A 104,291-nucleotide genomic window follows, 5' to 3' on the forward strand; every position below is an offset into this window, starting at 1 on the left:
GCATGCGGCTGATGCAGGTTGGATGCTGGTTGGATGCATGTTGGATGCAGGTTAGATGCATGTTGGATGCATGTTGGATGCAGGTTGGATGCGGGTTGGATGCATGTTGGATGCAGGTTGGATGCATGTTGGATGCGGGTTGGATGGATGATGGATGCTGGTTGGATGCATGTTGGATGCGGGTTGGATGGATGATGGATGCAGGTTGGATGCGGGTTGGATGCGGGTTGGATGCATGTTGGATGCATGTTGGATGCATGTTGGATGCATGTTGGATGCATGTTGGATGCAGGTTAGATGCATGTTGGATGCATGTTGGATGCAGGTTGGATGCGGGTTGGATGGATGATGGATGCTGGTTGGATGCATGTTGGATGCGGGTTGGATGGATGATGGATGCGGGTTGGATGCAGGTTGGATGCGGGTTGGATGGATGATGGATGCTGGTTGGATGCATGTTGGATGCGGGTTGGATGGATGATGGATGCGGGTTGGATGCGGGTTGGATGCGGGTTACCATGGAGGAGATGCCCTCCTCTCCCTCCTTGCTGTTCTTAGGAGGTTTCAGGAGGTTCTGCAGGAGCTTGCTGTGTCTCGCCAGCTGTTGACCACAGAGGAGAGATTCCAGAGTTCTTATCCAATGAGATCGACTCCCTGAAAGCTACAGCAGTTCAGGAGCCAATCAGAAGGCTGCATTAGTCACCTGCTGAGCCAGGATGTAGATGTTGTGTCCGACTTCCCGAGAAGACACCTCCACCTCCACGTCCTCGCACTCGCTGTCCTGCTGGTAGGCCTTCTTTATCACGTCCACCTGGAAACACACAGTCAGTCTGAACCGGATCACCACCGCTTCATTCATGGACGGCTGGATCCGGTTCTGACCAGTTCTCTGGGCCTCAGGTTAAACAGTATTCTCTCAGCATTCTCGTTGTCATGACGACTCTCCATCAGCGCCAACAGCAGCTTGGAGGCGTTGTCCTAGCAACCGGACAGAAAAACAAAAACAGGAAAACATCTGGAGCAGATAAGTGATTGAGCATTTTTAATTTTCTATTTTTGGTTGTTTCCATGTTCAGGATGTCCTTCCTGTCCTTCTCCAGGATCCAGGTACCTTGAGCTGCAGAACCATCTCCATCCGGTAGCGACACAGCGGGCTGATGTCATTCAGGATCAGAGCAGTGATGATGTCGATGCCGTTTGACTCGTGGGTCACGATGCACGTCTGCAGAATGCAGAAGTTCATGGTGAGCAGGTTTCCTCCCATAACCAGAAAGGTTCTGATCCCACCGCAGTGGAAGGGTTAGAAACGGCTCCATCAGTCATCCAGGTCTGGTTCAACCTTCCAGGTGTGTCGTAAAGCTGCTGCTGCGTTGCTCTAATGAGGCCCAGACGTGCGACGCCAAAGGTGAGCACGGCTGAGGGAACCTAGTAGGTTCTTTATGAAGCAGGACAAGGATTGACTGGAAAGAACCAATCAGGGCCACAAACACTCAGATCAACAGGAAAGCCCAACGACTATAGAAAGCTCCTGTCACGCCGATTTATCTGCCTGACGTCCCAGAATCTCCTGATCTCTGAACTTTCTATGGATTCTTTCTATTCTGGGCGTAAACATAGAGGATTCATAACGAGACCAGAACTTCTGTCATTCAGCGTGATGCCCAGGAAATGATGCACAGCGTCCTGAGGGGGGCAGCGATGCGCCCGGAGGCGCCCGGCCCGCAGAAAAAGATTTCTTTGATCGCGGTATTAACCTAGCTGCTGTTTACCGCCCGCCAAAAAGAAAAGAATAAATAAATCCGGTTTCTGGTGTCAGCAGATTGAGCGTCATGTCTGCTAGGAAGTGTGTTGGTGGTGGGCGTGAACGCAGGGAGGATCCATCACTAACCTTCTGGCTCACCCTATGATGGGGATGAAGTCTGGAGGAGAACTGATGGTTCCCCCCCTTTATACCAAAACGCTGCCAATACGCCATTATACAGTAGCTGGAAGTTAGAAACACGTTCAGCGCTCGTCTGGAACACGGCAGATACGCTGATATGTTGGAGAGAAGTTCTGGATAAGATGGAGAAGATGGCTGCTAAGTTACTGCTGACGTTTATTTAGTTTATTATGGCAGGCTGTTTTACTCTCTGTTGTTCCAATTGTAGATCACTAAAATAATCCTTCCGTCTTAAAGCTGCCAGCTCTGACTGCAAACGGAGCGGCCATGCTAACTATTAGCTTCTGCATAACAAAGATCAGGCCTGAATCCTGATTGTTATGGAAAGTCAGAGCGTAGCCCTGAGAGTAAAGAGGTCAACCGCCACCAGAATGATCTGGAAACAGGAGGTCTGCAGTAAGGGTAGCTCTAGCTGGGAGGCTAAGCTAATATCAGGGGACATGTTAGCTGAGCTGAGATCAGACTGATCATTAATTATATTATAAACACTGAAGATTGTTTAGGAAGGAAGGACCACTGATGGGAGGCACCTGGTTCTCCTGGCAGGGGCCCTGGCAGTACTCTGTGAGGGTCTCCAGGGTCTGGATGATGAGGTGGACATTGGATTCGTTGATGTAGAGGCCCAGCAGGCCCAGCCCCCCGGTGGTACTTCCACACATGATATCCAGGAACTGCAGAGTCTCACACACCAAGTTATAGTTGGTTTTATTTTTCTGGGAACGCAGGAAGTTCTGGAAACACAGAACAGCAAAATCAGATCAAAGTGAGAATGTTGGACCATCTGTAGTTGGTAGCAGGACTGGTTAGTGGGTCGGCCTGTGGGTCCAGGTTAGTGACCCCGCTTATATAACGATGGTGATCCAAACTTTCCCACCTGCAGGTCATTGTTGTGGTTTTCACACAGCAGCTGCAGGAACCTCAGGATGGGCTTCATGATGGTAACGGCGGGTCCCATCTCCGTCTCCACCTCCTGCTGCTCCTCAGCCGGCTGAGTCGGCAGGGCGGCGGCACCCGTTACCGTGGCGATAGACTGGCCCTGCACCAGCAGAGGGTGACCTCCTGATCCAGGAAGAACCATTGATGTGGAACCACCTTCACCAACACAAACATCTGTGAATCACTCGCTAAACCACTGCAGGCGTAGATCTTCAGAGTTTAGATCAGCCGCTCTCAACCTTGGGGCGGCCGTAACCCGGCAACAGCAGGAGCAGGCTTCACAGGCCAGCTGAATATTTGGCTACTTAAACGCGATAAAAGTAAGGTTCATTACATTTATATTAAATTAGATCATTTTTATTACTTTAATCCATTAAATCGAAACGCTGTTTGATGAGGTTCTGATCTGAGCATCAGAGATCCTGCTAAGATGGCGTCCTAACGAGGCCCTTTGGGCTGCATGAGGAGGTCTGCAGACTGATGATCTGATGGCGTGTGAAAAGGGGGCGGAGTCTCACCAAGGCTGAGATGTAGGCTGCAGACCTGACCTGAACCTACCCGCCTCCAGCTCTTTCTCGTTGGCCTTGTGCGTCATTTCACCAACATTCACAGAAACTGTGGCTTTAATGTCCATCTGAGCTTCTTTCATCCGGTCGTGCAGAACTTTGAAGAACTTCTCGGACTTGTTGTCGCCCATCATCAGTTTGTAGAAGGAATTCTGCAGATAAAGAGGAGAACATGGAGGTTTCCTGATCCATCCAAGTGATTAGATACAGTCCATACATCTGGTTTCCTAACTCGCACTGAGCTCTGGGAGGTTTTATGGGACAGTTTCTGTTCCCCCTCCTTGTCTCTGTCCCCTTTGTCCCCTGTTAGATGGAGGTCAGACCTGAAGGAGCAGGTCCACCGTCTCCATGGTTGTTTGGGACCTTCTCTCTGGTCTAAACTGAAACCAAAAGATGTTATCCCTGAAAACCCAAAACCTCCTGCGACTTGAAAGAAACCAAATCAGAAGAAGAAGCAGCAGCTCTGCTGTCGTTGTTCAGGAGACATGGAATGTTGGAGTGAAGACGATGAGCTGCTGCAGGCGTCATGGCGCCCCCCTCTGGGCAAACCCAGCATCTCCATCTAACCAGCAGACCAAGGCAGAGATCTGGAGTCTTTCACAGCACCTCCATCCTCTCCATCAGAGTGGAGAACATCTTTAGACGTCACCATTGGTGGATTTCACAGCTTTCTGCTGGATGTTCAGAGATCCAGCTGAAGACCTTCAGCTCAGACCATGGACCATAAAGTCGTCTTCATGTTCTCTGTCCAACCCTGAGATGTTCCCCTCATCTCATCATGCTGTATTAGACTGTTTGCTGTTTTTAAAGAAGCAGAGAGGTCCTGTCATACCTGGATCTCCGTGTTCCCTCCCTCCAGCAGGCAGATGGCCAGCTGGATGCTCTCCTGGAAGATCTTCTCATTCTTGGAGCTCATCACCAGGTCTGTGAACAGCTTAGTCCCTCCCTCTCGGTCCAGACGGCACTGGATGGCCGCCACCGCCGCCCAGTCCCGCTCCTGTTCGCCAGCTGGATCACAAAGACATCATCAGACAAACTCAGTGACGCTGACAGAGTTAGAGCTGAGGAGGAGCGTGTTTATTTCTGGCTCAGTAAAAAAAGCCTCTTTCTTTTTTCCATCCCTTCCACCATAATGAACTTTTTGAAGAGTTTCAGTCTGGCTTTAGAGCTCATCATAGCACTGAAACAGCTCTGGTGAAAGTCACTAATGATATTCTCATGGCCTCAGATAATGGACTTGTATCTGTGCTCGTCCTGTTGGATCTCAGTGCTGCATTTGATACAGTTGACCATAATATTCTTTTAGAAAGACTTGAATATTTTGTTGGAATTAAAGGAACAGCTCTAGACTGGTTTAAATCTGATCTATCTGATCGAATTCAGTTTGTTCATGTTAATGATAGATCTTCAACACGCTCAAAGGTTACCTGTGGAGTACCACAGGGATCAGTGCTAGGACCAATTCTCTTTACTTTATACATGCTCCCAATCGGTAGAGTTATTAGACAGCATGGGATTAATTTCCACTGTCATGCTGATGATACCCAGCTATATCTGTCTATAATCCAGATGAAGCTAACCCATTACATAGATTACAGGCATGTCTGAAGACAGAAAAACCTGGATGACTCTTAACTTTCTGCTTCTGAATGCAGACAAAACAGAAGTTATACTCTTTGGACCAGAGTCTCTGAAAAAGAAGCTGATTAGTCAGTCACTTCAAATAAAGCCTGAAAATAAATGAGAGTAAAATATTTTCACCAAACTCTGAAAGATCATGAAGTTCTGCAAAAATCTCACTGTTTTTTCTCCTGATTGTGTTGATTCCAGCCGGCCTGCAGCGCTCGTCTGAAATGAGGCCTTTAGGAGGCTTTTACTGTGAAGGGGCAACAGGAAGTCCCTCCATCAGCAGCAGGTGTGAGTGTGAAGGAGTTACCTGCAGCTCCCAGTTCAGCCAGCTCGTTCTTCTGGTTGGTTTTCTTGTTTGAAAACAGGTAGTTCTGCAGCAGAACTTTCCTCAGCGCCATTCCCTGATCGGATGAAAAACCGCCTCAGTTCTCTACTTTCACACCATCGACACTCATTAAATAACGGACTCAGCTCAGACTAATGGATTACGCTTTCATGTTGACCTTTGACCTGCAGGTGGTTCTCTCACCTTTTCATCAAAGTCCAGAGTTCTGATGAGCATCTCCTGCAGCGTCCTCAGGACTTTGATGCACAGCTTCTCCTCTGATGACATCAGCGCCTTGGTGTGCTGGATCAGCCTGCACAGCAGACACATCCTGAACATCGTTTCCCATCATGCCTCTGGTGACCGAGCGTCTTAGACCCAGAGGACCTACTTGGAGATGAAGCCTCCGGACTCGCAGCGCTGCCGGGCGTCCGTTCCCTCCAGGAAGAGCAGCTCCGGCTGATGGAGGACATCCACCAGCACAGAGAGCTCAGCGTTCACCAGCGGCTTCAGACGGTCCTCCAGGGTGTTGATGATGTCCTGAGGAGGACATCAAAGAGGACAAGTTCCAAAGACCCAGAGAACGCCAGGAGTGAAACCTTCAGGACAGCAGAGCCTGCAGCTTTACCTGCAGCTTCTCAATGATGTTCTTGTAGTCCCAGGGGTTGCTGGAGGTGATGGTTCTGGAAGAACGGGTGGAGGACTTGTAGTTGGGGTTGGAGCGAGACAAGGTGGCCTGAGCCAAGCTGGACAGAAGGTTGTTGATCTGGGCCTCCAGCTCCAGAGGGAGGGAGATGGAGCGGTTCTTAGCTGGAAACAGGAGGAGGGAAGAAGGTCAGTTTAATGACAGAACCGGCAGACGGTGGGAGGAGCCTGGGTTCTCTAAAGGCTGATCGTTTACAGGTAAAGAGTCTCTGATGAAGTAAATAGTTTAGGTTAGTTTTATTATAACAACACTGAGGCTCTGGATCAGAAAGGTCAGAGCAGGGGGGCTCCTAAAGTCCTTCTCTGACTCTGCTGTAGCATCAGCCATCTTCTATGGAGCAGTGGCTCATCTGGAGCTGAGATCAGCTGATCAGCAGCAACATCTGCAGAAACATCTGCAGGAGCATCTGCAGAAACATCTGCAGCAACATCTGCAGGAGCATCTGTTGCTGCAGATGTTGCTGCAGATGATGATGTTGCTGCAGATATTACTGTGAATGCTGTTGCAGATGTTGCTGCAGATGATGATGTTGCTGCAGATATTACTGTGAATGCTGTTGCAGATGTTGCTGCAGATGATGATGTTGCTGCAGATATTACTGTGAATGCTGTTGCAGATGTTGCTGCAGATGATGATGTTGCTGCAGATATTACTGTGAATGCTGTTGCAGATGTTGCTGCAGATGATGATGTTGCTGCAGATATTACTGTGAATGCTGTTGCAGATGTTGCTGCAGATGATGATGTTGCTGCAGATATTACTGTGAATGCTGTTGCAGATGTTGCTGCAGATGATGATGTTGCTGCAGATATTACTGTGAATGCTGTTGCAGATGTTGCTGCAGATGATGATGTTGCTGCAGATATTACTGTGAATGCTGTTGCAGATGTTGCTGCAGATTATGATGTTGCTGCAGATATTACTGTGAATGCTGTTGCAGATGTTGCTGCAGATGATGATGTTGCTGCAGATATTACTGTGAATGCTGTTGCAGATGTTGCTGCAGATGATGATGTTGCTGCAGATATTACTGTGAATGCTGTTGCAGATGTTGCTGCAGATGATGATGTTGCTGCAGATATTACTGTGAATGTTGTTGCAGATGTTGCTGCAGATGATGATGTTGCTGCAGATATTACTGTGAATGCTGTTGCAGATGTTGCTGCAGATTATGATGTTGCTGCAGATATTACTGTGAATGCTGTTGCAGATGTTGCTGCAGATGATGATGTTGCTGCAGATATTACTGTGAATGCTGTTGCAGATGTTGCTGCAGATGATGATGTTGCTGCAGATATTACTGTGAATGCTGTTGCAGATGTTGCTGCAGATGATGATGTTGCTGCAGATATTACTGTGAATGCTGTTGCAGATGTTGCTGCAGATGATGATGTTGCTGCAGATATTACTGTGAATGTTGTTGCAGATGTTGCTGCAGATGATGATGTTGCTGCAGATATTACTGTGAATGTTGTTGCAGATGTTGCTGCAGATATTACTGTGAATGCTGTTGCAGATGTTGCTGCAGATGATGATGTTGCTGCAGATATTACTGTGAATGTTGTTGCAGATGTTGCTGCAGATATTACTGTGAATGCTGTTGCAGATGTTGCTGCAGATGATGATGTTGCTGCAGATATTACTGTGAATGCTGTTGCAGATGTTGCTGCAGATGATGATGTTGCTGCAGATATTACTGTGAATGCTGTTGCAGATGTTGCTGCAGATGATGATGTTGCTGCAGATATTACTGTGAATGCTGTTGCAGATGTTGCTGCAGATGATGATGTTGCTGCAGATATTACTGTGAATGCTGTTGCAGATGTTGCTGCAGATTATGATGTTGCTGCAGATATTACTGTGAATGCTGTTGCAGATGTTGCTGCAGATGATGATGTTGCTGCAGATATTACTGTGAATGCTGTTGCAGATGTTGCTGCAGATGATGATGTTGCTGCAGATATTACTGTGAATGCTGTTGCAGATGTTGCTGCAGATGATGATGTTGCTGCAGATATTACTGTGAATGCTGTTGCAGATGTTGCTGCAGATGATGATGTTGCTGCAGATATTACTGTGAATGTTGTTGCAGATGTTGCTGCAGATATTACTGTGAATGCTGTTGCAGATGTTGCTGCAGATATTACTGTGAATGCTGTTGCAGATGTTGCTGCAGATGATGATGTTGCTGCAGATATTACTGTGAATGTTGTTGCAGATGTTGCTGCAGATATTACTGTGAATGCTGTTGCAGATGTTGCTGCAGATATTACTGTGAATGCTGTTGCAGATGTTGCTGCAGATGATGATGTTGCTGCAGATATTACTGTGAATGTTGTTGCAGATGTTGCTGCAGATATTACTGTGAATGCTGTTGCAGATGTTGCTGCAGATGATGATGTTGCTGCAGATATTACTGTGAATGCTGTTGCAGATGTTGCTGCAGATGATGATGTTGCTGCAGATATTACTGTGAATGTTGTTGCAGATGTTGCTGCAGATGATGATGTTGCTGCAGATATTACTGTGAATGCTGTTGCAGATGTTGCTGCAGATGATGATGTTGCTGCAGATATTACTGTGAATGCTGTTGCAGATGTTGCTGCAGATGATGATGTTGCTGCAGATATTACTGTGAATGCTGTTGCAGATGTTGCTGCAGATGATGATGTTGCTGCAGATATTACTGTGAATGCTGTTGCAGATGTTGCTGCAGATGATGATGTTGCTGCAGATATTACTGTGAATGCTGTTGCAGATGTTGCTGCAGATGATGATGTTGCTGCAGATATTACTGTGAATGCTGTTGCAGATGTTGCTGCAGATGATGATGTTGCTGCAGATATTACTGTGAATGCTGTTGCAGATGTTGCTGCAGATATTACTGTGAATGCTGTTGCAGATGTTGCTGCAGATATTACTGTGAATGCTGTTGCAGATGTTGCTGCAGATGATGATGTTGCTGCAGATATTACTGTGAATGTTGTTGCAGATGTTGCTGCAGATATTACTGTGAATGCTGTTGCAGATGTTGCTGCAGATATTACTGTGAATGCTGTTGCAGATGTTGCTGCAGATGATGATGTTGCTGCAGATATTACTGTGAATGTTGTTGCAGATGTTGCTGCAGATATTACTGTGAATGCTGTTGCAGATGTTGCTGCAGATGATGATGTTGCTGCAGATATTACTGTGAATGCTGTTGCAGATGTTGCTGCAGATGATGATGTTGCTGCAGATATTACTGTGAATGTTGTTGCAGATGTTGCTGCAGATATTACTGTGAATGCTGTTGCAGATGTTGCTGCAGATGATGATGTTGCTGCAGATATTACTGTGAATGCTGTTGCAGATGTTGCTGCAGATGATGATGTTGCTGCAGATATTACTGTGAATGCTGTTGCAGATGTTGCTGCAGATGATGATGTTGCTGCAGATATTACTGTGAATGCTGTTGCAGATGTTGCTGCAGATGATGATGTTGCTGCAGATATTACTGTGAATGCTGTTGCAGATGTTGCTGCAGATGATGATGTTGCTGCAGATATTACTGTGAATGCTGTTGCAGATGTTGCTGCAGATGATGATGTTGCTGCAGATATTACTGTGAATGTTGTTGCAGATGTTGCTGCAGATATTACTGTGAATGCTGTTGCAGATGTTGCTGCAGATATTACTGTGAATGCTGTTGCAGATGTTGCTGCAGATATTACTGTGAATGCTGTTGCAGATGTTGCTGCAGATGATGATGTTGCTGCAGATATTACTGTGAATGTTGTTGCAGATGTTGCTGCAGATATTACTGTGAATGCTGTTGCAGATGTTGCTGCAGATATTACTGTGAATGCTGTTGCAGATGTTGCTGCAGATGATGATGTTGCTGCAGATATTACTGTGAATGTTGTTGCAGATGTTGCTGCAGATATTACTGTGAATGCTGTTGCAGATGTTGCTGCAGATGATGATGTTGCTGCAGATATTACTGTGAATGCTGTTGCAGATGTTGCTGCAGATGATGATGTTGCTGCAGATATTACTGTGAATGTTGTTGCAGATGTTGCTGCAGATATTACTGTGAATGCTGTTGCAGATGTTGCTGCAGATGATGATGTTGCTGCAGATATTACTGTGAATGCTGTTGCAGATGTTGCTGCAGATGATGATGTTGCTGCAGATATTACTGTGAATGCTGTTGCAGATGTTGCTGCAGATGATGATGTTGCTGCAGATATTACTGTGAATGCTGTTGCAGATGTTGCTGCAGATGATGATGTTGCTGCAGATATTACTGTGAATGCTGTTGCAGATGTTGCTGCAGATGATGATGTTGCTGCAGATATTACTGTGAATGCTGTTGCAGATGTTGCTGCAGATGATAATGTTGCTGCAGATATTACTGTGAATGCTGCTGCAGATGTTGCTGCAGATGATGATGTTGCTGCAGATATTACTGTGAATGCTGTTGCAGATGTTGCTGCAGATGATGATGTTGCTGCAGATATTACTGTGAATGTTGTTGCAGATGTTGCTGCAGATATTACTGTGAGCAGATATTACTGTGAATGCTGTTGCAGATGTTGCTGCAGATGATGATGTTGCTGCAGATATTACTGTGAATGTTGTTGCAGATGTTGCTGCAGATGATGATGTTGCTGCAGATATTACTGTGAATGCTGTTGCAGATGTTGCTGCAGATGATGATGTTGCTGCAGATATTACTGTGAATGCTGTTGCAGATGTTGCTGCAGATGATGATGTTGCTGCAGATATTACTGTGAATGCTGTTGCAGATGTTGCTGCAGATGATGATGTTGCTGCAGATATTACTGTGAATGCTGTTGCAGATGTTGCTGCAGATGATGATGTTGCTGCAGATATTACTGTGAATGTTGTTGCAGATGTTGCTGCAGATGATGATGTTGCTGCAGATATTACTGTGAATGCTGTTGCAGATGTTGCTGCAGATGATGATGTTGCTGCAGATATTACTGTGAATGCTGTTGCAGATGTTGCTGCAGATGATGATGTTGCTGCAGATATTACTGTGAATGCTGTTGCAGATGTTGCTGCAGATGATGATGTTGCTGCAGATATTACTGTGAATGCTGTTGCAGATGTTGCTGCAGATGATGATGTTGCTGCAGATATTACTGTGAATGCTGTTGCAGATGTTGCTGCAGATGATGATGTTGCTGCAGATGTTGCTGCAGATATTACTGTGAATGCTGTTGCAGATGTTGCTGCAGATGATGATGTTGCTGCAGATATTACTGTGAATGCTGTTGCAGATGTTGCTGCAGATGATGATGTTGCTGCAGATATTACTGTGAATGCTGTTGCAGATGTTGCTGCAGATGATGATGTTGCTGCAGATATTACTGTGAATGCTGTTGCAGATGTTGCTGCAGATGATGATGTTGCTGCAGATATTACTGTGAATGTTGTTGCAGATGTTGCTGCAGATATTACTGTGAATGCTGTTGCAGATGTTGCTGCAGATGATGATGTTGCTGCAGATATTACTGTGAATGCTGTTGCAGATGTTGCTGCAGATGATGATGTTGCTGCAGATATTACTGTGAATGCTGTTGCAGATGTTGCTGCAGATGATGATGTTGCTGCAGATATTACTGTGAATGCTGTTGCAGATGTTGCTGCAGATGATGATGTTGCTGCAGATATTACTGTGAATGTTGTTGCAGATGTTGCTGCAGATATTACTGTGAATGCTGTTGCAGATGTTGCTGCAGATGATGATGTTGCTGCAGATATTACTGTGAATGCTGTTGCAGATGTTGCTGCAGATGATGATGTTGCTGCAGATATTACTGTGAATGCTGTTGCAGATGTTGCTGCAGATGATGATGTTGCTGCAGATATTACTGTGAATGCTGTTGCAGATGTTGCTGCAGATATTACTGTGAATGCTGTTGCAGATGTTGCTGCAGATATTACTGTGAATGCTGTTGCAGATGTTGCTGCAGATGATGATGTTGCTGCAGATATTACTGTGAATGTTGTTGCAGATGTTGCTGCAGATATTACTGTGAATGCTGTTGCAGATGTTGCTGCAGATATTACTGTGAATGCTGTTGCAGATGTTGCTGCAGATGATGATGTTGCTGCAGATATTACTGTGAATGTTGTTGCAGATGTTGCTGCAGATATTACTGTGAATGCTGTTGCAGATGTTGCTGCAGATGATGATGTTGCTGCAGATATTACTGTGAATGCTGTTGCAGATGTTGCTGCAGATGATGATGTTGCTGCAGATATTACTGTGAATGTTGTTGCAGATGTTGCTGCAGATATTACTGTGAATGCTGTTGCAGATGTTGCTGCAGATATTACTGTGAATGCTGTTGCAGATGTTGCTGCAGATGATGATGTTGCTGCAGATATTACTGTGAATGCTGTTGCAGATGTTGCTGCAGATGATGATGTTGCTGCAGATATTACTGTGAATGCTGTTGCAGATGTTGCTGCAGATGATGATGTTGCTGCAGATATTACTGTGAATGCTGTTGCAGATGTTGCTGCAGATGATGATGTTGCTGCAGATATTACTGTGAATGCTGTTGCAGATGTTGCTGCAGATGATGATGTTGCTGCAGATATTACTGTGAATGCTGTTGCAGATGTTGCTGCAGATGATGATGTTGCTGCAGATATTACTGTGAATGCTGTTGCAGATGTTGCTGCAGATGATGATGTTGCTGCAGATATTACTGTGAATGCTGTTGCAGATGTTGCTGCAGATGATGATGTTGCTGCAGATATTACTGTGAATGCTGTTGCAGATGTTGCTGCAGATGATGATGTTGCTGCAGATATTACTGTGAATGCTGTTGCAGATGTTGCTGCAGATGATGATGTTGCTGCAGATATTACTGTGAATGTTGTTGCAGATGTTGCTGCAGATATAACTGTGAGCAGATATTACTGTGAATGCTGTTGCAGATGTTGCTGCAGATGATGATGTTGCTGCAGATATTACTGTGAATGTTGTTGCAGATGTTGCTGCAGATGATGATGTTGCTGCAGATATTACTGTGAATGCTGTTGCAGATGTTGCTGCAGATGATGATGTTGCTGCAGATATTACTGTGAATGCTGTTGCAGATGTTGCTGCAGATGATGATGTTGCTGCAGATATTACTGTGAATGCTGTTGCAGATGTTGCTGCAGATGATGATGTTGCTGCAGATATTACTGTGAATGCTGTTGCAGATGTTGCTGCAGATGATGATGTTGCTGCAGATATTACTGTGAATGTTGTTGCAGATGTTGCTGCAGATGATGATGTTGCTGCAGATATTACTGTGAATGCTGTTGCAGATGTTGCTGCAGATGATGATGTTGCTGCAGATATTACTGTGAATGCTGTTGCAGATGTTGCTGCAGATGATGATGTTGCTGCAGATATTACTGTGAATGCTGTTGCAGATGTTGCTGCAGATGATGATGTTGCTGCAGATATTACTGTGAATGCTGTTGCAGATGTTGCTGCAGATGATGATGTTGCTGCAGATATTACTGTGAATGTTGTTGCAGATGTTGCTGCAGATATTACTGTGAATGCTGTTGCAGATGTTGCTGCAGATGATGATGTTGCTGCAGATATTACTGTGAATGCTGTTGCAGATGTTGCTGCAGATGATGATGTTGCTGCAGATATTACTGTGAATGCTGTTGCAGATGTTGCTGCAGATGATGATGTTGCTGCAGATATTACTGTGAATGCTGTTGCAGATGTTGCTGCAGATGATGATGTTGCTGCAGATATTACTGTGAATGCTGTTGCAGATGTTGCTGCAGATGATGATGTTGCTGCAGATATTACTGTGAATGCTGTTGCAGATGTTGCTGCAGATGATGATGTTGCTGCAGATATTACTGTGAATGTTGTTGCAGATGTTGCTGCAGATGATGATGTTGCTGCAGATATTACTGTGAATGCTGTTGCAGATGTTGCTGCAGATGATGATGTTGCTGCAGATATTACTGTGAATGCTGTTGCAGATGTTGCTGCAGATGATGATGTTGCTGCAGATATTACTGTGAATGCTGTTGCAGATGTTGCTGCAGATGATGATGTTGCTGCAGATATTACTGTGAATGTTGTTGCAGATGTTGCTGCAGATATTACTGTGAATGCTGTTGCAGATGTTGCTGCAGATGATGATGTTGCTGCAGATATTACTGTGAATGCTGTTGCAGATGTTGCTGCAGATGATGATGTTGCTGCAGATATTACTGTGAATGCTGTTGCAGTTGCTGCAGATGATGTTATTTCTTATTGGAGATGTTGCTGCACATGATGATGTTGCTGCAGATATTCTGTGATGATCCACCAGAGGGGCTCTGAAGGTGAAGTCAGACCTCCGAGACAGAAATGTGTGAACAACTCTGCTTTTAGGACAACAATGATCTCTGACAGGTTGTGTTGATGTCTTCTGAAGGAAAGGTTGAGTTTAGTGGAACAGGAGTGGGTGGAGCCAGGTGTGTGTTACCTGTCAGGGACAGCGTCTTGATGCAGGTCTCCACCTGTCCTCTGTGCTGCTGCTGCAGCCAAGGACAGTCCAGCAGCCTGACGGAGGACTGAAGCAGCTGGATCACAATGGTGTGATGAGTCTGATGGACAGAGAAGGAAACATCTCAACCGACCGACCCAACAGAACCCAAGTCCAAGACGTCCTGTTCCTCACCTGCAGAGACGTGCTGTTCTCAGAGAAAGGAGAGCTGAAGAAGGCGTTGATGGTGTCAAACACCACGTTGATGATGTACTTCTCCAGGATGGGGTCAGATAGACGCTTCTCTCGTTTATTACAGACCTGCAGGAGAAGCAACACCACCATTAGAACCTGCGACAGGAGTGGAGATGCTGCTGGGGGTGTGGAAGAAGACGGACGGTAGAAACTGGACGCTTCTACTCTGTCATGCAGGTTTTTAAAGTTTCTCTGCTTCAGCACATTTTGGTGATTTCAGTTCAGCAAAAGCTGCTCTGAATGCAAACCAGCTGCTGAAGCAGAGAAACCTCTGGAACCTGCAGGACAGTGGCCCACCAGGACCGACTCGGACCTGCTGTCCTAACAGGATTAAACCTCTCCTGGTCCAGCTCTGACTGTTAGTGGGTTTGTTTGGTTCTGAACATCTGGATCTGCGGTTGTTACCCGGGCCATGTCCACCGTGAAGTCCTCAAACAGCTTCCAGATGTGGTTGGACGTGTAGATCTCCTTCATCTCCACCTCAGTGTCCACATAGCAGTGGTTCACAAAATTCACGTAAGCAACCTTCACCTGCAAATGCAGACACAGACGAGTCAGCCTCTCTGGTGGTCGGTACCGGTACCGGAACGAGCCCTGATCCAGACACCTCAGTGATGCAATCCTCGTGCGTCACCACTCGGACCACGTCCTCCAGCGGCAGCAGCGAGGTGCATTTAATCTCCGTGTAGACGTTCTTCCCCTCGGCGCAGGCAGCCAGCAGTTCCACCAGGGAGATGTGGTACCTTCAGGGAAACATGGCACCGGGTCGGGTCAAAGCAGAAGGGCACCTGCTTATCCTGGCTTCATCAGTTCTAAGAATGTTTTCTGCAGAGATGATCAATTCTCCACCTATCACCCCCCCTCCTAACCACTCTAATGTAGCTTCTATTGCTGCAGCAGAATCTGATCTAAAAATGTTCAAAAATCAAATCAGCTTTTAGTTCATTTACTTACTGGGGAAAAAATCACTACATGAATTCATAAAAAAAACATCTGATCAACAAAGACTGGAGTTGATCAGCGTTCATCACCTCCTGCTTTCCTATGAAGACATTACAGCACTCCAAAGGCCGATATTTGATGGTCCTAAGACCCCCATTAACCCCCTCCCACACTAAACCTACTCACTGTTACAATATTTACACAGCAGGTGAGTGAGAAGGAGGTAAGTGAGACGGGTCAAACACCTGCAGAGAAATGTAGCAAAGAGCGGCAACTGTGGGTCACCGTGTCTCCATGACAACAAATTCATGCTAACTGGGAGTGAAGGTGGGAAAAAACTGCTTCTGTCCTTAAAACTTAACCCTTTGCCAGACTCTTCTGCACCTTTTAGTGAGCGATATTTTCTCTCCAGTAGCATTCTGCTTCAAAGTACGCAGCTCTGCATTAAACCGAGGAGCCAGCTTTCTTTTTTTATTTGATCTGCTAAAGTGGAACCTTCTTTTGAGGGAGAAGAACTCTGTTAAAGTAATCCTGAAGGTTATTAGAAAGTGGTCAGAGAGGACAGGGTTGTGAGTAAATCCTGTTATTTCTTCACATTCTATGCCGTATGTCAGCACAAGATCCAAAGTATGAAGATGAGAATGTGTGGGACTATTCACATTTTTAACAAAGCCAATAGTGTCTAAGATAGCATTAAAGGCTGCACCTAAACCAACACAAGACTGGAAAGGTATGATTGGAGGCTGGTCGCCGTGGTTACCTCAGTGGGCTGGTCTCTCCGATGCCCTCCCTGCTCTCGGCCATCAGCTCCAACATGCTATTGAAGGAAGCTTTGTCGTTGTAGAAAACGACCACATCCTCGCCTGCGTTGGTTAGCTGCGAGGAAACAACGTGATGACATCACTGCGGAAACACAGCGGCTCCTGCAGACACAGAAGGACATGCGGTGCGCTCACCTCGGTCATGATCATGTCCTGGCATTTCTTCACGTACTTTCCCTCGGCCTTGATGATTGTGTGGAGGAAGTTGAGGTACTGGACGTGGCGGCCGTGCGTCGCCAGGCAGTGGATGAAATGCTGCAGGACGCTCTCAGAGATCTCACTGCACAGCTGGTAGTTGTTGCTGAAGATGTGCTGCACCGTCTCAGCCTCCTGCAGCTACAGGTGGCAAAAAAGATCAGAACATCCTTCAGTTAACCCCACACTGCTCACAGGTTGCCGCACAGCGGCAGCCCACTGCTCCCCAACTGGATGGGTTAAATGCAGAGGTACATTTCTCTAATGTGAGGTCTATAAAGTTCAAAAATTATTATCATTATCTCTGGACCCTCATGTGATGCATCACTTAGAGCATGAATGGATGCGCAGATGTATGTAGTATAGATCAGGGGCCGTATTTATCAAATGCTTTTTTACTCCATAGTCCTGAGAATTTGTGGAGTTTACTATGACTCTCCCATTTAAGAATAAAAGTTAATTATCAACTGTCTAAAGTCTAAGAATGAATTCAGAGACCTCCAGAGGTGTCTGTGGTGGGTAGGAGCCGCCACTAGAGGGCGACACTGAGGCCAGAGAACATGGACGTTCCTGGATCTCAAGACATTTTGGCTTTAATGATCACAGACGTGATGAGGGACGTAATCCCAGCAGGGGGCGCCTGCAGCAGAGCTTAAAGATCTGATAGGAACTGGATCACGGACTGCATTTCATTACAGATCATCACTAAACATCTGAAAAGGATCAAATAACCGGTGGCATAAGATGATCCTGTGGCCGTGCATCAATGCATCAATGATGGAGGTGAGATAACCACATGTGTTACACATGCATGGAAAGATGGCGGCCAGTCGGTAGTAAAGCTTAACTCCCAGCATGGCTGCATGTCGTCCTTAATAAACCGCTCTAAGCTCAATGCGGTTGGATAATTCAATATCCGATTTATTCGCCTGCATATCATAAACTGATTTATGATATTTAGCTTTTCAGTCATTGTTTATCCTATTAGGGAGTTTTGGGGATAAAAATAATGATTTTCAGAAGATGCTAGACTCTTTCTCAGCGTTTATAACATTTGATCATTTTCCCAACTGTCATTAATTGTTTTAATGAAGTGTGGAAACCTTCACGGGTTTAAGTTGGTGTAGGAACTTTGGTCTAACCAGAACATTGACCTGGAAGGGCGGCCATGATCGTCTTGTTCTCTCTTTGCAAAGAAAGAAAATAAAGTGCCGCCTGAGTGAATGGCCACTGATTTTATTTATTTAACTGGATTGAATATTTCTGTTCTATCAATCCCATATTTGGATGTTCTTTAATAGTCCTGCATGTTTTCAGTGAAACTTCTCTGATTGCTGCAATCCTAAAGCTAACGCTCACCAACGAGCCTCTACAAACACAAAGGAACCCCCCACCCCCACCCCCGTGTTTTTGCTGCTGCAGATCAACAACTCTGAAAAAACCTGCTCACAGAGAAATTGGAACTTTTTGGCGATACTGAGAGATTTTATAAACAGGTTAACCAGATTATTTGCTAATATTTAGGTGGAGCTAACGCTGGACCATCAGAGCAACAACTGATCAAACGGATCCATTCTGTTCACAGCGCCTACGTTCTGTGTGTGGGCGGGGCAATCCTCCTGCATGTCAGTGCTGTTCATATCGTCTTTCCTTAATCTGGAGGTAGAGGGCGCTCTGCTGACCGCAGCAACAGAACTGCTGGGAATTAGAGCTAGAATGGTTTCTATCTGCGGTGGAGAGAGATGGTGGCGTCTGTGGGAGGGTGCTGTGATCTGAAGATGGCGGCCTGAGGCGGCGTACCCCAGGGTTGAGGAAGAGGTTCAGGTTCTTGTGTAGCAGAGCCTGGTTCTCCTGGTTCCCCATGCAGAACTTCTGCAGGAACTGATGAGTGTATCTGATGATCTCCTGCATCTTCACGTCGTTCTGCAGAGAGAGAAAGAAACTAGACCAGATCTTCTTTTTTATTCCATTTCTGTTCAGAATAACAAAGGTCTACCTCCTCCTCAGAGGGCCAACAGCTCACCTTATCGTAGGAAACCTGCAGCAGGTCCAGCATCACCTTATGAGCTCCCATGTTCTTCAGTAACCTCTGCTGCTTCTTCCAAACCCCAATGCTGCACATCTTATTCAGTCTCTCCAGGATCTACAGGAGCAGGTGGAGAGCAGGGTCAGATACTCTCCAATAATCCACCAATCACAGCTCCAACCTCTTAGCTTCAATCACTTCCCTTTATTTGCTTTAGAAAAGGAACATTTCATTTGTTTTATCACTTTTGAAAATTCGACCCAGTTGCAGATTTCCTCAGATTTAGAAACAGAACAGCAGGGAGGCTTTTCTAGAAGCTTCCCAGAGAAGCTTCAATAGAAACCGATGAGGCTGTCGGTCCTGGACAGACAACAGAGAGTCTGCTGGTTCCTGCTGGTCTCACGGGGCAACAAGCAGAACCCTGGAGAGCGGCTGTTTCAAGGACCGTAACCCAGCATCACTGATCAGCTGGGCGGGAGGACGCAGGACATGTCTCCTGTGGACAGAAGAGTCTCAGCTGCAAGTCAGACTAAGCGAATCAGGTGATGGGTCATCAAGTGACTCCGGAGGGGAGGGTCTAAGTCTGGGAAATGACCCGCTGTCCCAGTCACTGGGACCGGTTAGTCTGGTTACCATGGAAACACCGATACTGCAATAAGGCTTCAGGGGAAATCAGGTTGGAGGTTTAAAGGTTTAGTGGAGGATGCTCCACGAGGAGGAATGGACTCCTGCACGAGGAGGAATGGGCTCCTGCACGAGGAGGAATGGGCTCGTTCACGAGGAGGAATGGGCTCCTGCACGAGGAGGAATGGGCTCCTGCACGAGGAGGAATGGGCTCGTTCACGAGGAGGAATGGGCTCCTGCACGAGGAGGAATGGGCTCGTTCACGAGGAGGAATGGGCTCCTGCACGAGGAGGAATGGGCTCCTGCACGAGGAGGAATGGGCTCCTGCACGAGGAGGAATGGGCTCGTTCATAAGGAGGAATGGGCTCCTGCACGAGGAGGAATGGGCTCCTGCACGAGAAGAAATGGGCTCCTGCACGAGGAGGAATGGGCTCGTTCACGAGGAGGAATGGGCTCCTGCACGAGGAGGAATGGGCTCCTGCACGAGGAGGAATGGGCTCGTTCACGAGGAGGAATGGGCTCCTGCACGAGGAGGAATGGGCTCGTTCACGAGGAGGAATGGGCTCCTGCACGAGGAGGAATGGGCTCCTGCACGAGGAGGAATGGGCTTGTTCACGAGGAGGAATGGGCTCCTGCATGAGGAGGAATGGGCTCGTTCATAAGGAGGAATGGGCTCTTGCACGAGGAGGAATGGGCTCCTGCACGAGAAGAAATGGGCTACTGCACGAGGAGGAATGGGCTATTGCACGTGGAGAAATGGGCTCCTGCACGAGGAGGAATGGGCTATTGCACGTGAAGAAATGGGCTCCTGCACGAGGAGGAATGGGCTCCTGCACGAGGAGGAATGGGCTCCTGCACGAGGAGGAATAGGCTCCTGCACGAGGAGGAATGGGCTCCTGCACGAGGAGAAATGGGCTCCTGCACGAGGAGGAATGGGCTCCTGCACGAGGAGGAATGGGCTCCTGCATGAGAAGGAATGGGCTCGTTCACGAGGAGGAATGGGCTCCTGCACGAGGAGGAATGGGCTCCTGCACGAGGAGAAATGGGCTCCTGCACGAAGAGGAATGGGCTCCTGCACGAGGAGGAATGGGCTCCTGCATGAGAAGGAATGGGCTCGTTCACGAGGAGGAATGGGCTCCTGCACGAGGAGGAATGGGCTCCTGCACGAGGAGAAATGGGCTCCTGCACGAAGAGGAATGGGCTCCTGCAAGAGGAGGAATGGGCTCCTGCATGAGGAGGAATGGGCTCGTTCAAGAGGAGGAATGGGCTCGTTCACGAGGAGGAATGGGCTTGTTCACGAGGAGGAATGGGCTCCAGCATGAGGAGGAATGGGCTCCTGCACGAGGAGGAATGGGCTCCAGCATGAGGAGGAATGGGCTCGTTCACGAGGGGGAATGGGCTCGTTCACGAGGAGGAATGGGCTCCAGCATGAGGAGGAATGGGCTCCTGCACGAGGAATAATGGGCTCCAGCATGAGGAGGAATGGGCTCCTGCACGAGGAGGAATGGGCTCCAGCATGAGGAGGAATGGGCTCCTGCATGAGGAGGAATGGGCTCCTGCACGAGGAGGAATGGGCTCCTGCACGAGGAGGAATGGGCTCCTGCATGAGGAGGAATGGGCTCGTTCACGGGGAGGAATGGGCTCCTGCACGAGGAGGAATGGGCTCCTGCATGAGGAGAAATGGGCTCCTACACGAAGAGGAATGGGCTCCTGCACGAGAAGGAATGGGCTCCTGCATGAGGAGGAATGGGCTCGTTCACGAGGAGGAATGGGCTCGTTCAAGAGAAGGAATGGGCTTGTTCACGAGGAGGAATGGGCTCCAGCATGAGGAGGAATGGGCTCCTGCACGAGGAGGAATGGGCTCCAGCATGAGGAGGAATGGGCTCGTTCACGAGGAGGAATGGGCTCGTTCACGAGGAGGAATGGGCTTGTTCACGAGGAGGAATGGGCTCCAGCATGAGGAGGAATGGGCTCCTGCACGAGGAGGAATGGGCTCCAGCATGAGGAGGAATGGGCTCGTTCACGAGGAGGAATGGGCTCGTTCACGAGGAGGAATGGGCTCCAGCATGAGGAGGAATGGGCTCCTGCACGAGGAGGAATGGGCTCCTGCACGAGGAGGAATGGGCTCCAGCATGAGGAGGAATGGGCTCCTGCATGAGAAGGAATGGGCTCGTTCACGAGGAGGAATGGGCTCCTGCATGAGGAGGAATGGGCTCCTGCATGAGGAGGAATGGGCTCCTGCACGAGGAGGAATGGGCTACTGCACGAGGAGGAATGGGCTCCAGCATGAGGAGGAATGGGCTCGTTCACGAGGAGGAATGGGCTCGTTCACGAGGAGGAATGGGCTTGTTCACGAGGAGGAATGGGCTCCAGCATGAGGAGGAATGGGCTCCTGCACGAGGAGGAATGGGCTCCAGCATGAGGAGGAATGGGCTCGTTCACGAGGAGGAATGGGCTCGTTCACGAGGAGGAATGGGCTCCAGCATGAGGAGGAATGGGCTCCTGCACGAGGAGGAATGGGCTCCTGCACGAGGAGGAATGGGCTCCAGCATGAGGAGGAATGGGCTCCTGCATGAGAAGGAATGGGCTCGTTTACGAGGAGGAATGGGCTCCTGCATGAGGAGGAATGGGCTCCTGCATGAGGAGGAATGGGCTCCTGCACGAGGAGGAATGGGCTCCAGCATGAGGAGGAATGGGCTCCTGCATGAGAAGGAATGGGCTCGTTCACGAGGAGGAATGGGCTCCTGCATGAGGAGGAATGGGCTCCTGCATGAGGAGGAATGGGCTCCTGCACGAGGAGGAATGGGCTACTGCACGAGGAGGAATGGGCTCCTGCATGAGGAGGAATGGGCTCCTGCACGAGGAGGAATGGGCTCCAGCATGAGGAGGAATGGGCTCCTGCACGAGGAGGAATGGGCTCCTGCACGAGGAGGAATGGGCTCGTTCACGAGGAGGAATGGGCTCGTTCACGAGGAGGAATGGGCTCGTTCACGAGGAGGAATGGGCTCGTTCATGAGGAGAAATGGGCTCCTGCACGAGGAGGAATGGCTCGTTCACGAGGGGGGAATGGGGTCCTGCACGAGGAGGAATGGGCTCCTGCACGGGAGGGAAAGGGTCCTGCACGAGGAGGAATGGGGTCCTGACGAGGAAGGAATGGTCCCGCACAGGGGGATGGGCTACTGCAGAGGAGGAATGGGCTACTGCACGAGGAGGAATGGGCTCCTGACGAGGGGGAATGGGCTCCCACGAGAGGAAAGGGGCCCCCAAAAGGGGGAAAAGGGGGTCCCGCACAGGAGGAATGGCTCCCGATGAGGGGGAATGGGGGTCCTTCGGAAAATGGGCCGTTCACGAGGGGGAAAAGGGGCTCCGCACGGGAGGAAAATGGGCTCCCCCAGGAGGAATGGGGTCGTTCACGAGGGGGAATGGGTTGTTTTACGGAGGAGGAAAGGGCTCCTGCCTGAGGAGGAATGGCTCGTGCACGAGAAGGAATGGGGTCCCGCACGAGGGGGAATGGGCTCGTTCACGGGGAATGGGCTCCTGACGAGGAGGAATCCCCTACAAAATCCTCCTTTTACAAAATTCCCCCCCCAAAAAACTCCTCCAAAATTTCCCTCCTCTCTCCAAAATCTTTTCCTCTTAAAATTCCTCACAAAATTCCTCACAAAATTCCCACAAAATGGCTTTTCACAAAAATCTCCTCCAAAACTCTTCATAAAAATCTCCCCCCCAAAAATCTCCTCAGGAAAAAGGGTACTGCACAGAGGAATGGGGTATTGCACGTGGAGAAATGGGCTCCTGCACGAGGAGGAATGGGCTATTCCTGAAAAAATGGGCTCCCGCACGAGGAGGAATGGGTCCTGCACGAGGAGGAATTGGCTCCTGCACGAGGAGGAATGGGCATACGGGGGAATGGGCTCCCCCCGCACGAGGAGGAATGGGCTCCTGCCGAGGAGAAATGGGTCCTGCACGAGGAGGAATGGGCCCTTTCCTGCCAAAAATCACTCCTCCCGGGGGAATGGGCTCCGCAGAAAGGAAAGGGGTCGTTCACGAGGAGGAACGGGCTCCTGCACGAGGAGGAATGGGCTCCTGCACGAGGAGAAATGGGCTCCTGCACGAAGAGGAATGGGCTCCTGCACGAGGAGGAATGGGCTCCTGCATGAGAAGGAATGGGCTCGTTCACGAGGAGGAATGGGCTCCTGCACGAGGAGGAATGGGCTCCTGCACGAGGAGAAATGGGCTCCTGCACGAAGAGGAATGGGCTCCTGCACGAGAAGGAATGGGCTCCTGCATGAGGAGGAATGGGCTCGTTCACGAGGAGGAATGGGCTCGTTCACGAGAAGGAATGGGCTTGTTCACGAGAAGGAATGGGCTCCTGCATGAGGAGGAATGGGCTCCTGCATGAGGAGGAATGGGCTCGTTCACGAGGAGGAATGGGCTCCTGCACGAGGAGGAATGGGCTCCTGCATGAGGAGGAATGGGCTCGTTCAAGAGGAGGAATGGGCTCGTTCACGAGGAGGAATGGGCTTGTTCACGAGGAGGAATGGGCTCCAGCATGAGGAGGAATGGGCTCCTGCACGAGGAGGAATGGGCTCCAGCATGAGGAGGAATGGGCTCGTTCACGAGGAGGAATGGGCTCGTTCACGAGGAGGAATGGGCTCCAGCATGAGGAGGAATGGGCTCCTGCACGAGGAGGAATGGGCTCCAGCATGAGGAGGAATGGGCTCCTGCACGAGGAGGAATTGGCTCCAGCATGAGGAGGAATGGGCTCCTGCATGAGGAGGAATGGGCTCCTGCACGAGGAGGAATGGGCTCCTGCATGAGGAGGAATGGGCTCCTGCATGAAGAGGAATGGGCTCGTTCACGGGGAGGAATGGGCTCCTGCACGAGGAGGAATGGGCTCCTGCATGAGGAGAAATGGGCTCCTGCACGAAGAGGAATGGGCTCCTGCACGAGAAGGAATGGGCTCCTGCATGAGGAGGAATGGGCTCGTTCACGAGGAGGAATGGGCTCGTTCACGAGAAGGAATGGGCTTGTTCACGAGGAGGAATGGGCTCCAGCATGAGGAGGAATGGGCTCCTGCACGAGGAGGAATGGGCTCCAGCAGGAGGAGGAATGGGCTCGTTCACGAGGAGGAATGGGCTTGTTCACGAGGAGGAATGGGCTCCAGCATGAGGAGGAATGGGCTCCTGCACGAGGAGGAATGGGCTCATGCATGAGGAGGAATGGGCTCGTTCACGAGGAGGAATGGGCTCGTTCACGAGGAGGAATGGGCTCCAGCATGAGGAGGAATGGGCTCCTGCACGAGGAGGAATGGGCTCCTGCACGAGGAGGAATGGGCTCCAGCATGAGGAGGAATGGGCTCCTGCATGAGAAGGAATGGGCTCGTTCACGAGGAGGAATGGGCTCCTGCATGAGGAGGAATGGGCTCCTGCATGAGGAGGAATGGGCTCCTGCACGAGGAGGAATGGGCTACTGCACGAGGAGGAATGGGCTCCTGCATGAGGAGGAATGGGCTCCTGCACGAGGAGGAATGGGCTCCAGCATGAGGAGGAATGGGCTCCTGCACGAGGAGGAATGGGCTCCAGCATGAGGAGGAATGGGCTCCTGCATGAGAAGGAATGGGCTCGTTCACGAGGAGGAATGGGCTCGTTCACGAGTAGGAATGGGCTCGTTCACGAGGAGGAATGGGCTCCTGCCTGAGGAGGAATGGCTCGTGCACGAGAAGGAATGGGCTTCTGCACGAGGAGGAATGGGCTCGTTCACGAGGAGGAATGGGCTCGTTCATGAGGAGGAATGGGCTCGTTCACGAGGAGGAATGGGCTCGTTCATGAGGTGAAATGGGCTCCTGCACGAGGAGGAATGGCTCGTTCACGAGGAGGAATGGGCTCCTGCACGAGGAGGAATGGGCTCCTGCACGAGGAGGAATGGGCTCCTGCACGAGGAGGAATGGGCTCCTGCACGAGGAGGAATGGGCTACTGCACGAGAAGGAATGGGCTCCTGCACGAGGAGGAATGGGCTCCTGCACGAGGAGGAATGGGCTACTGCACGAGGAGGAATGGGCTCCTGCATGAGGAGGAATGGCTCCTGCACGAGGAGGAATGGGCTCCAGCATGAGGAGGAATGGGCTCCTGCACGAGGAGGAATGGGCTCCAGCATGAGGAGGAATGGGCTCCTGCATGAGAAGGAATGGGCTCGTTCACGAGGAGGAATGGGCTCCTGCATGAGGAGGAATGGGCTCCTGCATGAGGAGGAATGGGCTCCTGCACGAGGAGGAATGGGCTACTGCACGAGGAGGAATGGGCTCCTACATGAGGAGGAATGGGCTCCTGCACGAGGAGGAATGGGCTCCAGCATGAGGAGGAATGGGATCTTGCACGAGGAGGAATGGGCTCCAGCATGAGGAGGAATGGGCTCCTGCATGAGAAGGAATGGGCTCGTTCACGAGGAGGAATGGGCTCGTTCACGAGTAGGAATGGGCTCGTTCACGAGGAGGAATGGGCTCCTGCCTGAGGAGGAATGGCTCGTGCACGAGAAGGAATGGGCTCCTGCACGAGGAGGAATGGGCTCGTTCACGAGGAGGAATGGGCTCGTTCATGAGGAGGAATGGGCTCGTTCACGAGGAGGAATGGGCTCGTTCATGAGGAGAAATGGGCTCCTGCACGAGGAGGAATGGCTCGTTCACGAGGAGGAATGGGCTCCTGCACGAGGAGGAATGGGCTCCTGCACGAGGAGGAATGGGCTCCTGCACGAGGAGGAATGGGCTCCTGCACGAGGAGGAATGGGCTACTGCACGAGGAGGAATGGGCTCCTGCACGAGGAGGAATGGGCTCCTGCACGAGGAGGAATGGGCTACTGCACGAGGAGGAATGGGCTCCTGCATGAGGAGGAATGGGCTCCTGCACGAGGAGGAATGGGCTCCAGCATGAGGAGGAATGGGCTCCTGCATGAGGAGGAATGGGCTCCTGCATGAGAAGGAATGGGCTCGTTCACGAGGAGGAATGGGCTCCTGCACGAGGAGGAATGGGCTCCTGCATGAGGAGGAATGGGCTCGTTCACGAGGAGGAATGGGTTCGTTCACGAGGAGGAATGGGCTCGTTCACGAGGAAGAATGGGCTCGTTCACGAGGAGGAATGGGCTCCTGCCTGAGGAGGAATGGCTCGTGCACAAGAAGGAATGGGCTCCTGCACGAGGAGGAATGGGCTCGTTCACGAGGAGGAATGGGCTCCTGCACGAGGAGGAATGGGCTCCTGCACGAGGAGGAATGGGCTCCTGCACGAGGAGGAATGGGCTCCTGCACGAGGAGGAATGGGCTACTGCACGAGGAGGAATGGGCTCCTGCACGAGGAGGAATGGGCTCCTGCACGAGGAGGAATGGGCTACTGCACGAGGAGGAATGGGCTCCTGCATGAGGAGGAATGGGCTCCTGCACGAGGAGGAATGGGCTCCAGCATGAGGAGGAATGGGCTCCAGCATGAGGAGGAATGGGCTCCTGCATGAGAAGGAATGGGCTCGTTCACGAGGAGGAATGGGCTCCTGCACGAGGAGGAATGGGCTCCTGCATGAGGAGGAATGGGCTCGTTCACGAGGAGGAATGGGTTCGTTCACGAGGAGGAATGGGCTCGTTCACGAGGAAGAATGGGCTCGTTCACGAGGAGGAATGGGCTCCTGCCTGAGGAGGAATGGCTCGTGCATGAGAAGGAATGGGCTCCTGCACGAGGAGGAATGGGCTCGTTCACGAGGAGGAATGGGCTCCTGCATGAGGAGGAATGGGCTCGTTCACGAGGAGGAATGGGCTCGTTCACGAGGAGGAATGGGCTCGTTCACGAGTAGGAATGGGCTCGTTCACGAGGAGGAATGGGCTCCTGCCTGAGGAGGAATGGCTCGTGCACGAGAAGGAATGGGCTTCTGCACGAGGAGGAATGGGCTCCTGCACGAGGAGGAATGGGCTCGTTCACGAGGAGGAATGGGCTCGTTCACGAGTAGAAATGGGCTCGTTCATGAGGAGAAATGGGCTCCTGCACGAGGAGGAATGGCTCGTTCACGAGGAGGAATGGGCTCCTGCACGAGGAGGAATGGGCTCCTGCACGAGGAGGAATGGGCTCCTGCACGAGGAGGAATGGGCTCCTGCACGAGGAGGAATGGGCTACTGCACGAGGAGGAATGGGCTCCTGCACGAGGAGGAATGGGCTCCTGCACGAGGAGGAATGGGCTACTGCACGAGGAGGAATGGGCTCCTGCATGAGGAGGAATGGGCTCCTGCACGAGGAGGAATGGGCTCCAGCATGAGGAGGAATGGGCTCCTGCACGAGGAGGAATGGGCTCCAGCATGAGGAGGAATGGGCTCCTGCATGAGAAGGAATGGGCTCGTTCACGAGGAGGAATGGGCTCCTGCACGAGGAGGAATGGGCTCCTGCATGAGGAGGAATGGGCTCGTTCACGAGGAGGAATGGGTTCGTTCACGAGGAGGAATGGGCTCGTTCACGAGGAAGAATGGGCTCGTTCACGAGGAGGAATGGGCTCCTGCCTGAGGAGGAATGGCTCGTGCACGAGAAGGAATGGGCTCCTGCACGAGGAGGAATGGGCTCGTTCACGAGGAGGAATGGGCTCCTGCACGAGGAGGAATGGCTCGTTCACGAGGAGGAATGGGCTCCTGCACGAGGAGGAATGGGCTCCTGCACGAGGAGGAATGGGCTCCTGCACGAGGAGGAATGGGCTCCTGCACGAGGAGGAATGGGCTACTGCACGAGGAGGAATGGGCTCCTGCACGAGGAGGAATGGGCTCCTGCACGAGGAGGAATGGGCTACTGCACGAGGAGGAATGGGCCCTGCATAGGGAATGGGGGCCCTCCAAAAATTTCTCCACTAAAAATTCTTCCCCACAAATTTCCACCTAAAAACTTTTCCTTTCATAAAGAATGGCTCTTTCCCAGGAGGAATGGGTCCTGCCAGAAATCTCCTCAAAAAATCCTTCCAAAATTTCTTTTTTCCAAAACTCTTCCAAAAAATCTCTTCCAAAACTCCTGCCCCCCCCAAAAACTCGGGCCCGGAAAGGGAAGGGGCTCCGACAGGGGAAGGGCTCGTTCACGAGGAGGAAAAAGGGCTCCTGCCGGAGGGAATGGGCTCCTGCAGAGGGAGGAAAAGGGGTCCGCACGAGGAGGAATGGGCTCCTGCACGAGGAGGAATGGGCTATGCCAGGAGGGAAAGGGCTCCTGACGAGGGGGAATGGGCCCGCCGAGGGGGAAGGGGGACTGCACGAGGGGAATGGGCTCCTGCTGAGGAGGAATGGGGTCCGCACGAGGAGGAATGGGCTCCAGCATGAGGAGGAATGGGCTCCTGCACGAGGAGGAATGGGCTCCTGCACGAGGAGGAATGGGCTCCTGCATGAGGAGGAATGGGCTCCTGCCTGAGGAGGAATGGGCTCCTGCACGAGGAGGAATGGGCTCCTGCACGAGGAGGAATGGGCTACAACACGAGGAGGAATGGGCTACTGCACGAGGAGGAATGGGCTCCTGCACGAGGAGGAATGGGCTCCTGCATGAGGAGGAATGGGCTCATTTGTTTTTAAAGTGGAGAGAGCGGGTCTTTTAAAGAACCCTCCACTAGACTTTTTTGGAGTCATATTCCAAACATGATCAATTCTTCTATTGAGCAACGCTTGATGGAAGCTGGAATATATGGGGAAGGAATCCACGATCAGTGAATCATCCATCCAAGCCCATAGGCATCGATGATGAAGGGATTTTAGAAAGCATCCGATTGGGACACCGTACAGGAAACAAAACAAAGCCTTTCAGACAGACAGACGGACGGACAGACGGCTGCTCTCACCTCTTTGACGTTCTGGTAGTTCTCGTTACCTTTCTGCATCTTCTCTTTCTTTGGGGACGGGTCCTCCGACACTGCCTGCAGGATGCAGAAGGTCAGACAGCGTTTGCTGAGCTCAGGATAAACTTTCACATTTCCTTTGCCCAGAAACAATTTTAACTTGCCCAGTATAATGTTTGACCTACTGAACGATTCAGAGGAAAATCAGCTCCTTGTTTCCGGTCTCACCTCCACTTTCTCCTTCTTTTCCTTCTTGTCCTTCTTGTCTTTCTTCCCCTCTCCTCCACTCAGGCCCTTTTTCTCCACCCACAGCTCAGACTTCTCCACCAGAGTCCTGAGGCGATCCAGGTCGGCCTTGATTAGCTTATAGTTCTCCACATCCTGAGCTGAGATCAGAAGCTGGACCTACAGACAGAAACATTCAAGGTTTAACTTTTCAGCTGCCAGAACCTGAAGACCATAAGATTCCCTCTGGGAGCTTTTCTCTGGGTGAAACTTCACATTATTAGCTAACCTGCTCATCTCACCTCTAAACATTGGATGGATTTATCCTTTTTAAAATGAAGAACTCCAGTTAAAAGATTAGGTTTAACCAGTGATCATAATCTAGTCCTTTAATAATCTAAGAAACTGTTTTTTTCTGCAGTCACTGAGACATTTGAAGGTTTAAACTAAAGCTAAGCTAGTCCTAAACACTGGTCTAGTCTCCATCCATACCCAGGTGTCCCTGCAGGGTTACAGGGGGCGGGGCTTCTGCCTGTCTCCAGTGTCATTGGCTGGAGCATCAGAGGACAGAGTGTATCCAGGGGCAGAGGAGGAGTCCATCAGTGGTCTCCATGATCAGCTGGCAGTAAGGAAGGAGGGAGGAAGAGGAAGCAGGATGCTCCCTATCATTGCTCCTTCAGCATAGGGACCTCCTCATAGCCACTGCTAGGAGCTGTACAGTTTCCCATAATCCCTTGTGTGTCAGATACCAGAGACCAGCCCTCTTGTTCTCTGTGGGAGCCAGGCTTCAGATGTTTGGGTTTTAGAACAGAGATGTTCCACACATGTGAGGACCTTTGGTGTTTGTAGTTCTTTACACCACTGCACTGTAGTCCTAATCTGACTAGCATCATCCTCTTATGTTTCTGAGCCATAATCACGTCCAGAAGGCTGAAGCAGCAACGCTTAAATTGAAAGGTTCTCTGGATTCAACGCAGCAGCGTGGAACTAGTTTCCTACCCGGGATAAACGATTCAACGTGAACCCAAGGAAGGAAGAGCAACAGGAACTATTGGGTAGGAACTAGGAGGTAGGAATTAGAAGGAGAGAAATATGGGCTAGGAACAAGGGGGAAGGAACTAGAAGTAAGGAAATATGAGGTAGGAACTATGAGGTAGGAACTAGGAGGTAGGAACTATGAGGTAGGAAATAGGAGGTAAGAATTAGAAGGTGGGAATTAGAAGGCGAGAAATATGGGGTAGGAACTAGGGGGAAGGAACTAGAAGTAAGGAGCTAGGAGGTAGGAACTAGGAGGTAGGAACTAGGAGGTAGGAACTAGGGGGTAGAAATTAGGAGGTGGGAATTAGAAGGAGAGAAATATGGGGTAGGAACTAGGGGGAAGGGACTAGAAGTAAGGAACTAGGAGGTAGGACCTAGGAGCTAGGAGGTAGGAGCTAGGATCTAGAAGGTAGGAACTAGAAGGTAGGAACTAGGAGGTAGGAGCTAGGGGGAAGGAACTAGAAGGTAGGAACTAGGAGGTAGGAGCTAGGGGGTACAGTTAACACCAGTCAGAGGTGTACAGTGATGGGTGGGAGGAACCTGGAGCTCCTAGAAGGAACCAAAGCTTGAGGTCTTCAGATCAGATCATGGAAACGTTACGCTGCGTTGAGACACCTTGTTGGTGGAGGAGTAACGGAAGGAACATTTAAAAATCTCTTTAAAAAGCTGAAATATCTTCAGAATAATTGATGCAGTAAAAGGAAATAATTGATGAGAAGGTCCAGAAGCACCAGAATGAATCTTTCTATATCAGAGCAGAGAGACGCTGAGAAACTCGTTGCTCCTGATTTCTCTCTAATCATAAACTGATCTGAAGAATGAAACCTGCAGGAACTTTGGTGACACGTTCATGGATGTTCACCTGTTTGAAGGTGTGCAGCACCTCCTGCCTCTGGCTGAAGTGCCTGAAGAGCAGCTGCAGAGCTCCAGACACCAGAGGAGCATAGTTGTGCATGGTGAGATGGACTAAGACTCTTAGGAACATGCGGCCTCCTTCGTCATCCACCTCCAGGATGCTGTTGACCTTCCTGCACACACAGACCTCCTCATCAGCCTGCGGGCTGCAGGAGCAAACAGGCAAACGTGGAGCTGCATACGTACCCAACGCCGAACATGGCCTCAGCTTGGTCTCCGATCTGCTGCAGGTTGATGGTAGCTGAGGGGGCGAAACACGCTGCAGTTAGAAGCTGCAGAGCAGATGATGTGCATGGAAGGGGGCGGGGCCTGTACCTGCCAGCTCCATGTTGGTGGTGGCATCAGCTTCAGCCATGGGATAAACCTCAACAAACTCCTTTTTAAAGACGGACAGCAGGAAGGAGAGGCGATAGTCCAGCCGAACGTTCAGGATGAACTGATGAAGCAGAAAATTCCGAACTTTTCAGGTTTTAAAACAATAAAACAAAGAAGTGATTTCCAGCTGATCTGTTTGATGTAAATATCAGAGGAATAAATGAATTATTTCCTGAATGTTTGGCTGTTTAATTAAATGGAAGCATTAATTCACAGTATTTCAGTTAGAAGGATCTTTAAATGGAGTTAAAATGGTCAAACTTTGAATGAATCTTTATTGATTGTCATGATGCTGACGGTTCGGGGAGTGAAAGGATCCAGGGAGCTCATCCTCTCTCTGCTGCATATTAGCTTTAATCAGCCGAGCAGCGAATCGCCACCTACTGCAGTAACACATGTTCAAACGCATCACTGCAGCGGCTACTAGATCCACAGCAAACGCTGAACAGATGCTGCCATTTTTCATGGTTCTTTGAGATAATTAGACTCTTTATTTCTAAAATATTGGTAAATGGATGTTTGTGGATCACGGTGCTTTTATTTCCAGCTGGTATAACTGCCCTTCAGCACAGCATCAGTTTATATTCACTAAATGTACTGAGATGGATGGAAATGTGACCCTCAGGTTCAGAATCAGTTTCAGTGTTGGCTGGATTCTTAGCAGAGCAGATAGAAATGAAATCAGTTTTACTGCTCTTCCTCCTCTGTTGGTTCGCTGATTGTTTCAGTATTTATAGAAGCAAACGTTCTGCTCTCTCTGCTTTTTCTCATAGTAGCTTCATCTGGTCTGTTCCTGTTTGGCTGTGACTCCATCCTGGAGAGAAATATCAGCTGTGCTGCTGCCATCAACACCTTTGTTTCTAGATGTTGGAGCTTGGCCTGTTTTCCAGTGTAGTCCTGTTTCTCTGACTGTGACTAACTGGATGTGCTCTCTTCATCCTCTGACATGGGAGCTGGCTCGGAGCTCGTCTGCCTGGCTGTGTGTTTCCTGGACGGGGCCGCCTGTGGAGCTGGTTGACAGCTGCCTTTTGTATCTATGCTTCTTTTTCTACGTCTGCTTCTGTCTCCTTGAACCCCAGTGGGCCTCAGCAGATGGCCGCTCACACTGAGCCTGATTCTGCTGGAGGTTTCTTCCTGTTCAAAGGGAGTTTTTCCTCTCCACTGTCGCTACAAGCATGCTTAGTGTGAGGGATTGCTGAAGAGTCAATGAGTCGATGCAATCAGCTGGTTTTCCTTAGATAGAAAACTTTGAATCAATCTGACTGGATGATCTGGTGAACTGGAAAGTGACCTGAGATGACATGATGTGAATTGGAGCTATGGAAATAAACTGAATAGAATTGATGGTATTTCAGTTTGTCATCGTTGTTCAACTTGTTGTTTTTGTAAGAATCAAGTTTAGCCTTTAGCAGGAAGTTTAAGCTCCAGCCCAGTCCATCTGCTGGATTAACCAGTAGATGGACTGGGCTGTAATACCCTGGATTAACCAGTAGATGGACTGGGCTGTAATACCCTGGATTAACCAGTAGATGGACTGGGCTGTAATACCCTGGATTAACCAGTAGATGGACTGGGCTGTAATACCCCGGATTAACCAGTAGATGGACTGGGCTGTAATACCCTGGATTAACCAGTAGATGGACTGGGCTGTAATACCCCGGATTAACCAGTAGATGGACTGGGCTGTAATACCCCGGATTAACCAGTAGATGGACTGGGCTGTAATACCCTTGATTAACCAGTAGATGGACTGGGCTGTAATACCCTGGATTAACCAGCAGATGGACTGGGCTGTAATACCCTGGATTAACCAGTAGATGGACTGGGCTGTAATACCCTGGATTAACCAGCAGATGGACTGGGCTGTAATACCCTGGATTAACCAGTAGATGGACTGGGCTGTAATACCCTGGATTAACCTGCAGATGGACTGGGCTGTAATACCCTGGATTAACCAGCAGATGGACTGGGCTGTAATACCCTGGATTAACCTGCAGATGGACTGGGCTGTAATACCCTGGATTAACCAGTAGATGGACTGGGCTGTAATACCCTGGATTAACCAGTAGATGGACTGGGCTGTAATACCCTGGATTAACCAGCAGATGGACTGGGCTGTAATACCCTGGATTAACCAGTAGATGGACTGGGCTGTAATACCCTGGATTAACCAGCAGATGGACTGGGCTGTAATACCCCGGATTAACCAGTAGATGGACTGGGCTGTAATACCCTGGATTAACCAGCAGATGGACTGGGCTGTAATACCCTGGATTAACCAGCAGATGGACTGGGCTGTAATACCCCGGATTAACCAGTAGATGGACTGGGCTGTAATACCCTGGATTAACCAGCAGATGGACTGGGCTGTAATACCCCGGATTAACCAGCACCTTACCTGCAATATCTCCAGAATCTTCAGTTTGGTGTCCATCACTGTCAGGTCCAGGTTGTCAATGCTGTCTTTACTTCCTCTCTGCCCCTCAAGCACAAACCCCGCCCCCATCCCTGCCCCTCTGGGTCCCGCCCCTGCGAAGGTGGACTGTCGCCGGTTGAGGACCATGGTGGACATCATCTGACCCATCCCATGTATGGTTCTCCGTACGTTCCTGCCTTTGGACACAGATTGGACGTAACTGAGATTAGCTATTATGGTTACCTATGATGTTTAACCATAATGGTGATCTATGAGGGTTAGGGTTACGGGAGTCAGACGCAGCACTGCTGATGCAGAGCGCTATGATCACTCCTCTGAAACAGTTTATTAACGCCTAAATTAACTTCAAATGTAGAAACCTGCCGGCAGAATATGTTGGCTTTTATTATCCTGCTGCCTGCAGTTTGTAGCACAGACCTGAAAAACGCTAACATCTACTTCCAGCCGCCACCAACAGGAGGGGAAAACCCTGGAGAGGCGAGCGGGCCTGAGGCAGCTGCTGCTGGGGATTCCCAGTGACAGCGCAGCGCCGGTATGTGGGGGTCTGAGCGGCTCCCACAGAGAAATAATCTTTGAAGGCAGGATGGTAATCTGGATGAACTGACTGCACAGACCATGTTTTCAGGAGGACTTTCTCACTTCAACATAGATTCTAACTACTTTCTACCCGCTGATCACAGCTAATATAGCTGCCATTGTTCCAGGCAGAGGAGGATAGAGTAGCTCCGCCCACCGCGCATCAGACCCACTTTACCGCCGCGCAGCTAGAGCAGCAAAGATGCTTCAGCCGCGTCAGAACTAAACTGGCACACGCATCAGAAATGAAGCAGCAGAGTTTCTGCCGCTCCTGCTGCAGGCGATCTGAACGTAGCATAGAGCTAGCCTGACTAATGCAAACAACTTTACTTCAACCTGAAGACGAAGCAAACGGTGGTTAGTCACCTTCTTAGAGACACACCTGTCTCATAACGACGGTCACATTTTCATTGATATTCAGCCTTGGAGGCATGAAGGGAAACGTCGGTCTGGCAGGTTAATGAGAAGCAGAGGAGGGTACCTGATCCTTCCTCTTGAAAGGGCAGGTTGGCGTGTGCAGGGTTTGGCCTGCAGTCAATGATGCCTAGGAGAGTCCGTGTCAGTCTGAGCAGCTCAAAGAAACTGTAGAAACCAAAGTATATCAGGTGCCTGGCTAAGCTCACCACCTGGAAGAGAGGAGAAGATGTGAGCGCAGCAGGAGGACGGAACGGGCGCCATGAGAGAAGCGGAGGGAAATACCTCGTATGTGAGTTTGTTTTTCTCCTCGTTGTGGAAGGGCAGCTCATCGTTCAGGACGTTGTTGAGATACTCCTCCATGAACACCATGGTGTTAGCAAAACGGTTCTTCTTGTTGTCTCTGCTGTCGTCCAGGTTTGAATCGTAACTGAGGAGAAACCGACAGCAAATAAAACATTTTATTAGGTTTAACCTTCGCTGTGATGACAGGACAGAAAAACAAAGACAACCGTTAAATCATCTCCTTTCACTACAGTCTTTAAACATCTGATGAGCAGCAAACTAAGATGAAAAACTTTAAGCTGAAGTTGGTGCATCATCAAAACGCTCCATCTGGACCGTATTCACAGATATAGAGAAGGAGGACTGCAGCGTCTAATCCCAGGTCTTTGGACTGTCTGATGTTCACAAGAGCATTTCACTAAAGTCTGAAGGTGGCTCACTCTTTGATGGTGATGGAGGTGGGAATCTCGGTCCACAGCCTTGCAAACTTGACGGGGGTCACCAGTTCTTGAGGGTCTCGGTCTACGTGGGCGTGCAACATGAGGCGGCAGAAAGAGGCGCGCAGGTCAAAGGGCAGCGTCTCATCCATCATGCAGAGGAAAATCAACTCCACGTCCAACTGCTTTGATATCTCGTCTATAGCCAGATACTGGCGGTCCAGGCACATCCGGGCGAAAAGCTTCAGCTGGTACCTGAGGGGGAACACAGACCCCATGACTCCAGTCTGCAAACCCTGGGACTGCTCCTCCGTTATGGGGAGACGTACCTGTAGTAGGTGAGGACGTTCTCATCGTGAGCGTTTCCTTGTCTTGCTTCCTGGGCCAGCTGCCTGATGCTCTTCTCCTGTTTCTCAAAGGTTTTATCCGTCCACATCAGCCAGACCTAAACGACAGGCCGACTTAAACATGGAGGAGTGATCTGCATGCGGCCGACCTCGTTACAGATGAGGGTTTTATTCACTGCTGCTTCCACTGAATGAGCGTCACAGGTGGCCTACCTCATCTTCGTCTCCATAGTCATCCATGCCCAGGAATTCTCCCCGAACGCCTCCAGGGGGCGCCTCTTTGGACAAACGCCGCCTGAAACCAGAGAGCAACGTTTAAGAAGGCTCCGTTTTCATCTGTCTCCCATTCATTCCTTATGGACGTGAGATTAAAGCTGATATAGTGGTGGCCTGGTGCTTAGAGCGTAGCAGCTAAGTCCCTGAGGTTCTGAGTTCCAGCCCCACTCCCACAGACTGCCACAAGACAACAAAGAGATTACTTCTTCTTCTTCTATTATTTACAGAATAACTCTAAAGAGCACAGACATCCACCAGGCTGCAGTGGTGACATCATCAACGCTACATCTCCTGTCAGACTGTGGCGATTTAGACCAGCGTCTGCCAGACGTACGGAAAATCTGGCAAAAACTCTGACATACGTTGGATACGTTACGAGCTCGCTGAAAGACGTTGAAACACGTCGACATACGGCGAGTCCCGGCGTCTGCCGTTCGTGGGCCGTCAGTTCCAGGTCGATTCTCTGATGGCTGACATCCGTTCAGTGTCACTTCCTCATCAGTCGAACCAGAAGAACCAGGCAATGACCCGGCATGGTGATTTTATTGACTAGCATAGCTTTTCTCAGCGCTACTGCTGAGCTCGTTAGTCACCAACATAAAACGTATTAAAAAGAGGCGTGGCCAAAAGAACCTGAAATGTTAGAACAGTAAATATAGTCATATGTTCATGTTACCGTTTTTATGTAGTTTTACTGTTTTCAAGGCTGAACTTTAAAAAAATGAAACTTTCTGGAGAGCTGTTCTTAACGAAATTATTTTTGTACACAAAATGACAAATTAAGTCTGTTTAAGTCTTTAGCGAGCTCCTACAGAAGCCGCGCTCTGGTCAGTGGATGGCTGCAGCATGACTTCCTGTCTGACCGCCGGCTGGCTGCTGCTCATCAGACCTTCGCTTCACTTTTCTCTCCAGAATTCGTGGGAAATGTAGAAATCGCTCAGACGGAGTTTGGAAAAAGGTTCGTTTGACGTTGATCTAATGCGTCTGCGGTCACAGCACGCAGAGTCAGCATGGATCAGAGAGCTGATTGGCTGATCCGACCAACACTGAGTAAACACAGTCATCGCAGAGAGAGGAGGTCAAGGTCATTCAGGTGGACGGGGAACCGGGAGACCTCAGGTATGGTCGCTTTATGGAGGGCAGACCAATAACGGAAAAATATATCAGCTAATAATATAGCAGAGCCCTAACCCTAACCATAGAAGACGATGCAAAAAGGTGGATAAGTTATTTTCTATCATGATGGTTGGTCTGCTGGTTTCTCCTCCGCTTTGATAAACCATCGAGTATTTAGAGCAGCCACCTCCTGCTCCCCCCCCCTCTTCTTTGACTCACTCTGTCTTGATGAGGATGTCCTGGTTTTTGGGATCCAGCACACATTTACAGATCAGTTCCTGGGTGACGGGGATGGCCACGTTGTTGGACACACAAAGGTCAGAGAGGTAATCCAGAAACCTGCAGAAACATGAGAAGACATGATCCAAAAGGGCAGATAGGACCTAACGTGAAGGTCAGCGGTCTGCTGGACAAAGCAGGAGGTGCAACGTAAACAGTCAAACTAGGCTGACAGCAGAGAAACATGGAACAGGAACTAATGATGCTTTGATTGCTTCGTCAGCTCAGTTCTCCTAGTTCAGAAGGGACCCATTGGTCCTCCCAGTCCTACCTGGGCTCTCGGTTCTTGCGCACCAGGCTGACGAAGGTCTCCACCTCGGTCTTGGTGATGTGCTTCTCCAGCAGCTTTCGGTTGTTATGAAGCAGAGCAGTGATGGTGTCTTCAGCCAGGATGTCGTACCCAATCTGACTCTGCATTACTCCAAACTGCTTGGCTATGTGCTCCTGCAGGGATGGGGGGCATCAGTGAAAATGCAGGAACCACCAGGTCACCCTTCCTCAACAGTGCAATGATGAGATCTTTGTTTGTGGCTCCACTCTCTCTGAACCACAGCAGACGCTGCAGCTGATCCGTCTACGGATCTCCATTCTCAGGAGCCCAGGATACTGCAGCTCCTCCACTGGAAGCAGGAGCTCTCCGACATCTGGCCTGTACCCTCCAGCCCAGGGTACAGGCCAGCCCGGAGGCAGAACCATGGCCTCAGACCTGAGGAGCTGATTCTCATCCTGGCTGAATCACACTCAAGCCAGCAGAACCATGTCATCTGTAAAAAGGCAGTAGAAGACCCGCTGGTCCCTGAGCCAGACCCCTGAGCCAGAGGAACGTCTACATGATGGCGGTTTGAACAGGGGAAAATCTACATAAAATAAAAATACTAGTAGAATAGTGTGGTTCTTCCCGGTTTTACATCCTCCCTCCTGGAACCTCCTGGAAGTTCCTGGAACCTTCTGCGGCTCCGGGAGGAAGCGGGCTGACAGACTAACCTGGTTCTTGCGGTAGTCGTCCTGGGAATGTCTCAGGACTCGGTAGCAGAGCCGGAACATGTACTGATAAGGGGCGTTCTTCTGGTCGGCCAGCTCTTCCAGATGCAGCAGAGGTCCCTCATCCTCCCCTCGGTCCTTGAAGGGAGCCTTTAGGATGCCGAAGATCTGAAGACACAGACAGACGGCAGACCTAGCTGATTCAGAACTGAAGATCTGTTCTGTGGAAAATAAGTTTACTGGTATGATAGTGGATGTTCGCAGTAGATCTAACCAGCCCTAAGGAGCAGAACTCTGAGCCACTGAGGAACCTCCCTCTCTGTCTCTGGTACCAGGTTGGTCTGCTGGTACCAGGTTCTGCTTGTGTTCAGTCCGGTCTGGTAGCAGACTGGCCAGATTCAGGTGAGCACAGGAACCGGCAGGAAACCCAAAAGCAGACCTCAATGTTTCCGGAATGATTCAAATAATTTCTCACCTCACACTACTGCTCATCCAGAGTTCTTCCTGGATCTTGGTCCACACTAACTGGGCTCTGAATGGTCCAGAACCAGAACCTTTACACCTGACGGACCCTAGAAGGTCCCAGAGGTCCAGTGACCACAACCTGCTGTCTAGGCCATGGATGAAGGTCCCAGAAACTTTAAAGCAGTAGCTCCAGTACTTTGGACCGGGTTACTGCAAGAAATTAGCCGTCTGCTTTAGGTTCTAACATTTCTTTGGCTTCAAAGGTCTTAGTTTTTCTCAGTAAAGATCTTTGAATTAATGTCTTTAACTTCTGGTTTTGAGGTCTCTGAGGAGGTCTCTGAGGAGATCTCTAAGGAGGTCTCTGAGGAGATCTCTAAGGAGGTCTCTGAGGAGGTCTCTGAGGGGAGGGGGCAGAGGAGGAACCAGAATGAAAGCTGATGGGAACCAGGACTAGGGTCCAGTTCATAACCATAAAACTCAGGGTAGAACCCAGAACTCAGTGTTGTTCTGGTTAACGAGGAAGATCTGGTTCATCTAGAACCAGCAGGAGCATCAATGGACCGATCAAGCAGAACCAGAGAAGCTCTGAGGTTCTGATGGTAGACACACGAGGAACGCTTTAACCCAAACCTCAGCCTCTATCCTCCTCCTGAACCCAGCTCATGGTCTGGGTTTGGTTCTGGACACAGACAGTTCTGTGCAGACGGCTCGGTTCCACAGATCCAACTTCTTCTGGACTTCTTTATGTTTCTGGCTTCAAGCAGCTGGTCAACCAACACCTAACAGAACAAGGGAAGTTCTTTGACCCAAATTGAGCGGACCTGCTTCAGGATGTTCTGCTCTCTCATCAGTTTCTGCCGCTCTCTGTTGGGTTTGGACATGACCACGTCCAGGACTGGCTGGCCGCTGTTAGAGACATCGGCCACGAAGAAAACCACGTCCTCCAGCAGCTTGATGGCGAACCTGGAAACACAGAGAGGCTGCATTCCAACTAGAACCAGAACACCCAGAACCATCCGTGGACCTCAGCGTTCAGAAACATACCTGCGGTCGTTCTGGCTTATAAACCCGGAGCTGAACTGGTCCACCACAGTGGCCAGCATGGCGCTGGCATCGTTGGCGAAGTCCAGATCCCGGATCTCCATAACGGGGACGGAGACGATGGCAAAGGCCTCCTTGTCCTCTTTGGTGGGACACGTCCCCAGCTGCAGGAAGAATCAAAAACCAAAAGCTTCAGGAAGGCTAGAACCAGGAATCTGTGGTCCCACTGATGAAGATTCTGGTGATTGAATGACCCACCATGAGTCTGATGGGACGCTCCTCGTCTATGTCGATGGGAACATTGGTGCTCTGGATCCAGGTGTTGGTGCAGAGATGTCTGAGCCGAACGTAAGAGTTTCTGGAAGAAAAGAAGTATAAAGGTTTCCCTCCAGCTTCCATCAGCAATCAGCTCTAGGTCAGAAGTTCTTCCTCAAACGATGAAGTCTGATCTATCGTCAGCTTTTCATTCTCAGCTGCTTTTTGTCTTGATTCAACTTTTTTTCCCTTTAGAGAGAAAGATCTGGAAATCAAAAACCTTCAGTCTAAACTGAAGACGGGGGTGGAGGGTGGGGTGAGGGGTGGCTGCTAGCCATGTGGGGGCGCTAGGCGCACCCGGCCTCAACCCCAAATACAGTCTTCAAGTGTCCTTACTCACCCCCAGGAAAACGGAGAGACTCCATATAACTGCAACTCACAGATTATCGCCTTGATGTTCCCTAAGCAGAGATCGGCCGATCCGCTGACCGGATGATATTTGAGAAATATGAACTCCAGAGGTTAGTCCTGTTTCTCTCCGCTCTGCGATCTAAGGGCTGTACATCTGTCCACCAGTCCATGATATGTCCACAGTCTTTCTATGGTCTTTCCATGGTCTGTCTACGGTCCCATCCATGGTCTACCCATGGTCTGTCTATGTTCCATCCATCGTCTGTCTACGGTCTGTTCATGGTCTGTTTACAGTCTTTAGGATTAGTGCTCAGTGTTAGTGCTCAGGGTAAGTCTTTAGGGTTATTGTTTAGGGTTAGTGGTCAGGGTTAGTCCTTAGGGTTAGTGGTCAGGGTTGTTGTTTAGGGTTAGTGCTCAGAGTTAGTCCTTAGGGTTAGTGGTCAGGGTTGTTGTTTAGGGTTAGTGCTCAGAGTTAGTCCTTAGGGTTAGTGCTCAGAGTTAGTGCTTAGGGTTAGTGTTTAGGGTTGTTGTTTAGGGTTAGTCTTGAGGGTTAGTCCTCAGGCTTAGTAATTAGGGTTAGTGCTCAGGTTTAGTCCTCAGGGTTAGTGGTCAGGGTTAGTGGTCAGAGTTAGTGCTTAGGGTTAGTGGTCAGGGTTAGTGGTCAGGGTTAGTCCTTAGGGTTAGTGGTCAGTGTTAGTGTTTAGGGGCTGGTTTGGGACTCGGCCTTAATGTGAAGCCTGAGCAGGAAGTTGCTGACCGTGGAACGAAGGAGTCTGTCTTCTGCAGAGTGGTTGGATCGAGCTCAAACAGCGAGGCGATGTCGTTTCCATGAGGAACCACCACCAGCTTGTACTTGATCCTTTCCCCAAGATGACGCTTGCTGCTCCGACTGATGTCCATCTGCTGAGACAGAAAGTACCACAAAGTCCTCAATCCACTCTTCTATTCTATGTTCCTCTATTCTATTGTTTTCTAATATCTTCTATTTTACTACTACCTAAACTGTTCTTTCTTATTTATTCTATTTTATTATATTGTTATTTAAATACTCTGATAGACTCTATTCTATCATATTCCAGAGGTTCAGTTCTTATCTATTGTCTTCTGTTCTAAGAACAAAAGGTGGGATCCAGCCTGGACACGTCCCAGTTTCATTTTATTCTATTCTTTTTTATTCTACTTTACTTCACTTTAATCTATTCTACTCTCTTCTGTTCTATCCTGTTCCTGTCATGATCATGCCTCTGACAGTTCTGACATGCCTCGTTTCATTCACCTGCCTAACTCTGCCTGGTTTCCAATTAACACTCATCTAATCCACCTGCTCCTGCTTCTTTATATACGGCTCAGTCCCAGCTATCAGGTCAGATCATTGAGGTTTAGGTCATTGCTGATGTCATAGTTCATGTTCTCGTTCTCGGGGGCCAGTGGTGAGAGAGGTTTTTAGTGTTTCGTTGAGTTCCTGTTTTCCTGATCCTGTTCTTTCTCTTATCCACTGAGCGGGTCCTGTTCCTGTCGTGGACCGTAGTTCCTGGTATCCTGACCTGTTCTGCCTCTCAACTACTGAGCTTGCTTGTTCCACAGCCCGCTCAGCTTTAAAGGAGCCCACTGTCTGTCTCAGCTGAATACGGGATCCTTCTGTCCTGTTCTTGATAGTTCTTTTCTATTATGCTCGTATCTATTATGTTCTATTCTATTCTTCTCCACTTAACCTTTGGTGTATCATTTTCTATTCTGTTTTGTTCTATGTCATCATATTGCAGTGATCAGTACTTAGAGAGGGAGGAACTCACAGAGGACAACAGCTCAGCGTTGTCACCTTTATATCCGGGATTCTCCTGCAACAGCAGAGAAATAAATCACAGCTATTAGCTGAACTCTAGGAGTGAAAGAGACGTTAGTGACTCCAGGACAGGAAACTCACAACTACTCAGAGGGAAGAGGAACCGGCAGCAGTTTGAGGTTAAAATCATCAGTTAGTCTTTATTAGGCTAAAGCTGAGGCCAAACCTTTTCTGTGCCTCTAGGCTGTAAAGATGCTGTGGATCACCGTCCAGCTCTGAGTTTACTAATCATGTATGTTAGGACTGTTTAGGACACAGAAAAGATCAGAGGTCCAGAGAACTGCTGATCCGATGAAGGAAAACAGGAGCAGAAGAAGAGCTCTGATGTTACCTGAGGGAACCCTTACCTCTGCAGCCAGGTAGTTTCCTGTAGCCAGGTGTTTGAACCTGTAGAGACTGTTCCAGTGGCCCGCCCCCCCACGGCATGGGTCATGATGGACAACCTGATGGACCAATCAGGACACAGAGAGAATTTAAGCTCCTCTTTGATTTCGGCCTTTTGGATGATGTCCCTCAGCGCTGCTTCTAAACCCTAACGCAGAAACACCTCAAAACTGAACTAAAATCTTTCTAACCACAAAAACACAATCTATATTTAACAAAAACTGTTTTTACGGGGAGTTTGCAGCTGCCACACAGAATGAAGAGTTACAGCTGGCAGCACATCCATGCATGCAACTAGAAGGAAGCAGTTTTTCACACTAAAGTTTCAGTAAAATCTGCAACAATAAACTGTAACAACCAAGCCTCCTAAATCACGGCGCATTGTAGGGCCGACTGCCCTAATGGGGCCCCATGCCTGGCCCCCATGGGGACCAGTGCTGCTTCAGGGATACATGCTGGGACTAAGGTGGGAACTGAGCTTAGCTTGGGGTCAGAGGTTAGGCAGTAGCCCATAGCGGATAGGGTCAAGGGTCACGCTTAGGCTGCAGGAATGCGTCCTCACAGGGATAGAGAGACCTGGCTGTGTGTACCTCGACCTCCCAGAGGGCGTTGGAGCTTGTGGCCGACGTGGCCGACTGCCTCAGGGTCGTTCTCAGGAACACGTGCAGCTTGCTTTTGTACTCGTCGCAGGTGAGAAACTTTTCCTGCTCAGCGTGGAACAAACGGACGACGTCCCCCTGGAAGAAGGAGACGGAGAGAGCGTCAGCAGCAGACCTTCCTGGAGTCCCCCTCAGGTCCACCCACCCCCCCCACCCCTAACCCCCCCACCCTCAGGCCTGAAGCAGCAGGAGCTTCTCTCTCTGACCTGCTTCTAGTTTCACTCACTCCTTTCAGGACCTCCTCTCTGTGGTCGCTGAACATCATGAACAGGTTGATCTTCCAGCTGGTGTTGCAGTTCACAGAGTTCACCTGCAGGGGGAGTCAGAGATGCATCAGGTTGGATCCTGTCTGCAGCAGCTTTAGGTTCATGCCGGGGACTATTTGAATGATTGTTTGGAGGGTTTGATTGTTTCTATTTGTTTTTATTAATTTTCTTTTCCTAGTTTGAATCCAGTTCTGCTGTTTTCTATCAGTGTTTCTGTTTATTTTCAGTCTTCAGTCGACGGTTGCCAAGAATCTCTAGAAAAACGGAATGGTTCCGTATTTAGAAACAGAATTAGCTGTCCCGTATTTAGAGGAAAAGGAACACACTTTGTCCCGTATCACTGTGAGAGTAAAAAAATGGTCAGTAAAAAGCTAATGGAAAACTAAGAATAAGGGCACGTTTAATACAAAACTTACGGTATACTTGTTCCCGTCCCTGTCCTGCATTGTGACCAATGAGCTGACAGCATATATGTAACGATCCAGAATCCCCTCATCCCATTGGTCGAGCCAAGTGTTGCTCACAGAGAATTTATCGGGAGACAACAGAGGAGTTTGGGGGACGATCGGATGAATTTAAAGGAAAAGGAATCCTGGCAGTCCAAAGGAACAGCAGGGAGGTGGATGGAGGTTCTCCAGGCTGCTGACCTTGGTCCTCAGATTCCATCTTCCACTGGTTTTATGGAGGATTTTCTCCCTAATGAAGAACAGATGGACTGATGGGCAGAACAAATGTTCCACTGAATGAATTAAAGCTGAGCTTATTTTCAGCCTCAATCAGAGTTTTACTCTGCATCTCTGAAAGACAAATCCTGACGGCTGCAAGAGCTCAGAGGAAAGACGAGTAAAAAAGTCGACTATCGCTCATAATGTGGCATTAAGCTAATGATAAACTTTCTGTTTTCCAACTGTAGCCAAAAGTTATTGCATTAAAGGCACAAATATGTTTACAAGTTTGCTGTTGCAGCAAAAACCTGCACTATTTATTTATTTATTTATTTATTGTTTTATATAAATTTTTAGATTTTGAAGTGAAGCAGGACAGGCTGAGGTTTAAGATACTTATTTTATTCAGCAAAGTTTGTTATTTTGTATAAAAGTGAATTATTGGATAATATTTGTTTTCCATGTGTTCATGTCGCTCACAGATATGCATCTAATTTAATGCAGATTTAAGTCAAATAGTTACAAAAATAATTTGACACACAAAGGGGGCTGAAATAAAACCACCACCCCAGGAGGGGTGAGGGCAGTCGGGTCAGCTGGGACCCTGCTGGTGTCTCTGCTCTCACCTCTTTGCATCCTGGATGGTCGCTCAGTTCATAGTCGGAGGCGTGCAGCGGCTGGCCGGCGTTCACCGGGTTCAGGATGACTTTATCGCCCACCACCACCTGCAGAACAGACAAAACTATAAACTTTGTACTCTAATTATCCCAGAGGGAAATTCCCTCTCTGCATTTAACCCCTCCCATTGGGAGGGCAGTGGGCTGCCATTGTACGGCGCCCGGGGAGCAGTGGGGGGTTAAGGGTCCTGCTCAGGGACCCAGAGTGACAGTCTGTGTGAGAGGGGGATCGAACTCACAACCTCAGGATTCAAAGCTTCATGCCCCAACCACTAGACCGCCACTCCCCTTACAACACCAGGAAGACCACCGCGAGAAACATTAAAATATAAAAAAAAAAGCAGAAACAATGTGTCCAAAGATTAACAGCCAGATTAAAAAAATGAGTCTTTAATCTGGATTTAATTTATTTATGAATCAAATCAGGTTAAAAAGACGAATGAAGGAAAACTTTAAATATTCGACTGCAAATTAGGAGATAATAGAAAAACTAAAAGGTTGATTTTAAGAAATCTGAATTATGGCTGCCGCTGATTCAGCGGCAGCCATCTTGTGAGGGTCATGTGAGGTGTGTTTGTTTACGTTGTCTCCGTTGGCTCGGAGCTTCCAGAAGGGCTGGATGAAGAGCCAGGAGCCCTCGTTCCCGGTGCCGTCCAGCGTCACCCTCATGGCGTTCTTCTCCAGCAGAGCCGGCAGCCGTTTGTTCACCGTCAGGTACTTGTTGCTCTTCATGTGGAGCAGCTGAACACAGAGAGCACAGAGTTACTGGACGGCGTCAAGCCTCAGAGACGGAGGCTTAGAGGAATCTGGAACCAACCGGGTGGAAACAGCCGCTCCACCCTGATGACATCACAGCAGCTGCTCCACCCTGATGACATCACAGCAGCCGCCATATATTAGCTGCTCCACCCTGATGACATCACAGCAGCCGCCATATATTAGCTGCTCCACCCTGATGACATCACAGCAGCCGCCATAGAGCAGCCGCTCCACCCTGATGACATCACAGCAGCCGCTCCACCCTGATGACATCACAGCAGCCGCCATAGAGCAGCTGCTCCACCCTGATGACATCACAGCAGCCGCTCCACCCTGATGACATCACAGCCGCCGCCATAGAGCAGCCGCTCCACCCTGATGACATCACAGCAGCCGCTCCACCCTGATGACATCACAGCAGCCGCCATATATTAGCTGCTCCACCCTGATGACATCACAGCAGCCGCCATAGAGCAGCCGCTCCACCCTGATGACATCACAGCAGCCGCTCCACCCTGATGACATCACAGCAGCCGCCATAGAGCAGCTGCTCCACCCTGATGACATCACAGCAGCCGCTCCACCCTGATGACATCACAGCAGCCGCCATAGAGCAGCCGCTCCACCCTGATGACATCACAGCGGCCGCCATAGAGCAGCCGCTCCACCCTGATGACATCACAGCAGCCGCCATAGAGCAGCTGCTCCACCCTGATGACATCACAGCAGCTGCTCCACCCTGATGACATCACAGCAGCTGCTCCACCCTGATGACATCACAGCAGCTGCTCCACCCTGATGACATCACAGCAGCCGCTCCACCCTGATGACATCACAGCAGCCGCCATAGAGCAGCCGCTCCACCCTGATGACATCACAGCGGCCGCCATAGAGCAGCCGCTCCACCCTGATGACATCACAGCAGCCGCCATAGAGCAGCTGCTCCACCCTGATGACATCACAGCGGCCGCCATAGAGCAGCTGCTCCACCCTGATGACATCACAGCGGCCGCCATAGAGCAGCTGCTCCACCCTGATGACATCACAGCAGCCGCTCCACCCTGATGACATCACAGCAGCTGCTCCACCCTGATGACATCACAGCAGCCGCCATAGAGCAGCTGCTCCATCCTGATGACATCACAGCAGCCGCCATAGAGCAGCTGCTCCATCCTGATGACATCACAGCAGCCGCCATAGAGCAGCTGCTCCACCCTGATGACATCACAGCAGCCGCCATAGAGCACTATAATGGACTGATATTTTTAACGACGCATTTCAGCAGCTTTGTTTCAGACACGTTAAAAACGCCCTGCTCCCCTGACGCCGTAACCCCCTGACTTCCTGACACTGTGGGTGTGGCATTTATTAGAAAATAATTGTATTCAGTGAAATCAAAGAGGAGCTTCCCTTCTGGGATTAATGACGTGTTTGTTTAACTGCCTCCAGCATGGATCCAGGACTCTGCTCAGATTGCTCACATCAGGGAGTTCAACCCTGAGAATAGCTGCAGACCTGCTGCTGGTCGCCACCATCAGCAGCGATTAGCTCTGATGAGGGTCGGAATGAATCTGCTGAACTGAGCTGATGTCTGACCCAGAATGAAAAAGATCAAAGCTATCAGCAGGAGTTCTGGACCGGATCTGAGAAGGTTCTCCTCCCGGAACATGAGTTCCAGTTAAACCAGCTCAGGTTCCTGCTGCTGAGGGCTGCACCTTCTCCACACCTTCAGCTCACAAACACCTCACCACTGTCTTCAGCTGCGCGTCCCTCTGAGTCAATATTGACTCTAAGGCTGAAGGCGGGGCCTGATAAGAACTGGGCGAGTTCTGCTTGATGACTGTTCAGGTCTGGAGTCCAGCTGGATGTTTGGAACCACTGAGGGAGTCAGAAGCAGAGCTCCTCCATTAATGAGTGAATCTAAAGTGGGCGGATCTCATCAGTTCATTTATCAGCGGCCATTTTATCAGCCTCTCTATGAAGTGAACCTTTCTATAACATGAAGGGTGTTTCACATAATATCTGTAAACATTTTTAAGAAAACATTTTATCTATTCATCCAGTGTTTATTACAGCTAATAGTTCAAATATAATGAAGGTAGATCTATGATTAACAGACAGGGTATGTCGCTAGAACAGGTGGTTCTGGTTTAATGTTAGGAGGTGGATCCATGAAGGTCATGACCTCATCAAGCTTCTCCACCCGCGATGCTAACGGCTAGCATGGCTTCTTCTATCCTGTTCCATTCGTTTCCACTTTACAGGGAACCTGCACTGACCTTTGACCTTAGCAGGGAGGCTGCACTGACCTTTGACCTTAGCAGGGAGGCTGCACTGACCTTTGACCTTAGCAGGGAGGCTGCACTGACCTTTAACCTTAGCAGGGAGGCTGCACTGGTCTTTAACCTTAGCAGGGAGGCTGCACTGACCTTTGACCTTAGCAGGGAGGCTTCACTGACCTTTGACCTTAGCAGGGAGGCTGCACTGACCTTTGACCTTAGCAGGGAGGCTTCACTGACCTTTGACCTTAGCAGGGAGGCTGCACTGATCTTTGACCTTAGCAGGGAGGCTGCACTGACCTTTGACCTTAGCAGGGAGGCTGCACTGACCCTTGACCTTAGCAGGGAGGCTTCACTGACCTTTAACCTTAGCAGGGAACCTGCACTGACCTTTGACCTTAGCACGGAACCTGCACTGACCTTTAACCTTAGCAGGGAGGCTGCACTGACCTTTGACCTTAGCAGGGAGGCTGCACTGACCTTTGACCTTAGCAGGGAGGCTGCACTGACCTTTGACCTTAGCAGGGAGGCTTCACTGACCTTTGACCTTAGCAGGGAGGCTGCACTGACCTTTGACCTTAGCAGGGAGGCTGCACTGACCTTTGACCTTAGCAGGGAGGCTGCACTGACCTTTGACCTTAGCAGGGAACCTGCACTGACCTTTGACCTTAGCAGGGAGGCTTCACTGACCTTTGACCTTAGCAGGGAGGCTGCACTGACCTTTGACCTTAGCAGGGAACCTGCACTGACCTTTGACCTTAGCAGGGAGGCTTCACTGACCTTTAACCTTAGCAGGGAACCTGCACTGACCTTTGACCTTAGCAGGGAGGCTTCACTGACCTTTGACCTTAGCAGGGAGGCTGCACTGACCTTTGACCTTAGCAGGGAACCTGCACTGACCTTTGACCTTAGCAGGGAGGCTGCACTGACTGACTGGACGGGCCTACTGGTTCTGATAGGATCCATTTTCCTCAGTAGCTGGTAGGAGGACCTGCTGGTCTGTTTGGGTCCAGGACTCCTGGGAGCTTGGTAGAACCCATCCAGGGTCCAGCAGAGGTTCTGCTTCCTGTAGCGTCCCTCAATCAGCGGTTCTTAGTTCCAGGCTGAGGAGGACCAGCAGGACCAGGTCTGACTTCAACCCCCCATTCCGGGTTCCTGTGATAAGGACGGTAATAAACCCGTTCAGAACACGGATCCAAAGGTCGGTCTGAACGGACTTTGGTCCCATGTGGACCTCTGCTGAGTCAGCAGCCTGAACCCGAGGCTCCCTGGGGTCCCAGGGGGCCTGATGTTCTGCTGACGCCCTGCTGCTGTCCTCCTCTGGAGAGAAGCTCTAGAACCGAACCAGAACCAGACCGGTCCGGATTCCTGATGACTGCCTCCTTCTTTTAACAGAACATTCGGGTCAGAACTGCCTCCACCGATGGAGATGGAGCTCCTATTGGACCTGCTGCTGTCCTGGACCGGACCACAGAACCAGAAGGTCCTGGACCGGACCCACAGAACCAGCTGATCCTGGACCAGACCCACAGAACCAGCTGATCCTGGACCGGACCCACAGAACAATCTGATCCTGGACCGGACCCACAGAACCAGCAGGTCCTGGACCAGACCAGAGAACCAGCTGATCCAGAACCAGAAGGTCCTGGACCGGACCCACAGAACCAGCAGGTCCTGGACCGGCCCCAAAGAACCAGCAGGTCCTGGACCGGCCCCAAAGAACCAGCAGGTCCTGGACCGGACCACAGAACCATCTGATCCTGGACAGGACCCACAGAACCAGCAGGTCCTGGACCGGACCACAGAACCAGCTGATCCTGGACCGGACCACAGAACCAGCTGATCCTGGACAGGACCCACAGAACCAGCAGGTCCTGGACCAGACCACAGAACCAGCTGATCCTGGACCGGACCCACAGAACCAGCAGGTCCTGGAGCGGACCACAGAACCAGCTGATTCTGGACCGGACCCACAGAACCAGAGAGTCCTGGACCGGACCCACAGAACCAGAAGGTCCTGGACCGGACCCACAGAACCAGAGAGTCCTGGACCGGACCCACAGGACCAGAAGGTCCTGGACCAGACCACAGAACCAGAAGGTCCTGGACCGGACCCACAGAACCAGCTGATCCTGGACTGAACCCACAGAACCAGAGAGTCCTGGACCGCACCCACAGAAACAGAAGGTCCTGGACCGGACCCACAGAACCAGAGAGTCCTGGACCGGACCCACAGGACCAGAAGGTCCTGGACCAGACCACAGAACCAGAAGGTCCTGGACCGGACCCACAGAACCAGCTGATCCTGGACTGAACCCACAGAACCAGCTGATCCTGGACTGGACCCACAGAACCAGAGGGTCCTGGACTGAACCCACAGAACCAGCTGATCCTGGACTGAACCCACAGAACCAGCTGATCCTGGACTGGACCCACAGAACCAGAGGGTCCTGGACCGGACCACAGAACCAGCTGATCCTGGACTGGACCCACAGAACCAGGAGGTCCTGGACTGAACCCACAGAACCAGAGAGTCCTGGACCGCACCCACAGAACCAGAAGGTCCTGGACCGGACCCACAGAACCAGAGAGTCCTGGACCGGACCCACAGGACCAGAAGGTCCTGGACCAGACCACAGAACCAGAAGGTCCTGGACCGGACCCACAGAACCAGCTGATCCTGGACTGAACCCACAGAACCAGCTGATCCTGGACTGGACCCACAGAACCAGAGGGTCCTGGACTGAACCCACAGAACCAGCTGATCCTGGACTGAACCCACAGAACCAGCTGATCCTGGACTGGACCCACAGAACCAGAGGGTCCTGGACCGGACCACAGAACCAGCTGATCCTGGACTGGACCCACAGAACCAGGAGGTCCTGGACCGAACCCACAGAACCAGCTGATCCTGGACCGGACCCACAGAACCAGAGGGTCCTGGACCGGACCACAGAACCAGCTGATCCTGGACTGGACCCACAGAACCAGCAGGTCCTGTTGGGTTCCTGCTGTGACCATGACGCATGGAGAGGATGTTCTGATGACATCATCATCAGAGAAGCAGCCTAAACCCTGCAGAACCAGGAAGGTCCGGTACCTGTATGACGGTCCCGTACTTCACCACGTCTCCGTGGACCTTCTTGTTTTCCGTCTCGTTCTGCTTCTGCTCCAGGTTGGACGCGTGCTGCAAGGAACAGACAGAAATCAGCACAAAGTTCTGCTTCCATGTTGGTTCAGATCCAACATGGACGCCAGTGTGGATCCAGGAAGAAAGATGGAGGCCATGAGGCGGCTGACCTGCAGCTTCTGAAGCAGAACCACGTCAGCAATCTTGTCCTTCTCATGTTTGGCTTGTTTGGCTTTCCAGTACTGCTTCTGGGCCGAGTAGCGGCTCATCGGACACACCTTGAACAGGCAGTCTGCAGACACAACCGGACAGCGTTCTATAGTAACCAGGTAAAAATACTTCACTACTGTACTTGAGTATATTTTGGAGTACTTTATATTTTCCAAGAGTAAAAATTTTTTTGAGAACTTTCACTTTTATTTCACTACATTTACAACATTTTTTCCTTTTTTTCCTTCAGCTGAGAGTCGAAGTCTGTTTCTCTGAAGCAGGCCGGTTTGATCCGGGTCAGAACCGGTTCCGCTAACAGTCAGAGATGTAGATGCAGAAGCTTCCCTCCATCAGGCAGGTTCTGTAGAACCAGCCCAGATGGGTTCAGAACTGGGTCAGGATGCTGAATGTTTTATTTACCGCTGAAGGCCTCCAGGGGGAGCGACCTACTTCTAAACTGGACCAGATGAACGGCTTCCTGCTGGCGCTACGGCTCCCTGTAGGGCCAAAATGGACTCACATCAAAGGCTTCTTTCTTTGGCCTCCAGAACTGAAGGCAGAACAGATTCTTTTGGGTTTCCTGCTGCTGACCCAGGAACAGAGACCCAGCTCCCTGATACCAGCAGAACCACGGCTATGCCGAGAGAGGGCTGCTGCAGACGGGCTAACGTTAGCCGCACTGCAGCATTTAAAGTGGGAGGAGACATATAGAGATGTGTATGTGTATATATATATATATATATATATATATATATATATATATATATATATATATATATATATATATATATATATATATATATATACATATATATATATATATATATATATGTGTATATATATATATATATATATATATATACACATATATATATATATATATATATATATATATATATGTGTATATATATATATATATATATATATATATATATATATATATATATATATGTGTATATATATATATATATATATATATACACATATATATATATATATATATATATATATGTGTATATATATATATATATATATATACACATATATATATATATATATATATATATATATGTGTATATATATATATATATATATATATATATAAAGATATATATATATATATATATATATATAAAGATATATATATATATATATATATATACACATATATATATATATATATATGTGTATATATATATATATATATATATATATATAAAGATATATATATATATATATATATATAAAGATATATATATATATATATATATATAAAGATATATATATATATATATATATATAAAGATATATATATATATATATATATATATATATATATAAAGATATATATATATCTTTATATACAGTGGGGCAAAACAGTATTTAGTCAGCCACCAATAGTGCAAGTTCTCCCACTTAAAAAGATGAGAGAGGCCGGTAATTTTCATCATAGATATACCTCAACTATGAGAGACAAAATGAGAAAAAAAAATCCAGAAAATCACATTGTCTGATTTTTAAAGAATTTATTTGCAAAATATGGTGGAAAATAAGTATTTGGTCAGTTACAAACAAGCAAGATTTCTGGCTCTCACAGACCTGTAACTTCTTCTGTAAGAGGCTCCTCTGTCCTCCACTCGTTACCTTCATTAATGGCACCTGTTTGAACCCGTTATCAGTATAAAAGACACCTGTCCACAACCTCAAACAGTCACACTCTAAACTCCACCATGGCCAAAACTAGAGAGCTGTCAAAGGACACCCGAAACAAAATGATAGACCTGCACCAGGCTGGGAAGTCTGAATCTGCAATAGGTAAACAGCTTGGTGTGAAGAAATCAACTGTGGGATCAATTATTAGAAAATGGAAAACATACAAGACCACTGATAATCTTCCTCGATCTGGGGCTCCACGCAAGATCTCACCCCGTGGGGTCAAAATGATCACAAGAACGGTGAGTAAAAATCCCAGAACCACACGGGGGGACCTAGTGAATGACCTGCAGAGAGCTGGGACCAAAGTAACAAAGGCTACCATCAGTAACACACTACGCCGCCAGGGACTCAAATCCTGCAGTGCCAGACGTGTCCCCCTGCTTAAGCCAGTACATGTCAAGGCCCGTCTCAAGTTTGCTAGAGAGCATTTGGATGATCCAGACCATGACTGGGAGAATATCATATGGTCAGATGAAACCAAAATAGAACTTTTTGGTAAAAACTCTACTCGTCATGTTTGGAGGAGAGAGAATGCTGAGTTGCATCCAAAGAACACCATACCTACAATGAAGCATGGGGGTGGAAACATCATGCTTTGGGGCTGTTTTTCTGCTAAGGGACCAGGACGACTGATCCGTGTGAAGGAAAGCGAGCATCAGTATGGGGAAGAAAGGTGATTTGAGTGACTTTGAACGTGGCATGATTGTTGGTGCCAGAAGGGCTGGTCTGAGTATTTCAGAAACTGCTGATCTACTGGGATTTTCACGCACAACCATCTCTAGGGTTTACAGAGAATGGTCCGAAAAAGAAAAAACATCCCGTGAGTGGCAGTTCTGTGGGCGGAAATGCCTTGTTGATGCCAGAGGTCAGAGGAGAATGGCCAGACTGGTTGGAGCTGATAGAAGGGCAACAGTGACTCAAATAACCACCCGTTACAACCAAGGTGGGCAGAAGAGCATCTCTGAACGCACAGTACGTCGAACTTTGAGGCAGATGGGCTACAGCAGCAGAAGACCACACCGGGTGCCACTCCTTTCAGCTAAGAACAGGAAACTGAGGCTACAATTTGCACAAGCTCATGGAAATTGGACAATAGAAGATTGGAAAAACGTTGCCTGGTCTGATGAGTCTCGATTTCTGCTGCGACATTCGGATGGTAGGGTCAGAATTTGGCGTCTACAACATGAAAGCATGGATCCATCCTGCCTTGTATCAACGGTTCAGGCTGGTGGTGGTGGTGTCATGGTGTGGGGAATATTTTCTTGGCACTCTTTGGGCCCCTTGGTACCAATTGAGCATCGTTGCAACGCCACAGCCTACCTGAGTATTGTTGCTGACCATGTCCATCCCTTTATGACCACAATGTACCCAACTTCTGATGGCTACTTTCAGCAGGATAATGCGCCATGTCATAAAGCTGGAATCATCTCAGACTGGTTTCTTGAACATGACAATGAGTTCACTGTACTCAAATGGCCTCCACAGTCACCAGATCTCAATCCAATAGAGCATCTTTGGGATGTGGTGGAACGGGAGATTCGCATCATGGATGTGCAGCCGACAAATCTGCGGCAACTGTGTGATGCCATCATGTCAATATGGACCAAACTCCCTGAGGAATGCTTCCAGCACCTTGTTGAATCTATGCCACCAAGAATTGAGGCAGTTCTGAAGGCAAAGGGGGGTCCAACCCGTTACTAGCATGGGGTACCTAATATGTATGTATATGTATATATATATATATATATGTGTGTGTGTGTGTGTGTGTGTGTGTGTCATATGTAATAAATCCAGTTATATCACATGTACATCATCAAATTTATCACTTGGCTCATCTGTGTATAAAACATTAATTTTATTGTGATGGTTTTGTATAATAAGTTATATTTCATGATTTATAGACTTCATAATGACTCTGTAATGTGATGGGCCGATTTTTTTATTCTGAGTTAAAGTTAATCTACTGATGCTATGAAACAGTCGGTCTGTGTCCAAGTGATGAATTTATCTTTATTTTAAAAGTCTGAAAATGAGAACATCATGGTTGTTGTTGTGATAGTTTACATTGTGACCAGTCTAACTAGGGAGTACCAATATGGCAGCCGGTGGCTTCCTCTCCACTGTCGCTACAAGCATGCTTAGTGTGAGGGATTGCTGAAGAGTCAATGAGTCGATGCAATCAGCTGGTTTTCCTTAGATAGAAAACTTTGAATCAATCTGACTGGATGATCTGGTTGATCTGGATCTATAAAGTGACCTGAGATGACATGATGTGAATTGGAGCTATAGAAATAAACTGAATTATTGAAAAAGAAAATGTTACCTCTGAACTTCTTGGGAGGATTCTCCAAATCCCCAGCAGCTGGTTCCACCACGCAGCGGTCATCCACCAACCTGCAGAGAGGAGACCAGCAAAGGTCAGTCACTGTTTCTACTGGCCAGACCACAAAACCATGAGGCTGCTGTAACCAGGCCGTCTGCGTGTGTCGCAGTGAACACAGATATGCCCCGCCCCCTTCCCCAGACACTCTGCTGCTCCTCTCCAGAATTGTAGGTGAGCGCAGACAGGAGGCCTCTGATTGGTCAGATCTCCATCCGCTGTACACTATGGGTATTTCCTGTTTGGTTCCTTACCGGCTTGTTCTGTTTGTCTGACCGCCATTGTGGAAAACGCCTGGTGAAGATGGAGCAGCTAGCAGAGCGAGGTGAGCGAGAACGCTGGGACCCTTTTCCCACCTGGATCCCCGCTCTTTTTGGCCCTCATGTCCCTCCATTGTCATACAAACTTGCCCCCACTTCCTCATCGGCCGTATCTAGACCCACAGCTGGTTCCTGATTGGCCCTCTGGCGTTCTGGCGTGGAATAACAGCGCAGACCACGCTTCAATATTGGACATAAATCAAAAATATCTGCGACACGCTGCTGGACGATAACCAGACCTTTAGCCTGCAGACCCCAAACAGCCAGGAGAACAAGGGTCAACCTTTTTTTAATTCCAGTTTTACTGATTTCAGTCTCTCTGTGCTGAGCCAATCGGAAAGAGTCTGCTCTGTGTTGCCCTTAGCAACAGCATTTGATTGGCCACTCACAGACCAATAGAAATGCTGTTCCACCAAGAAGCATAGAAATCCCCCCCCCCCAGAGTTTAGTTAAAACCTTAAAAACATTATATTTTAAAATATAAAAAGGTAGATTAATTTAGACTCAATCTCTGCATGCGCACAAATTACTCAACATTTTTTTTTTATTATTGTTTCAAAGTTACATTTTTAAATTTTCTATAATACTGGAACAAATGTTATCTCCATGGTAACCTAAAGCCATCTTTACGGACGTGGCAGGAAGCCAGGGTACCCAGAGAGAACCCAGACCTGCTCAGGAAGAACATGCAGAAAGACGCCATGATGGGATTCAAGCCCACAACCTTCTGCTTAATGGCCACACACAGGGCCGATGGGCAGAAGTCCAAAGTCACCATGAGGGAAGGTTCTGGAAAAAATGGAAGGCCGTCGCCACGGCAGCAGAAAAGGTCCTGGAGAAACTAGGAGGCCGTCGCCACGGCAGCAGGGAAGGTTCTGGAGAAACTAGGAGGCCGTCGCCACGGCAGCAGGGAAGGTTCTGGAGAAACTAGGAGGCCGTCGCCATGGCAGCGGGGAAGGTTCTGGAGAAACTAGGAGGCCGTCGCCATGGCAGCAGGGAAGGTTCTGGAGAAAACTTGAGGCCGTCGCCATGGCAGCAGGGAAGGTTCTGGAGAAACTAGGAGGCCGTCGCCACGGCAGCAGGGAAGGTTCTGGAGAAACTAGGAGGCCGTCGCCATGGCAGCGGGGAAGATTCTGGAGAAACTAGGAGGCCGTCGCCATGGCAGCAGGGAAGGTTCTGGAGAAAACTTGAGGCCGTCGCCATGGCAGCAGGGAAGGTTCTGGAGAAACTAGAAGGCCGTCGCCACGGCAGCAGGGAAGGTTCTGGAGAAACTAGGAGGCCGTCGCCATGGCAGCGGGGAAGGTTCTGGAGAAACTAGGAGGCCGTCGCCATGGCAGCAGGGAAGGTTCTGGAGAAAACTTGAGGCCGTCGCCATGGCAGCAGGGAAGGTTCTGGAGAAACTAGGAGGCCGTCGCCACGGCAGCAGGGAAGGTTCTGGAGAAACTAGGAGGCCGTCGCCATGGCAGCAGGGAAGGTTCTGGAGAAAACTTGAGGCCGTCGCCATGGCAGCAGGGAAGGTTCTGGAGAAACTAGGAGGCCGTCGCCACGGCAGCAGGGAAGGTTCTGGAGAAACTAGGAGGCCGTCGCCATGGCAGCAGGGAAGGTTCTGGAGAAAACTTGAGGCCGTCGCCATGGCAGCAGGGAAGGTTCTGGAGAAACTAGGAGGCCGTCGCCACGGCAGCAGGGAAGGTTCTGGAGAAACCAGGAGGCCGTCGCCATGGCAGCAGGGAAGGTTGTGGAGAAAACTTGAGGCCGTCGCCATGGCAGCAGGGAAGGTTCTGGAGAAACTAGGAGGCCGTCGCCACGGCAGCAGGGAAGGTTCTGGAGAAACCAGGAGGCCGTCGCCATGGCAGCAGGGAAGGTTGTGGAGAAAACTTGAGGCCGTCGCCATGGCAGCAGGGAAGGTTCTGGAGAACATGGCTAACCTTCTGCCTTTCTGTCAGTGAGACTTTCTAAAGTCAGGATGAAGATGAACAACGAGGCATGTGACTGGAACGTTTTAGTGACCGAAGGTTGCCATAGAAACCAATTGAAGCAGCCTGGCTTCGTCAGGAGGACCCGTAATTTAAAGTGGGAGGAGACATGTTTTCAGCCAATCAGCAGCGAGCTGATGACATGACAGAACCCAGCCTCTGTCATGTGATCAGCTCCGGATGTGAGAACTGAAACTGAAGGCGGTTCCGTCGTCTGAGCACAGGAAGCTGCTCTGAGGCCGTCTGATGGAAGCTGTGGTTAAACTGGTACTATTTATAGAGATGCCTTTCTAGAGCCGCTCCGCTAACCATGGACCTTCTGCTGCTAGGCTGGAGCTATGGAGCACAGGAGGGATTGCTGAAGAGGCAATGAGTCGATGCAATCAGCTGGTTTTCCTTAGATAGAAAACTTTGAATCAATCTGACTGGATGATCTGGTTGATCTGGATCTATAAAGTGACCTGAGATGACATGATGGGAATTGGAGCTATAGAAATAAAATGAATAGAATTGGATCTATGTTTGTTCTTTTCCCTTCTCCTTGAAGAACCATCCAGGCAGTTCTTTCCTCTGTGTGGAGCGAACACACAGCAGGTCCAGAACCAGGTCCGGAACCAGCTCCGGAACCAGCTCCGGAACCAGCTCCAGAACCAGGTCCAGAACCAGGTCCGGAACCAGCTCCGGAACCAGCTCCGGAACCAGGTCCGGAACCAGGTCCAGAACCAGCTCCGGAACCAGCTCCGGAACCAGCTCCAGAACCAGGTCCAGAACCAGGTCCAGAACCAGGTCCAGAACCAGGTCCGGAACCAGGTCCGGAACCAGGTCCAGGATCAGGTCAAGGACCAGCTCCAGAACCAGGTCCAGAACCAGGTCCAGGACCAGGTCCAGAACTCAGGGCAGACTCCCACCCTGAAGCTCCATGCAGCAGCAGGTCAGACCCCGATGGGGGAAGGAGCTGCAGAGACCAGGGCTGGTCTGGATGGTTCAAAGGTCTACAAACCATCTGGTCCTCATTGGGTCCCATCTGAGGTGAGAACAGTAGAACAATAATAGTGGACAAAGACTGGAAAGAGTTGAGATCTGAAGGACCATCAGCCCTCCACCACCGTGCCCGGACACTGGTTGCCTCAAACAGGGCTGATCTTCGAGGTCAAACATCTCTGGATTGGTTTCATCCAGGCGTTCTGCGTCTCACTCAGCTGCAGACCTTCATCCTGTCCTCATCTTGTTCTCCCCTTCCAGACGGCCAGACCTGTCCAGGTTCATGACCTTTGACCTTTAACCTGCGAACCTGTAGCATCTGGAGCAGGTTTCCTGCTCTGACCTTAGGCTGGATCTGCTTTTAGGTGACAAGAACATCTGAAGCAGCAGAAGCTGCTCCTCTGAGGTCAGTATTGTAACGGTGAAGGACGGAGACGTGCGGAGGAGCAGCGGTGGATGTGGAACAGCTCTCATTGGTTAACATGACAGGCCCGTACCATGATGCAGGTGAGCGGGGGGTGATGGAGGATGTGGGAAGAAAAGAGCTGCTGACAGCGAGGATGAGGAGGAGTCACCAAATGTTCACCTCCATTATTTTATTTAGAGGAAACCGCAGCCTGTAAACAAATCAGGAGTCTGCAAATTATGATGCAAATGTCTCCCAGCCGAGTTCCTGTGGATCATCGGCCGACATGTTGCTTCCTGTAACCCTGAAGAGACTGAAAACCTGTTTGTTCTTCACCTGAAGGCATGTTGAGCCCTCAGCCTGCTGACAGACTGTCTGCTGTGGTGGGGTCTGCAGACACCCCCCCCCCAGTCACTCATCATTACCTCTTCTGTCTCCCTTCTTCACATTCCAGTCCTCTCTCGCTCTAATCCTCCTCCACTCATTACCTCGGCGCCTAGAAGGAGCTCCCCTCTCAGATCAGCCAATCAGCTGCCTTGTCTGCCTCCAGGTGTGTGTCACCTGCTGATTGCTCCATTCACTCTCCCTCAGGTGTGTTTATTCAGACTCTATTCATCAGTCGGGTCCAAACGGCAATAATTAGCAGGAAAAACAAACTCTGTCACACATGAGCAGAACCATGCAGGTCCGTTAGCTCGTTAGCATCAGACTCCATCATCCCCGCTAAGGTGAGACCACCAAGCAGGTTCAGGTGAGGGGGGACTGTTCCACATCTCCTTCAGAGAGCAGGAAGCCTTCTGCTGCTCTGATGTTCCAGAGAAAGGTCTGCAGAAATAGAACCCTTCATCTCCAGAACCTCCCTGTTGGGTCCAAACCTGGAGAAGCTTGCTGACTCATCTTCTGGGCCCCCAGAGGTCCAGCAGGACCTTCTGCACCGCTGACAGTTTCAGCCTCGGTGGTGGTGAGGGAACATCATCAGTCTGCAGGCCAGGCGCTGTCTGTCTTTCATATGGGGCCCCTGAGGACCTGCTGGGCTCAAAGTTCTATCAGGTCCTCGTACTTCGCTCCCATCCTCTGTCCACCACTGAGTTCACTGCCTTTACGTTAAAAGCTGCTAATAACTGTGTTAAATGAACATTTCAGGGCTGAGGACCTGACCTCCAGGTTTTTTGCAGACCAGCTCAGTAAGATCGTTTCTTATTCAAATCATCTCATGGTCAATCTCTGCTGCTTTCTGCCCCATAAATATGGGACTCCTCCCAGCCGAGCGACGCTCCGCCATGTTTTCACCAGTTAAACAAACCACCAGTCCATAAATCTATTGGAGGAATGGTTTGGGAGGCTGCTGAGACATGCTAGCTTATTTGCTCCGCATGGATCTGGACGTCCATGCAGGACTCCTGCTTCCAGGGCGGGACGTATCAGCAGGACTGTTCCTGAGCGCTGTTAGCGATGCTGCTGCCTGACAGCGCTGGGCGGCTGCAGCACTATTTGACTGTATGGAAAGCAGCTGCTGGATCGTTTACTCTGGAAACAAAACCAGGAGATCATCCCCAGACCCCCCCCCAACACCACCACTGAAACCAGCAGGACCTGCAGACACAGAGATGTTTGATTAGAAGTTTCCTCCCGGATTTTAGTCGTTCCTCTGTTTGCTCTGATGGGAGGAGGACAGCAGGAATATTTACATTCCTTCAGTTGAGTGAAAATGACGACTGGCCTGACTGAACCGCAGCAGCAGAGCGTAGCCCTTACTGAGCGCCACGTTCAGTCTGGCTAAACGGAGAAACCAAACGCCACTCAGCCTCCATCAGACTCCATGACCAAAAGCTCTTCTGCAGTCTGAGCGCTGTGCAGTAATAAGGCTCAGAGAAGCATGAGAGGCTGCAGCAGTTTAGTCTGATTGTTTAAAATTGAACTTTAATACGTTTCACTGCATTAAATCTAAATAAAAAAGCTGCTGTTTGTGAAGCGCTGAGTTTTATTTAACAGCAGAAAATATTCTCATGCTGGAACCTGTTGGATCAGGATCAGGCATCCAGGCCCAGATGATCCCAGATCATCCAGCTGAGTCAGACCCACATGTTTGGACCTAAACCGGGTCTGGACTGCTATCCTGGACGTCTCCCTGCCAGGCGGTCTGACCCGACCCGGATGCTGGATGTTTAGTAGAACATCAGAGTGAAATGAGCTTTAGAGCCTTTAAGGCAGACAGGAAGAACAGCCGGGATGGATGAAGAACCTTCAGTGGACCTCCTCCCTGACTGCCGCTTGGTCTACATCCGGTGGACCTCCTCCCTGACCGCCCGGTTGGTCTACGTCCGGTGGACCTCCTCCCTGACTGCCGCTTGGTCTACATCCGGTGGACCTCCTCCCTGACCGCCCGGTTGGTCTACATCCGGTGGACCTCCTCCCTGACCGCCCGGTTGGTCTACATCCGGTGGACCTCCTCCCTGACCGCCCGGTTGGTCTACATCCAGTGGACCTCCTCCCTGACCGCCCGGTTGGTCTACATCCGGTGGACCTCCTCCCTGACCGCCCGGTTGGTCTACATCCGGTGGACCTCCTCCCTGACCGCCCGGTTGGTCTACATCCGGTGGACCTCCTCCCTGACCGCCCGGTTGGTCTACATCCGGTGGACCTCCTCCCTGACTTCCCGGTTGGTCTACATCCGGTGGACCTCCTCCCTGACTTCCCGGTTGGTCTACATCCGGTGGACCTCCTCCCTGACTTCCCGGTTGGTCTACGTCCGGTAGACCTCCTCCCTGACCGCCCGGTTGGTCTACGTCCGGTGGACCTCCTCCCTGACTTCCCGGTTGGTCTACGTCCGGTGGACCTCCTCCCTGACTTCCCGGTTGGTCTACATCCGGTGGACCTCCTCCCTGACTTCCCGGTTGGTCTACGTCCAGTGGACCTCCTCCCTGACCGCCCGGTTGGTCTACATCCAGTGGACCTCCTCCCTGACCGCCCGGTTGGTCTACATCCGGTGGACCTCCTCCCTGACCGCCCGGTTGGTCTACATCCGGTGGACCTCCTCCCTGACCGCCCGGTTGGTCTACATCCGGTGGACCTCCTCCCTGACCGCCCGGTTGGTCTACATCCGGTGGACCTCCTCCCTGACCGCCCGGTTGGTCTACATCCGGTGGACCTCCTCCCTGACCGCCCGGTTGGTCTACATCCGGTGGACCTCCTCCCTGACCGCCCGGTTGGTCTACATCCGGTGGACCTCCTCCCTGACCGCCCGGTTGGTCTACGTCCAGTGGACCTCCTCCCTGACCGCCCGGTTGGTCTACATCCGGTGGACCTCCTCCCTGACCGCCCGGTTGGTCTACATCCAGTGGACCTCCTCCCTGACCGCCCGGTTGGTCTACATCCAGTGGACCTCCTCCCTGACCGCCCGGTTGGTCTACATCCGGTGGACCTCCTCCCTGACCGCCCGGTTGGTCTACATCCGGTGGACCTCCTCCCTGACCGCCCGGTTGGTCTACATCCGGTGGACCTCCTCCCTGACTTCCCGGTTGGTCTACATCCGGTGGACCTCCTCCCTGACTTCCCGGTTGGTCTACATCCGGTGGACCTCCTCCCTGACTTCCCGGTTGGTCTACATCCGGTGGACCTCCTCCCTGACTTCCCGGTTGGTCTACGTCCAGTGGACCTCCTCCCTGACCGCCCGGTTGGTCTACATCCAGTGGACCTCCTCCCTGACCGCCCGGTTGGTCTACATCCAGTGGACCTCCTCCCTGACCGCCCGGTTGGTCTACATCCGGTGGACCTCCTCCCTGACCGCCCGGTTGGTCTACATCCAGTGGACCTCCTCCCTGACCGCCCGGTTGGTCTACATCCGGTGGACCTCCTCCCTGACCGCCCGGTTGGTCTACATCCAGTGGACCTCCTCCCTGACCGCCCGGTTGGTCTACATCCGGTGGACCTCCTCCCTGACCGCCCGGTTGGTCTACATCCGGTGGACCTCCTCCCTGACTTCCCGGTTGGTCTACATCCGGTGGACCTCCTCCCTGACTTCCCGGTTGGTCTACATCCGGTGGACATCCTCCCTGACCGCCCGGTTGGTCTACATCCGGTGGACCTCCTCCCTGACCGCCCGGTTGGTCTACATCCAGTGGACCTCCTCCCTGACCGCCCGGTTGGTCTACATCCGGTGGACCTCCTCCCTGACCGCCCGGTTGGTCTACATCCGGTGGACCTCCTCCCTGACTTCCCGGTTGGTCTACATCCGGTGGACCTCCTCCCTGACTTCCCGGTTGGTCTACATCCGGTGGACCTCCTCCCTGACCGCCCGGTTGGTCTACATCCGGTGGACCTCCTCCCTGACTTCCCGGTTGGTCTACATCCGGTGGACCTCCTCCCTGACTTCCCGGTTGGTCTACATCCGGTGGACCTCCTCCCTGACTGCCGCTTGGTCTCCATCAGCACCACAGCTCCACATGTCCTCCTGGGAGGGAGAACTTGCTGGTGCTCTCTGGTGAACTAATCATGGATCCACACAGACGTGTCGTTGATGGTTTCCAAGCAGTGAGAGGTCAAAGGTCATCCTTCAGCGCTGCTCAGAGCAGCTCATCGTTTCTGGTCTTGAGGCTGGAACCTTTTCACCATTTAGGCTTCAGAACCTTCCAGATGGATTCAGATCCTCAAACCGTTTGGATGCAATTTATGAATGAACTGAAAACAGCGTAGTGCTGCATAGTGCCGCAGCAGGTGGCACTGCTGCCTTGCCTTGCCTTGCCTTGCCTTGCGGCAGTGCTACCCGTTAGGTTAATGGGCAACTCTAAATTCCCCATAGGTGTGAGTGTGAATGGTGGTTTGTCTCTGTGACTGACCAGCTGGATGGATGGTTGATGGATGATTGATTGATGGATGGATGGATGGATGGATGGATGGATGATTGATGGATGGATGGATGATGGATGGATGGATGGATGGATGAAGGATGGATGATTGATGGATGGATGGATGGATGGATGGATGATTGATGGATGGATGATGGATGGATGGATGGATGGATGGTTGATGGATGGATGGATGGTTGATGGATGATTGATTGATGGATGGATGGATGGATGGATGGATGATTGATGGATGGATGGATGATGGATGGATGGATGGATGGATGGATGGATGATGGATGGATGGATGGATGAAGGATGGATGGATGGATGGATGATTGATGGATGGATGGATGGATGGATGATTGATGGATGGATGGATGGATGAAGGATGGATGGATGGATGGATGATTGATGGATGGATGGATGGATGGATGATTGATGGATGGATGGATGATGGATGGATGGATGGATGGATGGATGAAGGATGGATGGATGGATGGATGATGGATGGATGGATGGATGGATGAAGGATGGATGGATGATGGATGGATGATCAGGCTTTGGGGAGATGTCTTCAGCAGGGTGGGAGACGGATGTTTTAGTCTTTGCAAAGAGACGGTTTTCTACGTTCTTTGAGCAGATAGCAACAAGTAAAGTTCTGAGTGTGGTCTACATCCAGCAGTGGGTGCAGGGTTAGTCTGCGGTCAGTCACTGCGCCTCCATGAGTCAGAGGTTAATGGGCATCTCTAAATTCCCCATAGGTGTGAGTGTGAATGGTGGTTTGTCTCTGTGACTGACCAGCCACCTGTCCAGGTTAGACCCCGCCTCTCACCCATAGACTGCCTGAGATAGGCACCGCCCCCACTGCCACCCTGACAGCAGTAACTGGGAGGAGATGGATGGATGATGGATGGATGGACGGATGGATGGATGGATGGATGGATGGATGGATGGATGATTGATGGATGGATGGATGATGGATGGATGGATGGATGGATGGATGAAGGATGGATGGATGGATGGATGGATGGATGATGGATGGATGGATGATGATGGATGGATGGATGGATGGATGATTGATGGATGGATGATGGATGGATGGATGGATGGATGGATGGATGGTTGATGGATGGATGGATGGTTGATGGATGATTGATTGATGGATGGATGGATGGATGGATGGATGGATGGATGATTGATGGATGGATGGATGATGGATGGATGGATGGATGGATGGATGGATGATGATGGATGGATGGATGATGGATGGATGATGGATGGATGGATGGATGATGGATGGATGGATGGATGGATGATTGATGGATGGATGGATGGATGATTGATGGATGGATGGATGATTGATGGATGGATGAATGGATGATGGATGGATGGATGGATGATGGATGGATGGATGGATGAAGGATGGATGGATGGATGGATGGATGGATGGATGATTGATGGATGGATGATGGATGGATGATCAGGCTTTGGGGAGATGTCTTCAGCAGGGTGGGAGACGGATGTTTTAGTCTTTGCAAAGAGACGGTTTTCTACGTTCTTTGAGCAGATAGCAACAAGTAAAGTTCTGAGTGTGGTCTACATCCAGCAGTGGGTGCAGGGTTAGTCTGCGGTCAGTCACTGCGCCTCCATGAGTCAGTCTGTCTGAGCAAAGCTTCCAGTGATTCCTCCCTGGATTACCAAGCAGGATGTAGAACAATGCAAACAGACCCGTTCGCCTCCTCCCTCCCTCCCTCCTCATCAACCAGCAGCGTTTATAGACCTGGGCTACAGTTCAGGAAACAACTTCAATCAAACCATCTAAGATATTCTTCTATTTTATCTAGAAAGTCTTTTCTATATTGCTTCTATTGATTGATTTCTATACAATTCATTCATTTCTATTTTAATCTATTTCGTGTGTTTTTGTTCCAAATCTTTAGCAGCTAATTAATCAGAGTAGAGGTGTGGATAAATCAGTGCCCAACCAGAAGGTTCCACCTCCTCCAGGAGCTGGATTATGCTTCTCCTCCTGCATCCCAGGGAGTAGAAGGTTCCACCTGGAGGAAGCAGAACCCTGAGGAAACCAGAACATGTCAGCAACCCATCGCCTTGGAGACGGGCTTCAGGGTTCTGGACAGAAATGTTTCTTAAAGCAAGAGGAAGAAGCGTGAAGATGGAGCAGAGCAGCAGGACATACTCAGCTGCTCCTCACTGGGTCACCTTTCTACGAGACTGGACAACTTTCTACAAGACTGGACACCTTTCTACTAGGCTGGACACCTTTCACTGGACACCTTTCTACGAGGCTGGACACCTTTCTATGAGACTGGACACCTTTCTACAAGACTGGACACCTTTTGACAAGACTGGACACCTTTCACTTGACACCTTTCTACGAGACTGGACACCTTTCTACGAGGCTAGACACCTTTCTACAAGACTGGACACCTTTCTACAAGACTGGCTGGACACCTTCTTACAAGACTGGACACCTTTCTACAAGACTGGCTGGACACCTTCTTACAAGACTGGACACCTTTCTACAAGACTGGACACCTTTCTACAAGACTGACTGGACACCTTTCTACGAGACTGGACACCTTTCTACAAGACTGGACACCTTTCTACAAGACTGGCTGGACACCTTCTTACAAGACTGGACACCTTTCTACAAGACTGGCTGGACACCTTCTTACAAGACTGGACACCTTTCTACAAGACTGGACACCTTTCTACAAGACTGGACACCTTTCTACAAGACTGACTGGACACCTTTCTACGAGACTGGACACCTTTCTACAAGACTGGACACCTTTCTACAAGACTGGCTGGACACCTTCTTACAAGACTGGACACCTTTCTACAAGACTGGCTGGACACCTTTTTACAAGACTGGACACCTTTCTACAAGACTGGCTGGACACCTTCTTACAAGACTGGACACCTTTCTACGAGACTGGACACCTTTCTATAAGACTGGCTGGACACCTTTATACAAGACTGGACACCTTTCTATGAGACTGGACACCTTACTACGAGGCTAGGCACCTTTCTACAAGACTGGCTGGAAACCTTTATACAAGACTGGACACCTTTCTACGAGACTGGACACCTTTCTATGAGACTGGACACCTTTCTACAAGACTGGACACCTTTCTACAAGACTGGACACCTTTTGACAAGACTGGACACCTTTCACTTGACACCTTTCTACGAGACTGGACACCTTTCTACGAGGCTGGACACCTTTCTATGAGACTGGACACCTTTCTACAAGACTGGACACCTTTTGACAAGACTGGACACCTTTCACTTGACACCTTTCTACGAGACTGGACACCTTTCTACGAGGCTAGACACCTTTCTACAAGACTGGACACCTTTCTACAAGACTGGCTGGACACCTTCTTACAAGACTGGACACCTTTCTACAAGACTGGGTGGACACCTTCTTACAAGACTGGACACCTTTCTACAAGACTGGACACCTTTCTACAAGACTGGCTGGACACCTTCTTACAAGACTGGACACCTTTCTACAAGACTGGCTGGACACCTTTTTACAAGACTGGACACCTTTCTACAAGACTGGCTGGACACCTTCTTACAAGACTGGACACCTTTCTACGAGGCTAGACACCTTTCTACAAGACTGGCTGGAAACCTTTATACAAGACTGGACACCTTTCTACGAGACTGGACACCTTTCTACGAGGCTAGACACCTTTCTACAAGACTGGCTAGACACCTTCTTACAAGACTGGACACCTTTATACAAGACTGGACACCTTTCTACGAGACTGGACACCTTTCTACGAGGCTAGACACCTTTCTACAAGATTGGCTGGACACCTTCTTACAAGACTGGCCACCTTTCTACGAGACTGGAAACCTTTCTACGAGGCTAGACACATTTCTATGAGACTGGACACCTTTCTATGAGGCTGGACACCTTCCACTTGACACCTTTCTACGAGGCTGGACACCTTTCTACGAGGCTGGACACCTTTCTACTAGGCTGGACACCTTTCACTGGACACCTTTCTACGAGGCTGGACACCTTTCTATGAGACTGGACACCTTTTCTGCAAGACTGGACACCTTTTGACAAGACTGGACACTTTTAACTTGACACCTTTCTACGAGACTGGACACCTTTCTACGAGGCTAGACACCTTTCTACAAGACTGGACACCTTTCTACAAGACTGGCTGGACACCTTTCTATGAGACTGGACACCTTTCTACAAGACTGGACACCTTTCTACAAGACTGGCTGGACACCTTCTTACAAGACTGGACACCTTTCTACAAGACTGGCTGGACACCTTTTTACAAGACTGCACACCTTTCTACAAGACTGGCTGGACACCTTTTTACAAGACTGGACACCTTTCTACAAGACTGGCTGGACACCTTCTTACAAGACTGGCTGGACACCTTTATACAAGACTGGACACCTTTCTACAAGACTGGCTGGACACCTTTATACAAGACTGGACACCTTTCTAGGAGACTGGACACCTTCCTACGAGGCTAGACACCTTTCTACAAGACTGGCTGGACACCTTTCTACGAGACTGGACACCTTTCTATAAGACTGGCTGGACACCTTTCTACAAGACTGACTGGACACCTTTCTATGAGACTGGACACCTTTCTACAAGACTGGACACCTTTCTACAAGACTGGCTGGACACCTTCTTACAAGACTGGACACCTTTCTACAAGACTGGCTGGACACCTTTTTACAAGACTGGACACCTTTCTACAAGACTGGCTGGACACCTTCTTACAAGACTGGCTGGACACCTTTATACAAGACTGGACACCTTTCTAGGAGACTGGACACCTTTCTAGGAGACTGGACACCTTTCTAGGAGACTGGACACCTTCCTACGAGGCTACACACCTTTCTACAAGACTGGCTGGACACCTTTTTACAAGACTGGACACCTTTCTACAAGACTGGCTGGACACCTTCTTACAAGACTGGACACCTTTCTACGAGACTGGACACCTTTCTACAAGACTGGCTGGACACCTTTATACAAGACTGGACACCTTTCTATGAGACTGGACACCTTTCTACAAGACTGGCTGGACACCTTCTTACAAGACTGGACACCTTTCTACGAGACTGGACACCTTTCTACAAGACTGGCTGGAAACCTTTATACAAGACTGGACACCTTTCTACGAGACTGGACACCTTTCTACGAGGCTGGACACCTTTCTATGAGACTGGACACCTTTCTACAAGACTGGACACCTTTTGACTAGACTGGACACCTTTCACTTGACACCTTTCTACGAGACTGGACACCTTTCTACGAGGCTGGACACCTTTCTATGAGACTGGACACCTTTCTACAAGACTGGACACCTTTTGACAAGACTGGACACCTTTCACTTGACACCTTTCTACGAGACCTGGACACCTTTCTACGAGGCTAGACACCTTTCTACAAGACTGGACACCTTTCTACAAGACTGGCTGGACACCTTCTTACAAGACTGGACACCTTTCTACAAGACTGGCTGGACACCTTCTTACAAGACTGGACACCTTTCTACAAGACTGGACACCTTTCTACAATACTGGACACCTTTCTACAAGACTGGCTGGACACCTTCTTACAAGACTGGACACCTTTCTACAAGACTGGCTGGACACCTTTTTACAAGACTGGACACCTTTCTACAAGACTGGCTGGACACCTTCTTACAAGACTGGACACCTTTCTACGAGACTGGACACCTTTCTACAAGACTGACTGGACATCTTTCTACGAGGCTAGACACCTTTCTACAAGACTGGCTGGAAACCTTTATACAAGACTGGACACCTTTCTACGAGACTGGACACCTTTCTACGAGGCTAGACACCTTTCTACAAGACTGGCTGGACACCTTCTTACAAGACTGGACACCTTTATACAAGACTGGACACCTTTCTACGAGAATGGACACCTTTCTACGAGGCTAGACACCTTTCTACAAGATTGGCTGGACACCTTCTTACAAGACTGGCCACCTTTCTACGAGACTGGAAACCTTTCTACGAGGCTAGACACCTTTCTACAAGACTGGCTAGACACCTTCTTACAAGACTGGACACCTTTCTACAAGACTGGACACCTTTCTGTGACGCTAGACACATTTCTATGAGACTGGACACCTTTCTATGAGGCTGGACACCTTCCACTTGACACCTTTCTACGAGGCTGGACACCTTTCTACGAGGCTGGACACCTTTCTACTAGGCTGGACACCTTTCACTGGACACCTTTCTACGAGGCTGGACACCTTTCTATGAGACTGGACACCTTTTCTGCAAGACTGGACACCTTTTGACAAGACTGGACACCTTTAACTTGACACCTTTCTACGAGACTGGACACCTTTCTACGAGGCTAGACACCTTTCTACAAGACTGGACACCTTTCTACAAGACTGGCTGGACACCTTTCTATGAGACTGGACACCTTTCTACAAGACTGGACACCTTTCTACAAGACTGGCTGGACACCTTCTTACAAGACTGGACACCTTTCTACAAGACTGGCTGGACACCTTTTTACAAGACTGCACACCTTTCTACAAGACTGGCTGGACACCTTTTTACAAGACTGGACACCTTTCTACAAGACTGGCTGGACACCTTCTTACAAGACTGGCTGGACACCTTTATACAAGACTGGACACCTTTCTACAAGACTGGCTGGACACCTTTCTATGAGACTGGACACCTTTCTACAAGACTGGACACCTTTCTACAAGACTGGCTGGACACCTTCTTACAAGACTGGACACCTTTCTACAAGACTGGCTGGACACCTTCTTACAAGACTGGCTGGACACCTTTATACAAGACTGGACACCTTTCTAGGATACTGGACACCTTTCTAGGAGACTGGACACCTTTCTAGGAGACTGGACACCTTCCTACGAGGCTAGACACCTTTCTACAAGACTGGCTGGAAACCTTTCACTGGACACCTTTTTTCTAACTAATCAGGTTTTTATGGAGCTGTCTTGTTTTTTTCCTGCAGCTAAGGTTATGTTACTGATGATGATGATGATGATGATGATGATGATGATGATGATGATGATGATAGTTTCCACTCACCCCAGCGTGCTGATGAAGCCGTTCACTGAACCCTCCGCATACAGAGACAAGATGTCTCCGATGTGGAGGAAACTGGAAGCAGAGTCCGACATCCTGCTGCAGCAGCTGGACAGACAGCAGCTGGACAGACAGCAGCTGGACAGCAGGGGTCCACCTGTCGGTCCCTCAGCAGCTGGAGCCCAGCGGGGCTTCTGTCTGGACGCTGCAGCCGCTCCTCTGAGCCGCTGCCCGGTTCTGCATGGAAACAAAGTCCGCCTGAAGTTCTCCGAAACTTTCCAACAGCCTGTCTCTGCAGGAGGGACAGTCTGTCTGCAGCTTGGACTGTTTCCACGGAGCTGTGGACACGCAGCTCCCCCTCCCTCCACCCCTCCCACAGTGACTGGAGGGCCAACCAGGAAGTGAGCCGCTGCGGAGATAAGCCTCCAGGCTTCAGCAGAGCTGCACCTTCAATAAATACAAGTCATGAGGGGGGGGTTACTTTAAAGTTACTTTATTAACTTTAATAAAGTTAATAAAGTAAAGTCAGAACTTCTCCATTGTGGGACAATAAAGTGTTTTTTCCCCCCTATTCTATTCTACATTAGAGACTGCAGGCTGATAAAGGTTTATTCCTGCTATGTCTGCTGGTGACCGACAGATGGCAGCACTGCAGGTATGGAGTTAAAGTTAAAAACTATGAGAAATAGACTAAATATTCTGTGAGGATTAATGCATCAAGCTTTCATTCACCTTTATGTCATCTCTAAACACTGAGTCCTTAAGAAATAAAATATACACAAAAAATAACTTAAAGTAATATAAAAATAAATCTTATTTGAGCAACATTGGTTTGCTTGGGTTATTTTTACTCTTAGCAGTGGCATGCACAGATTTTTGAAGGGCAGGGGCAGAAAAGAAAAAAGGCACCCATGTAGGGGGAGCTTTAAAGCTATAGTGGAGGACACCAGGTGGATCATCTCAATCAGTGGTCCTCCTAACTGTCAATCATTCTGGTGATGTGTTAACGTAAGGCCGTCCTACGTAGCGCTGGCGAGTCTGACAGAGGAAAAATAGTCCAGCCTTGAAGTAACAAATGCATGGACTAGTTTCTCAGCATCACCCCTGGACAGGAGATTGCTCATTTCTGCAATATTCCTCAGATGAAAGAAGGAAATTCTAGAAACCTCTTTGATCTGGGATTTAAATGACAGGTCCTGATCAAAAACAACACCAAGATTTTTTACTTTATTATCTGAAATCAGTTTAATCCCATCCAGATGAAGTGACTGGCTAATCAGCTTCTTTTTCAGAGACTCTGGTCCAAAGACTATAACTTCTGTTTTATCTGCATTCAGAAGCAGAAAGTTAAGAGTCATCCAGGTTTTTCTGTCTTCAGACATGCCTGTAATCTATGTAATGGGTTAGCTTCATCTGGATTTATAGACAGATATAGCTGGGTATCATCAGCATAACAGTGGAAATTAATCCCATGCTGTCTAATAACTCTACCAATTGGGAGCATGTATAAAGTAAAGAGAATTGGTCCTAGCACTGATCCCTGTGGTACTCCACAGGTAACCTTTGAGCGTGTTGAAGATCTATCATTAACATGAACAAACTGAATTCGATCAGATAGATAAGATTTAAACCAGTCTAGTGCTGTTCCTTTAATTCCAACAAAATATTCAAGTCTTTCTAAAAGAATATTCTGATCAACTGGATCAAATGCAGCACTGAGATCCAACAGGACGAGCACAGATACAAGTCCATTATCTGAGGCCATGAGAATATCATTAGTGACTTTCACCAGAGCTGTTTCAATGCTATGATGAGCTCTAAAGCCAGACTGAAACTCTTCAAAAAGTTCATTATGGTGGAAGTGATCGCAGACTTGTTTGGCAACTACTTTCTCAAGAATTTTAGATCAGAAAGGAAGATTGGATATAGGTCTATAATTGACCAAGTCATCTGGGTCAAGTAAAGATTTACAGATACCTTAAAAGTCCTCAGGTTCTATTATTAGCAGGTTCTAAAATATCCAGTTTTGATGAGTTCTAACATCTACAGGTCCAACAAATCTGAAGCTATGGTCTGCAGCTGGGCTGTGGCCTCTTCCAGGTTAGGAGTCTGCCTTCACCAGGAAGTCTCTGTTGGACAGAGCAGTAGATGTTACCAGGTCAGGGATGTTTGTGTAGAGTATCTATGTGAAGAAGCTCTGGATTTATTGGTCCACCTACACCCATTCGTCATCTATACTCATGAGACATGGTAAATGGGTGAAGGAACAGCATCCAGTTCTACCAGCTCTGTGTGAAAGAAGTCCAGAGAGAAGCTGAAACAGGAGACTCTGGAAGAGGCTGAGAACCTGGAGGAGGAACTGTATGTTCCTTCAGGTCGGGATCAGGGAGCAGACAGGGTGTTGTTGGAGAACGGATCAGTGAGCGTCTCTACTACCTCTGATCCTGACAGGACAGGTTGGATGTCTTGTAGAAGCACCAGAACAAATCAGGTCAACATTTTCAACTGATGGAGAAAAGGGGAGAAAGAAGGAATCACCACAGACCCCAGCCAACCATTCATGGCGTCCATCTGGGACATTTTTAGTTCTCCTGTTGGAGCTCATCTGATTGAAATGACCTTCTTATCATGGTTCTATAGAACATGCTCCGGTCAGGAGGTAATGCACTGGGACCAGGACAGCTTCTGAAACATGAAGGATGGTGGACACTGGGGATCACCCCAGGCTGCTCTGTGTTCCTCTGAAGGTTCCTTGAATATGTCTGAGCATGCAGACATCTCCTGCTTCTCACTGGACCTCCAAACTCCCACAGGGCTACTTCCTGTGAGGACAATCTCTGAGCTGCAGACCCCAACAAAGCCTCTTCCTGGTTGATCGGTTAGGAGAGCAGGAGCTAAAGTCTGAGATGTCTTGAAGACGAGAAGTTAAGTTCTTCGCAGCCTCTTTAAGGAAGTTTGTGGCTTTGCTTTGTAAGCCACAGCTCTCAGTCTGAACACAGAGCAGGTTTTCCCCGATGTGCAGACTGGGTGTGTACTGAGTTCTGCTAACTGAACTTCCTGTTTGAGCTTTAGATCAGCTGCTAGCAGAGATTAGATGGTGCTTCAACGCTCCAATGAGAACATCTGGTCCGTGTTGGTCCAGATGTGTGACGTCTGCTGAGCTAACACCAGAACGTCCCTCTCTGAGTGACAGTAGGAGCCAGAAGAGGTATCTGGCTTAACGCTACTGAAAACTGACACATGCAATTTGATAAGTGGCATGTTCATTTTCACCAAAGGTCCTACATGGAAACCGAATGTCATCATCGGGTTTAAGTGACGTTATATTTTTGTTGGAGAAAACAGTAAACAGTCATAGGACCAAATCTTGAAGTTGTTCTTTATTTGAAAATGTGACTGATTTTCTAAAATTAATTTCAGTATGGAGTGGGTCACAAGTTATCTGCTAAACATTAGCCTAGCCACAGTCAGTGCACTTCTTCTGTGTCTCTTGTTGCAAACAACAGGTACTAACTGACCTGGATAAAGTTTAAGCTTTTATTGTCATTACTGTCACAAGTACAGAGAAACCAACTCTCTCTCTGCATTTAACCCCTCCCCTTGGGGAGCAGCGGGCTGCCATTGTGCGGCGCCCAGGGAGAAGTTTAAAATCTCTCTGATGTTTGTTATCAGAAGATTTTGTTGTAAAGTAATGACTTTGATTTCTTGTTTAATCAGTCAGCACGGCTGCCCAGGGCAGACCTTGGCAGCCTTTAGTCAGGTGGTTTGGATCAGAGACCATAAACTAAACTAACATCTGTCCGTTGAAACTCTAAACTATTTAAAGCTGATTAAAGGAAGAACATTTTGGCATCTAAATGCAAAGATTCAGATGTTTAAACAGACCTGAGATCAGCAGAGAGCTGCATTAAAAGTAACCCCTGAAGCTTGGCTCTTATTGGAGGAAAATTAGATCTTGGTCCTCCCTCAGTGTATGAACTGGGTTCTGAACCGCGGCTCTGAAAGTCTGAGGTCCGTCTGGACTATCTGATGAAGATTTTGGGTGTGTAAAAGGTTCTGTGTGCTCGGTCAGCGGTGAGAACATGGCGGTCTCTACGGTGATGTAAATATCAGGTCAACCACTCGTTTGTTCTTCTGAGTTAAACTTCCTGCTTGGGGAAAAGATCAGGCTTCCTGTAAGGAACAAAAACAATTCTCCATAAATCCCAGAACCGCAGGAAAAACACTGCAGGTCAGGTAGAGAAAGAAAAAAACAACCTTGAAGCAAGAAAAACCCTGACCTTATAGTTAGTGCTCTGATGATGATGATGATGATGATGATGATGATGATGATTGATGATGATGATTGATGATGATGATGATGATGATGATGATGATGATGATGATGATGATGATGATTGATGATGATGATTGATGATGATGATGATGATGATGATGATGATGATGATGATGATGATGATGATGATGATGATGAAGTGACACATCAAGTCCTCTAGGATGGATGAATTTAGAAAGCAGCAGCTGCAAAGAGAAAGGTAAAAAAGGGAAAGAAGGGAAAAAAGTGGGCAGAAGTTTCCGTCTGGCCGCTGGAGGTTCCTGACCAAGACGAAGCGCGTTAACTGGAACGGATCAGCAGGAGGGAGGCAGATGGCAGCACAGCAGTGGAAACATTCACTGGCTGGAGGAGAACAACACAGCTGGTTTATCATTTCCATCCTCAGTAGGTCTGCTGCAGCAGATAGAGTCACACCAAAGCAGAACAATTTAGCCCTGTGGGGCTAAATCCTGGTTCATCATCAGATGGGTCAGAACCTTAAATAAAGTTCTACTTTCAGCTTAATGGTCCCATTCAGAGCCTGGATGTCTGGTTTATCTCTTCTATCTTCTACCTCCAGTTGTTCTTTTTTCCCTGCGTTTTGATCAGGCAGTGAACGCACCGTTTGTCCCACATTGTAACTGTCATCTAAAACCTCTGAGAAAATGAAGTTATTCCAGTTATTCAGCATCCATTCTTTGTTTGCTGTGTGTCAACTGTCATGGTTGCTAGGCGACAGCGTAGGGGAGGTGAAAGCTGGAAAAGGCTAGACCTGCTGGAATCCACAGCCAGATAGACCGGGTCCTGGGAGGATCCAGTCCAGGTAGACCGGGTCTTGGGAGGATCCAGTCCAGGTAGACTGGGTCCTGGGAGGATCCATTCCAGGTAGACCGGGTCCTGGGAGGATCCAGTCCAGGTAGACTGGGTCTTGGGAGGATCCAGTCCAGGTAGACCGGGTCTTGGGAGGATCCAGTCCAGATAGACCGGGTCCTGGGAGGATCCAGTCCAGGTAGACCGGGTCTTGGGAGGATCCAGTCCAGGTAGACCGGGTCTTGGGAGGATCCAGTCCAGGTAGACCGGGTCTTGGGAGGATCCAGTCCAGGTAGACCGGGTCTTGGGAGGATCCAGTCCAGGTAGACCGGGTCTTGGGAGGATCCAGTCCAGGTAGACCGGGTCTTGGGAGGATCCAGTCCAGGTAGACCGGGTCTTGGGAGGATCCAGTCCAGGTAGACCGGGTCTTGGGAGGATCCAGTCCAGGTAGACCGGGTCTTGGGAGGATCCAGTCCAGGTAGACCGGGTCTTGGGAGGATCCAGTCCAGGTAGACCGGGTCTTGGGAGGATCCAGTCCAGGTAGACCGGGTCTTGGGAGGATCCAGTCCAGGTAGACCGGGTCTTGGGAGGATCCAGTCCAGGTAGACCGGGTCTTGGGAGGATCCAGTCCAGGTAGACTGGGTCCTGGGAGGATCCATTCCAGGTAGACCGGGTCCTGGGAGGATCCAGTCCAGGTAGACCGGGTCCTGGGAGGATCCAGTCCAGGTAGACCGGGTCTTGGGAGGATCCAGTCCAGATAGACCGGGTCCTGGGAGGATCCAGTCCAGGTAGACCGGGTCTTGGGAGGATCCAGTCCAGGTAGACCGGGTCTTGGGAGGATCCAGTCCAGGTAGACCGGGTCTTGGGAGGATCCAGTCCAGGTAGACCGGGTCTTGGGAGGATCCAGTCCAGGTAGACCGGGTCCTGGGAGGATCTGACAGAGTTTGGTCTTTCCAAATAACTCATTATCTTGTTATAAGTTTCCCTCTGCTTCTTTCCAACATTTTCATAAACCAAACAGGGTTTTTAAAAAATAAAATAAAATTCCAGTTACTATTTGTGTTAGAATATAGCGTCATTTTATCATTGTTCTTCTAACTACTAAATGAAAGAAAGGGATTTTCATCATTCCTCCTCCTCCTCAGAGGGATGAACAGAAACGTTCCACAGATCTGATGGGATGTCAGCAGAAAGTCTTCAAACGTTATGTTCTAGCCTGATCACTGTGTGTAAAGTAGTCACCAGTCCACCCAGTGGTCTTGTCCCTAAACGTCTGTGTCTCATATTGGCTTGAATTCAGTTTCTTGACTAAGGGTTTCACCACCATCCTCTCTTCATTGACTGTTTTTCCAAAGCCTGCCTCATTTGCCTTGGGTGGGATTTGCATATAGTTCTCAGACTTCCTCTGCTACTTGTCCTTCTTGAGGAAACCAGCCTTCCCTGTTTCCATCTGACCAGCGGGACGTCGCAGTTACCTCTGTCAAAGATTCAGGGCTGCAGACGTGTCTGGAACCTGATAGCTTCTGCCTTGAACCAGTCAGTAGAAACCTTTGGAGGTTTGGCTGATCGGAGGAATCCTGCTCTCCTGTCCTCACCTGGACAAAGGTTTGGCAATAAACTTGTGACATTAATCCAAAGGCTTCTGATCGCAAACTCTCCCAGGTTCACCTCAAGCTGCCGGATCATTTAAAGATTCATCCTGTTTTTCATGTCTGTCAGATCAAGCCTGTCCCGTCTAGTCCTATCAGTCTACATCACCTTCCCGCTCTCCAGCTCGACGTCTTTTTAAGATCTCCCTCACATTCTCCTGGACCTCAGGGGTTCAGTCTTTGAAGCTGCTGAATCAGACCCTCACAGATCCATGCTTCCTCTCCTCCGTCTCTCAGGTAATCGATCAGTCATCAGTTGTCACCGACCAACTCCTTCCTGACCCTCAGACCAACCGGAAAGTTCAGCTGACTTCCTGCAGATCTGCTCTTCCAGATTCTTGTTGCTTTTCTAAATAAAACATTAAAACTCACTGGTTCTCTGTGGGATTCTGCATGTGGGTCAAAAAACTACAAACCAAAATGGCGGCCCATATGTTGATAGATGTGGGTGTCAGAGGTGGAGCCGCCCTCAGTCAGCTCGGCCTATTTGCTTCTTCTATTCAAAACAAACATGTCTGTTAGAGCTGGGAAATTCTGACTGAATTTCAGGCTCGGTCGTCTCATAACAAGGTTTTCCTCTGCCTTTCCTTCCCATTTAAGGTGTGTGCCCGCTGATCTGTGGCCGCTCTGTGGCTCTCCTCTGCTAGGATGGGCAGCCTTATATAGATCTGCAGAAGCAGAGGAACTGAAGCACAGCGGGTCTCTCACCTGACTCGACACAAGGAAGATCTTTTTCCTGATGGACTCTTCCTAAAACTGCCTAAAGCTGCTTGGAGAGGAAAACCTCCCCAGATGATGGTGTAAGTGTCTGCGGGAATGACTCTTCCTTTATAAACCACACTCTGCCCAGCAGGGAGTCCAACCTTTAAACACCTGCTGATGGTTCAACCTTCAAACGGTTCTTCTCTTTGAGTTTATTACTTTCCACTTCAGATAACTGTGCTGGTTTCCTCTCACTGTCGTCTCTTGGTATCCAGCAGAACCAGGCGCAAAAGAGACGTGCATGCTCATCAGCCACATGCACGCTCATCAGCCACATGCACTCTCCTCAACCACATGCACGCTCATCGAATACCTGCACGCTCATCAGCCATATGTATGCTCATCAGCCACATGCACGCTCATCAGCCACATGCACTCTCCTCAACCACATGCACGCTCATCGGATACGTGCACGCTCATCAACCACATGCACGCTCATCGAATACGTGCACGCTCATCAACCACATGCACGCTCATCGAATACGTGCACGCTCATCAACCACATGCACGCTCATCAATACTTGGTATCTTGTGATGCACATCGCATGAATGTCGAAAACAACATATCCTCACAACCCTGTCTCTCTGACCACTTTCTAACAACCCTTCAGAAATTTCTTACAAGTTCTCTCCCCAAAGAACGTTCATGTATAGTAGTATCTACCACAGATAGTCAGTATCACATTTTAAAGAACAGCTTCACCTCACTGCTCATGTGTCACTGAGCTCATCAGCGCAAGTGCACGCCATTAGCTATTACCCATTCACATGATGATCCCTTGGCAGCGCAGGATATGCACAGTCTACCCCTGCGTATTTGCCGTTAACCAACGCACGCTCTTGAAATGCACAACCTTAAAAATAGAATAGCTGCACCGTTTAAATGCAGGCTCTCGTACTGTGAAGCAAAATGCAGGAAAACTGGAAAACGAAAACATATACGTCCAAACTCCACATCGCCTGCTCAGGTCCTTTTTCCTCTATAGTTTTGGATAATATGTTACAATGCTGAAATAAGAAGACCCTTTTAAAAGCAAGAGACATAAATTTCCCCCCTCATTATAATAGAGGAGAATAAGAATATAGCTCTAAGTTTTTATTAATACAGTTGCATTTAACTGACCCAGAACACTAAGCTATGTTGAGACGTCCTTCACTAACTGACCTTGGCAGCAATGATTTATGGGCTTCGTTTTCTAATCAGTGTTTTCAAACTTATTCATAACCTCGTTCCTCTTTGCGATTGTCCTGATGGTATCATGGCGTAAATCTAAACCGATTTTTAGACTGCTTTATCCTTTCAATTCTGAATAAAAAATAAATTTTTTCCTAAGTTTAACATCGAATAATAATTAGATATAGTTAAACCAGGTTATTTAATGGAGGTATCCTTGATCTCCTTAATCACATTTTAGATGTGATTAACTTTTTTAAATATGACCCTAAACTTTTAGAGTCTGCTGATAATTATCTCATGCTTAATCAACGTTCTTACTCCAGATGCTCTGTACAATTATGACCTACATCCAATCTCCTCTACATCCAAATTTCTTACAAGACTGTTGCCATCCAACGTTTACATCACGTTCCTCCTACATCATCTTTTTTCCAAGAGTTCAGACATGCCAGAGCTCATCATAGCAGACAGCTCTGTAAAGTCCAATGTATTCTCATGCTCAGATGTCGGACTTGGTACACGTGCTCGCCGTTGGAATTCTAGTGCGCTTGAACAGGTTGACCACTATATTCTTTTAGAATGATTCTGAATTAAAACTTTTGTTGGGAATTAAAGGCAACCAGCTAAACTGGAAATTCCTTCTAACTGATCGAATTCCAGTTTAAAGTTCTAGTAAGCTGGGCAGATCTTTCACCACCGCTCCCAAATTACCAGGGAGACACAGGAATCTGGATATGAAATTCCCCTTATTAATTTGTAAAAATGCCTCCCCAATGGTGAATTATTGAGGCAGATGGTTAATTTTCATGCTTATGCTCGCCATGCATACCGGCAGAAATATTCTGTCATTGTTTTTAATACAGTGAGCTATTCATTAATGTTAACATGTATTGAAAGACCTAAACCTTATGACTCTTAATTTTTCTTCTGAATGCAGACATTACAGAAGTTTAATAGTCTTTGGACCCGAGGTCTCTGAAAAAGAAACTGATGAGCCAGTCACTTCATTTGATGGGATAAACTGATTTCAGATAATAGAAAGTAAAAAATCTTGGTGTTATTTTTGATCAGGACCTGTCATTTAAATCCCATATCAAAGAGGTTTCTAGAATTTCCTTCTTTCATCTGAGGAACATTGCAAAAATTAGAAATATCCTGTCCAGGGTCGATGCTGAGAAACTAGTCCATGCATTTGTTACTTCAAGGCTGGACTATTGTAATTCTTTACTATCAGGAAGTCCACAAACTGTAGTTTAAAAGCCTTCAGCTGATCCAAAATGCTGCAGCCAGAGTTCTAATGAAAATGAAAAAGAGAGATCATATCTCTCCTATCCTGGCTTCTCTTCATTGGCTTCCTGTTAAATCAAGAATAGAATTTAAAATCCTCCTTCTCACATATAAAGCCTTAAATGGCCAAGCTCCATCTTATATCAGAGATCTGATTGTTCCTTATGTTCCTAACAGAGCACTTCGCTCTCAATCTGCAGGTTTACTAGTGGTTCCTAGAATTTCTAAAAGTAGAATGGGAGGCAGATCTTTTAGTTATCAGGCTCCTCTCCTGTGGAACCAACTACCAGTTTTAGTCCGTGAGGCAGACACCCTGTCTACTTTTAAGGCTAGGCTTAAAACTTTCATTTTTGATAAAGCTTATAGTTAGGGTGGCTCAGGTTATCCTGAGCTATCTCTATAGTTATGCTGCTATAGGCTTAGACTTTTGGAGGACATAGGGACCCCCATTTCATCATTCTGCTTCATTCTCTCTCTGTTCTCCTATTCTGCAGAATCTGTTAGTTCAATCTCTAACCTTCTGCTCTCTCTGCTTTTCCTCAGAGTAGCTTTGCCTCGTCTGTTCCTGTTTGGCTGTGATGTCATCCTGGAAAAAAACATCAGCTGTGCTGCTTCTATCAACACCCTTGTTAATAGATGTTGGAGATCGGCCTGTTTTCCAGTGTGGTCCTGTTTCTCTGACCGTGACTGAGTGGATGTGCTCTCTTCGTCCTCTGGCATGGGAGCTGCCTTGGAGCTCGTCTGCCTGGCTGTGTGTTTCCTGGACGGGGCCGCCTTTTACAGCTGCTTTTTGTATCTCTGCTTCTGTCTCCTTGAACCCCATTCGGCCTCGGCAGATGGCCGCTCACACTGAGCCTGGTTCTGCTGGAGGTTTCTTCCTGTTAAAAGGGAGTTTTTCCTCTCCACTGTCGCTACAAGCATGCTTAGTGTGGGGGATTGTATTTGAGTCAATGAGTCAATGCAATCAACTGGTTTTCCTTAGATAGAAAACTTTGTATCAATTTGACTGTATGATCTGGTTGAACTGTAAAGTGCCTTGAGATGACATGTGTTGTGAATTTGGCGCTATATAAATAAACTGAATTGAATTGAATTGAATCAGCTACATGCACACTCATCAACCACATACACGCTGCTCAACCACATGCACGCTCATTGAATACGTGCACGCTCATCAACCACATGCACGCTCATCAGCCATATGTATGCCCATCAGTCACATGCACACTCATCAACCACATGCACGCTCATCGGATACGTGCACACTCATCAACCACATGCACGCTCATCGAATATGTGCACGCTCATCAACCACATGCACGCTCATCGAATACGTGCACACTCATCAACCACATGCACGCTCATCGAATATGTGCACGCTCATCAACCACATGCACGCTCATCGAATACGTGCACGCTCATTTAAAATGTACATGCTCATCAGACACATGGAAATTCATTATAAACATGCACGCTCACTGCAAACGTGCACACTCATCGTCTGCACTCAGGTCTTTTTTCCTCTATGAATGTATCTTGATAATATGTCAATCAAACAAATGTTGAAAACCACAGAAAAATCTGACTTCCTCATTTTCATTAGTGACATCATAGAGACATAAAGTTTTCCTCCTACTGGGTTCATTTACCTAAATATATGAAAAATATATGATTGAGCTTTTTCTGTTTAACAGTTTTTAATTGAAATCATCAGTTTGGCTATTTTAATACTGAGCAAAGAAACACTTAAGCATGTAATGTAGAGCATGAGGTTCAGTTAGCATAACTGACCACTAGGTGGCAGCAGAGGGCTTCCATTGTGGTCCTTGTTGCTGGTCTAGATCAGTGTTTCTCAACCTTTTTTATACCTTCTGTTCCTCTTTGGGTATTTTGTCCTTTTGAAATTGTCCAAAATTGGAACGTAAAATAACTAAACCTGATCTTAATTAGAGTATTTCATGTTTATAACTTTATCCTTTCAATCTGAAATAAAAAAACAACATAAATGTTTCCTGGAAGTTAGTAAGGCATCGAAATAAATACAAATTAAAATAATATAATAAACCTGTATTTTTTAAACTGGAGCTCCTCTGAATAACTCCATTAAAATCACATTTAAACTAGTCAGACTGACTTTATTTTAATCCAGACACCTAAACTGCTTTGATGAGCTCTGACTGAAAGCCAGCTGATCTCAGGCTGTTCTCTACATCCAGACTGTTCTCTACATCCAGACTGCTCTCTACATCCAGACTGTTCTCTACATCCAGACTGTTCTCTACATCCAGACTGCTCTCTACATCCAGACTGTTCTCTACATCCAGACTGCTCGCAGACCACTTGGGGTACACGTACCGCCGGTTGGGAAACACTGGTCTAGAGCAGGCCTGCCCACAGTTGGTCCTCGAGGGCCACCGTTTCTCTGCTTTAGCATCATTGATTTCTGATTAACAGGCTTTTGCTGAACTATAATAAGCAGACTCAGCTTGTAAACCTGAAGGACAGATTCCTTCAAGGACCGACTTTGGACATTCCAGGTCTAAAGTTTAGACTAAGCATGGACAGGCGGTGCTTTTCCTGCACCACCTGCTCCATAAAACCAGGAGAACAGATGAAGTCTGGATTTTCTGAATATCCTGGCTTAGTTAAGCTTTGCTAGAAGCATTAGCACATCCGTTGCCATGGTGATTGATTGTGTGCAGGACTGGCTAATCTTTCTGCCTTATCTGCTCAGCCAGCAGTGACCGTGATCAGAAACTGATTCTGTTTTCATTTCTGGTTTTTACTACAGTCGAGTCCTTTCATTATGTTAACATCGTTATTAAAGCCTGAACCATTATTAGCTTTATAGTTTTTTTCTGTCAACATTTGACAGAAAGGCCTTTAATAGACCATTGCTGTGTTGGTCAGAGGAATTGCTGATTAAGTTAAAGTCAGGACAGAGGAGTAGCTCGCTGTGATTCCTTTACTGCGACGCCTCCATCTGTGGTTTCTCCATAAATCTAGAATAGAACCATGAACCCGTGGAGCGTTCCGTGGATGATCTGATTCTCCTTTACTGGTTGCTTCCTGTCTGCAGCATTAGTTGCTGCAACATCAGTTTGTATTTGGCATTAAAAAGATCGACCGCATCTTCAGAACCTCCCCGGCTCCAGAAGAATGAACCACATCTAGAGTGATTCTACAGTACCGGACCCAACAGGAGCTGCATAGAAGAAGCAGCAGAACAGGAGGAGCGCTGGTTTAGGCTCTGATCCGGCTGTTGGTGAACGGCCCCAAACTGATGGCGATGGAGCGGGACCCCCTGATTATATATATTCTATGAAATAGTGTTCTATCAAACTGATCCTATAGTCACTCTATTACAGATGGAGTAATGTAACTAAAGTAATCCCTCCCTGGGATTATTAAAGTATTTCTGATTCCTGGTTGATGGTACAGGTGTTGTGAATGAAACGGTGTCCAGCTTGAAAGAGCTCCTGTGTGTCTCTGAATGTGAGCATTGATGCCTGAAAGACATCTTCTGCCTCCATTTATCTGTTTACTACAGTCTGTTGGATTCATGTTCATGTGGATTTAAACACATTTAGATTAGTGGAAATAATTGCAGTGGGGATATTAAAAAAAGTCTAATCAACCAAAACTTTCGAGACCCTCTTGCAGTACCTCTATGGACCCCCCAGGGGTCGTGGCCCCCCTGTTAAAGACCTCCGGCCTAAATGATGCAGTTTTCAGAGAAATGGTTGGAAAATGTACATTTTCGGCTCATTGGCTTTGAGTCGACCTGCTTAATCAATGAGTCTGTGATCGACTTCCTGGTCTGTCCGTAAAAATTCAAAAAATATCCACTGGACTTGGTTTTCAAGGTTTGAAGACGTTTCTCCACCTCTCCAGGCAGCTTTCTCAATTCAAATGTCTGGATCCGCAGTGAGTTTGAGTCTTATATGGACAAGGCCTCGTATTGCTTGGAAACATGCAAATGGTAACCGATGAATGGGTCGTTAGTTCCATCGTTAGCCTGTAATATCTGAACCTGTCTATGATTCTAGGGGTCGGTCGTTAAAGGGGGGGGGTTGAGGTGGCGAAACGTCTTCAAATCTTGAAAACCAAGTCCAGTGGATATTTTTTGAATTTTTTGGAATGACTATGACCTGGATGACTGAGAACTTTCATCAGCACACTTCCTGGACTGTTAAAGCAAACTGTAGACCTGCTATTAGCTGCCTTCAGGTAGCTGCACCTGGATCCTGGCTTGGAGGATCAGATGAAGCCATGATGCTCAGATCAGGTTAAGTTCAGTCTGACTTTATCTCGGATCCTTTAAACTAAACTGGCTTAGTTTATAATCCAGGCTTAGTCGCCCAGGTCTGGCTTATTTCCTCGTTATTTGGGTTTAAGACCAGATGCATCCGACCGGACGTCGGATGCATCTGGCAGTTTGATCAACCATCCCAGTGGTTGAATAAATGAACCTGAACATGAAGGATAATGACCTCATTTCAAACAGCAGCTAAACTGGTCTGAGCCTCAAACTGTGTCTTCTATGTTGAATTCAGCACCACAGGGCAGCAAATTCATTCCTTCATTCATTCATTCATTCCTTCATTCATTCATTCATTCATTCATTCATTCCTTCATTCATTCATTCATTCATTCATTCATTCCTTCATTCATTCATTCATTCATTCCTTCATTCATTCATTCATTCATTAATTCATTCATTCATTCCTTCATTCATTCATTCATTCCTTCATTCATTCATTCATTCCTTCATTCATTCATTCATTCATTCATTCCTTCATTCATTCATTCATTCATTCATTCATTCATTCCTTCATTCATTCATTCATTCATTCATTCATTCATTCATTCATTCATTCATTAATTCATTCATTCATTCCTTCATTCATTCATTCATTCCTTCATTCATTCATTCATTCATTCATTCATTCATTCATTCATTCATTCATTCATTCATTCATTCATTCATTCATTCATTCATTCATTCATTCATTCATTCATTCATTCATTCATTCATTCATTCATTCATTCATTCATTCATTCATTCATTCATTCATTCATTCCTTCATTCATTCATTCATTCATTCATTCATTCATTCCTTCATTCATTCATTCATTCCTTCATTCATTCATTCATTCATTAATTCATTCATTCATTCCTTCATTCATTCATTCATTCCTTCATTCATTCATTCATTCCTTCATTCATTCATTCATTCATTCATTCCTTCATTCATTCATTCATTCATTCATTCATTCATTCATTCATTCATTCATTCATCCTTCATTCATTCATTCATTCCTTCATTCATTCATTCATTCATTCATTCATTCCTTCATTCATTCATTCATTCCTTCATTCATTCATTAATTCATTAATTCATTCATTCATTCATTCATTCATTCATTCATTCATTCATTCATTCATTTATGTATTTAATCCAAGCAAGATTCTTTGCTGCCATATTTCTGTTTATTCTAAATTCAAAGCAGCTCAGAACTAAAACTGACATTTTGGTTAATAAAAAACTAAGAATAAACTAATTTTAAATGCTAACAGAGCTTAAAGTTAAAGTTATCAGTTTATGACGATATAAATGTGTCAGATTTTATTAATCTCTCAGTAATGCCGCCCCTCTCTCTGTTGATGCCAACAGTATTTCATTTTATTCCTCTTAACCTCGCAGCTTTCTACCGGTTAAATCCAGTGTGTGTTCACGTATCGCCATGGTTACTCGATGGACTCTGTGGTCGATTGCTGCTTCTGTCTGAATCAGCGGCCTGAAGCAGCGAAGCTGTTGGACCAGAGTCAGACTTTTCTCAGGCAGTTTGATCAACCATCCCAGTGGTTGAATAATTAAACGGAAAATGAAGGAGGCTCAATAATAACCTGCTTTCAAACAGCAGCTAAACTGGTTTCAAATAAAGTGAAATCAGATAAAAATGTGTTGATATTCTCTCTTTAACACCCCTGTGAGGAAACAGGAAACCTTCTGTGATGATTATAGCCTCTGATTTTTTTATTTTAGGCTTTACATCATCTTTAAAACCATAAAAGGTTTTAGTTTTTCTATCAGATAATTTCTGTCTCGCCACCAGAGGGCAGCAGACCTGAAACGCTGTGAGTCTGTGTGAGAAAGGCAGAGCCAAGAGCACCAATAGAAAGTGTGCGTGCGTGATTAGCAAGACAACTGTGTGTATCTGTGAGGGCGCCAGCCTTGTTTGTATGCCAGTCCTGACAAAAGCTCCAACCAGCCGTGCAGCAGAGGGCTGCTTGTTCCCAAAGACCCTCAGAGCCCCGGACAGCCAGTTCCTCTGCTGCCTGCAGCCCAGAAGCAGCTGCCCTGTCAGGGATCCGGAGCCTCAGCGTACCATCGCCCCTCCTGGAGCTCTGCTTGGATTACCAATGGATGGGACAAACAGAGAGGAGTGTTCAAAGGGAGTTTGAGTGTTTGGGGAGGAGGAGAGTTTGGATCTCCTAAAGATCTCAGCCGGATCAACTTCAGCTGTCAACTTTTCCTCCTGAATAAGGATCTTTATATTTGACCCCAGCTGATCTTTTTGTTCCCGTTTCCGGTTGGAGCTTGATTGCACATTGAAGTCTTGCTGAAAGGACTTTAGAGAATAAAGCTGAATTAAAGAGTTCTGCTTTCAGTTGGACTTAAATATTTGAAACTTCTTGATCATGGCGCAGTCACTTGTGTTTTGGCTGTGTCTTTTCCTCCCGCTACACTTTATTCACGCTAAGAGCGGTGAGCTGTTGAACAAACAGCAGAGCAATTCCCATATTACAGCCCCACCAGAGAGGAGCAGGAAGCAGCTACAACCTGTAGACGATGCCTACAACCCTGGTGAGAGGCCCCCTCTACCAGACATGGTGGATCTGGACCTGGACCAGCGTCTCCGCCTGGTCCGCGGCGCGGATGAGGATGAGCAGCAGTCCACCTTCAGTCATTCGTTTGAGAACGAGTGGGTGACGACGCCCCACGTCACAGACTTCAGTAACTCGACAAAGGTAGAAAACAACAACGAGAACAACCTGAATACAAACACCTCCAGCCCAGATGATGATGGCACAGGTCTCCATAACCCGTTTTATCCACTGGTGGAGAGTTCCTACGTGGCCTATGGGGTTCTCTTCCTGGCTGGCCTGATACTGGCGGTGGGTGTGGTGGCCAACATGGCGGTCATGTGTGTCATTTGGAACAACTACTACATGAGATCCGCCTGGAACTACCTGCTGGCCAGCATAGCATTCTGGGACTTCCTGGTCCTGGTGGTCTGCCTTCCCGTGGTGGTGTTCAACCACCTGTCCAACAGGAGGATCCTTGCTGACATCACGTGCTGCATGGTGCCGTACATGGAGGTAGGTGGTCCGTATGTGCATCCCTGGTCTAATGTGGTCACTGGGGAAGGGGGGGGGGGGGTGTTTAGAGCCTGGTAGACTGACGGAGACTCCCCCTGTAAACTGTGGCGTCCCATCGGCAGCCAGGTGGTGCCTCCAAATTGCAGCATCATTCTGCGACAGTAAGGCTGCTGTCCGCCGTTGCATAGAACAGGCTAGACCCTCCAGACGGTTCAAGAACAGCAACTGATTTAATGGATGCTATAACAGTTTTGGTTTGGGCAGTTAACGGGTGAAGAAAGTAACCTGGTAAGTTCTGCTGAGGTCATAGTGGCCATTTACCTACAATGGTCCACGGTACCTGGCAGACTGCATCATTCAAACACGCGGGGCTGCCATCGAGACACTTTTCAACCAACAGAGAGCAGCAATAAGTTCCTGTTTGGTCAAATATTGGCTGATTAAACAAGTTTATAAAAAAAAGGCCAGATTCAGTTTAGGAACAAAAAGATAGAACCCGGAATCGGACCGCCTCACCGAACCAGAGCTCAACTGAATGAAACCTCTTTCCGTTTAAAAAAACAATCCTCAGGACTTGGTTTTGATTTGAAGACGTTTCGCTTCCTCTCAAATCTTGGAAACCAAGTCCGGTGGATATTTTTTAAACTTTTACGGAATGACTACGACCTGGATGGCCGAGGATCGTCATCAACATAAATGAAACCTCAGAATATCTTCAGTCTGCAGTTTGTTCAGGCGGTAACCATAGCAACAACAACAAAAAATCCTTGGTTGCTCCTCTACCGGTTGCCATAGCAACCAGTTGTTATGCCTACCGGAACGTCCTGCTGCAGCAGAGTTCTAAGGTTTAAAGTGAGTTCAGTCCGAGATTCACTGCAACTGATGATCAATAAAATGAGTTTAATGCATTAGGGGGGTTGGGGGGGGGGACATACCCCGATCAGATGCTGAAACATCATCATCATCATTCCAGCTTCAGCTAACCAACTGGCTGTTGAGGCTTTTTCTTTAAGCCTCAACAGAAAAAAATAAAAATAATAAAAAAATCTAAATGCTGGAAATGATAAAAGCCGTTTTCTTTTTATTTTTTTCTTTCTTTCAAAACATTTTTAGGATAAAGTTTATTTCTCTGTTTAATTGCTGGATGAGAAAACTGTCACACAGTTACATCCTAGTGTTGCTCACATGGTTCTACGAAGTGATCGGTCCATGAAGAAGCTCTGGCGGGACGCCTCCACCTTCTGCATGATGACGACATTCCTGAATCCATGAGGAACTTCTGCAGGAACTCTTTGGGAATTCCAACAGCAACGTTCTTCTTCTTCTGTCTGCAGGTGGTGTCTCTGGGAATGACCTCCTTCACTCTTTGTGCTCTGGGCATTGACCGTTTCCATGCCGCCACCTCCTCCCCTCAGCCGAAGGCCCGGCGGGTGGAGCGCTGCCGCTCGGTGCTGCTTAAGATGTTGCTGGTTTGGTTCTCGGCGCTGCTGCTGTCCAGCCCAGAAATCTTCCTGTGGCAGCTGAGCCAGGCGGTGTCGGCCTCCACAGGCAGGGTGGTGGACTCCTGCACCATCACCCCATCCTCTCCACTGTCCCTCTACCTGCCCGATTCCCTCCACTCCCTGCTGCTCAGGTACCACCAGGTGAGATAAACCGGAGCGATGTTCTTGGATCGGACGTGGCGGTTTATTCGCGGCGAGGCTACCTTCACATCTCATCCTCTGTACCTTCAGGGTCGTATGTGGTGGAGTTTCGGCTGCTACTTCTGCCTCCCCGTCCTCTTCACCGTCCTCTGCCAAATGGCCACCCGAAACGTTAACAGCGACTCCAGCTCAGCCCAGAAGAAGCGTAACCATGACGACCGGTCCAACAGCCAGAAGCATCAGCAGCACCAGGCGGTGGAGCAGCAGCTGAACTGCACCCTGCTGGCGTTGGCGGTGGTGTACGGAGTCTGCGCTCTGCCTGAACACGTCTGCAACATCACCCTGGCCTACATGCACATCGCCATCTCGGAAGGAACGGCGGCCATTCTGGTGCTGTTACATCACTTCCTCTTGTTCCTAAAGTGTGCGGTGACGCCGGTGCTGCTGCTGTGTCTGTGTAAGGTGAGTTCCACTTAAAGAATTTCAAAATGTTTCAGCAGGTTGGGCTGCGAATCCATGCAGAAGACCAGGAACGATCCCACTTCTCAGGTTTGCTTAGACGTCGTCATTGCCGCCAGTCAGTCGAAGGGCGATGCAGCGTTGACCAACAGAAACAGGACAACGTTCAGCTGATCTGCTGAGTTTTTATTTAGCAACTTCTTAAAGGAAATGTAAACGTTTGACTGGTTGTTTGATGAAACATGAACCAAAAGCAGGACTAATAATCCAGTCTCTGCTGGGAACCTTTATAGCAGCTCAGCCATTAAAACTCAGTGATTTATGACCTTCCTTCCTCAGTAGAGCTCTTTCCAGGACAGGGTATGCTGGTCCAACTGGGACTACAGCTTCCTGGAAAAGAACTACAAAAAACAGAAAAGTTAGACCAATGGAGCTAACGGCTAAAGCTCTCTGAAGGTGTGAACATTCAGAGAGAACGGCGAACAGGTCTATGAGGTCTGCCACACCATGGATAACCGGGAGCTATGCTAACTGCAGTGATGCTAGCTAGCCTCCTGCTTCCTGGTTCTGGCTCCTTCCTCGCTGGAAAGACAGAAGTGATTATGGTGCCTGAAGATGTTCTCCTGCCGTAGCTGAAGTGTCTTTGCTGATTTCAGATATTCGGACTGAGGCAGGTTCTGCTGCAGTAGATCAGATGCCGGCTAACGTAGCTCTGCTAATCTGTGTTTCAGGCTCTGGGTCAGGCCTTCATGGACTGCTGCTGCTGCTGCTGTCAGGAGTGCCAGCCAACTGCAGCCCAGGGTTCACCAGGCTCCGCCCAGAAGGCGCCCAACGAGACCACCATCTTCTTTGACAAGGCTAAGGACTCGTCGGCCATCTTGTCCATTTCCAGCTAGAGCCACCTCATGGATCGTTTCCCTCTTTCTCTTAGATTTAACTTCAAGGCTCCTTTGTTATTGTTAACGTTTTCTTCTACATGATGTCTCCGACCTTCTCCAGGACCTTTCTTCAGCTCGTCTTTCTTTCACCTTTTCAGCCGGACGCTGTGTTGTGGTTGGGGACTCTGCAGCTTCCTGTCTCTGCAGGAACCAACGTTTGGTCGGTTAGAAACGTAACTCCTGCTCACACCGCGGGAACCTGTTTCCAGGACTGAACAAACTCCCGTCGAAGGAAAAACCTGGCAACTGTCTGTAGATCAAAGTTGTTTGTTTGTTCTTAGTGAAAGTAAATGAAGCTAAATAGGAGCAGTAGTTTGTTTCTACGGACGTTTAGCTGAGTTAAGCTCTGCTGCTAAGAAAACAGTTTATTAGACGACCGTCAGTAAATGTAGAGTAGAGCTGGAAAAGTCCTCATTAATGAAAAAACCTGATAAACATTTCCTGTGTGACATTTATCCTGTAACTGTTATCGTTCAATAAATGGAAGATAAAAAAGATAAACTAGAAAGAGACTTTCAGACAAACACTTTATTTGCTGAGGAGGTCAGGTCGAGTCCAGAACGGTTCTGATCAGAACCAGAAGAGCTTGTGTTTGACTAAGCACCAAAAACTAAACCTAAAATAAAGCTCTGAGAGCCTGAGGTCAGGTTATTAAACCGTCCTACCTGTTATGGTTCTGGATAAATGTCACTTTAATGTTTGGAACCTGGAGTCTGACTTCAGCACTGCTGGAGGAAGGCTGGTGATCTGGGCTCCTTACTGTGGTGACCATCGTCTCCATGGGTCCAGCAGCTGAAGCTGAGGTTCCAGGTCCAGCATCCCTCAGAAACGGCCTAGTTAAAGTCTGAACAGAAAGAACCTGAATCCAGGCGGAGATGTTTGGGTCAGAACCTCCTCAGCTTTGACTGGATCGGGTCCGATTGGACCCGTCTCAGAAATCAAACTGACTCTGGTTCCTCCAGAACCATCGGGTCGGACGTCTGGTAGAACCTGCTCCTCTGGTACCTCTCCAGGACCGGACCAGGTCACCATCATGAAGTTTCGGGTCGTCTGGCTCCAAACTAAAAATGTTTCCGGGTCGGAATCAGAAGCCGCTAAACTGGAGATCCAGTTAAAGTCCAGAGGAACCAGCAGAGCAGCTGATCCAGCCTGACTTTCTCCTCTGATCAACGTGGTTCTAACATCGCCATGAAAAAACAGCAGCGGACCGTTAGAACCCAGCCTGGGATTGAATAATTGTCTTTGAACAGGAAGAAACCTCCAGCAGAACCAGGCTCAGTGTGAGCGGCCATCTGCTGAGGCCCACTGGGGTTCAAGGAGACAGAAGCAGATATAGAAAAAGAAGCATAGATACAAAAGGCAACTGTCAACCAGCTCCACAGGCGGCCCCGTCCAGGAAACACACAGCCAGGCAGACGAGCTCCGAGCCAGCTCCCATGTCAGAGGATGAAGAGAGCACATCCAGTTAGTCACAGTCAGAGAAACAGGACTACACTGGAAAACAGGCCAAGCTCCAACATCTAGAAACAAAGGTGTTGATGGCAGCAGCACAGCTGATATTTCTCTCCAGGATGGAGTCACAGCCAAACAGGAACAGACCAGATGAAGCTACTATGAGAAAAAGCAGAGAGAGCAGAACGTTAGAGATTGAACTAACAGATTCTGCAGAGTGGGAGAATAGAGATAGAATGAAGCAGAATGATGAAAAAGGGGTCCCTATGTCCTCCAGCAGTCTAAGCCTATAGCAGCAGAACTATAGAGATAGATCAGGATAACCTGAGCCACTCTAACTAGAAGCTTTATCAAAAAGGAAAGTTTTAAGCCTAGCCTTAAAAGTAGACAGGGTGTCTGCCTCACGGACTAAAACTGGTAGTTGGTTCCACAGGAGAGGAGCCTGATAACTAAAAGATCTGCCTCCCATTCTACTTTTAGAAATTCTAGGAACCACTAGTAAACCTGCAGATTGAGAGCGAAGTGCTCTGTTAGGAACATAAGGAACAATCCTCTCCTCTCCTCTCCTCTCCTCTCCTCTCCTCTCCTCTCCTCTCCTCTCCTCTCCTCTCCTCTCCTCTCCTCTCCTCTCCTCCTGAGGAGGTTAAATGGAGCAGACTGACAGTGACTCCATCTGATGTTCATTAAAAGCTGCTTTTAGCTGCTGTTCAGTCTGTTGCTAAATGGCGGCCGGGCGAAGAGGAGTAGGAGGGAGGTCTAAATGGAGGCGGTCAGTGATTGATGCGGAGCTGGAGGAACAGAGTGTTTCACTGCTGTTGTTCTCATTAGTAGTGATGAGAGCTGAAAGCCCTGAACAGACCGCCTCTGTTCGCTAATGAACGCACACACTGAGGCGACTAGACCTCCACTGGTCGTACAACAGCGTCTCTGACCGACTGGATGGGAACCAACTGCAGGACTGGGATTGTGTAACGCGGAGGTCACAGGTTCCAGGTCTCCGATTCTCACGGTTCCCATCCTGAAGTACTTCTCCTGCTTTTATAATCAGGAAAATGTCCTAAAACATTCACTAGTCTTTGGAACAGGAACTGTGAGGTGAGCTCCGGTCCAAAGTGGACACGGCGCCGGTACCACAGGTTCTGGACCGGGAAGCTTCGGCCCAGCGGGTCAGGAGCTGTGGACGCTTCTGTTTGGACATGAGGAGACCACAGAGTGGGACACAGTGTGGGAGAAACCTCTGATAGGAAGAAGCTTTTGTCTGGGGGGGGGGGGGTGAATGAGATGCTATGAGTGTGTATTTTGGGGGGCTGGGGGGGGGTGGGGGGGCTGGGGGGGGGTGTACTAATCTGCGGTGAATGACTCCGCGCCCACCAACACGCACGCTCCTTCAAAACTGGGAGCTTTTGTTCTGTGGGAAACTGATGAGGGGGGGGGGGGGGGATCCATCGTTATGACAACAAGAGCGGGGGGCAACCATGAGGCGGTGGGACCCCCTCCCTCTGCAGACAGGAACCAGCGAGGCCTGCTCTTTGTTGGTCACACACTCCACAGTGGGAAGCAGAGGTTTTAGCAGGACGCTCACGTCTCAACCTGAGACGCTTCTGTCCTCCTTTCAGCTGCTGAGAAAGCTGCTCTCTGTGCCCCCCCCACCGTCCCCGAGCCTCTGACCCGAGGTCCCGCCTGGGGGCCGCTGCAGCATCACGGCTCTGATCCCACAGCCAGGCTGGGTGACCTCTGCGTGACCCTCAGTGACCCTTCCAGATGTTACATCCTGAGGGCTCCTCAGTCTGGAACTATCCGCTGCAATACCCTGACCCTCCTGAGGAGGCGCCGTCCTGCACGGCCAGGTGAGCTGCTGCAGGTGGATCCATCTGCTCCTCTGCAGATAACAGGATGGAAACAAACCCCAGCATGGGTATGTGCTGCCCCCTGCTGCCTACACCGTGGAACTGACAGAGATGTGAAAATAATCCATGTTTAATTTTCCAGTAGAAATATTAATCCCAGAATGAATCCTGCTTGGATCAACTTTTTACTCCACTTAAAGTGGAAAAGTAACATTTTTAAAACTAGTTGAAGTATAAAAGTAAAGCAGGAAAAACTGAACTGCTCTATTAAAGGAATTCTGGATAACTTCCTTAGACTTCATTTTATTAGTTTTATAACAATTCTATTCTATTCAGTTTATTTCTATTCTATTCAGTTTATTTCTATAGCTCCAATTCACATCATGTCATCTCAGGTCACTTTATAGATCCAGATCAACCAGATCATCCAGTCAGATTGATTCAAAGTTTTCTATCTAAGGAAAACCAGCTGATTGCATCGACTCATTGACTCTTCAGCAATCCCTCACACTAAGCATGCTTGTAGCGACAGTGGAGAGGAAAAACTCCCTTTGAACAGGAAGAAACCTCCAGCAGAACCAGGCTCAGTGTGAGCGGCCATCATAGATGTCAGCAAACCAATAGTGTCAAATTTAACTTTGCATCATCTTAATAAACATTATGGTATGTGGTGAGCAACAAGTTGGGGCAGCACAACTGGGGGGAGCAGTGGCCTAGTGGTTAGGGCATAGAGCTATGAATCCAGAGGTTCTGATTTCAAGTCCCTCTCCCACAAAGTGCCACTCTGGGTCCCTGAGCAAGACCCTTAACCCCACACTGCTCCCTGAGGGGAGGGGTTAGATGAGGGGAGGGGTTAGATGAGGGGAGGGGTTAGATGAGGGAGGGGTTAGATGAGGGGGGGGTTAGATGAGGGGAGGGGTTAGATGAGGGAGGGGTTAGATGAGGGGAGGGGTTAGATGAGGGGAGGGGTTAGATGAGGGAGGGGTTAGATGAGGGAGGGGTTAGATGAGGGGAGGGGTTAGATGAGGGGAGGGGTTAGATGAGGGAGGGGTTAGATGAGGGGAGGGGTTAGATGAGGGGAGGGGTTAGATGAGGGAGGGGTTAGATGAGGGGAGGGGTTAGATGAGGGGAGGGGTTAGATGAGGGAGGGGTTAGATGAGGGGAGGGGTTAGATGAGGGAGGGGTTAGATGAGGGAGGGGTTAGATGAGGGAGGGGTTAGATGAGGGAGGGGTTAGATGAGGGGAGGGGTTAGATGAGGGAGGGGTTAGATGAGGGAGGGGTTAGATGAGGGAGGGGTTAGATGAGGGAGGGGTTAGATGAGGGGAGGGGTTAGATGAGGGAGGGGTTAGATGAGGGGAGGGGTTAGATGAGGGAGGGGTTAGATGAGGGGAGGGGTTAGATGAGGGAGGGGTTAGATGAGGGGAGGGGTTAGATGAGGGAGGGGTTAGATGAGGGGAGGGGTTAGATGAGGGGAGGGGTTAGATGAGGGAGGGGTTAGATGAGGGGAGGGGTTAGATGAGGGAGGGGTTAGATGAGGGGAGGGGTTAGATGAGGGAGGGGTTAGATGAGGGGAGGGGTTAGATGAGGGGAGGGGTTAGATGAGGGGAGGGGTTAGATGAGGGGAGGGGTTAGATGAGGGAGGGGTTAGATGAGGGGAGGGGTTAGATGAGGGAGGGGTTAGATGAGGGGAGGGGTTAGATGAGGGAGGGGTTAGATGAGGGAGGGGTTAGATGAGGGAGGGGTTAGATGAGGGAGGGGTTAGATGAGGGAGGGGTTAGATGAGGGGAGGGGTTAGATGAGGGAGGGGTTAGATGAGGGGAGGGGTTAGATGAGGGAGGGGTTAGATGAGGGAGGGGTTAGATGAGGGGAGGGGTTAGATGAGGGAGGGGTTAGATGAGGGGAGGGGTTAGATGAGGGGAGGGGTTAGATGAGGGAGGGGTTAGATGAGGGGAGGGGTTAGATGAGGGGAGGGGTTAGATGAGGGAGGGGTTAGATGAGGGGAGGGGTTAGATGAGGGAGGGGTTAGATGAGGGGAGGGGTTAGATGAGGGGAGGGGTTAGATGAGGGAGGGGTTAGATGAGGGAGGGGTTAGATGAGGGGAGGGGTTAGATGAGGGAGGGGTTAGATGAGGGGAGGGGTTAGATGAGGGGAGGGGTTAGATGAGGGGAGGGGTTAGATGAGGGAGGGGTTAGATGAGGGAGGGGTTAGATGAGGGGAGGGGTTAGATGAGGGAGGGGTTAGATGAGGGAGGGGTTAGATGAGGGGAGGGGTTAGATGAGGGAGGGGTTAGATGAGGGGGGGGTTAGATGAGGGAGGGGTTAGATGAGGGGAGGGGTTAGATGAGGGAGGGGTTAGATGAGGGGAGGGGTTAGATGAGGGAGGGGTTAGATGAGGGGAGGGGTTAGATGAGGGGAGGGGTTAGATGAGGGAGGGGTTAGATGAGGGAGGGGTTAGATGAGGGGAGGGGTTAGATGAGGGGAGGGGTTAGATGAGGGGAGGGGTTAGATGAGGGAGGGGTTAGATGAGGGGAGGGGTTAGATGAGGGAGGGGTTAGATGAGGGGAGGGGTTAGATGAGGGGAGGGGTTAGATGAGGGAGGGGTTAGATGAGGGGAGGGGTTAGATGAGGGAGGGGTTAGATGAGGGGAGGGGTTAGATGAGGGAGGGGTTAGATGAGGGGAGGGGTTAGATGAGGGAGGGGTTAGATGAGGGAGGGGTTAGATGAGGGGAGGGGTTAGATGAGGGAGGGGTTAGATGAGGGGAGGGGTTAGATGAGGGAGGGGTTAGATGAGGGAGGGGTTAGATGAGGGGAGGGGTTAGATGAGGGAGGGGTTAGATGAGGGGAGGGGTTAGATGAGGGAGGGGTTAGATGAGGGGAGGGGTTAGATGAGGGAGGGGTTAGATGAGGGGAGGGGTTAGATGAGGGGAGGGGTTAGATGAGGGAGGGGTTAGATGAGGGGAGGGGTTAGATGAGGGAGGGGTTAGATGAGGGGAGGGGTTAGATGAGGGAGGGGTTAGATGAGGGGAGGGGTTAGATGAGGGAGGGGTTAGATGAGGGGAGGGGTTAGATGAGGGGAGGGGTTAGATGAGGGAGGGGTTAGATGAGGGAGGGAAGTTCTGCTGTCCTTGTTAGACTGAAAGGTATGGAAGCCCGTTTCCGCCACTCTGTAAAAAAAAAAAAAAAAAAAATATCTCAATATATTGAGATAGTTTTTTTTTTTTTTTACCAATTTTTTAAGTTAAAATTGAGTATTTTTGGTCAATAGCTCCCAGGTCATGTGACCTATTGACGCAAAATCAGTGTGAAATTGTTCTACTAGTCTCTGTAGATGGGACACACTCATTTATTTTGCATTTTAACTCTTTTTTTTATTTTTTACCACATATGGACACCCTTATGCTTGAACATGGTGTTCGTTATGGACAATCCACGACGAGCACAGAAGTCCAACAACAGAACACCACTCGAGTTCAGATCGGGGCGACCATTCCTCCCAACCATGCCCCTCCAGGTCTCACTATCATTGCCCACGTGAGCGTTGAAGTCTCCCAGCAGAACAAGGGAGTCCCCAGGAGGGGCACCCTCCAGTTCTCCCTCTAAGGACTCCAAGAAGGGTGGGTAATCTGAACTGTTGTTCGGCCCGTTAGCACAGACAACAGTCAGAACCCGTCCCCCCACCCTTAGGCGGAGCCCTCTCGTTCACCGGGATGAACCCCAACGTACAGGCGCCGAGATGGGGGGCAACAAGTATGCCCACTCCTGCCCAGCGCCTCTCACTGTGGGCAACTCCAGAGTGGAAGTATGTCCAGCCCCTCTATAGGACACTGGTTCCAGAACCAGAACCATACGTCGAGGTGAGACAGACTATTTCTAGCTGGAACCTCTCAGCCTCACACACTAGCTCCGGTCCCTTCCCACCAGCGAGGTGACATTCCACGTCCCAAGAGCCAGCTTCTGCAGCCGAGGATCGGACCACCAGGGTCCCCTCCCCCGGCCAACACACATTGCATACGACCCTTATGGCCCCTCTCATGGGTGGTGGGCCCATGTAAGGGGGGACCCAACAATTCACACTGATTTTGGGTCAATAGGTCACATGACCTGGGAGCTATTGACGAAAAATACTCAATTTTAACTTAAAAATTGGTAAAAAATAAACTAATTATAATGAGATAGTTTATTTTTTTTTTTTACAGAGTGGCGGAAACGGGCTTCCATAGAAAGGACAATAAAAACTGGGAAAAAAAAGAAAAAGTTCAGTCAGTGAAAACGCCTTTTATGTTTAGAAAAGTCGCAGCTTAAATATGTTCCCATCCTTTGGATCCGCCTTTACCCGCTAAGTGCTGCGGGGTCACCAGAGGTCAGCGGCTGATGGGCGGGTCGGTTCCTGACAGGATGGAGGTCGTTCAGCAGCTGATGAAACGGGCCAGAAACCCTCCCACCATGGAGAGCCGTCAATCAATGGATCATTTACACAGAACACTAATACGTTCACCGTGATAAAAAGTTCAAAAAGTGACGGCATGAAACTAATTATTTTAATGGTTATTTTTTTAATACCAACAGGTCACAATGAAAATGAGCTGAAATGAAACGAGTCTTTTTAAAATGTGAGGAGTAGGAGTAGCAGAAAGGAATCACAGGCTGATAATCTGAGTTTAAATCAAAAATTTAATACGGGATTACAACGCTTTTAGTTTAACATGATGCAGATGTTTCATGAGATCACATGACGCCGCTGGTCCAATCAGAAACTCTGGTTCGACCAATCAGAAAACAATAAAAAAAACACCAATATAAAACAAACATGAATAAAAACATAATTACAGACAGAAACCAGATTATTGTCCTGCAGGTCAGGATTAGCTCACATTTAGATTATTAACATTATTATTAATATCTTACAAAGCAACAGTGCAATAATAAAAGGTTTGATCCCTCGCTCTGCAGGAGGAGGAGAAACTAAAAGGACAGGAGGAGGAACCAACATGGCCGTGAAGGCAGGGAGCTCCTGGATGCACTGATGCCTCCGGTTCGACCCACATCCTCCATCATCTGCTGGGATCAGAACCTTCCTGGAGGTCTGCTGGTGTGCTGGTGGTTCTGCAGAACCGGATCTTTGACCCAGTTCCTCTGGAGCGGCTCCAGGTGATCGACGGATCCGAGCGGCGCTGGAGGGATCAGTGCACCTGGGGGGGGGGGGGGGTTGTTAGAGAGGGAGGGGTCAGGGCTGGTGGGCGTGGCCTGATTCCTCAGGAAGTCCTCTTGGTCCTGGAGTATTGGATCAGCCACTGCAGGGTGATGTCTGAGGGAGGAAAATAATAAACGTTATTAAAAAGCACAGCGCTCCGTTTCACCCAGCAGGTTGCTCCGCCTCCTCATCCTCTGTTGCCATGGTAACATCCTCCCACAGCTAACCTGCTCAGGTTTCCTTCAGTCTCTGCTCTCCTTACAGCCAATCACGTCGCTTCATTTCCTGATTTAGTCTGATTCTTGTTGTAGTTTTGTTCATAAATATCTAAATAATTTTCTACGCCCGTTAGACTCATTAGGTTTAAAAAAAAAAAAATGGCATTAATTCAGAGAGATGGCGAGCCGTTCTGATATGCATTAGTTTGACCAAACATGTATTCCTGATAGAAAAATGTTTTCCTCGTCAAAATTACCATTTCAAACAAACTGACATTTAGAATGTAATTTAGAAAATATATTCGGTCTAGCAGTGTGACTTTGATAACGGAACCACAGAGAGCAGAGTGCTTTCACTAAATGATAAAACGGCCTGCCATAGCCCGCTGCATATAAAGCTACGCATTAACTGCAGCATGTTCTGCTCCTTTTCAGCTGTAGCCTGTTTGTCTTTTAAACACTTTCTTCTTCTCCATTTCTTCATTCAGATCCCAGTGGGTGAAATAGACCCTTCCTGTTGACTGTTGTCATGGAGACTCGTTGCTCCACTGATCATGGCTTTTCATACTTGTTACGCACGCGCTAAACTCTGATTGGATCTGGTTAGAGTAGATTGAACTAAATGAAAGCAGCTCTGATGAAAGCGAACACTCAGAGGACCAGGATTAGGTTTCTACACCTGCTTCGTGAAATGACCTCTGATCTAACGGCTTAAGGTTTGCTCCCCTCCCACATACCCCAGGCTCCGCCCACTGACACATGCCATAGACCACGCCCCTTCACACACAAAACCCCTGAAGTTCACGCCGACCACACAGCCCGGCCCTGAGCCCACAGCCCTACTACACATGCAGGTCATGAGGCCACGCCCCCTCCTACAGAGACCGCCCCCCGGGCCACGCCCCCTCCTACAGAGACCGGTCCCCCCAGGCCACGCCCCCTCCTACAGAGACCAGTCCCCCCGGGCCACGCCGCCTCTCACAGAGCGGCCCCCCCAGGCCACGGCCCCTCCTACAGAGACCGCCCCCCCCGGGCCACGCCCCCTCCTACAGAGACCAGTCCCCCCGGGCCACGCCGCCTCTCACAGAGCGGCCCCCCGAGGCCACGCCCCCTCCTACAGAGACCGGTGCCCCAGGCCACGCCACCTCTCACAGAGCGGCCCCCCCAGGCCAAGGCCCCTCCTACAGAGACCGCCCCCCCGGGCCACGCCCCCTCCTACAGAGACCAGTCCCCCCGGGCCACGCCGCCTCTCACAGAGCGGCCCCCCCCCAGGCCAAGGCCCCTCCTACAGAGACCGCCCCCCCCGGGCCACGCCCCCTCCTACAGAGACCAGTCCCCCCGGGCCACGCCGCCTCTCACAGAGCGGCCCCCCCCAGGCCAAGGCCCCTCCTACAGAGACCGCCCCCCCCGGGCCACGCCCCCTCCTACAGAGACCCCCCCCCCCCCCCAGGCCACGCCCCCTCTCACAGAGACCGGCCCCTCAGGGCCCAGCGGGGTGCGTCGTACCGATGTTGTCCTTCTCCTTGCAGGAGATGGAGTAGCAGCAGATCTCTCTGTCCTGGATGGCTGACAGGTTCCTGAAAGGAGAAAGAGAGAAGGAGGTGAAGCTGAGGAGCATGAACAGTCAGCAGGAGGCAGGGAGCAGACTCACATCCTCTCTATGAGCTCCTTCTCATCCAGAGATCCTGGCAGGTCCCTCTTATTACCCAGAACCAGAACCTGAGGACAGATCAGGGGTTAGAGGAAGTTCACAGCTTCAACATTTACTAGGAAACATTCCAGGGAAACAGATCAGTCTGATGATCTAGAGCAGCGGCCCTCAGTCTAGGGGCCCAAACCTCCGGGGGCCCGCTAACCACAGGTCAGGCCTGAGGAGGAGGCACAGCGATGGATCTCAGGGTATAAAATAATATTTAATCAAATCATGTTTCATTAACCTCCCTGGGCTTGTGCTCTAAACCGGTTTGAACCTGTTCCAGGTGCTCTAAACCGGTTTGGACCTGTTCCAGGTGCTCTAAACCGGTTTGGACCTGTTCCAGGTGCTCTAAACCGGTTTGGACCTGTTCCAGGTGCTCCAAACCGGTTTGGACCTGTTCCAGGTGCTCCAAACCGGTTTGGACCTGTTCCAGGTGCTCCAAACCGGTTAGAACCTGTTACAGATGCTCTAAACCGGTTTGGACCTCTTCCAGGTGCTCCAAACCGGTTTGGACTGTTCCAGGTGCTCCAAACCGGTTTGGACCTTTTCCAGGTGCTCCAAACCGGTTTGGACCTGTTCCAGGTGCTCCAAACCGGTTTGAACCTGTTCCAGATGCTCTAAACCGGTTTGGACCTGTTCCAGGTGCTCTAAACCAATTTGGACCTGTTCCAGATGCTCTAAACAGGTTTGGGCAGGTTTGAACCTTTTCCAGGTGCTCTAAACCAGTTTGAACCTGTTCCAGGAGCTCTAAACCGGTTTGGACCTGTTCCAGGTGCTCTAAACCGGTTGTTCCAGGAGCTCTAAACCGGTTTGAACCTGTTCCAGGTGCTCTAAACCGGTTTGGACCTGTTCCAGGTGCTCTAAACCGGTTGTTCCAGGAGCTCTAAACCGGTTTGGACCTGTTCCAGGTGCTCTAAACCGGTTGTTCCAGGTTTTCTAAACCGGTTTGAACCCGTTCGATTTGCTTTAAACTGGTTTCAAAGCTGATGTGAGCTCATTCCAAAAGTCTTGCAGCCAAACTTTGGTTTGTAAACATGAATCCATGCTGAACTGTGATGTCATCGCTGTATCCTGCTGATCATTGGTTAGTTAGTGACCTTCTCTGTTTGTCCACAGTAGATCTTTACTTTAGTGGAGTTTGAATGATGTTGAATGATTTCTGGTATTTTGATGGAAGCTGACATTAATCTATTCCACATGTGTGCAGAGTTATCGCTCTGACCGTCATCTCAGCTCTATTCATGACGTCAAACGGCTGTAAACTGGGACGGTTCTGGTTCGGCTCTTACCGGAATCCCCTGCAGCTGCGGTTTGTCCAGCAGGTTGTGCAGCTCGTTCTTGGAGGCTTCGATCTTCTCTGGATCTGCTGCATCCACCATGTAGCTGCAGCAGGAGACAAAGAGCAACGTCATTTCAGAGCAGAACCTAAAGATCCCACCTGGGACCCTAACCGGGAACTGATCTGTGATAGAGATGCAACAATCCGCCGTCAGCCGGGTCGGATATCAGTCCTGATGACGGCCAGGACTGATATCGGGTTTGGCATCGGCAGGATCGGATATCGGAGATCCAGTCCAGATTACTTTACATGAACTGTAAGTTCGTTCAGACCTGCTAATTAGTTACTTTTTAAACGACGTTTACGTCGAGCGGAACCTTCG

General features: G+C 48.9%; 3 protein-coding genes across 3 annotated transcripts; 1 reads left to right on the top strand and 2 right to left on the bottom strand.

Annotated features, from left to right (window-relative positions):
* Positions 1–499: 499 nt before the first annotated feature.
* Positions 500–72,178, bottom strand: itpr3 (inositol 1,4,5-trisphosphate receptor, type 3; the record flags this gene model as incomplete). The annotated part of the gene is made up of 48 exons (XM_038276963.1): positions 71,803–72,178; positions 56,091–56,161; positions 52,012–52,133; positions 51,812–51,898; positions 46,256–46,414; positions 45,623–45,721; positions 44,292–44,375; positions 43,997–44,143; positions 43,370–43,465; positions 42,973–43,017; positions 41,937–42,082; positions 40,772–40,871; positions 40,517–40,677; positions 40,294–40,435; positions 39,011–39,175; positions 38,298–38,470; positions 37,967–38,086; positions 36,569–36,650; positions 36,338–36,453; positions 36,012–36,263; positions 35,572–35,716; positions 35,354–35,498; positions 34,258–34,472; positions 31,800–31,920; positions 31,671–31,725; positions 31,432–31,597; positions 29,535–29,711; positions 29,310–29,384; positions 18,854–18,973; positions 18,631–18,753; positions 16,771–16,971; positions 16,575–16,690; positions 15,480–15,615; positions 15,278–15,403; positions 14,813–14,938; positions 14,618–14,738; positions 6,027–6,208; positions 5,790–5,938; positions 5,603–5,711; positions 5,381–5,474; positions 4,277–4,452; positions 3,437–3,596; positions 2,817–3,034; positions 2,473–2,673; positions 1,112–1,222; positions 883–978; positions 704–811; positions 500–601 (listed from the first exon to the last, which is right to left on the bottom strand). Coding segments are annotated over exons 1-48 (6,333 nt in total), but the record flags the coding sequence as incomplete, so codon positions are not given.
* A 15,834-nt stretch (positions 72,179–88,012) lies between these two features.
* On the top strand, positions 88,013–92,734 carry LOC119777949 (G-protein coupled receptor 37-like 1). The gene is made up of 4 exons (XM_038276961.1): positions 88,013–89,186; positions 90,521–90,829; positions 90,920–91,291; positions 92,020–92,734. Exons 1-4 carry the CDS (start codon positions 88,506–88,508, stop codon positions 92,182–92,184), a joined length of 1,527 nt encoding a protein of 508 aa, XP_038132889.1. The 5' UTR covers positions 88,013–88,505; the 3' UTR covers positions 92,185–92,734.
* Positions 92,735–100,176: 7,442 nt separating this feature from the next.
* LOC119777950 (ADP-ribosylation factor-like protein 8A) lies at positions 100,177–104,074 on the bottom strand. The gene is made up of 4 exons (XM_038276962.1): positions 103,920–104,074; positions 102,586–102,653; positions 102,441–102,511; positions 100,177–100,830 (listed from the first exon to the last, which is right to left on the bottom strand). The coding sequence occupies exons 1-4, from the start codon at positions 104,040–104,042 to the stop codon at positions 100,778–100,780; spliced, it is 315 nt and encodes a 104-aa protein (XP_038132890.1). The 5' UTR covers positions 104,043–104,074; the 3' UTR covers positions 100,177–100,777.
* Positions 104,075–104,291: the final 217 nt, after the last annotated feature.

This window comes from Cyprinodon tularosa, unplaced genomic scaffold, assembly GCF_016077235.1.
Source record: "Cyprinodon tularosa strain WSP-4 unplaced genomic scaffold, ASM1607723v1 ctg1292, whole genome shotgun sequence".
In the NCBI taxonomy this organism is placed as follows: domain Eukaryota; kingdom Metazoa; phylum Chordata; class Actinopteri; order Cyprinodontiformes; family Cyprinodontidae; genus Cyprinodon; species Cyprinodon tularosa.

Bases quoted from the DNA above. Each gene is read 5' to 3' on its own strand.
- LOC119777950 (XM_038276962.1), bottom strand. From the start codon at position 104,042: ATGACGTTGCTCTTTGTCTCCTGCTGCAGCTACATGGTGGATGCAGCA. The intron at 102,654-103,919 runs GTAAGAGCCGAA...ATCTGTCCTCAG, and splicing joins CGCAGCTGCAGGGGATTCCG to GTTCTGGTTCTGGGTAATAA. The intron at 100,831-102,440 runs GTACGACGCACC...TTCCTCCCTCAG, and splicing joins CAAGGAGAAGGACAACATCG to ACATCACCCTGCAGTGGCTG.
- LOC119777949 (XM_038276961.1), top strand. From the start codon at position 88,506: ATGGCGCAGTCACTTGTGTTTTGGCTGTGTCTTTTCCTCCCGCTACAC. The intron at 89,187-90,520 runs GTAGGTGGTCCG...TTCTGTCTGCAG, and splicing joins GCATGGTGCCGTACATGGAG to GTGGTGTCTCTGGGAATGAC. The intron at 90,830-90,919 runs GTGAGATAAACC...CTGTACCTTCAG, and splicing joins TGCTGCTCAGGTACCACCAG to GGTCGTATGTGGTGGAGTTT.